This window comes from Nyctibius grandis, chromosome 3, assembly GCF_013368605.1.
Source record: "Nyctibius grandis isolate bNycGra1 chromosome 3, bNycGra1.pri, whole genome shotgun sequence".
In the NCBI taxonomy this organism is placed as follows: domain Eukaryota; kingdom Metazoa; phylum Chordata; class Aves; order Nyctibiiformes; family Nyctibiidae; genus Nyctibius; species Nyctibius grandis.
Window position 1 is genome coordinate 39,334,638 of NC_090660.1, and position 132,145 is coordinate 39,466,782.

At 40.9% G+C, this 132,145-nt stretch overlaps 3 protein-coding genes across 4 annotated transcripts; 1 reads left to right on the forward strand and 2 right to left on the reverse strand.

The window, feature by feature from the left end:
• Positions 1 to 1,360: 1,360 nt before the first annotated feature.
• LOC137660903 (sodium-dependent neutral amino acid transporter B(0)AT3-like) lies at positions 1,361 to 37,136 on the forward strand. The gene is made up of 12 exons (XM_068396102.1): positions 1,361 to 1,517; positions 15,269 to 15,409; positions 19,375 to 19,512; positions 21,701 to 21,882; positions 22,169 to 22,279; positions 27,624 to 27,736; positions 28,020 to 28,148; positions 28,938 to 29,094; positions 30,711 to 30,915; positions 33,666 to 33,825; positions 35,661 to 35,823; positions 36,924 to 37,136. Exons 1-12 carry the CDS (start codon positions 1,361 to 1,363, stop codon positions 37,134 to 37,136), a joined length of 1,869 nt encoding a protein of 622 aa, XP_068252203.1.
• A 7,544-nt stretch (positions 37,137 to 44,680) lies between these two features.
• On the reverse strand, positions 44,681 to 78,948 carry TERT (telomerase reverse transcriptase). Its single transcript, XM_068396043.1, has 16 exons — positions 78,721 to 78,948; positions 75,623 to 77,534; positions 72,751 to 72,946; positions 68,061 to 68,250; positions 64,435 to 64,617; positions 62,937 to 63,098; positions 62,458 to 62,553; positions 60,335 to 60,420; positions 57,453 to 57,566; positions 55,609 to 55,680; positions 53,555 to 53,740; positions 51,985 to 52,111; positions 51,601 to 51,662; positions 49,737 to 49,861; positions 49,232 to 49,369; positions 44,681 to 44,784 (listed from the first exon to the last, which is right to left on the reverse strand). Exons 1-16 carry the CDS (start codon positions 78,946 to 78,948, stop codon positions 44,681 to 44,683), a joined length of 3,981 nt encoding a protein of 1,326 aa, XP_068252144.1.
• A 13,893-nt stretch (positions 78,949 to 92,841) lies between these two features.
• CLPTM1L (CLPTM1 like) lies at positions 92,842 to 122,300 on the reverse strand. Of its 2 annotated transcripts, XM_068397021.1 has the most exons (17): positions 122,055 to 122,298; positions 121,204 to 121,304; positions 119,024 to 119,213; positions 117,675 to 117,817; positions 115,653 to 115,731; positions 111,376 to 111,493; positions 108,521 to 108,615; positions 106,909 to 106,993; positions 105,061 to 105,164; positions 102,607 to 102,672; positions 100,931 to 100,981; positions 100,204 to 100,286; positions 98,332 to 98,366; positions 97,969 to 98,024; positions 97,843 to 97,887; positions 94,450 to 94,565; positions 92,842 to 93,170 (listed from the first exon to the last, which is right to left on the reverse strand). In XM_068397021.1, exons 1-17 carry the CDS (start codon positions 122,229 to 122,231, stop codon positions 93,092 to 93,094), a joined length of 1,623 nt encoding a protein of 540 aa, XP_068253122.1. In that variant the 5' UTR covers positions 122,232 to 122,298; the 3' UTR covers positions 92,842 to 93,091. The 2 variants fall into 2 exon arrangements, with proteins under 2 accessions (XP_068253122.1, XP_068253123.1); XM_068397022.1 differs by lacking the exons at positions 92,842 to 93,170; positions 94,450 to 94,565 and adding an exon at positions 95,567 to 95,812 and having other exon boundaries at positions 122,055 to 122,300.
• Between the last annotated feature and the right edge of the window lie 9,845 nt (positions 122,301 to 132,145).

Genomic DNA, 132,145 nt, shown 5'->3' on the forward strand with positions numbered 1-132,145 from the left:
AAAGATGCTGTTCTGCAGTAGGAAAACCAATTTTTGTCAGATTTTCCTGCTGAGAAAAAGCTCAGCCACCAAGAATGAGTACAACTGAATTTGAAGTGGTGGGATGTGGGTGGCAGGTATGGAAATGAGTGTGTTGTTAGAATGGTCCCTGCACAGCACAAGGCATCTCCTGGGTGGAAACACAGCTGCAGCAGGGATGATGGTGGTGGGTGTCCGGGCAGCAGTGATGCTGTGTAAGTGCTGCCAAACCATGCTGCGTGTGCCGACTTGTGCGTGCCCTAGGAGACATCCTGACAAGGTACTGGAAAGTTGCATTGCTCCACCTATGGATCTGGATGTTTGCAGAGCTGCAGGCAGAGGATCTGTGCTTATCTGGGGAGACTTGTGTAGCCTAGATGTGAAATTGGCTTCTGGTTGGATGATCTGCAACCTGACCATATTTGTACGCGTAGCTGCAAAGCAGGGCTGCTTTTTCTCTCAAGTATTTTGGAAAAAAAAAATCTATCCTTGGTTAGATATTCTTCCCATTTCAAAAAGGGGAAACCAAGCATAAAGTGTTGATTTAGCGAAGCTGTCTGGCTGATCTCTTTAGTGTGGACTGAACTTATTTGGCGTGCAAAATAGCAATACCCTGGTATAACTGAAAGACAACAGAAAAACGTTCTCCCACACTTTCAATTGAAGAAAAGCACTCAGCTCTTTCATTCATCAGTAACTGTTTAATGAACAATAAAAATAGTCACTTGGGATTCATTGACAGGTGGGAAGTGATTAACCTCTATCAGCTATGGTGAAAACGAACCAGATTCTAATGTCTGAACATACACAGTCTAATTTTTCTTACTTTTTTTAATTTACTTTTTGCACTTGCAAAAGATGTCTTCAATTATTTGACTCTATTAACAAACCAAAAGAGGAAATGGCAACACTTACTATATTCATAGGTTTTTTCCAGTATTTTATGATTTTAATAAGTCTGCTGTAAAGGTTTCTTTTAATTATATTCATCATCACACTTCTCTGAAAGTATCTGAGACCAGAAGGAGAAAAGAAAATAAAAACCTGTTTGATCCCGAGTTACCCATTAACAACATATTCCCAAGTTCTCTAACTATAGAAGAAACTGCAAGAAAGTCAAGAGTAGTAACTCTGACTATATAATAATAATTCCTGGTTTTGTCTTTAAACTGCAGCTTTTGCAATGACACATTCCTTTGCATCATGTAAAAAGAAAGCTCCACCTCTTTTTCCAGGATCCTTCAGTCACCCCACATACATAAAGCCTGTAGGAGAGACAGGTTTTGAAGCATCTTCCCATTTATAGGGAAAGGAGCTAAGGAGACGAGGGTATTTCATCAAAATGTCAAAAGTTTTACCAGTGCCACCTGAAATGCCTAAAGAAGATGGCAGACCCAAGTGGGACAATAAGTTCCAGTATATTTTAAGCTGTATCGGATTTGCTGTCGGCCTGGGGAATGTGTGGCGATTTCCATACTTGTGTCAGATACACGGAGGCGGTAAGATTGAAGTCTCACTTTGCCAAAATATTAAACTGCAATTCTAATATAGCTATACTAACTTATGATGGGTGTGGAAGTTATGTATTTATTTGCATCACTTTTTATTTTTAATTCTTCAATTCTCATAAATGTTTTGCAATTCTTAGATCAGCTTTTTCTATAGAGTAGATTTCATTTTAAAATGATGCATTAATTTAGAAAGATCAGACTGATACTAACTCTCAGGAAAACTGATGTTAAAGTTCTTACACTGCTGCCACAGTCCTGATGGGAACAGGAAGCTGAACCTGCAGCTCGTCACCTTAAGGAAAAGCAAGAAGTCCCGGGGAGGCCTGAGTGAACCGGCCCCCAGAAAAATGGTCACTGGGATGGTGAGCGAGTTGCTACCCTCCCTTCTCTGATGCTCTTAGGAGCCATCTCATCATCTGGAACTGCCTCTGCACAAAACTAAATTACACTTTTTTATGTCTGTGAGGCTGTTTCAAATGCTCAGCTGACCGAACACCAATCGGCGCCTGCCAGGTGGTGCGAACAGCTGCTGAAGCCTGTACCTGGGCACCATTTCCACAAAGAATTTCTTTAGAAGCAGCCACTTTAGTAAATATAAATGGATTTGAAAAGAGTACTTGATAACTCACCATTGACAGTAGCTTTTGAGATCTGCCATGGTAAGCTGCCTAAAGCAGACTGAGATAGCAAGTTGTTTCAGCCCAGTATTATTAATTATCATCTTTCAATTAACTGGAGAAACAGAAAATTCGAACCTAGAGAAACTGTCAAATGACAGAAAAAAATATTAAATCCAAGCTTGTTCTACCAAGGTATGTGTATTACTTGATGAATTATATATACTTGAATCAACCAAGGAACGAAGAATGGATGTTGCCTTTAATGGAAGGAGGTGTTTCAGAAAGAAGTAGCCACTTAGGGACTCTGGTAAGTAGCTGAAAGAATGAGATATAGCAGGTTGTATCAACAAAAATAATCTTGGCATATATAAGCAGAGCACTAGGAAGCAGGTGGAGATATTGCTACCCATTCTAAGACAACTTCTAGACTTCTGACTTCTTCTGAAAGTCCACATTTCAAAGTCAACTTGAAAAATTAGACAAAATGCAGAAAAGCCCCAACAGTTATTCAAGGTCTGATAAACTTTCAGGACAAGGAATGACTGAAGAATCCAATCTATTTAGCTCATGAAACTGAGAATTAAAGAGTACGTTTATCATAGTCTATAAACAAGCAAATGGAAATTATTTTGGTGGCAAGAAGATCTTTAATGTTGAACACGTAACAGCTGGAAGCTACGATTACACAAATTCAAATAAGAAAAGATAAGAAGGTTAGAGAAGTAGGTTAGATTCCTCACAGGAGACTTAACATTTTCCATTATTTATTTACAAGATGTGAAAACCAGTGAAACTCTCTCAGAGGGGTGTCATAACTGGCTGGTTAGAAAGCCACAGGTGCAAGCATGCTGCTTCTCTGCATTTGCCCATGGGAGTGGCTGGAAAAAGCCTGTCACTTCAGTTAATGATGCATGTGTTAATGAGACATGATAAACACCTTTAGAGAGACATCCTCATAGCAGATATGGCATGGGGCCTGCAAGGAACATGTTCTTCTGGAGCAGGAGCTGTAGGTCAGACAAATACCCTGCAGCATCTCAGGTGGCCTTTCTAGCTTGGAGCAAGGGAACAAGCATTCAGTATTAACAAACAACATAAAAAGACTAACATAATGTGATACTTTTTTGTAATGTAATGAACAATTAACACAAAGCACTCAGTGGAAGGTTTGAAACTCACAGACGGGACCATAGCAAGATGCAGCTCGTCTGCCCATCTTGTTACACAGAGCAGCTTCTGGGCCACCAACTGCAAGAGGCTGAATGAACTTTGTTCTTCAGGATTTTGTGCAAATCTCTATTATGGATTAAGATGAAATATTGTTCCACTGACCATAAAAAGGCTCTCACACCTTCCCATGAAGCACCAAGGGTTGCTTCTCCATGCTGACGGCAGAGGACTAGCTGTGGCCAGCTGTTTTTCAACATCTTCAGATCCCAGCCTCACTTCAGAAGATCAGCAACACTCACCTCCTACTGAGATGTGATCTCTCCCATCCATCCCTCCCCTCTGGGGTCCCCTGCATCCCTGCCCTACAGACCTCTAACATCCCAGGAGAAACATGAGCCCAAGTGCAAGGAGCCACACAGCGACCTGTCTTGCGGACTGCACAGTGCTCAGAAAGTCTGCTTGCTTGCATATCCAGCTTCTGAGCACTGGTATATCCCACAGGAGCTGCTAGGGACAAAAAAGACAGGGTTTAGAGCAGGTTTAAAGATAATAAAAATAGGAAAATGCTGCAGGGACAAAGGCTGAGTCATTCCTTTGCTTCGTGAGCAGTAATTTTGCCAGTGAAAAATCAGTTTAAAATAGCCAGGAGACTCAGTAATGGCATATAGATACTTTGCATCACTACAAACAGCGGCACAAGACAGTAGTGAATAAAGGTCAATATATGGATATACGGCCAATGTTTGGTCACTGGATTCTAACAAAGGGCTCAGAGAGCTCAACAGCAGGATGGACTCTGTAACTAAGTGCTGTGGGGTTTGTGAATAATTTATCCCAGAAAGTTGGCATTGGAAAATTTTGAGTGAGTTATGAAGACCACCAAGAAAACAGAGCTGTTGGGTTTACACCAGTGTATAATGTAGTTGCGTTTTTCTTCTGCTAATTTAAGGCAGTGATGTGATTTGGGGTTGCATTTTTTAACAGCAAACAACTCAGATGCAAAAGCCCAATAGATTTTCAGGGGTATTGAAGCATAAATCCTACTTGTGTGCATCTGAAGATGTGGACATGGGAGAGACCAGCAGCATCGTGGTTAACTAGGAGCCCTGAGAGGTGCAGTGGCTTCGTGCCTACAGCCACAAGTGCAGCGAAACCTGGTATGGATATGGCATAGATATGCTCTGAGGCTGAATGGTGTTTGGGGTACAGATCACAGTTTCACAGCTGGTTCAGGCGATATCCAAGTGTTTAAGAGTTAGACAATGCACTTTTCCTCGTTTCTAGATCTTTTCAAAAAATGAGATAAAATAAGTGCTGGTATATTTGTCTCATGTCAGCTGTTCTCATCAGACCTCTGGACCTTACTTGTCGCACATTAGTGTTACTTAGTAACTCGGATCTAATATAATATCAGTTCTGCTGACATTTATCACCCGCTGTCGTTACTGATTATTTGGATTTATTGCCCGAGTTAAGTTAGTTATTTACTTTTCATGACTAATGGATATGAAGGTTGTTTGCTACAGTAAGTGGAGACAAACACAAAGGTTCCCAGGCAACTGGGCTTGAAAAGAAGTTGCTGAATGGCCCAGTATATAGCTTGTCACTTAAAACTGAGACTCAGACAGGTCATATAGCTTTATATGTACACATACAGTCATCTGAGTATACTTAAAAAAAACCAATCTAGTTCTAGCTGGAACTTACTGCAGTGTTTTACTTTTTATTATAGCTAGTATATATATGCTTGCCTAATCCATGGGTATTAAAAATGTGCATAAGTGCCCGAGCCTACAGGATGACTGAAAAGTGTTTTTAATGTAATATATGATTTCTTTCTAGGAAAATAAATACACATAAACACTAAAGCCCTGCTAAAAAGGGAGAACTGTTTACTTCTGGGGCAATGATTTACTGACTTCCATAACCTGTGGCCTACCTGACCTTTTGCTAGAATTTGAACTACAACTTGCCATGAAATGCAGTTGCCTGGCTCACTGTGTTCTCAGAAGGAAAATAAAATTTGAGAAGAGCCACAGGTACACCTGGAAGATAATGCAAAAAAAAAAAAAGTATGTTGGGAAGAGCAGAACAGTTCAAACTCTGATAGAAAAATTAATTATGTTACAACAAGTAACAAACTTCATTTTCTGGATTATTACCACGTCCTGCTCAAGTCCTTGGCAAAAAGCTATGGCATTTGGGGTTAACTTTCATAACTTGCTGTATTTGGTTGCCCTTTACAGCTCAAGCTGATGCATACTTGCATGTGGGTGCTGCTCATTTGCATCCTTCCATCATGAGTATTTCATAGAGAAGTTCATCAAGGTTATTTTATAAGTTGATCTATAGGTGTTACCCATCTCAGTTTGTAATGGCTATTGCCCCCCTAGTTTTCTGGACATGACTCTCTTACGAGGAAAGGCTGAGGTAGCTGGGTCTGTTCAGCCTGGAGAAGAGAATACTGAGGGGTGATCTTATCAATGCTTACAAATACCTTAGGGGTGCGTGTCACGAGGATGGGGCCAGACTCTTCTCAGTGGTGCCCAGCAACAGGACAAGGGGCAATGGGCACAAACTGAAACACGGCAAGTTCCATCTGAATATGAGGAAAAAATTCTTTAGAGGGTGATAGAGCACTGGAACAGGCTGCCTGAGGAGGTTGTGGAGTCTCCTTCTCTGGAGATATTCAAAACCCGCCTGGATGTGACCCTGTGCAAGCTGCTCTAGGTGAACCTGCTTTAGCAGGGGGCTGGACTAGATGATCTCCAGAGGTCCCTTCTAAACCTAACCATTCTGCAGTTCTCTGAGAAGCCACAGGAAAACAAGTAGGAAAGAGCCAACATGCATCAGTAACTACAAATACAATGAGAAAAAGACAATGTCTGGAGAGTGTGGAATGTGAAGCTACTTGTCATACACAAGGGAACTCGGTCTGTGTGTTCATTGCGGTAGCCTGAACCAATCATTAGTATTTCTTTGTTTGGAGTAGCCTGTACTTGGCGCCTTGAATTCTTTGGAATGCTTTTTCTGAGATTTTCAGAAGTTCCTCTCTCTTGCTCAGTTGTACCTAAGGATTTTATCATAATGCTTCTAGATTAGCTTGCATTCCACTCAATACTTATGTGATCTTCAGTACATAAATATGAAGAGTATAGTACCAAATTCCCATGAGTTTATGCACGCCCAGACTGTTGCCATAAGAAAACAATTGCCACTGCAAGCCATTTCTTTTGTCATAAAGCAGCAGCTGTCCTTTGTTTTTGAAGATGAGTTATTGCTAGAAGGGTAGGAACCTGAAAATGGCTTGTTCCCCTCATCTATAAAGGGCATGAAAAATAGATGTTAATACTTGGGGGTAGGATGGGAGGAAAAGGCTCCATTTGTATTATGAATTTTCAAATAATGAAACTTCTGGAGTCACTGTCATCATTAGGCTGTGACGGCATTACACAACACGAATTCAGCCTCAGAATATTCATGCATTGAAGTTGACCAGAAGTACAGAAAGATCAGGTTATAAATGTTGAAAGTCACCAGCTGTGTTCCAGCTGCCATCACTCTTCAGCAGGACATAGCACTTGCACAAAGCTAAGAGTTTATCTACCTAGCGCTGTCTGGAGGGCAGGGATCCTCCCGGCAAGAGATGCAGTTATAATCTCTGTTGCTCATGGACCAAATGACATGAAAATACTCTTCTTCCACGTTGTCAGTCACTTCCATTCCTCTTTTACTTAAAACGTGTTCATGAAAAGCGCTAGGGAACTTGGTTACAATCAGGAAGTCCGTTCCTTTGTGTCCTTCGCCATTTATTTGTGAGGAGAAGAGCAATGGGGAAAGAAGTGGGGGACAATCAGCAAATGGTTTCTGTAGCTTGAGCAATCCCTTAACCTGAAGCTATTATCCAGCAAGACCTAATCAGAGAGCTTTTCCCATTGCAGTTTCTCTCAGCAGAGCTGTGTTGTGATTTTTATTGTCCTGACTAAAAGTAGCTATAGATTTTATAAATATTTTTATAACTCCCTCGGTGATGAGTTTGCAAAGACAGTTGATAGTTCTCCGTACAGGCAGATTGATTTATGAGCTGTATTGGGGTAAGAACAGCTTTCAAGCCTATTCTGAGCCAAGTGTTAAATGTAACTGTTTCTGTCACAATACCTCAGGTGTTAAATTTGCGCTTGAGTAGTGGGAGAAAAAAAAGATGCAGCTGTGGTGACACTGCAGGAGTTTTAAAGACGCTGAAGGGAATACAAGAGTTACCTGCTGGAAGCCATGGGCCAAAATGCCCTCCCAGGCTTTGACAGGAAATCTGTTCATGCAGGACGGAAGGGAGGCAAAACGCCAACAGCACGTATGAGGTGGTGGGAACCAGGAGGGATTCGCCAAGTGCAAGTCATGCCAAGCCTGACAGGAGAGCTTGATTGGCTAGCCTAGTGCTACAGGGGCAGAGTGGTGAATGACAGAAGGTCACTTGGAGGGCATATGAAGGACAAAGTGACATCAGGGAACACCCAGCACAGCTTTTCAGTAACTCCCAGAATGACCTCCGTAATTTTACCTGGCACTGAAGTGAGACTGATAATTTGGGAACAAGAAATTCCAGGGGTTCAATGCCTTTATGATGATGATTCTACTTGATTTAAAAAACTATAATCACGTTATTGATGTTACAGCCTAAAAAACAGAACGTAAGGCACCGCCACAGCCTGTAGATGGGCATGGGGAAAGGGAAAGTTTCCAGAAAGAGCCTCCAAAGATGGAGACCAGGAGAGGACACAGGAGTGCAGACACTGTCACCAAAGTGCCAAAGAAGAGAGGACAAAAGCGTTTTTATTCTTTTGTTGTTGTTTATTGCCCAGTCATGAAGGTGCGGAGGCTGAGCCGCCGGGAGGGAGCCGGCCGGGTGCTCCTGCGATGCTGCTGGTGCCGTCTCATGCAAAGGAGCCTGGATGGCTGGGGTACTGCCAGGTGATCCGAGTGGCAGGTGGACCCACTCCCATGGATGATTGTTCTTGAGGGGGATCCACCTCCACGGGCTCCACACTCTTGTCTGGTGGATTAACAGCCACTGGCCCCACACCATGCTCTGGTGGATCGATGTCCATGGGCTCCACGTCATCCTTTGGCGGGCTGTCACACCTGGGCCTCACACCTTGCCTCAGCAGATAGACACGCTGGGGCTCCGTGCTGTTCCCCTGTGTGCCCACAGCTGCGCGCTGGACGACGTCGGTCGCGTGAGCAGAGGCCGTTGCTCTCATGGCACAAGGGGTGATGTTGCTCCTCCTCCTCTGCTTATTGCCCCTCTTCAGGCTCCAGGGAGGTGCGTTCTCTTTGGCGGTCGTGGGAACTGTCTCTGTGATGTCCCACACAAAGGCGGGCAGCCACCCTGCTCGCTGCTCCGGCTGCTCCCTGGCCAGCAGACACCCTTGGGCTCCGCGGCGTTCCCTGGTGGGCCTGTGGGCCTGTGGACAGGCGTTGCATGGCGTCGACCAGTGAAGCGAGGTCGCTCGCGCTCACGGCACCAGGGGTGGTTTTGTTGTTCCTCCTCCTCCTCCGCTGCCTCCGCTTCCTCCTCCTGGGAGGTGCCTTCCTCCTCCTCCATGGTTCCGGGGAGGGGCTCCATGGTGTCTCACGCCAAGGCAGGCAGCCACCCGCCTCGCTGCTCCGGCTGCTCCTTGGCAGGCAGACGCGCTTGGGCTCTACGGAGTTCCCTGGTGTGTTTAGGGCCCTGCGCCGCTTGCCGTCCATCAATGAAGTGCGTCTGCTCGTGCTGGGAGGTGTTGCACCAATGGTGGTGCTGCTTGTGCTGCACCAATACACCTTCCTCGTTGGTGGCTGTGGTGACCATCTCTGTGGTGTCTCACGCCAAGGTGGGCAGCCACCCGCCTTGCTGCTCCGGCTGCTCCTTGGCAGGCAGATGTGCTTGGGCTCTACGGCGTTCCCTGGTGTGTCTAGGGCCCTGCGCTGCTTGCTGTCCATGAGGGAAGTGTGTCTGCTCATGCTGGGAGGTGCTGCACCAACAGTGGTGCTGCTCGTGCTGCACCAATACACCTTCCTCCTCGTTGGTGGCTGCAGCAACCGTCTCTGTGGTGTCCCACGCCAAGGTGGGCATCCATCCGCCTCGCTGCTCCGGCTGCTCCCAGGCAGGCAGACGCGCTTGGGCTCTGCGGAGTTCCCTGGTGTGTCTAGGGTCCTGCGCCGCTTGCCGTCCATCGGTGAAGTGCGTCCGCTCGTGCTGGGAGGTGCCTTCCTCGTTGGTGGCTGTGGTGACCATCTCTGTGGTGTCTCACGCCAAGGTGGGCAGCCACCCACCTCGCTGCTCCGGCTGCTCCCTGGCAGGCAGACGCGCTTGGGCTCTGCGGCGTTCCCTGGTGTGTCTAGGGCCCTGCGCCGCTTGCTGTCCATGAGGGAAGTGTGTCTGCTCATGCTGGGATGTGCTGCACCAACAGTGGTGCTGCTCGTGCTGCACCAATACACCTTCCTCCTTGCTGGCTGCGGCGACCATCTCTGTGGTGTCCCACGCGAAGGTGGGCAGCCATCCGCCTCGCTGCTCTGGCTCCTCTTCCGTCCAGGCATGCTTGGCATCTGAGGGCCTCGAAGCTCAGCGAACTGTGGGCCAGCCGCAGGGGCCCCTGCTTTTATAGGCAGCGAGGCGGCTGTGACGTCAGGAGGCCATTGTGACGTTGATTGTGACTGTGGCCAATGCGTATGGCCAAATATGGTGGGTTTGGGCGTGGGGGGCCTGTGGCCTGAAAGATGCCCAAAGTGCACTGGAATAGGCTGCCCAGAGAGGCTGCGGAGTCTCTTTCTCTGGAGATATTCAAAACCCGCCTGGATGTGACCCTGTGCAAGCTGCTCTAGGTGAACCTGCTTTGGCAGAGGGTTGGACTAGATGATCTCCAGAAGTCCCTTTCAACCCTAACCATTCTGTGATTCTGTGATTCTGTGACTTTAGGTCCTTCATTGTTGCTCAAGCAGATACAGTCATTTACATGGGAAACTCAACCTTGTGAAGTTTCAGAGTCTGTAAGACGTGCAATGTGGCCTGTAAATCAAAATCAGTGCCATCATAAATATGCTGCACAAATATGACATTTATAGTAGCTCATACTTTTCATCTGCATTAAAGAATGTGCAGAAGACATAACAAAGATCATGAAGTATTGTTTTCCAGAGAGAGGGGTGAATATGATTAAGTTGCTGCTTTTTTTTTCCTGCCTGATGTCTTGATGTGATTCGTTGCTGTGTTGGCTACTACATTGCTTAGCTGAACTCCTGTGGAGAAAGGGGACAGGTCTGATAATCCCCTTTGAATAGCTAATAGCTTTTTCTCTGTATCTGAACACGCAGTTACCACCTATTGCAATTTCTTGTAGGTGAAACATAAATTATCACAGGTCTCTTGCCATTAAGTTCTCAGTCTTTTGGAAAAATGCACCCATCACCCTTTCTCCTGTGTACCACAGAACCAGTGAAGTGGACCTATGAATGCTTGTTGCATTGTATTGTACTGAGACCTGCTTTCTGAATTTTTCAGACTCTGCAGATGTGTCTCCTTTGGAATTACTATTTTGTCACTTTCCAGGTCTTTTCAGTCTTCATTATAATTATTTTTTTCCATTCCTAAATCTCTGACCTGAAGAAATTTATTATTCATGTTCTGGCCTTTCAAATGCTGTTGTGTCTTTAGATCATAATTTCGAGTTACTTGCCTTACTTCTGCTAGCTGATCTGCAGGCGCTGGTAAGATGCAATATTGAGCACGTGGACCAGTTCCTCCAAGTTTTTCTCCACCATTTAGGAAGTCTTCATAGGTACACCGACATCAAGAAAAGCTGCTGGGTTTTCTTCTCTACTTCTCACTGAGGCTCATCAATTTCTGCTGGTCTTGGTACATCTTGATTAGGAGGTCACCTGGCTGATACTGCTTTACATTTCCACTAGCCAGGTCTATTGCTCTCTCTTTCTGAGATGTGACAAAACCAATTTGGCTGTTTCACTCTTCTTTGCTGGTTGCCATGATTCAGGAACTGTGCTTCTTCGTTAGCCTCCTGGTCATTCTGCCTTCCGGTGCACCAGCAACTTTCAACAGGCTGCTTAGTATTTCATGCACTTTTTTTCCAGATTGTCATGTGTAGGTGATACAACAAAGACTGTGCCCTTCAAGTGTCATTTTGCAGACACAGGGCTGAATATGGTTAAGCGGTTGCTTTTCTGACCTGATTTGCCTGTACATTGCAATCAAGGGGTCAGGTTTTAAAAACACTCAGTGTATCTGGAGCGTATCAGGTATTTTCTTTTCTACTGCCATGATGATAGAGCTATCTCCACTCTAACGGTTCTTCTGAGTTAGCAATGATACCGATCACGCTATATGCTGGTGCTCCTTGTCACTTGGGTCTCCATTGTTAACGAAACAAACTTACCAATATGTGCTGTATTTGTAGTTGTTGATAGCCTGATTTGAAAAAGCTCTTGTAGGCTTTCTGTGCCCTCTTATGTGCCCAGGGATTGTTCCTCAGCTTTGTGGTATCCTTGTGCAGGATCTCCTTCCAAAATAACTTTGAACTCTGGTAGATTTTGGACTTTTTTTTCCTTGACCTTCTTTTAGTAGTGCGTGTACCTATTTGCAGAATGGAGGCTTTAAGCATCTTGAGTGTATTTCTGACAGAAAAAATGGTGTAGACTAGAATTTTCCTACATCATGCCTCAGGAATGCAACTAAATCATGCCCTGGTGGTACTTTTGATTTTTATGAGCGTTTCTCCAGGCTTTTAAGGTACTTACAAATGCTTGATCACTATCATTTTCTTTATACACTTTTTGAGAGGAAAATAGTTACTGAAGCTAAACTTTTGTTTTTAGAGGTTCCCTCCTAGGCTTGCTTCTTATGTATGTCATTTATTTTCCTTTCCCTGTGGATCTAGAATATCTAGATATAAATATACCTAGAATATCCAGATAGATACAGAACAATTTGCTTACTGGCACTTTATGATTGTTTCTGCTAAGGTTTCCTTTTCCCATGCCTCATGGAAATGAAACCTACTGAGTTTCTGCAGTACCTGTGCTACACGTCATATGAGTGCTGATAGGGTTTTGCTGTGCCCGTGTTTGAATGTTCTGGTTTGTGATACATGCTCTGTGTTAGGTACCAGCTCGCTGCTTCATTCTGCTTCTTGGATTTTCTTCTTGCCTTTTCCATGGTTAGATTTCTCATGGCATTTTTAAAAAAAAAAAAAAAAAGTCTTTAAATTCTGCCTTCTGGCACATCCTCTCCTATCCATTAAACAGAGCCCTTGACTATATAGTGCTAGAGGGTTCCTACTCACTATTAAGTATCTTGATACCTTCCCAGTATCCTTTTTCTTTCTGTGGGTGGAGGATTTTATTGTGGAAATGAGTAAGCTTCAAGTGCTTGAGCAGGCTGTCTATGCTTTTCCTGGCTATTTCATTTTTTCCTAAAAACACTGTAAAGCAAAGGAATGAATAACTGAAAACATGTTTTTACATTACAAGCCATTTATTTGAATTAGGTTCAAGAAAGATTAGCTCCGTTAACTATTTTTTGTTAGCCCGATCTTCTGCCATTATTTTCATATTTGCAGATAGCACACTTTTTATATTGTTCTCATGGAAAACCAGTATTTTCTTTCCAAGTGTGACATTATGTTTTGCCATGCTATAAATATGACTGGAGATACGTACAAACAAGCACAAAGTAAACAGGCTTTTATCAGCAGAATATCTAAACATGCTCTGCTGTCAATGGTTCAACTAAGCAAACAGAAAAGGGGAGAGAGATAACAGAGGGCAGTTTGCACTAATTATTACACAGTTATTTCCAGGGAGATATGATATGGGAGATAGGTCCTTTCGGAGTGCCCTGCTAGCAAGGGCTCAGCATCGCACGGATTGCAGCGAAACAGCTGCTGCTCGGAGCTGGTGCGGGGCCAGGCAGCTGGGCGAGCAAGCAGAGCGCTCCACACTGCAGCACTCCAGTAAACTTGTGTGGATATTTCACTCTTCCCAGCAGACAGCCCAAGGCATCGGGCTGTCAGGAGGGCTCGGTGGGTGTCCTCAGGAGTGCCGTAAAGGGGGTTATTGCAGCAGGTTTGAAGGAGAGCGCAGGACTGAGGATGGCAAGAGACTACTGAGTTCTTGTGGAACGGACCTGCAAATTCCTTAGTATTTACATCGGAGCTTTGGTAGGTAGCTCCAGGTGACATTTCATCAGGTGGTAAAACACTTAAAAATAAACAAACTATTGTGGTCTTTAACTCCCTCTGGTCCTTAATGCCCTCTTAGAGGGGGTTTATAACAGCCACTTTAGAGATTCCTCCAAGAAAGGGGACTACTAAGCAGGGGTACCAAGGATCCAAATTGAGGATTTAATATACTGGGAATTAACTGTGAGACTCCTTTTTCAAATCTGCTTCTTAGCAGTTGAAAACATCTTAAAAAATCAGATCATAAGGAGTGACATTTATTTCCACCTTTGGTAAATTAAGAAGAGTCCTTCACTGAGATCTTTGCTGATTTTTGTTCCTATGTATTTCTTGATAAAGGGCTAAACCATTAAGCAACATACATACCTTCTCTGGGTGTCGTATGGAGTTATTGCAGCACCTAGCAATAGGTAGCATAGTTATTGCAATACCTAGCCCAAGTGATTAAATTTACCTGCCCAGCCTTTCTAGAGAGTCAGTGATTGCAAAACACAGGAGCCATTCCAAGAAGAGACCAGAAATCCTTGCGCATTCCCCCACCTCCCTCTCGGGCCCAAAGATGGAGCGGAGAGCCAAGCTGGTTCGCTCTGCTTTCTCAGATGGCGATGGTGATGGTGAGGCTGCTCTCCCTGCCAGCCTGGAGGGAGGGGAGAAGGTTTCCAGAGCTGGAAGAGCAGAGCTGGGCAGGCAAAATTGAAATGGTGTAACAAGGCACAGGTTTATTGACAAAACAATGAGGAGCACAGAGGCGCCATGAGTTGGGAGGAGGATCGGGAGGGGGCTGAGGCAGGACTTCTGTCTTTTCTTTCCCCAAAGAAAAGAGGCTTCATGGTCACAGTGGCTGTTGGTCATGGCAATAAACTTCAATCTATTACACCATTTTAATTTAATTGGACATTTGGGCAGGTGCTTCAAACATACTGATGAAAATTCTCCTAGTTTAATGAAAATCAGTATCGGTGCAAAGGAGGGAGACCCAAACCCATGTTCCTTCTGAAGGGAGGTGGGAGAGATGAGGTGTTGCACACCATTTTGCAGGAACCAGCCAGGCTGACAGCAAGATTGATACCTGCCTGCAGGCACCAACAACACATGCTGCCTCTGGCCCAAGGAGCTGCTATGAGAAAAATGGGAAAGACGTAGAGGATACAAATTGGGAGGAAATCAGGTTTCATCACTTGCAGAACAACTTCAGTCTTGCTGTCAGATTTTCATTAGCCAGAAGCTCTGTGCTTTGAGTGGAACTTCATGCAATAAAGTAACCTGGTCTTTTGGGGGTCTCCAGTGCAAAATCCTGCTTTACCAGGGGAGGACAGAGGAGCATGTGCCTGAAAGCTTTAGGGAGGAAAACGAGGTGATGCACTAAAGGGGAAACATGGTATAGGGAAGAGGCAAACCCTTGTGCTTTATGAGCAGGGGGAGAAAAGAAGATGCTTAAAAGAAAGGGAAATGGAGGAAATAGTGAGGCTACTTGTAATGGGCTCTAGCAGTGCCTGAGGTAAAGCGTCCTGCAGCACTAAGCACCCCAGTCCTTCCTCCTACATCTTCACCAACAAAATTACCAGTAACAGATGTTACTTGGCAGGTATCCCTAGCAATGCTCCCTCTCTCAACACATCTCACAAGGACTTTGTTAGGGTCATAAAGCAAATTACAAAATGGTAATTTCCATGTGATGCAGATAATCATGTGGCTCAATTGCACTTAATTGTGTTTTCAGGGGCATTCCTGATCCCGTACTTCATCGCTCTCCTCTTCGAAGGAATCCCACTGTTGCATCTTGAACTGGCCCTAGGACAGTGCCTGAGGAAAGGCAGCATCGGTGCCTGGAACACCATCTCGCCTTACCTCGCAGGAGTTGGTACGTTCTTGGGGTCCCAGCTCAACTGCAGCTGAGCTCCCACCCAGCACTGCACTACAGACCTGTGCCTGTTGCTTGTTAGGACATGGCTCCCATCAGGTGCTACCCCAGACACTAATCACAGAATCACAGAATCACAGAATGTTAGGGATTGGAAGGGACCTCAAAAGATCATCTAGTCCAATCCCCCTGCCGGGGCAGGATTGCCTAGACCATATCACACAGGAACGCGTCCAGGCGGGTTTTGAATGTCTCCAGAGAAGGAGACTCCACAACCTCTCTGGGCAGCCTGTTCCAGTGTTCAGTCACCCTCACCGTAAAGAAGTTTTTCCTCATATTTAAGTGGAACCTCCTGTGTTCCAGCTTGCACCCATTGCCCCTTGTCCTGTCAAGGGATGTCACTGAGAAGAGCCTGGCTCCATCCTCTTGACACTTGCCCTTTACATATTTATAAACATTAATGAGGTCACCCCTCAGTCTCCTCTTCTCCAAGCTAAAGAGACTCAGCTCCCTCAGCCTCTCCTCATAAGGGAGATGTTCCACTCCCTTAATCATCTTCGTGGCTCTGCGCTGGACTCTCTCTAGCAGTTCCCTGTCCTTCTTGAACTGAGGGGCCCAGAACTGGACACAATACTCCAGATGCGGCCTCACCAGGGCAGAGTAGAGGGGGAGGAGAACCTCTCTCGACCTGCTAACCACACCCCTTCTAATACACCCCAGGATGCCATTGGCCTTCTTGGCCACAAGGGCACACTGCTGGCTCATGGTCATCCTGTTGTTCACTAGGACCCCCAGGTCCCTTTCCCCTATGCTGGTCTCCAACAGGTCTGTCCCCAACTTGTACTCATACATGGGGTTGTTCTTGCCCAAATGCAGGACTCTACACTTGCCCTTGTTATATGTCATTAAATTTCTCCCCGCCCAACTCTCCAGCCTGTCCAGGTCTCTCTGAATGGCTGCGCAGCCTTCCGGCGCATCAGCCATTCCTCCCAGTTTTGTGTCATCAGCGAACTTGCTGACAGCGCACTCTAATCCCTCATCCAAGTCATTAATGAATATATTGAATAGAACTGGCCCCAGAACCGACCCTTGCGGGACTCCGCTAGACACAGACCTCCAACTGGACTCTGTCCCATTGACCACCACTCTCTGGCTTCTTTCCTTCAGCCAGTTCACAATCCACCTCACTACCCGATCATCCAGACCACACTACCTCAGTTTAGCTGCGAGGATGCTGTGGGAGACCGTGTCAAACGCTTTACTGAAATCGAGATAGACCACATCCACAGCTTTACCATCATCTATCCACCGGGTAACATCCTCATAAAAGGCTATCAAGTTGGTTGAGCATGACTTCCCGTTGGTGAAGCCATGCTGAGTGTCCCTAATGATCCCCCTATCCTTGATGTGCCTAGAGACAGCACCAAGAACAAGTTGTTCCATCACCTTTCCGGGGATGGAGGTGAGGCTGACCGGTCTATAGTTACCCGGGTCCTCCTTCTTGTCCTTTTTGAAGACTGGAGTGACATTCGCTTTCCTCCAGTCCTCAGGCACCTCTGCCGTTGCCCACGACTTAGCAAAGATGATGGAGAGTGGCCTAGCAATGACTTCCGCCAGCTCCCTCAGCACCTGTGGGTGCATCCCATCAGGGCCCATGGATTTATGGACGTCCAGGTTGCTTAATTGGTCCCTGACCCAGCTCTCATCAACCAAGACAGATTCCTCCTCTATCCTGACTTCTTCTGAGGCCTCAGGGGTCCGGGGCTCCTCAGGACAGCCTCCAACAGTATAGACAGAGGCAAAGAAGGCATTCAGTAACTCCGCCTTCTTTTTATCCTCTGTCTCCAGGACCCCCACCTCATTCATCAGTGGGCCTACATTGCCTCTAGTGTTGGCTTTACCTGCAATGTATTTGAAGAAGCCCTTTCTGTTGTCCTTGACCTCTCTTGCAAGGTTTAATTCCAAGGAGGCCTTAGCTTTCCTAGTTGCCTCCCTACATGCTCTGACAACAGACTTATATTCCTCCCAAGTGGCCAGCCCCTCCTTCCACGATCTGTACACCCTCTTCTTCCACTTGAGTTTGCCCAGCAGTTCCCTGTTCAACCATGCAGGTCTCCTGGTACCCTTCCTTGACTTCCTACCTGTTGGGATGCTCTGATCTTGAGCTTGGAAGAAGCAGTCCTTGAATGCTAACCAACTATCTCGGGTCCCCTTACCTTCTAGTACCCTGTCCCATGGGATTTCCCCTAGCAATTGCTTGAAAAGGCCAAAGTTGGCCCTCCTGAAGTCCAGGGTTGTGATTCTGCTAGCTATTCTGGTCCTGCCACATGAGATCCTGAACTCTACCATCTCATGGTCACTACAACCAAGGCTGCCCTCAACCTTCACCTCTTCAACCAGACCCTCCTTGTTAGTGAGGATAAGATCCAGCAGCGCTCCTCTCCTAGTTGGCTCATCCACCATTTGCATCAGAAAGTTATCATCAATGCACTGGAGGAACCTCCTGGACTGGCGATGGCTGGCTGAGTAGGCCTCCCAGCAAATATCAGGGTAGTTGAAATCCCCCATGACAACCAGGCCCTGTAATTGTGAGACTGCTCTCAGCTGCCTGTAGAAGGCCTCATCACCCTCCTCATCCTGATCCGGTGGCCTGTAATAGACACCCACAACAGTATCACCCCTGCCAGCCTGCCCCTTAATTCGCACCCACAAACTCTCAACTCGCTCCTGATCCCACAGCTAAGGAGCTTTGCTGTGGGAAGCATAACGGTTCTGCTGTTGTGATATGTAATGATACTGCCCTGTCCCTACCTTATCTTGGAGCTTACACAAGAACTGCCTGCCCACCATGCTTCTCCCTCCTCCTTAAGAGCCCCGCCAGGAGCCAGTCTTCTCCTTCCAGGGACAGTCAGACTGGAAGGGGGGGTCAGAAAGATATGAAATCAGGAATGGGAGCCTGGTACCTCCTAAAGATCCTCAAGTACCGGGGAAAGTTTCTCTTTGGGAGAGGGGAGCACAGTGGGGCTACTGAAGGGAGATTACTAGCATGGCTGGGCACAATGGCCACATGGCAGTGTGCATCAGACCAGTGTGCAGTCCTGTACCAGCAATTATTTATTTGTTTAATTAATTTAATATACACTGAAAAAACATATCTTGTGTCCTGTGCACATTGCTAGGCTGCAAAAAGTGAATGGGAGAAGGTGCTGTTACAGGGCTGAACCATTGGCTCTACCGGTTTGAGACAGCACCGCCCTGCTTGTAGGGGCAAGGAGAACCCTCAGATGCTCCAGCCAGCACTGCTGGATCATGCCCTGCTTTAAGCAGATGCCTGAAAATGGGATTGGCAGTGACAGCCATGCCTGTGGGCGTGTGTGGGAGAAGGAGGAGTGGGTAAGAGGAGTTATCTAAGGGCCAGAGGGCAACCAGGAAGAAATACCAAGCAGCAGGGTGGTGCCTCCAGCTAAACCCATCTCCTACAATTAGGCATGTCCATCCTCCCTTTGCAAAAATGCAAGCAAGCAGAAACCATGGTGCTGCTACTCTTCCTTACTGTAGGAGCAAAACAGTTACCAGTTCAGGGCATATGTGCATGATTTGGGACAAAAGAGTGCCCTCATGCAGCTATAGCATGCTGTGAAACTTGTGTCTCTCTTGGTTACTGCTATTAAAGTTGTCCCGTATTGTGGAAAACAATGTATTATACACTAGAGCAAAGATTTAAACTCTAATCTTCTACATAAGTAGCGAGTGTCAGCAGTCTTGGAGCAGGGCTGGTGAGCTGAGGGACAGTGCACCAGTGTTTGGCTACTGAGGACACAAATGCCCATCGTTCACGTTAAAATCTCTGGGAGGAAACAAAATCTTGAAAAATTAGGAAACGTGAGCTTCTAAGAGCAAATGCTGTTACTGATAATTTTTTCCAAGCTTTTCTATGCTAAGATCTTGTGCTTTGCTTTCTGCAGGAGTTGGTTCGTGGATGGTGTCCGTTCTGGTGAGCTTATACTACAATACTGTTTTAACCTGGGTGATGTGGTATTTCATAAACTCCTTCCAAGAACCTCTTCCTTGGAGTGTTTGTCCTCTAAATAAGAACAGAACAGGTAACTACCACTTCAAGCATCACTGCTAGCAAAAGGAGGATAACAAACGTCACAGTCCGGGGGCTAGCAAGGGGAAGTTTTGTTTATTTTTTATGCTTGTGCTATAGAATCATAGAATCGTCTTGGTTGGAAAGGACCTTTAAGATCATCAAGTCTAACCGTTAACCTAGCACATACGGTACAAATACCAGCCTGGAAGAGCATCCTCTGCTTTCTGACTATGGAGAAACAGTTCTTTATCAAGACACACGTGTCTGTTATCATAAACTGCGTATCAAGACATGTGAGATTGTTAGCATAATTAAGAACCAAATTTATGACTACATCTTTCAGTAACTGCTTTAAATGAGACTTTTGAGTTTTCATCAGGTGATGATGCATTAGTTACGACTCATAACAAGCTCTTATAGGAACCTTTCAGCCATTTCCCATCATGTGCTGAGGAAGATCAGCTGAGTCGCCAGAGCAGGAAACACAACCCTACTGAAGAACTTTAGTTTCTACCTGTAGATAGCTGAGACTACTTTTACACATCCAAAAAGACAGCTTCCTAGAGCAGCTAACTAAGAAACCACTGAGAAGAGAAGCCCCACTTGATTTAGCCCTGAGTTGTGCACAAGATCTGGTTTGTTTTCCTGTCAAAAAGCTACAAGAGTGATGATAGCCTTACTCAATTCATCATCCTCGTGGGAACAACAAAAGCCAGAAAGTCCCTGACCCCTTTTGCTTGATTTCAAAATGGGAAGCAAAATAATGGTGTTTAAAAAAAAAAAAAAAGAGCAACTAAATAAGCAAAACACTTTTGAGGTAGCAGAGAAACTAATTAAAGAGGGAATCTTTGAGGCTCAGACCAAATTCACACTACCCATTACGAAACCTTTAGTAAGACCAAAGACAGACAGTGTACCTAAGCAGGATAAGGAAGATGGCTTTCAGTTCTTTAAAATTATTTTTCAGCTTTCTTTTTTGTTCAAGAGCATAAGAGACAACAAGTTCCAGGGCAGAGCAAGAAACATAATGTGAGTAAGAGGGTAAGAAAAAAGACAAAACATAGCAGAAGTCAACCGTCTTCTGGACACCTTAGGACTATTCTAGAGTAGGAAGACAGTTAGACATCCCCCATCTTGTTACAGAAGCAGAGAAAATTATTTGGGCCTTAAGAAATAGGATTCTTGAATTTCTCAGGATACAGATGTCCCATCTAGTGAGCTAAACAAATGTTTTCCAAACTTGCTTTGGAGATCAACTTTTCAATCAACTAGTTTAGTATACAAAAAGCTGCATTTTTAGTTAAGCATCTTTTAGAAAATATTGAAGAAGTCCTTTAAGGATGGATTTTTCAACACCAGTGCCGAGATGGGAAGAACCTGTACTTCTCCATCACGATTGCAATGCTCTCTCTCCAGGGAGCTGCTTCCTAAGTGAGTCAAGCAGCAGCTGTTCCCATCCAACAGGCTTAGCTGAATGTAGACTAAAATTGCATTATTTCAGGCTCATGTACTTAAGCTGGGATTAAAATGACAAGAGCAGCAAAGCTTTTCACTACATTGGTCATTATTCATACCTCATGCTACAACCCACGGACTTTCATTCAACAGTCAGAGACTGTGTATTCAGAGGTAACTGGGATTGCTGACCAGGGGTAACTGGGTAACCCCCAGGCACAGGTGCCTGTCATTCCTGCTCACAGAAGTCCTGGAAACATGAACCAAAGAGGGTGATGCTTGGGTCTTGTCCCACTGCAGGGCCATGACATAGCCAGGGGATCCTGGGCTTAGATGTATCCTCAGGTGCCAGAATCTTGTTACGGCTCCACCAACTTGCAGACATACGGCTAAAAAATTTCATAGTCTCCACCACAATTAGTTTAAATTTTACTTTGCAGTGAATGTGACACCTTTTCTATTTAGAAAGTTATCACCTGCAGAAATACTGGTGATGTTCTGGTGAAGGTCTCATAAGTCTCGCTGTCTCAGCCTGCCGTGACAGAGTTTGTCTTGCTGCACATTACAGACAGTGCAGCAAGACCAGTTCAGTCCACCTCTGTATTTGATTTGGCAGCCCACAAGAGACCTTCCTGCCATATACTCTCCGTTAGTATAAAGTATTGCTTCCTAAGCTTACAGTGAGTGGGAAAAACATTACCAATTTAAAAATTTATTCTTATGCTTGCTGCATTTTTTTCCAGGACTCAACGAAGAATGTTATGAAAGTACCGCAGTAAATTATTTTTGGTACAGGAAAACTTTGAACATAACACCCGATGTCACCGAGAGCGGCACTTTACAGTGGTGGCTCATTTTGTGCTTAGCAACTTGCTGGGCAATTGTCTATCTCTGCACCATCCGAGGAATTGAAACCACAGGAAAGGTACGGAAAGGACAGAGAAGTGCATTACCCCACACTTTGGGTCTTGCTCTCCAGATACTGAGTTTCACCACCAAGGGAAGCCTTCCCCATTTACCACACTAGCACCACCTCAGTGTGCTCCTTGTCCAACGAAGCAGTAACGGCGGTACAGGTGCTTCTTCTAAAGATGGCAACATTCATCTGTAGCTATCTTATCTAATATTATTAGGATTGTATGTTGCAGTAACTTATACAGGATTTATCAATGTTATTGTCAGTAACTGACTGTCTGTCTTTCTTACTTCAGGCAATTTATGTAACAGCAATATTTCCTTACCTGGTCATAACTATATTCCTTATTCACGGACTCACTCTACCAGGAGCCACTGACGGTCTAGCTTATCTCTTCACCCCTAATGTAAGTACTGCTGCTATAGTCAGAAATATTATTTCTCCTTTTTCTCCCCCTCAGATCTCATACTGTATATTCATTTTCCAGCAACTCCTGGTCTAGCTCCCCAGCCAAAAGCTCAGCTAAGCTCTTTTTTCTGAGATAAAGTGATTTAGTATTTTAATATATTTAGCAAGAAAAGAAGCAGCAAAGTATTTAACAGTTCAGTAATAAGCATATCAGAAAATATTGGAAAATTGAGTATGTTATGGGTCTTGAATGTGTAAGTGAAACCAATGCACTTCACAAACAGAATCATCTCTCTTTTACACACAATGAAGCTGGGATTTCCCTGCCAATGCTACAGAATTTACACAACTTTAATCTTTTAAGAATCCACAAGGAAAACGACTCAGGAATTACACTGCAAAGTGATTTTTTTTTTTAAGGTTGAAAGCAATTTTCTCCTACCCCTGTTTCTCCATAGCTGAAGTTCCCTCAGCCCCCCATAGCTGTCCCTAAAAGACAGCTGCTGGAGAATACCCCTCTCCCATTTTTTCTCATCTTCTCAAGGGGACAGGAGTCCCAGATCCCTCCATATGTTGGCCATGTCAGAAGGATCTCTTTACACTGTCCTTAGCAGCCTTCCCAAATGCAAAGTCAAATTGTCCCACCAAGTGGTTGCTATCAACCGTAGGCTCCTCACAGCTCTGCCTTCATGCTAAATAGCTGCATAAAGCAGTGAGTGTATAGGAGGAAAAGCAGCACCCACTGACAGATGGTCTCGGAGCATCCTCTGCCTCCACAGTCACAGCAGTGCTTCCCACCACAGCAGCACTGGGTATTTCCCTTGCCCTTCCTACAACAGGAACATAGCATTAAGGAAAACATAAGCCAAGAAGCCTGGAGATGTTACATGCCAGCCTGCAAAGGGACAACAGCAAGAGAAAGCTCAGATGAGACACCTCTTTTATCCCTCCCCCTGCAAGCCCAGCAGAATAAGCACCCATCTGAAAGCTGTCAGACCTCAAAAAGGACAACCTTGGTCTTTACAGGAGATCAGGACATGCACTTGCATTTTTGTAGGGCCCAGACAGGATAATAAATGCTTGGTGCGATGTCTTAATGAAGAAAGCAGATTAGACAACACAACCAGAATGGGGCTTGGTCTGTTGTCACATTTGGTCTCAGTCCCGCTGTCGAGTTTTTCTGGAAGAGCTCAAGCATCTTCAGAACTTATGATCACTGCACAGTGAACTTAGTGCAAAAACTAGATCTGTGTGTATTCACAAAGCCTGGAGGTATTGCAGTGCTGAGGGGGAGTGGATCATCATAAAAGAAGAGACGGATAATTTTGTAGACTGGTGCCAGAACTCAGAATGAAAATCTGGCTGCAATCAACCTGCAGTTAATGGTTAGTTGGTTTGAGGAAGCAGATCTTGGGGACATCCCTGAAGAGTCATCTGAAGATGGTTTTGATGATGAAACTATGTTCTTATCTACAAACATGGAAGAGTTGATGCAACAGCCTAGTAAGCGATACTTGCTACAGGTGTTGCTACCGCAACAGAAAGTTATAGTGGAAGACAGAGAGATGGCTTTGTTAAACTAACACACCAACTGCAATGGAGGATTCTGGCACTTCAAGGACTTCAAAAAGACAGTAAGCTACAGCTGCAACATTTCCTTTCTCTCTTCTTCGCCTTAGCCCACAACTGCAGTACCAGTATTGCCCTTTCTGTTACCCTGTTTAATGAGGAACTATTCCCACCACTACCATCAGTAAATACACACATTTTTCTTGTTACACTTCTCCACAGGGGATGTCCCAAAGCGAGTTGTACACGGGGGTTGTTGGTTTGTGGGGCTTTTTGGCAAAGATTTACCTGGCCCACCCAGACCACATTAGCTTACAAAACCATAAAACACATTTATTAAGTGTGTGCTGTTTTCTTCTTCTTTTCCTGTCTTTTTCCAGGTAGTTTGTAAAGTTTTAGCAAAGTAAAGTAAGAGTTAGCTCACCTACTGCCTGTTTCAGCTTGCTTTAAAGAAAAAAAAAAAAAAAAAAAATCAACCTTCTTGACATTCTCCACTCGTTGGAGGCAATCTTTTCCAACTTTTTTCCAACTTTGCAGCAGAAATTGTAGTTTCTCTGTGATAGCTGCCACATCTGCTCTCTGGTAACTGTTACATCTCACTGTTGTTTTTTAAAATCTGTGAAAGAAAGTAATACCTAGTGCTAAAAGTCACATCTTATCCAGTTTCATCATCATAACCACCGAACTGAATTTAATTTTTTTTCCCAAACCACCATTTTTAAAGTTTATTCACTTTCCAAGTTTGTATTTTAGTTCTCATTAATAAATATCACAAATAATAACTGTATGCATATGGATTTTAAATATGGTAGGCTGTGGTTTTATTTTCATGCAGAAATACATAGTTGGCTTTTTGCCATCTGACACACTTTCACACCTTAAATCTTAGAACAAATAATGAATACTTCTTTTCATTGACTTTCAGACATGGGGAAGTCTGACGATTTACTCACCCTCTCTAAATCCTTTCCTACCTGGAAAGTGAAGCTGCCAAGAAAACAAAAAAGATACTGAAGTTACACTCACAGGCACTTGAGGGCAAAGCAGAAGTTGTGCAAAGACAAAGCAACACAGGAGCTGGAACAGAGACTTTCAGAAAGGTTCTTGGGGAAAAAAAAATAATCAAAGGCAGCAGAAAAGGGATCCCATCAAGCATCAGAAATGGTTTCTACACAGTTCAGTTTCTGTGGACATCCGTGTCGGCTCAGGAGCACAAATGCCTCCTTCTCCAGTCTCTTTCACATCTGAGAGCTTCAGAGACTGTAAATATTTGGTGGTTCTCTGGCAATGAACAATTCCAGGAACTTGGTTGGGCAACTGATGCCTGTGCCCAGAGCTCTGCAGCTATTTAACGAGCAGTGAGAATAGCCAAGAAAAAGAAAAAGGCAGCACAGGCACCAGATCCTCTATCACACAGGCAATTTGTAATTTCTTCCTCTATTTTGCAGTTTAGTTTTACACCTGATATGTTACTGTGAATGGACACTCCTTTCAAGGTACCTGGTCTGTCCATATTGTTTCTGGTATTAAGAATGGAAGCATTACCTTAATGAACTGCTGTCTTTAAGTGCAGTATTACTTGTTCCTATTTGCTTATGAGAAAAGCAATAGCTGTTTTTACATCAAAATTACACATCACAGAGATCCCAGTATTTTTTAATTCTGTTTTAAGAAAGTTTTTGTCTGTTTCATGTGTTCAAGCATCCAAACACCTCACCGCCCAAGGGGGAGCAATTACGCTTCCTTTCCTCATTACTCCCGTGCTCATTCATTAACATTCTGGTTGTATATCTTCATCCACATGTTTCTAGCTTCAGCACATTTTTTCTTCTAAAGACATGCTTCTGAAATCTGTATGCCATATTACTGAAAATATAGAATAACATTTAGATTCATAATTATTTCCTTAAGACCAGATAATGACATTGCCACGGCATTCTTGCCTGTTCACTGTTTCTTCAAGTTTGGCGACTGATCAGTATTTCTTAGAGTCAATAAATGCATTGCATTTAGCACCAAACTAAACTATCTCCAGACTAATTTGCCAAAGTCCCCAGTCAGAAAGCCAGACTTGTAACAGTCGCATCTACCAGCACTGACAATTGACTTGGCAGCACTTAATCAAACTGTGAAGGCCACATAGCAATGAGAATGCTGAGTTTCTGCACCTGCACAAGATGCTACCAGTGAGCACTCTGACATTGGAGGGTTTGGTTATGAACTTTCAAAATAAACTTCTAGAAAGGTTTGCCTAAGCTGGAGCACTTCAGCCAGTAATGGTAGCACACATCTGTTTGTGCCTCCGTGATAACTACAAACTTCGAGCGTTATCAGTCCTAGAAGCAGACACTGTCTGCAAAACATGCCGTTAGTTTCAGGAAGTGCAGTTACTTAGAAGAGACTTAGCTGAAAGTAAAAATCACGGAAAGGAAAATTGGCCTGGTTTAGGCCAAACCAGGACAGCTGTACAAAACGTTATACTAGTTCTGTTGTGGTCAAAGCACTGGCACACTTGTGGAGAAAGCGTCTGCAGTGATGGCACTCACTGCATCCATCCACACTGAGCAGAACCCATTATTCTTGCTCTTCAAGCTCAGGCCAGCTTCAGAGAAACCCAAAATGCTATTAAGGGTTTTTTGGCATACTTACCTCTCATTCCAACAAATGCTCCTAGCAGGATCATTCCTACAAATGCTCCTAGTTGTGTACTAGGATCAATAGCACGGACACACAGACACAACACAGAAAACACACAATTTGTCCTGCACGACTAGGATGCAGATTTGACTCAGACTGATGTAAAACAAAGTGAAATACTCTACAGCCCCAGTATTACTTGTGGGCCAGCTGGTTTTTAAAACATTCATTCTTAACTAATACTGGTTTCTATTCCCCCTACTTGATAACAGATCGGAAAGTAACTTACCTGGTAGGGTATGAATATAACACATCACTTCTTAGTTTCTGCAGGAAACTAATATTTATTGAGCACTTTTACATTTTGCGCATTACTTACGTTTTATCTTTTTCTTTTAGACTGATTTTAATGGTAAGATTCCTTCTTAGTGCAGCTATTTAAAATTGCATATTCTCTGTAATCCAACAATCATTGACTTTTTAATTTAGCTTCCTCTATCACACCACCCTTACATCAAAATCCAAATGTCACTCTGTCAATTTCTCCTTTTTCTTTGTTGTTCCTATCTTGCCTTTTTATCTTTTATTGCTGTTTTCACAGTACTTTAAATCTAAGATGCTCTTTTTAAGGAATATCCTCCTCTTGTCTGCCTGGGCTTTTAAGTCTTTTTTTCATTTTTTTAAGTGAATTTGGAAAGCTATGGAATCCCTTTGTGTCTTAAAACAATGAAAGTTTAGTATTTGTTTACACAGTTTTAGGAAGGTAATATTCTTAAACTGTAAGTTACCCAGTATGTGGATTAACAAAAAGAAATAAACTGAGGAAAAATGTAATGTACTGTCCCTGTTGTGTGCCTGATGCCTATCATTTAGAAACACATTTTTATTATCAGACAGAAGGGGTGTACAATGAAACAGATTCCATAATTACTACATACATTCAAATAGACCAAATTATGTCTTCAGAAACACCTGCTTTACTGACATGTTTTGTACTAATTTCCATTTTCAATGTATTTAGATGGCAACACAACTCACAATTTCAGAAGTGAAAGAAGAGATGAGCTATGAGAACTGGGAGAGAAAAAGAAATGTTAATTTAAGCCTAATACATGCATTTATTCCAATTATTTCAGCTGAACACTTTGAAAAATCCCCGTGTATGGCTTGATGCAGCTACCCAGATTTTCTTCTCTCTCTCTTTGGCTTTTGGAGGGCTTATTGCATTCTCAAGCTACAATCCACCAAAGTAAGTAGAACTGCAACCTTTATAAATTGGCTAAATTCTTGCTGCATTTTGCACAATTTTCTAAAATTTTCAGAACTCTTTCCTTAAGATATCTATAAAGCATCTTAATTTTCCTAAGGGATCTTAACAGCTGCTGTCTTTCTAAAAGTCCAAACAGACCTTCTAACAGGAAGAGGGGGAAAAAGTCTAAAAAGGTAAAATGTTTGCAGAAATACCTGAGAGAATCACAGATAAAATACTGCCTTTTTTTTAGTGATTTCATTTGTTTAAATGCTATTTCTAGAAATGACTGTGAAAAGGATGCTGTGACAGTAGCAATTGTGAACAGCATGACATCCCTCTACGCTTCCATCCCAGTCTTTTCTGTTTTGGGGTTTAAAGCAACCACAGGCTACTGGGACTGCCTGGACAGGTGAGAAACTTGCATCTCCAGTGTTATATTGTGGTTTCAATGCCTAAATAGATAATGCGTTACTTGAAAAACACGCATTTAGAGAATTTATTTTCACTAAAAAGGAAAAGCATCTGTATGGAGAAGTCTAATATGAAATAGAAAGTATTGGACCAGGCTGCCCAGGGAAGTGCTGGAGTCACCATCCCTGGAGGTATTTAAAAGATGTGTAGATGTGGTGCTGAGGGACATGGTTTAGTGGTGGACTTGGCAGTGCTGGGTTATCAGTTGGACTTAATGATCTTAAAGGTCCTTTCCAGCCAAAATGATTCTATGATTCTATAATGGCATTGAAGCAAGAACGATCAGGGATAGCATTTGTAAGAAGCAAGACAAATTATAAAACAATCCATTGCAAGTAGCGCATCAAGGCCCATATCTCAATCTCAGACTAGCATTAGAAGCAGTTAAAAAACCAACACCTTTTCCTATTCCACCAGATTCACTAAGTTATTAAACACAAGTGGTGGAAATGGTCTGGAGAGCTGATAAAATAAAAAAAGAATCGTTTTAGAGACTGCATATGCATAAAGTACTCAGGGTTTGTATCTGAAAGAGAAGACATTAAATAGTCTGAATATTTTCTCCTATTTTATATATAACTTCTCATTTAATATTTTCCTTTATATTGTAAATAACAGCACAGAAAGTAAACACAACTTTCTATTAACATCTGAATACATGGCATAGCATTTCCAGCCACATCATCTGCAAACATTTAAACTAAAGATATGTTGGCTTCTTTGGCAGGAACATTATCAGTATCATCAATGAATTTGATCTTCCGGAAGAAAGCATCACGCAACAGAACTATACAGCCTGGATTCGTTTCCTAAATTCATCATATCCAGAAAAAATTGCTGGACTCAAACTGAAAAGCTGTGACCTTCAAGAATTTCTTGATCAGGTACTATAATTGCTTTCAACAAAGTAACTCTTAAACAGAATATGTAGAAGGACTGGTGTCTTCATTTTTCTTGTAAGTACTTCTACTTTACTCTACTTGTAATGAATATATTATACGTAATCATGAAACAAAACAATTTTTCAAAATCTGAAATAACAACACTGCTGCAGAACAGTCTGAACTCAAAGCTGTCTGGTAGGGCACGCAAAATTACACATTATTATCACAAAACTAATCTTCAAAGGTGCTCCTACCTGGAACCTACCATGGACACTAGATTCAGTCCTACTTTGGTTTACAGGAATAAGCACAACAGGGGAAACACATCTAGCTGAAAGATTATAGAAAAAGGATGCTGAATGGGAGTTTCCTATATCCATTTTTAGGAAAGTATCAAAAAATCTATTAAAATGTTCACTGTTTGCCTTCAATCACATATATGACCACCAGGAAGGTATCTTATCACTGTCTTCTCTTTTATCTTCCTTTCCCCATCTTTCTATTCCCTCTTGCCCTCTCCCTTTTATTTTTCCTCCTCTCTGCACAGGATCTCACCAATATTTTAATTTTTTTTTTCCCCCCAAGCCCGTCCCTCCCACCAAAATACATTATGATCCTCTCCCTTTCCTTCTTTTCCATCCCTCCTAAAACATTTCCCCTATTACTAATCACAGATGTTTCTTCTCCGTTTACTTCTCCAACCTCATTCCACTTGCTCCAGTGATCCCACCCAGTCCTGTAACTCTCATTTACTACACACCCATTTGTACTCCCTTGTTACAAGTCCTTACCACCTAATGGGGAAAGAATAGGGCCACGGTTGGAGGAGAGAATAAGAAAGAAAAGAGCTTGAGAAAAAAATAAAATAAAATCTTAGGACAAGAGGGTGGACACATTTGCTAAAGACAGAGCATGCTAATGCACGATAGCCTTGACACACAATGATGGTGAAAGAGGCTATTTTACTCAAACGATGGAGAAGTCCAAGGAGAACATTCCAGTCAGTTTCTGTTTTGTCTGGCTTCCTCTGATAGCACCCATTTCTGGTTTGCAGTTTGACATTTTTTACTTCCAAATTCGAGCAACATTAGCATTTTTTCAATGCTTAGATTTAAATATCCTGTCCTTGGGAGACTGAATTCAAAGAAATTTTGCTGAAATTGGGTTTTTCTCTATTAGCCTCTTCTGCCCTGTTATTACAGGCTTTTTGTGATCAACAATTCACCAACTCCCTTGCTGCTAGAATGGCAATCATATCCTTATTTACATCTTTTTCTTTCCAGCAGCTATTACATCATAGTTTTTTTAAAAACATATTTAAGATGGTATTAGCAAAACAATTGTTATTTCAATTACAACTCTCAGATCTGCTTTACTCTGGACCCATCTCTCTGTGTAAGCTAAAATTCTGCTCTATGATTGTCTACACATCTCTCATAGACTACAAACACTCCTCACTACCCATTTTCTCAACTGCTGGCTGCCACAGAGCCCCACAGGCTGACCAGTACCCTTGACTCCAGGGAAGGACAGAAGCGTGTTATAATTCTATATGCATGAGAAACTACATTTACACCACTATGATGTGTATTTTTATCTGTTTGTGAATTCTGCAGAGTGTATCGGGAACTGGTTTGGCTTTCATCGTTTTCACTCAAGCCATCATTCTAATGCCAGGCTCCCAGGCCTGGGCCATCCTGTTTTTCATAATGTTGTTCAGCTTGGGCCTTTCTTCTATGTTTGGGAACATCGAGGGAGTCTTCACTCCTCTTCTAGAGCTTCGAATTATATCTAAATCAATACCCAAAGAGCTATTATCTGGTAAGGTATTTGCTTTGCTTTGTTCAAAGAAGGTGGCTTCTTTATAGATGCGCAAACTACCAACTGCTTAATAAATACCATAGAGGGATTAAGAATTTGTAATATTAACTTAGTTATCTCATAGTGTTAGTAAGAGCAGTGGATTGTGTTTGCAGAAGATAAGCACATAGATAAGGTAGCAGTTATGGCAGAAGCTGTCAGATGACAGCATTATATTGCCCTGCCCAGTTTTTTTCTTAGCTTGCAAGAGCTGTTTCAGTTTGAGAAAGCTTGTTAAATTGCTGCTCCTGGAGTCAAGTTCACTCTGAGCTATTGTAGACATCTGGAAGAGCCTCGTCTTCACTCAAGCCTTTGGCACCTAAACAAGTCACTTTAAGGCCACTGGTGACATCAGCTGGTCTGCCATAACCACCTGCACTTGAAATAACCACATTGTCACAACTGTAAGATAGGCCATTCACCCCTATTTCATTCAGGTTTCTGCTGCTACAGATTATTTCACATTTACTGTGAACATGCCAGAGTAGAAAATTACCGGTTGAAAACAGAATCACAGAATCACAGAATCAACCAGGTTGGAAGAGACCTCAGGGATCATCGAGTCCAACCGTTGCCCCTACACCACCCTGTCAACTAGACCATGGCACTAAGTGCCATGTCCAGTCTTTTCTTAAACACATCCAGAGATGGTGACTCCACCACCTCCCTGGGCAGCCCATTCCAATGTCTAATAACCCTTTCTGTAAAGAAATTCTTCCTGATGTCCAACCTGAACCTCCCCTGGCAAAGCTTGAGGCTGTGCCCTCTTGTCCTATCGCTAGTTGCCCGGGAGAAGAGGCCAACTCCCACTTCACTACAACCTCCCTTCAGGTAGTTGTAGATGGCAATAAGGTCACCTCGGAGCCTCCTCTTCTCCAGGCTAAACAACCCCAGCTCCCTCAGCCATTCCTCATAGGTCAGACCCTCCAGAGCCTTCACCAGCTTGGTCGCCCTCCTCTGGACTCGCTCCAACACCTCAACATCTTTCTTGAAGTGCGGGGCCCAGAACTGAACACAGTACTCAAGGTGCGGCCTCACCAGTGCCGAGTACAGAGGGACGATCACTTCCCTAGACCGGCTGGCTACACTATTCCTAATAGAGGCCAGGATGCCATTGGCCTTCTTGGCCACCTGGGCACACTGCTGACTCATGTTTAGCCGGCTGGCGATCAGCACCCCCAGGTCTCTTTCCACCGGGCCGCTTTCTAACCAGTCTTCCCCCAGCCTGTAGGGCTGCATGGGGTTGTTGTGGCCAAAGTGTAAGACCCGGCACTTGTTCTTGTTGAACCTCATGCCGTTGGTCTCGGCCCATCTATCTAACCTGTCCAGATCCCTCTGTAGGGCCTTCCTACCCTCCAGCAGATCGACACTCCCACCCAGCTTGGTGTCATCTGCAAATTTGCTGAGGGTGCACTCAATCCCTACGTCTAGATCATCTATAAAGATATTGAACAGCACCGGCCCCAGAACTGAGCCCTGGGGAACACCGCTAGTGACCGGCCGCCAGCTGGACTTTGCCCCATTCACCACCACTCTCTGGGCTCGGCCATCCAGCCAGTTTTTAATCCATTTAAGAGTCCACCCATCCAAGCCCCGGGCAGCCAGTTTGTCCAGGAGGATGCTGTGGGAGACAGTGTCTCCCACAAAGAGGGAGGAACGAGTGTGTGCGATTCCTGTTCTTGCACCAAAACTGGAATCTTTTCAACCAGAGACAGTTACTAAACCCAACCTGCTCCTCAAGAACACAACTCTGTGAGAGTCAGAGTTCCTACTGTGAAATTGGTCTCAAAAAATTGGTCTAGAAAACTTTCTGGCAGTTTGAAGAAATGGATTAACACTTCTGCAATGTGCCCTTTTAAATTCTTATGGGGAATATTGCTTTCATGCCTTTTTTAGAGTCTTCCTGTGGCATCTAAATTATATCCTTCTCATTTTACAATTTATGTAGAAACAAATTTATTTACTGCTTGATGAGGTAATTTCCAATTGTGAGCTTTTTTTTAAAAAAAAAAAATAACACTCTGGAGCCAATTTTACAGAGCATTGGACCAAAGGCCATCTCAGAGTCAGAAGCAATGAGTAACACAGCACAAGGACATACAAATATATTTGCAGCCTATGTCTGCATCCAGCAACACTTCCCCTCCTTCCCACTTTCTCTCTCAATTACCCCAAATCCATATCTTGGCTAAAGGGGAACTGACTGTACAGAAGTGTGGTGAAGCCTAAACCATACATGCCAAGTCATAAGGGACACACATGTTTGTAGCTCTGGGCCCTTTGAGGAAATGGGGGGCAGAAATCCAGGGAGCCCTTACACTTCTCAGGTGCCGGCTGCCTGTGCTTTGAGCCTATGACTGCATGGAAATGAGGGCACTTGAAACTCAATAAATCAGTCAAAAATGACCATAGGGCAATAGCGTAGCACAGCCCAGGCTATCTGCTGGAAGTACTAACAACAGAAGGATGCTAGGAGTCACACAAGTGCATTCCTCCTGCAACAGAGTGGTGCCTCTTGGCCAACACACAGGGGAAAACTGAGTTTGGTAAGTGATATTAGCTCCCCTAAGGGAAAACCAGCTTGCCGTAGGTCTGTAGAAGGAGAGAGACTAAAAATCACTAGAACAAGAGCAAAAATAATTTAGAACAAAAATATACTTACCAAGTTCAGTTCAGTACTCCAGTAACTAAGATACCTTTTTTTTCTTCAGGTATAATATGTCTAATTTGCTTCCTCATTGCTCTGTGTTTTACACTGGGTTCGGGGAGCTACTGGATCGACATTTTTGACAGTTATGCAGGCTCATTGCCTCTTCTAGTCATCGCTTTCTTTGAAGTGATTGGGGTTGTGTACATCTATAAAATTAAAAGGTACGTTGGCAACCAGCAGAATTTCTTTCTCCTAAGAGACAAATGCATTTTCCTCTCAGTCCATGTATGTTACGTACAGGTGTACAATATTAACTTATTTCTGCAGCACTTACCAGCTCTGTGAATGTAGTTATCATTCTTTGCTTCAAGTCTCCTGTATTTGTAAAACAGGAAGGATAATCTCTGCATAGTGCTTAAGGATGGGAGGATCCTAAGTTTAAAGCTAGAAAGTCAAAGCCATTGTAGTTCTTTGGCCAAGAGGAGTTACATCGTCTTTCAAATATCCTCCTGTTACTGCCCTTTTGTTTTATAGACTCTTGTATTTTTTGTTTATCATTATTTTTTCCCCTCAAACTTCATAGTAAGCAACATGCAGTAACTCCTCCATGTTAAAAGGCTCAGCTTGAGTGCTGAGAATCTCCACAGTCACAAACAATAATTAAATTCACTCTTTAGTTTAAAAGCTTTCCTATAGCCTTTGTAATTGCAAATGCCCAAAACCTTATCTCATTTTGATTTAGAATAAATCTGCCTTCTCTACTCAGGGCCCTTCCAGTCCAGAAATTTCCCCAATTCTCAATAAAGATTAATCTTTTCCCTTCTATAATTTACTCAGTTACATGTTGGGATTTCACCCTTCCAATTCTTACTCTGGCACTGGGATCATGAAGGTCCCAATTTTTTTATGGATCAGTTTGTATAAGTACTGTATAGGTAATGACCTCACGTTTGGCCAGCGCTGTTGCATATCAACAGCATATTTCAGTATCATCCCAACTTAATTCTTACCATAGGCTATGATTTTAAAAATAAGAAACTAAGAAAAAAAAAAATCTTCCTCAGTTACAGCTAAAGGCCCTACGTTAAATTTTTTAGATCCACTGTTAAGATCCTTGGAGCGTTTCCCATGTTAAATGGTGATAACTCCCAGGCCATATCATCATAAACAATTTCACACATCCCTCTTGCTGCCCATACAGCTAGCCTCAATCTTCCATGATGCAGAAGTAGCATAAAATCTGGTTTCACACGCTACAACAGACTCTGGGTTCCACAGCACCTGTATTTCCTCTGTTGTGCTAGTATACATATACTTTTTGCTCTTTGTTACGATGGGATATGAGCATAGTCAAATCACTTTTTCCTAGTTCTTGGGAGAATTTCTAATATCTTCAGTTAGATTATCAGAATTGAAGACAGCTGGTGTTTGAACACATACACACAAAAACCACAACCCCTATTCCAGATTACAAAACTCTTTCCAGCTTGATAGATACAGGTTATCATGTAACTGTCAAACCCAGAACCATGTACCTACTGCCCATTCAATGTACAGAACTGTAAGAGGTATACATAAAAGATCAGCTCCACATCCAAACAACTGCCACTACTGACTGCAGAGGAAGCTGGCTCAGGTTGAAATGATTTTGTCCCTGACCTGATTTGTTTCGTTTAGTGCTGGTTAATTCAGACTTCTTTCTAACAAGCTATGTTTGGTCTCTTGCAATTTTTTTTTTTTTAAATGTTTGAATAGTTCTACAGAACTGCTGTAATATTTTCATCACTTATTTGTGCTTAGAAACCTTAGATTAGGTGCTCAGGTAATGTAAACTGACAATGTAAACTGATCACTCATCCCTGGTAGGGATCAATAAAGACCGACTTTATTGATATTATTATTTACTTAAGTCTATAGTAAGTTATTAAAGAAGGGTATGGAACATAAAAAATGTAGGGAGCTGTACCACGTGTTTAAAACTTAGAGAAAAATATGAAAAAGTGAAACTGTTACCACTTATATCTGACATCATCATAAACATGCCTCCTCTTAAAAGGTTCAGTAAAGATGTGAAATGGATGACTGGACGAAAACCCAATCTCTACTGGCAGATCACATGGAAGTTTGTTAGCCCTCTGCTCCTGCTAATTGTCTTTGTGGCCTTTGTTACTCTTCAGATACAGAAGCCGCCAAGCTATGCAGCCTGGAACCCTAAATACGTATGTTCCCAAATATTTTCGAAACTTCTAATAAAAGCAAGAGTTGTATATTTATCTCCCTTACCAGATCTTTTAGAATCATTACCATCTACTACTTACCTACGCAATGCAGCCTGAAGCAATGCAATGCTCAGAATGAGAAGGCTCCAGTATGCACAGGTTACACATACTAAAATGTGTTTCTGTTAACAGAGCCACTTCTTGAGGAGTCCCGCATACTCTGTGCTCCCTATTTCTTACGGATGTGTGTAATGTGGAGAACTGTTGAAGTAAAAAGTCTCACAGACAATCCATACCTACAGGGGGTTCAGAGGTGGAACAAATGCATGAGAAGAGCTTTAGAGCTGCATAACATGCCATGGATGAAAACATTTCTCAGTGAGAACTACCAGTATCATTGGGGCTCTGATAAATACATGAATGTGTACTTCTGACAGGGAGAGAGGCAGTGGTCCAAGAACAGTGTTGGTTAATTCAGCAGCAAAGACATGTCGATGCTGAGCACATTTGATCTGGATGTCACTGTCTCACATCAATTGCAGCTTCTTGGATGCCTCTCAAACACACCCTGTGTAGGGGTTTGAAGATTGATTCTGGTCTTAAACTGCATGAGGATAACACACCAGCAGTGTCTCCTCCAAACGCCATTAAGTATCTATCATCCCAAAATAAAACTCATAGCCACAGACTTGCAGAAATTGCATTATCATCATCCCCTGAAAATCTCTTATATAAATCTTCCCTATTTGGCTCGATAATTGCTGAAACCAGGAAGGTACTAAGCTCTGAGTACTAACAAGAATAATCAGAGCTTAACCAAGAGAGGGTGAAAGTTTGGTAAGTCTTTGGGCAACCTCTGAATCCCTAGGAATGTGTCACATTTCTAGCTATTAAACTTTGAAACAGTAAAACGTTTACAGCCATCTTTAGACTCATGAGAAGGGTATACAGAGGACGTGGCCACTGCATGCTACTGTAGAGCAAGAATAAAACTTTTGCTATCCTTAGTGTAACAGCATAAGAAAATACAAATGGAGATAATAGCAAAATGCAAGTGTACCTACCAATTATTTCTTTTGCTTGCTTTTTTATCTCCATAGGAAGGCTTCCCTATGAAAGAGGAAAAAGTTTATCCACCTTGGGTACTGGCCATCTGTGTGCTGTTAGCTGTCCTTCCTTGTGTGTTTGTACCTCTGGTAGCACTCTTCCATCTGATCAAACAAATGCACAGAAGCAAGGACCCAAGCTTTGTATCACCAGAAGTGTTTTCATGTCAGGGGACTAATAGCAACTTTTCTCATCCAAAAGAATAAATACCCATTGTATTTGTCTGTAAGTAAAAATTAGACAGCCTTTGTTAGCCATGATGTAGTAGGGTATCATCCAACCAACTGGGTTTACGCAGTTCATATGCTTACAGTCGATCACGAGCACTCTATAACAGTGCTGCTACGTTTCCTTCATCTTCAACCAATTTCACAACAGTTATATTAATCTTGTTCCTCCTACATCCTCTCCTGAACCCTACATACCAACCAAGTACCAGCCCCATTGCTTTAACCCTTTTCACGCATTATGAACTTCATATCTCTCTCTAACCAGACTTTAAACTTGGAAAGCCTCCTAGTTATTGCAAGCGCCCTCTGTCTTCCTTCACTGCTCTTCTAAAAAACCAGTCTGTTCCTAAGGATCAGCAACATAAAAATTGGAACACAAGAACCTACACTTTCATTCATTGACCCCCCTCTGAGAGAGGTAGAATGGAAGCTCTTGAAGAGTAAGGACTCCTCTTGCCCACTACACTCTACTTTTTGTAAATCCCTATACACATTTAAATAGCAGTAATTTTGTGATTATTTCATATTCTCAAGCATTGCAAAGACAAAAATAAAGCATCAGCAGTTAAAAGAATGTACAGTAAGTAAATCTGAGTAATTAATTTTGCACAAATCTCTTACCTTAGCAGATTCCAGAATTTATTGTAGTGGAAAATACTGTGAAAAAAGATGTCCCTGATTTTTTTCCCCTTAATTTCTCATACTGAACACAGTAACTGAATACTGTAATAAAAGTGCAGATGTATAGAAGTGTCTCAGTGAGCTGCAACCTTACATGACATGACAATGAAGTTAATCTTTACTTAAAACCAGGTTTTCCTGTACTTGCCTGCAGATCCTGGCCACTGCATTGATGGGAGATGAGGATTCCTTTTGACAAGATACTTGAGCCACCAGCAGCCTCTGAAAAAACATAGGGAAAGTATGTGAGGATAAGGTATGACAAAGCCTTTAGCCTGAATAATTAAGACAGTCAAGGAAAGGAGAGGAAGATTAAGGAAAATGGAGGCAATTTCAGTATTTAGCCTTGTGATAGGCTACACACTAGTAGGGCTTCATAGTGGGTAACAGGGATTTGGCCACACAGTGAAGATGAATGAGACCAACTCAGACTCTGCAGAGCAAAGGTAGTTACTTGACTCCTTGAAAGGGGCACAAGGGGAACCGCAAGCCTGGGAGGGAGAAAGGGATGATTTTTATCTTGCTGCTTAAGGAAAGAGCAGGGTAAAGAAAAAGATTAATTTTTTTTTAGATTTAGTATCCCCCTCTGTTGCAGATGAGCATTTAAATAAAAGTGTGACTTAACAGAGTTCGATGGCAAGGTTCACTCTATTACTTACTTCTATCTGGTGTCACTTCGCTGAGAAGTTCAAACCCTAGGTTTCCAGAAGCAGACTCTCAGGTATCGGATTTTATAAAAATAAATAATTTAATAGAGCTGTACAGCAGCAGAGAGAGCTCGAGCTGGGTGCCTCCGGAGAGGGGCCGACCTGAACAAAAAAAATCCCTGGGCAATAACACCCTCACAGACTATTCACCCACCCCTCACGTGATGGTTTGGTCCATTAGTAATATTTGCGGTCTGGGGTCTTCTCCTTGCTCATTGGATTCTTTCACTGTGCTCAGACAGGTTGTTATCTTGTCTAGTTGCAGCTGCTGTTGATGGTTGTAGCCTTGAAGCCTCCATATCTTCTGATTTACGCTGGCTCTGGAGGCCCTGTTGTGACTAAGTAGGTACACGTTCAGCAAACCTAAGTGGAAATTTACAGCTTGCAGCCTAAAGCTTCAGCAAATCTAGCTACTCATGCTAAGTTAGTAAAGCTAAGCAAACAGCATACTAAATCATACAACATTGTAACTCTGATTAATTCTATTTAAAATTTACTCATTTAAGCTAAACAACTAATATCTCTTAACACTTAGAGAAATCCCTGCTAAAGGGGAGAGTTGCCTGGTGTTCAGTCCAGTTGCCATCCAGGGAGAATTCAAATTGGGCTCATTCAGAGATCTGTCCTTGGTACAAGATCTCATTGCTTCAAGGAGCAACCTTGAGAGGCGTCCCAGCTCAAGGGGAGATCGTTGCCATGCAGCCATGCTGCCTAGCAAGGAGAGCTCAAAGAAGGCTCACTTAGGCTGCCGTATTTATGGGATAAAGTGGTTGGCTCGTAGTCAAATTGCATACAATGGGAGAGGTATGCACAAGACTCCTTGTACCCACAACTTATCGGTGCTCACTGTGTTGCTCTGCTTCTTCGTGGATTTCCTAGAGGAGCCCAACTATGGCTCAGGCCTTTACCTCCTTTGGAGCCTGTACCAAACTGCTGCTGGTTTGGTTAAGGGGGGTCGAGTGCATCCATCACACCCTCACACAGCTGCTACTGCAACCTCCTGTCCTGCAACTAGCCTGGACAGTAGGACTATCCTGGAGCAGTGATGGTATTAGAAACAACAGCATCCAGTCACACCGGATCCACCAGAAGATCAGAAGCACACCATGCCTCTGCCTGCTGGAAGGGAACACACAGGTAAACCGTCTGCGTGCACAGCAGTTGCCAGGCCAAAGCCTTCTGGCCCTTCCGCTATGGGGGATGAGTAGTATCACCTGAAAAACAGTTAAGCGCCTGGGTTCTGCATGTTTTTATTTCCAAGAGCCATGGACTTGGACAATGGTCTGCGTGATGATGTCCAGCAATTCCCCATGGCAGCCTGCCAACAGCCCCAGCCCTTCAAGTCAATAGAGGGGCAGGTACCCCAGCATGGAAACACAGCTTCTGTCAGCTACAAAGGTCCAAGCAAACTTCTTGATGTTCTTGCAGCTGTACGCTGTAAAGGCTCTTGACAATGACATTCTGCCTGTTGCAAATTAAATTTGAAGTGTTATGAGTAAAAAAGGCTTCCATAAAGAATGAATAATCAAAAAAACCCAACATAATTGCAATTTTGAGCATATATTCATATAAAAGCTGTAAATACATAAGAATTTTTAATTAACTAAAACGTACACTCTATATTCATGTCTCTGACTACAGATAGCTAGATTTTCATTAAAATCATATAGGCAGAGTATACACAGCAGGTTTAAGTATCTGATCAGAGATCTGTTCTTAAAGAAAAACACATCCAACTAATACAGACACAAGCTGAGAAAATAATTAAACTATATATACCCAAGAGATCCAAGTCTATAAATCTATCTTGAGTCACTGCATGGCACTCACAGACTTCTTGACTTTTGAGCTGCCCCTTCCCATTCACCAGAAGGGAGAATTCGTGGGTCGCCAGACACACAGTTCAGCCTGGGATGGGACTCGGGGGAAGGCGATTTTCAGCTCCAGTAACTACAACTCATGGCAGGGAAACGCACTAGCTGAAGTTACTGTTCAGCAGAAGTAGGCATGTAGAAAGTGTGTTGAGCAACTCTTGCAGGAACATTGCTTTTGCACTTCTGACATGACCTCTACTAAAATTCCTGTGCCAGAACTTTAGTCTTATTCCAGTAAAATTAGTGCTACAATCTTCCCCTTCCTACTCATCTGAAGCACAGCATCTTATAGGTACTTTTTTCTCTTGAACAGCATGACTGACTTTGTTACTTGAGTAAGCATGTGCACGCAAACATGAAACTGAATGTGTTGAAGTCTTACATACTAAGCACTTTCTACTTCTGCTCACTCTCCTCCCGATCTTTTGTCTGCATATCCCATCAGATCTTCTTTGCTATAATACTCTGCTGTGAACTCATACCGTTCTGACAGACAAGAGTTTTCTAGAATTGCCTAGGCTGCAAGGACAGCCTGGATTCTTTGGGGGTAGATCTGTAAAGGACACAGACACAGGGATGGTGATGTTCAGCCTTAAGCAGAATCCATAGCCCTACCACAAGGAGCTCAATTACCTATTAAAAGAAAAAGCCTCAGAAGGAGCATTGCAACAGCACTATAAATAAGGAAGCACCCAAATTATCATAAAATAATAAATAGAGAAAAGCTGCAGAAAGAAAAGCATATTCCTTCTGGAATACAAGCAGTTCCCTACACTGCAAAATTTGATACCTACCTCAAACTGAGATTCACAGTCCATAATCGCCTCCCAAAAGGAAGCAGTGGGGACAAGGATGTTTGATGGACGCATCCAGATGCTACCATTTCCTCTAGAGGGGCTTCTGTCAAATTTCTCCCTTCCAGCCCTGCAGAAAGACACTAAAAAGCAATTTTCAGCCCTATCACTCTTCCTCCCCATATAAGCCTCCAGCAAGCTGACTTGCACAGTGGTTTGCAACACCTGAAACATAGGTCACACAGTGCAGTTACACTGAGTGGCTTAGCTCTCAGTCTCTCTACTTACCTTCTCTTAAATACTGAGACAATTTTAACCTTCCCCCAACCCTCAAATCTTTTGCACTTTTCCCAGCTTTCCAATGATTGTTGAAAATCCACATTACAGGTTCAGAATGCTCCTAAGATCATTCTTTTAATATTTCCAGATTAAAGTTATTCACTCCACCCAAACGTTTCCTGTCAGCAGTTGCTGTTTAAAGTACTACCTTGCTACCAATTAAGTAGAAAATATTTTACCATCATAATATCTCACACTATTTCTTTTAGAACAGTTTTGTACAGAAGTAGCTTTATGGAATATTTCTACGGTTACAACAGTATAAACATGTCTGTTTAGAGCATTAAATATATGCCGTTTCTATGGTTAATCTATTCCTTACACATATGCTCATAGCTTTTTTTTCCAATTGTCATAAGCCTCAGCAGCAAGTAAGTACAAGTTTCCAGTACAGACTGCCAGCTCTTCTTTAAACTTCCAGATTCTCCATTTGCTAAAACCCATATTAGTTTCAGCCTTATTTTCACTTGTCTTCTTGAATGGCAGATATTTTTAAATGAAATAGTCTCTTTCTGAACTGTATTTGCATCTGTTTACAAATAGCCTTCAGAAACGGCAGTTACTGTTTAAAACTGACGACTCAGCAGGTAGTTATGGGGAGAGGAGAACATCGGCTCAGAGAATTGCAAGCATTACACTTTACACATTTTTATAAAATTACACCTTCAACTGAGACCACATCAGCAGTTTATATTATCACAGTATCCACTGTGATACAGAGCAAAAATGGGCTAATCCAAGCCGTCAGTGAAGTTTACATTCCCTCCGTTCTCCATGTTAAAGCATCCTGCGGAAGCCACATAAAACAGCAATGATGCTGGAAACAGGACCCATTGTTCTGAGCCTGAAGGTGGAAACGGCCCCATCCTTTTCTAGAAGGGAGCATGCTGAATGACATAAACTTCTGTCTTTAACATTAAAACTTATAAAAGAAAACACGTTTTGGCTCACATGGAAAAATCTAAGTTCAAAGGCTTAGAAGCAAATCTATCCGTAACTCCCTTGTTCTTGGATGGGAGCAGAGAGGTTTTCTTCTAGTCCTCCTCCCAAGCCCACCTATCTGCAATGCATTCTGAAACACTGATCGACTCAGCACAGCTCTTGCTCCAGTTACCTACCCCACTTATCCAGGACACTCTTTTGAACATCCTGCAAGCCTGCCGTGGGACAGCTGTTCACTGTAGAAAGGTTCCCTGCTCTTCCCAGGGGCCCATCCTCCCCATATGGATTTGTGCTGTAGGATCCTGGCTCATAAGGTATCCTTTCAGGTTGCCCACCCCTATTCCAGACTGTTCTTTCAAAATAGGCATGCTCCTTGGCTCTCAGGAAATGATTGGGCTCCTCTGCCTCAATCTTCTATGAAGGTTCATGCAGAACACAATGACCAGGACAAAGTAATCATCCATCCATCCCTACTGCTGCTCACCAGCACAGCCACCTTCAACATGACACACAAAATGCACAGGGCCTGTGCAGTAAGCAGTAAAGAGTCAAAATTTGTATCACACACACCTACTACAGCAGGAGAGGGGAAGTGAAGCAGGAAGGAAGGAATGCACAGCTGAAGAAAGTCCGGGTAAGTGGTGAACTGCCACAGGCAGGAACAGCTCCAGCCAAAACGTAGGAAGTTCTCCAAGTGCTCAAGTCTCATCCCTGCCAAGGCCCTCTCTGGAGCATCTCGCTGCTTCTTCCTGCCACATGATCCAATAAAATAACGCTTCCTGCACCACCAGGCCTCTCTTATGCAACATTGTCCATGATAGTGTTCCCTCACACCAATATGACTGCAGAATACAGTGGGGGATGGAGGGTTTTAAATGTCTGAGCTCCTGGCTGGGGAGCAACTGGGCTGTTCTTCATCTGCTCTCTACTCTACTAGGAGCAATTGTTCTATGGCTTTTTAAATTTTATTTTATTTTTATTTCAACAGTGCCACTTCATAGCGAGAAACAAAAAACACAACTGTATGACTGACTCTCTGTACGTTTTGACAGTTTGAACTGAGTTATGATGTTAATGGACAGACTGCAGTACTGCAAATCCACTTCTAGGAGCTGTGTTACCAGTCCCTGTGTGGTGGTGGTCTGTCAATCCTTTGAAAACATCTACTGAGTAACATACACTGTGTTTCACTCCAGCAAGATATCCTCCATCTGCTTTGAGAAAACCTCCCAGCAGCTACTATTTAGCTTAGATCAGAGACAGAAAAACCCTAATTAAAATAGCTTTACATCAGAGCAATGCAAATTCAACACACAAGCCTGGAAGAGAAAAAATACATATGGGCAGGTTTATCACAGGAGCCACAAGGCAAAATTCAGCTGTGCACAACACACCAACACCAGGGCTAGACAGTAACATTACGAGGCAAAGATAAACCTAAATAAAGAACCTAAATGCAAACAGAAAAGTAATCTACTCAGTATATTATCTAAGCAAGAACTTTTGTTTTGTAGGTACAAATGCGCCATCATCGTCCTGTATATCACTGTATTAAAACTATCACCAAGTATTCAAAATACATAAAACATAGACTAAACATAGCCAGCTTTGATACTGAAATTTTGGCATAATTAGTTGTGTTCTCCAAAGCATAAAATTTCTAACCTGTACATCTTGCTAAGTAGTGCCACGAAATGCACTTCCCCTGTGCAGGTAACTGTCTTTCAGGACATAACCCAGCTGGGCAGGATGTTAAAGGTTACTGTAAAATAAAGGTATTGGAGACAAGCAACTAAACAGACAATTTATTATAAAATAGTCTGCAACACAGAGAAGCAAAGAACAGTTCTTCAGAAACAACACACTGAAACAAGAAAGTAGATCTGTTCATACAGAACATAGTTTAACGATGCCTTCATCATGAAGATGGGAATTACTGAACAAAACCAAGTCAATTACTTCAAATAGCCTGTGAATTTACAGGCAAACACAAACAAGAAGGTATTGACAAAATCGTCTGCTCTTTTTAAGTCCTTGTGTGGTATCTGAGAAACAAACACAGAAAACTTCTGAGTGAAGTTGCTTTCAGTCCATTCTACAAAAATAAACTAGAGAGAAAAGTCATCTAAAGACATAGCATTTATTTTCAAACCCAGAAAAAATATGAAATAAACTTCAATCAGTTAGTCCAGGATAGCTTTGAAATCTTGACAAAGAGACGGTTCTGTCACTGTCTTCAGTAGTGCCATAGTATCCTTTGGAATCTTCCTGAATAGCTGCATCTTACCTATGAAAATATCAGAAACAATTCATTACTACTGCAAGTAACTAACAATTCTGTTTTAGGGAAAATGCTAATAAAGTAATGAAATGAATACTAGCTGAATCTAATTAAAATGTTGGAACACGTGGAATATGGGGATTAAAAAAAGCTATAATAAAATACGCTACTATTCTTCCACCCTTATATCAGGCTAATAAATAAAAAGGTTAAAAATTGTATGTTAAAATATTAACAAACTAAGAAAACCAAGGAACAAATTCCTCCTACCATGTCTTTGCAACACTTTTTTTTTTTTTTGATTTAAGAATTTAAAAATTTTTTTTAAAAGTGTAAGCTCATTTATTCAACAACTATATCCACCAAAAAAGGCCTTCTGTCAAAACCATGGTTACTTTGAAAGACCCTATTTTAAACAATGCTAAGGACAGGGAACAGGTCCTTATCTGGTTGCTAATATTTACCTATAGCAGGAAGGTATTCCTAAACTCTTTTTTTTCCCTGCTACTTTCACATATGACATCAAAGTAGCCTATGCTTGGAACTGACATATAAAAAAAGATTTTAAAAAAATAAAATAACGTGGAAAATGCACCTTTTGCTATAACACTGGCAACAGCAATTCTCGCTGCCGTTTCCTTGTAAGAGAAGAAAGGCTAACTGGAAAGCCACCCTTAAGGCAGAAAATTCTGGAGAATAAATGAGGCTCTTAAATCAGGAATGACATTTTTATAAGAGGACATAACAGTTTTGAAACTGAAGGTCATTGAGTCTATAGTCAACAGAATTATAGACAATAAAAAGGACTTTTTAAAGATTAGGAAGAACATGTAAAATCCTAGCAACAGTTTAAGTCCATTACCTAAACAGAGCTGGCAAAATTGTCAATCGTGCAGAAAGGCAGAAGTGCTCAATAAACATTTGTTCTGAAAGGAGACAGATGATGTATTTATATCTTATCATGATAAGGAAAGACTCTTGCTCCTTTCCCCACTGGTAATAATAGGGGGGATGTTAAACAGTAACTATGTTTTAAATACTTAACTCTGAAGAATGACAACGACTCGGACTGACAAGCCCCTGATGTTGATACTTAACAGGTTTTGGAACAGTGGGAAGAACCTCCTCCCCAAAAACCTACCTAAGAGCTTGATATCGATTCCCATGGAGAGTAATGGAAAGGCATGTGTAAGGGCACAAGAAAAAAGATTAAGTTTATATCAATTCCTGTCAACAACATGTTCTTACAGGGGTAATAGGTTTTACATAGCCAATACAAACTCCAAAATGACAACAAAAAGTGTGGTGGTGAAGTCGACACAGGCACTATTACCAGCCTTGGTTATCTCTGTGCTACAGATTGCTGTGCCGCATAGAGGTACTGAGCTACTTTACAGGAACACACCTGAGAACCAGCGACTGCCCTCTCACAGCTACTCTGACATACACACATGCTACCTGATTTCCAGAAGTAAGACAAAACTTAAAATACACTGTTTAAAATTATCTCCGGTATCTCTACATAATGCTTAGCTCTGTAGTAACCTTCTGTACAGCATGATGTCCTGATTACAACAACATTACCCAGGAATAAGTCTGATGCAGGCCAAACAAAACTAACTTATAAGACTGAATACAAAACTATTTATCAATGTCTCTTTAAATGGATTTTAGTGTGTTCCTGCAGGATTGGGAGACTTAATATCTTGCTTAATTTGGAAGAAAATACAAATATAAACACCAGGTACAATGAGGTGATTGAAAAACAGCCTTTATCTATGATCAGAGATCTTGGAGATGAGGAGATAATGATGCACGTTCACACCACAGATATGCATATGTTTTATCACTACAGATCACAAGATGTCTTCGTACAGCTTTACAGTACCAGCACACTGACACCTTCCCTCCTGCTCAGCCCCTAGGTGGGGCATCTGGTGCCTTCTCAGTTCCTTTTCAAAAACAGTGTGAAATGATTTTTAAAACCTCAACCACCTCTTAAAGGAAGGAGAAAGGCAGGTAGGAAGCAAACACACATACAGTCAAAGCACCTCTCAAAATTACAGTCACTGGTAAGTATTCAAATTGCATGACAAGCTGACCCCAAACAGCTACCCTCCTGCCAAATTACCTAGGAGATGTTTTGTGAGCTTTTCATAAAAACAGCAACTACAGAAGTGCTCCACCAAGTATTGTATCAACCCTTGCAGCACAGGTGGAACAGGGCTAGTGGAAGCACAGGTAAGTTTTCAGGGGGCTATAAGCAAACGGAGAACTCTCAGAGATGGCACTCAGCTACTCGGGCCCCAGTGACCTGTTGACCAATCACAGCAAAAGCTTCCACCTCAAAAGTTTCACAGTAAAAACAAGTCACGGCCTGATAATTGTTTAGGCAGCCATTAAGCAAAAATCTCTGAACCCTCCATCTTTCAGCAGTGTACTTGAAGTCTCAGATATTTCCAAAAGAAACTGGGCCTTGTAGATAAGAGAGCGTTGTCTTGACATTATGGATGTGAAGTACAGATTCTGCCTCAGAGAAGGTAAGATTTATGAAAGAATAAGCTGGAAATTACTCTTTTCAAGAGAACCTCACCACTAATTTTCTACTTGCCTTTTCTACTTGACTTTTCCTGCTCCACCCCCACAATACTCAGCAAGTACATTAATAGTTCTCCCCAAGAATTTAGGAAGCAAGGTTAGTCTGTTTCTGCACGGGCAACTCTCAGTCAGAGAAGCCAACTGACAGATGGTCAGCTTTCCCTTCTTGGTTTAGAAACTGTGCGTACAGAGTTAGGCCTGGACCACACACAAGTTTTGGGTCAGTATTGCGGTTAGGCAAGGGGCTGTACGAGTACAGCAGAAGGAACCTAACGATAATCATTATTCAAACTAGGAAAATTCCACCTCTACTTCCTGGCCCATTTTTCCTGGTATCTGTGGTGGTGTGAGATTGTGGACAGCAGACACCACTTTTATGGCAGATGCACACACCCATGGAAGAAGAGATTCTGCTGAACAATAAAGCTGCCTGGGGCTGCACCTCCACACCCTCAACATATTGTCAGATTCAACAGTAAAGCATGCGCAGAGAAGGATGGGGGAGCTTTGGCTTGGACTGTGGTCTGCCAGTCAAAGATACAAAGAGCAAAACCTTCAGCATTAGAGATGAAAACTCGGATGCACTCTATATGGATCTTAGAAAAGTGACACAGCTCCCAGAGAAGCTGTTACTAGTGGGTGTGACTACTGCATTCTCCGTTCAGTTCTTCAGTTTCTGTCCTCTCCAAGTGAAGCAAGCAGCCCTCTCTTCCCTTCCCGGAGGCAGGCCTGCTTCCCCTGGCACTTCCAGAAGGGTGGAACAGAACTGGCTTCTCAGCAGGAGTGATCAGACATGGTGCCTCTGTTTTTGGTGTCGGTGAGTAACTCTGAGAGAAGGAGCTTCTCTGGGAGAGGCTGCTGGAGTTCTGCTCCATACAGAAAGTCCATAGCCACGAGGAACGTGCCTGGTGCAATCCCAACCATCAGTTTGTTTCCTGTAAATGCTTAAGTGTCGTCTTTGATACACTCACACTCCACCACCGAAAATCAGACTGTGTGCACTCAGGGCCTCAGCACAGGTATCAAGGGAAGCTAGCGATACTTTTCAAATCAAATAGGGGTTATTCTGGAACCAGACTGAAGAATTTCTCTGTATTGTATAATAAAACCACCCAAGTAATGACTCATTCAGAGTGCAAATTACAGAGTCAGTGTCAAGAGTCTGGCCTTCACTTCAGCTAAATTCAACAACACTACTGACCACTTCAGAAAAACCTACTGCTGTTTACTTTTAATATCTTCAAACTGAAAATTTTGTTATTTCTGTAGCTGGCCTGGGGACACACCACACAACTGGTCAAAGAGAGAGCTCCCCAGAGGCCACGTACACAGACAGCTTCTTTCACCAAGTAGAAGAGTCAGAGATTTGCCAACACCACTCAACTCTATTACAATAGAGTACATGCAGAGCAGCAAGTGCTTCTGTTTCAAAGTGACCCTGGTGACACTTTTTTTTGGTAAAAGTTTACATTGCAGGTGGAACTTCTTTAGTTGCCAGTTAATCTACGTTTTTAAAAATAGAAAACTGAGCTTTCATATTTCATTTAGTTAAACCTGCTGAGAATGCTTACATGATTAACCCAATCTTATTAAGCTTTCTGGACTGTATGAACTTATTGAGTGCCAAGTATCAACAACTGTCCCACAAGAATAAGGCTCTAGAACATGCAGTGCTGAAAAATGTACCATTTTAATTTGTCTACTTATACTTAGTAAATTTGATTAAAATCAGAAAGCTCACTAATGTACATTTTAGAACAACATTTTATGATAAGAAAACTTAAAAAAACAACTAGATTCCAAGTTTTATTACAATTAACCATATCTCAAACTGTAAAAATAACCGAATACTTACAGATTTTTAGGGGCTTAAGCAGGCATTTGTAAACAACTTTGTGGTTTGCCAGTTTGACAGTGAAGGCATGGTAGCAGAGCCATTCTGCTGCCTCAGAAGGGAACACGCCAGATGCACCTTTGTTACCTAAAGCAACCCCTAGAGACAGAATAGGAAAATAACGTCACTGAAAATGATGAGCATTAAGAAGTATGTCTGACCTCTCCTCTCCTTCTGTAAAATCACTCCAAGATTTTTTACTAAAAACCTATGTAGTCAATGAAGTCTGCAATGTCAACAGAGAACTAAAAACTAAAACCTGAAACATTTTAGTATCTTCAGAAAATTGAGTTTAAGCAAAAAAATGCACTGTGATTCCTATCATGCACTCCGTATTTTTCATTCTTGATCTTTATCTCAAAATTACATGATCTGTCTGCACAGTCAAGGCGTTTTATTTGTCTAAAAAGAAAAAAAAAAACAACAAGCCCAAACACACTATTTCATTGCCGTTAACATACTATACCTGCATTTTTTGCTTTCAGGATAGCGTAGCAGCATGACGCAGTCTCAGAGATGATCCTTAGGAAGAAATAAGGATTGTTTCTAACTTGCTGGTTGAAAGGAAGTTGAAGAACACAGGCGTGGAACCTGTTCACAAAAACAGCTTATTTAATCACAAGTCATTTGCAATTTCAAGTGAAACTATGATTACACACCTTAGGCACTATACAACATTTAAATCCACCCAACAGTCTTTAGCCATATCAACACTGTTAGCATACGACACCTCTCCTATATACACACACCCCTGGAGTGTCAGACACATATAATGTTTGTTTGTAAATTTTGTGCTGCAAGAAGATCTTGAAGCCACCTGCCTCAGTAATAGAATTCTCTTCTGAGGACAATGGCTGTCTTATGTGCAGGGAAAGTTAAACTACACATCCTCACCAATTCCATATTACAGACCATGCAGCCAGAGAACACCCACATGGGAGAGTGTGAGAGGAAGAAAACACAAGCAACAAATTTTGTTGTTCGGGAAAACAGACCTCCAAATGACGTAGTGTTCCACAGACCAGGATGCTCACTCTTTTGTCTGTTTGGAAGCCAATTCTATTGAAATTACTTGTATTGTATGCTCTCTTACACCTCTGTTTGGACATATTTTAAAACTGCTGGCTTTTTTTTTTTTCTTTTTTTTTCTTCAGACTGGCATTATAATCCTGCTTACGCTGAATATAGTCAACAATTACAATGCTGATTTTAAATTACTCAACAATGTATATGCTGTTTATTAAATTAACCCAGCATAAGCATAATCACTTCAAGAAATTGTGAAATTTTAAAATATTTAAAGGATAAACACAATTATCACACTGCATCACAGAGCTCTGGCTAAATTAACCTGACATGCTGTTACCATGGTGGACAGTTTTTAAGGCACTCTAACATGAAGACCTTTGTTAGAGTCTTACTATAAAAGAGAACAGAACTAACTAAGTAATCATGGCCAACATCAGAGAAAATCCACAAGTCACTGACAACACAAAGTTTAACAGTTTGGCACATGAGTGCTGTACTAGACAAGTCCAATTACACTTCTTGGACACATGGATGACACAGGGTGAACGTGGACCAAGCTGAATTTAAGAACGAAACTCATATGTCACTGCCTAACAAGTATAAGCCTAGCAAAAGAGCAACACGTGATTTCTGTAAAGAGGAAAGCATCTCTTATACCTTTTTTGCATTAAAACAACAAACGAACAATTACTTGGTGCTGCCAATCATTCAAAGTTTTCAATGAACAGAGATTAGTATTTTCTCCCAACTTGCTTATCAGTTTTGATTTCTTTCCCTTTATCCTTTGTTTAAAACATTCACTTCCTCTGCTGGTCAAGAACAGCTCACAAAAACCAGTAAGATATTGCCAGCTAAGGAGCAATTAAATCATTAACAGCAGCTAAGAAACTGCAATTAACTTGGTAGGATGAAACCTCACTTAAGGCAAAGCTACACAGGTCAAAGTTCTAGATGATTTTAATAGATACAAAGTTCTAAATATAAACTGGTTAATGAGTGATAAGGCTTCTTGTCATCCTCCTGCAGCAAAACCGGCTGCTTTTCTTGAGGTCAGCTGTCAATATCCAGAGAAAATTAAAATCCATTTATTGAAGCGTCACTTAAACACACACATCAGTATAATCCTGTATCCTGAATCTAATATTACTTAAGAACAGTGTTGAAACAAGAATAACATGACTTATTACTGACGTTTACCACTGCACATTTTTATGGTACACTTTTTCCTATTCCATAGCTCCTCCATGCGTCAAGAAAGACTAATGAAATATTCAGAGTTACTGCAGAAGACAGTGACCTACCTGTAAGCCTGAAGTAAAAATATCTTGTAGATGTTAATAAAAACTGTTCTAAGGCTGTTGATCTAGAACAGAACAGAAATAGAGCTATGGGAATATTTTAGTGTCACAATATGATTTGTCCAAGTTCAACAGCATATGATTTAGAGATCTAGAGAAAAAAAAATTGATACTAAACTTCAAATATTTCTGTTATGTACCTAAGTAACAATATTGTGAAGGCTCAGTTCTGGAAGGTGCTGAGACCCCACATTTTAGTTGATGTTGACATTTCCAAGTTATGTGTATTACCTCTCAAAATCAACTCTTATGTTAAAACTCAAAGCAGTTTTAGTGCTCTTTATCACTAATCACAATATTTCCAAACATCCATTTCCACATTCCCACCTGTAAATCAAGAAATAAACAATGGCATTTCAGTTTGAGGACTGTAATCAATTTGTATTTCATGTTTTTCCCAGCTGTTCTACTTGAATTGAAGGAAAGACTTGATCTGATAGAAGTACAGGTATAACTAGAAAAAAAAAAAGAAAAAAAAAAAAGTAGTTAAACAAACTCCATGGGCTAACAGACTAAATTAAATTCTGTAAAGTAAGCCCCATTTAACTTCTCATGTTACAGAGATTGCCTGCTTATCAATGAGCCACTAGCTAAAAGATGACTATAATTAAATTCAATTTAGAAACAGACTGGACATTGTGGAATTAAGGCTATTAGCTAAGGAATGACTTCAATACCTCAGGGCTGAATAATTCACCCTGCTAAAAAAAACAAACCAATAATCTTAAACACAAACTGGATTTATTTCTAAAACACATTGTCTAGCCATATCATTATTAATGACTCCAGTGACAACCAGGTTACACTCTATGATCCATGCAACGCAGGAGCTTAGGCTGGAAGCCACCTCGGTTCACCCTGCAGTTCTAGTTACTTAAGTCAAGCTTATCAAAAGCAAGGTGGCCCTTGTAGCAAACACCCTCAGGATTCTGATTAGTGTCTCCCAGACCAGCAGCACCAATGCCCTCGTCAACATAAACTGTTTCTTTTAGAAACACAGTGAATAAATCTCTTTGGCTGCTGGTCTTAGTCCTCTGTTGTTACAGAAAATCACGTCATATAAATTCCTTTCCTAAACTGACCAAGTTTTTCTGTTTTGGAAGACTACTGAAGAATGTCACTGCTCTGGTGATGGGAAACCTCCTCATAATTCCCCACTGTTTATACTAAATACGGTTAATATCACTGCAATATTATCCTTCAGTTTAAACAGTTCTTTGTTGTTGATCTTTAGCAAACGTCTAATGCTATCCCTAGGAGTCCATGTAAAGGGTCTACAGAGCTTTTCAGCAGGATACATTGTCCTATCCTGAGCTGTATGCCACTTCAGACTGCTTTGTGTATATAGCCAAGGCTGCTAGTTTAAAGAGAGGTTACTTCTCCCCTACACTAACATCTGAAGTGTACCAGAGGGAACACCTCTGATGTTGAAAGGATTACTAGTCCCTCTAGCCCATACAAAATTAATACCAATCTGTAGTTCATGTAATACTTACTGCTTCTTCTAGGAAGGTACAAAAATAACAATTTCAGAACAATAAATGTAGTTATATGACATCAGGTACAATACAGTGCATAATGGTGAAAGAAGCTGAACTGCAGTGATTGAATTAACTTCTCAGAACCATGTAGCCACCATATGGTATATGACTTCTGGTCACTTGCGACCTGTGCCACATTTGACTGTGTCAATGGTACATACATTCCACCAGGATGGAATGAAGAAAACAGCAGGCTGCACAGCAGAATAAAATGTTGAAATTACAGTGTAAGAAACAGAATTGTAAAATCTATTTTGCAGTTAATTCAACTACACCATTCACAAGACACCCTTGTGCTTCTCACACTGTGTACAATATACTGTAAAGCTGACACTGGAGTACACAACTCTATTTACCTGGAGTAATCGCAGTAAACCTCAAGTGTCTGTATATCTAATAATAAACCACACCACGGGATCAAACGACAATCTGGCAGTTGTTTAAATTTGGAACATCCTGGGATATCATCAACAGGAAAATTCACGACTGTCTTATTGGGGTTTATTAAAAAGCCATACTCAGGAATACCTGTTGCTAGAGTCCTAAAACAGATATAAACAGTTAGCCTAACTCCCCCCACAAAAGCAAACAAAAAACCCCGCCATGCTGCAAGACACATACAATCTTGCATAAAAGGACAGAAACCAAAGAATAAAGGGAACCACGGCCAACTCTTTAGGTTAAGAAACACAGCTAGAAATAGACAGAACTGAAGATATTAGAGGTAGATAAATACATAAAATAAATTAATAAGCTTAAGAATAGGAGCATAATGGAGAAAAACTTTTACAAATTAATTCAAATTAAGAACTTAAGCCATGAAACAATTGAGACAAGCTGCATAAACCACATTCACAGAAACCACTGAGATGAAAATTACTGGAAAAAGACAGATGAAATGTTACTGTTTTTGAAAGTTAACAAAAACAAGGAGAATCCATATAACAGAAACCTCATTTATCTGATGAAAAGTTTTGAACTTTCTCCACGGAGTTTTCCCTAAGGATGTTTTCATGGCCAGAATGCCTGCTGATTACCTACTACACATTAGATCAGCAGTGTCATCTCACAGACAAGCAGCAGTTTGTCTTACTTGCCGATGTATTCATATGCAGGCTTCATCCTTTTAAAGAGGAAGAGGTAGGCTCTTCTTGTTGGGAAGTAATAGTCATAATGCCGTTTCCTCAAAATTAATTTATTGAGCCCCCCAGTTCTAATACATCAGAAAAAACTGTTACTACTCTATTCGTGGCAGAGAGTTCAAAGGATCTGTAAAGCAGTTCTGAAAACTTGCACAGAAGAGGCTACTTGTCTACAGAAAATCAACACAGCTGGTGCAGAAATTGATATAGAACAAAGATGCTGATAACTTCAAAGGGCAAGTAGGGTTATATCTGCAATGCTACTGCAAGTGACATTATGCTGAAAAGATGTTATAGAGATTGATAGCTTGAGACATCCCAAGCCTCTTAGTTGGACTTACAATTTCCAGAACTGTAAATCCGCACATCCCTAGAAATTTCTTTCGTTCTGATATGGAAATGAGGACAAATAAAGACTTCAAAGTACACTATTGACTATTTAGTACAATTTATACTTCAAACTGTGCTTAACTTATTTCCCCATCACCTTTCAGACTCCCAACAGAGCTGCATCTTTCTGACTATTGAAAAGCATGATGCAACTGACTGCACTGCAAATGCTTTTCTTCAAGATGTCTCCTTCAGATCCTTAAAACTGTCTTTAGCATCAGCAGAAATCTTCTTGGATACTGACTGTACATTCATATCCACGGTAAACAGGAACCTCTTTTGGGGCCCAATTTTAAAAAAAAAACATAGTCCTAAAACACTCTAAAGAATTACTGTTTGAAAACTTCTGTGTGAGCTGCATGCTGCTATGCTATCAGTATCTTCAAATACTCACCCCAGAATATTAATGACCAGAAAATTCTTAGCAATATCGGATCAGAGAAAAGCTGCATTCTTTCCCCAGAAATAGAAGGTAGCAGCATGCCTGCCTGATAAAAACATTTTATGAATGTAACTAAGACATCTTAAAAATTTGGGGGCAAATGGTCTTAAAAGACAACTGTCAGTTGCTTTGGTTAGTCTGCACTACTAATTGCTGCTAGAAGCTCCATCAAGGTCAGTAGCTAGGTCCCTAATTTAAACCTCAGCAGGAATCCCCCACCATCTGAGCTGCAACAGATTGTTAGTTGGCCATCAAGAATGCAGCTATTAGGGTTCTTCCCAGGCACAGGCTACCAGTAAGGACTCCAAAACAGCCCTTGATTATTAACCTATAAAACAAACACACCTATATGTACAAGCACGTATAAAGATGAAAAAGAATGACATAAAAGGTGTTAATACTTATTACTTTGAAGACTACGTCTTTAAAAGCATACCTTAGAAAAGTTCTTGCCTGCATTAAATGTGGCGTAACCAGCAAAAAGTCATCAATGAGACGTATTAGGACTCTGTAATCAAGAAGAAACTGATGTTAGATTTTTTGATATGTAATCCTTCCAAATTTTTGTCATACTCTTCAGAGCAACAACATGCCCATTTTAATTCACAAGTAGGTAGAGGCCAATATGATCTCCAAATTGAGTCTCATGAAGAAATTCTGAGTTCTGCTTCTTTCCTAAAAATAAATGAAAAAAATAAAAGTAAGAAAGCAAAGGGGCTGGCTACATGAAACATGACAGGAATTTACAGCACACGAGCTACTCCACAGTAGTTTCTTGGATGCAGGGTTTTATACTTTTCCAAGGGAGAATCTGCAGTATCTTAATATGCAACACAAGGAAAGGAGGTGTAATACAAGGTACACATGCAGGTATCAGATTCTTGATGTGCTGTAATTCTTTATCTTTTTTTACCATGTAATAACTTGTTTGTGGAGCTGTAATTTGAATGCAGAACAGACTATAGTCTACCACTGTAAAGGCTGAAATTTTCTTTTTCAAGAGAATTCAGGCCCCAAGCATGCCCATATTTTTCTGATAAATCCTGCCTAGTACGTCACAGAGAGGGAGCTCTGGAGATAATCTTGTCCAGTCTCCTTTTCCAAGCAGGAGTACTGCCATCACTATGATCAGATCAGCTGCACCTTTGCCTAGCCAAGTTGATAGCCAGGTTATTTTTTTGACTTAAAGGCCAAATGAAACTGTTACAATCATTCAACAGACACCTACGTAACGTCCTAAAATCATAAAAAAGTGCATTCTTCTGAATCAGTTTCATAATTCCAGTGTGTATAAATAAAATCATTTGAAAGCAAAAGACAGCTGTTTATACTCATCACAGCATCCTAATACCTATGAAAAGAACTCTAGTACCTGTGTAGGGAAATGTTTAAAATCCTGAGACTTTCCATTACATCGTGAGCCTCTCAAGAAGAGACACCAGACAGATGCACTTATCTGGAGTATTCGTACACAGTTATTAGTTTCTTTTATCTTTCTTCAGACAGAATTCACAGCAATGGAGGGAGATGTGTGAACACTAACAAGCTTCAGGGGGTTCACTGATGTCTAGCTCTTGCCTAAAGACCCTAATCTGGAATTCAGCTGAGGATCAGTTCATATGGAGGTAAAAGGGACCCTAAAGTTTTTATGGCTAATAAAGAGGTAGAGATTTTACCAGGCTAGGTTTCTGTCAAGCTCCTAAGAAGCCAGCATGAGCAGGGCACAAATACTTAGAAGATGTACCAAGAGCCACACAGGGCTTCAAACAAGAACCAACATGTCTTGTAAAAAATCTGCAATAAAGCTGTGACCTTGATAAAACATTAAGATTTACAGACGGTGGATTGGAAAGCCCTCAGACAGAAGCCTGGAGGATCAGAAAGCCTGTTAACGAACATCCCACCTTGTTTGAGGATAAAAGACCACAAATTTTGCGGGAATGAAAGTGGGAAATAAACTTCTTACATGTACAAGAAGAGCTTGTCAGACTCTTTACAGCATCCCTAAATACTGTGCTCTTTGTAAGAACACATCTGGGACAGCTTCTTTTCAGCCCTTTTCTTCTCAATCTTATGACAAACAGGGAAATTCCCCCACAAAACAACCACAGTGACACTGAAGCTGTAGAGATCTTTGTGTGAACCATGCTTCCTAATGGAGAGTTGGAAATCCTTGAAATTCAAAATCAAACTTCAGAGAAAATGTCACACATATACTATATATACATATACTATATACTATGCATTACTGTAACAGAGCACAGAACAAAGCATCCCTACCCATCCTGCTGTACTCCACAGAGCAATTTGTTTTCCATGTCTCCATAGCATAAGCTGCAAAGTAAGGTTGACAAAATGGAGCCCTGTGGAATTCCACAGCACTGTAAGTAGTACCTAGTAAAGAATAAAATAAAAATAAAAAATAAAAACATGCAACAAGAAGATTCCAATAGCCATTAAACATTTACTTACTTTTTTCAAGTGTAACATATATGTTTCAACGAGAAATATGCTACGTGCTTGCTTAAATTTAGCTTTAAATTTGTTTATCCTTTCCTCTAGGAATCTACATATGGCTCCATAAGTTTTAACTTAAACAGTGAAAAAAAACACTAATACACATATTCCTTTCTTATTAACAAACTCCAGGAGACAACTGTCATTAAATGAAAGAAATTTTATAACTGATCTCAAACCACAATGCCTCCTTCCTCCTTCAGCTGCCAAGCCACCCTTCATTTAATCTTTGTAATTCCTTATGTTACATCTTAATATAGCTTCAAAACAAGTGTTCTTGTACAAGAAACAAAGTGTACTGGACACATATTTCAAACTGTAATTTATTTATTTTTAATTATTATGCAAACAGCTCCTAGCAGGTGCCCACTAAAAATCCACAGGTTGAAGCTCATACTGTACATGTACATCAGGTATTAAATTCAGGTGGATTTTGAGTTGGAACACTTCCAACTTTTCTCAGAAACAGCAGACATCCACATTAAATTCAAATATAAATATTCATCACTATCAAGTCTTGCTAAGTTTTCTGAAAAAAAGCTCTTTCAGCAGCACAAGTCAGAGTAAAAATTCTAACTATGAAATAATTTAAATCAATAATTTAAATTGAGGTGTTTATTCTTCATTTATACTTGCACAGCATGATCTGGCCAAGGAAAATATTTTCTTGAGTTTTTTTGTTTTGGTTTGGGCTTTTTTTTTTTTTCCACAAATAAATATCACTTTAATTTTAGGGAAATTTCTGATGGCTTAGCCCAATAGAGCATGGGATCTGCTCTATATATCCCAGCTATACTGTAAATCACATTTATTTCCTCATTTAACTGCTCAGGCATGAAGCTATCTTACTTCTAATTAGGAAAAACCACTACATCCTGTGAAATGTTAACCCTTATTATTTATAATTACACTCAGCCTCCCCCATCACCCTTGAAAAGTTCACTGAAGTTGACAGTTGTCATTTTGCAAAAGAGTAAATCTTGATTTGTTTCTCATGGCTTCAAAGCATTCATATAGACATAACCAGGGGGAGGTTCATTAATACTTCCCCTATCTTGTTACTTGTATAAAGCCAGTAAGACCACACATAGTAATAGTAATGTATCACATCTAGATAGGCTACTGAAGACAGACTTCCCCATTACCCCGTGGATTTTTCTATGCTGGCAGCAACTGAATGAGTATACCTCACAAAACCCAACGGAGTTATTTTCACAACACTCCTTTGAAGTAGTGAGATGTTATCTTATAATGTCCATTTTACCATTACCACATGAATGGCTTAGTGAAACTGAAGAGAATGAAATTATGCAACCGGACATCAGAGCCACATACTACGTTCTACCAGTGATCTTACCTATGTTTTGAGTCATCTGCAAATTCTTCTAGCAGTAATTTTACATTTTTCCAGACTTTTGATAAATATATCAAAAGGTATTAAAAGATTACTTCTAGGTCCCCAGCTCAATCATCAGCATTTTTCTGAAAACATCAAGTGAATGTTGACTAACTGCGATGGCGTTTTAAGAACCATCAATTAAACAGTGTATTCATTTACTAAACTTATTTGCAGTTTTGGGGTCTTTTTTGAACAAATGAGAACGAGCTACTTAAAAAGGGCAAATTCATTCCAGGACAAACAGTATTTTTTTCAGCCAAGCTGAATTTTAAAAAGTGTGAAGTTGGCTTTGTCAGGGTGTGCTTCCTTTAAAACCATTAAACTTTTATTAAACATACTGATGTCAGTTAGTCCTTATTAACGGCATGCCACATCAGCATTCTCATGATCCTGTCAAAGGGAGTGTAAGCATCAATGCTAGAAAAACCTATAAAACCTCTTCTATTAGCCTCCTTGAAAGCTTTTCTCCCCCTCTGTCAATTCTGTGAGATTAAGTATTCTAAAATAAAGGTATTTTTTCAAAGGCAAGAAGCTATTCCTTCTAATACACCTCACTCAGAATTTACAAATAAAGATCACATAAGTACTTGCTTTCTAGACATGGTACACACACGTGCCACCTAAAGGCAAAACGTAAATACCAGATCAGCAGTTCCAGCAACACAAGAAGAAATCTGCATTGCTACCCTCTATAACACCTGATTCCTAGTTTTGGAGCTGCCAATAATTTTAATTCTTATTGTTATTGCCTTTTATTTTTATTGCAATTTGCCAAATAGCAAGGCCATGCAGAAAAGGTTTAATTTTGCCCTACAGGGAAATGACTAACAAGGCTTTTGCATAATTGCTTGGATGTTACCTTGCTTTTGTTCATCACTATGGATTCCAACATTTAAAAGTTTTTTCTTTTCTAAAGCTTTTTGTTTCTAAAACATTTTTCTTTTGAACTACATTTGCAGTTTTAAATGTAGGTTACATATTTTAGAATAATGCATTCTGTGTATAGTTAACATCATCCCGGTGGGAAAGGGAAATTTTATTCAAATACAAATTTGATTCCAAACTCTTCATGTGTTTATGGAGCTTAAACTGATAAACAGATTTCAAATTAACATGAAATAAAAATTTTTAAAAGACAGCTATCAAAAATCCCCTGAGCAAATTAGAAGTATTGTGCTTAACAGAAAAAAACAACCAACCAAAAAAACAAACACACTATACAAAGGAAAACTAACTTCTTTTTTACCTGCTCCCAATCTCCAGGATGTTGTTATGTATCATTTGAAGAAAAAAAGTAAACAGGCTGGAACTTGTCTCATTAAAAGTTAAACTCTAGAAATGGGACAAAACAAAACAAGATTTGTACTTTAGAAATGTACTGAAACTAAAAATATAGTATAAACTTACAAGATACATGGAAACCTTTACGAAAAGTTAGACTGTAGTAGTTCAAATCCCTAAGGTAAGAAAACCACCTAACACACAGATCTGAATATACTCACTAAAAAGTTGCCGAAATCCAACAAGTGAATGCTGCAGTTCTTTGCTTGTTTTGCTTTAGGAGAAAATCAGTTTTGATTGGTGTTACATGGGGAAATAGTCAAATGTAACATCTAAAACCACTTTTTAAGTGCTGGTACATTATATTGGATTATTACAATATAAGAGACCTCACTCTTTTGGCCACCTTCTATCCTGCAGGACAATTTCTGTAACAGTCATGGTCTTTACAATTCCCCAAGTGTAGATACACTCATTTGCCAGTTCTGCTGCAAAAACCATTCCTTGCCACGTATTACCAACGATTCCAAGTGTGACTGTCCACCCAACATTTATGAAGCTTTTTTTGTTAAAAATTGTGCAATAAAAATTTAGAGAAGTTTAAATCCCTTTAACAACGACTTCATGAGAAATAAAGCAAAACTGCTTCCTACTTGCATGGATTAGACATCAGACAAATGCACCCAGCTTTTGATAGAGCCATGTAAGATCACGGTTATTTGTACTGAAAAGCTAACATGACGCACCTATGGTACAGACACCCCAGCTGACATGATACTTTTTTCAGAATACTTTTTTTTTTTTTTTAAAGTGATGACACACACAGAGATTGTTTTGAAATGCAAAATATTTTGAAATAGAATGCTGCTATTCATAAAATCTAGCATAGTTACCTAAACCAGATGTCCACTGGAAAAAAAGAACAAAACAAAACCTACAAACACATCATCATCACAAATCCAGCTAGTTTTCATTTTCATCTACGTACTCATCAGGCTCTCTGCACTTTGTAGGATCCTGGAATTGTGCACCACCCACACTGTACGTTCTACTGCTATGTCCATAGATACACAAGATCATTTAACCTGTATGTTAGAAGCATAAATTACCCTATGTAAAAATGTTCCACTGGCAAGTTTAGAAAAAAAAATTTAAAGAGAAAGTAACCTGTGAGAAAATACCTGTCTGGTCATCTGATGCTAAGGAATCTTGTGGGGTGTTATCATGGAACACCATGATGCCACACAATAAAACGTACTAAGAAAGTGATCGAGCATACCATCTACTTCTATGCCTTTCTCTGTCATGCTCCTTACACAGAAAGAAGTCTTGAGAACAAACATTTGGAATTAGCACAGTTCTCAGCAGCACAAGAATTAAAACCAGAGAAGGATGCTTGCTTATTGTAAGAAAGCATCAGTTGGAGCAAATATAAAATACATATAATTTGTAACCACACTTTTATTCACTGAAAGTGAGAAATCTGTTTAAACAAAAAATACAAGAGGTGGTCTTGTTTTGTGCTGCATTTTAACTCTTTTAAAGAAGAGTTCATTCTTACCAACCTTGGCAGGTAATCATTAAAATAAGCTTTTTTTTAAGTCACTTTTCTATTCCGTGCGGTTTGCTATTCAAGACGCCACATCTATTTCCTTAGCTACTTAGCTTAGAATACATTTTGCTCATTCTTACTTCTGTACGTTTTGGAGATAGCAAGTATTGAAGCCCTTCTATACTAGATTAGATTGTTAATTTCTCACTTGAGAACTGTTGCAACAAAGAATGGAATTAGGAAAGGAAAAAGAAAACATTGGTTAAAATTAAAGTTTGAGACAACAATGAGAAAATCTGGGAAAAGTCTAGAAGGACATTTTGTCAGATTTCTTGCCTGGTACACTCCTTCCACTGAACACTGAGAGCCTGTTATACACATCAAAGAAGGGATGACAAATAACTTTTCTACAGAAGGTGCTGGGTAACTAGAAGAGAGGTGGTGTCACCACTAATATGTACATTCAATTAAAAATCTCAGTCTTCCTTCTTCTGTAGCTTTCTTTTTCAGTTGAAAAGAAGCCTCCCAATATTTACCTGTTCAACTACTATCGCATTTTGCAATGAGGCATTCTCCTGAAGCTGGGACACAAACTGCTTCATGTCTGGCATAAAATCCTTGAAAGTAGAAACCTGTATATTGAGTGTAAAGAAATAAATGACCAAAGCAATAGAAAATTCAGTACCAGACTCCTTTATTCAGTGAAGGTCAAAGGGCCAGCCTTATTGCATTATTTTAGTCCAACAATTCTGCTACTGTTAAAACGAAATATCTCCCTCACATATCTCCACAACACAACACTTCCACAACACATTTATCTTTACTCTTAGTAATGCTGAGTAAAGAGTAAAAAGAAGCTTTGCTACCTTTGGAAAATATCCAACACTATTTAAAAAAAAGGGCTTATGAAGTAATTGCCTAATTCAAAGTGTGACTAAAAAAAGCTAAAACCAAAAATATTCCTTGGACCAAAATACGTCTACAGCAGCAAACAGAAGAAATCAGCAAGTCATACATGTCTCCTGTAGAACCTCCTGGCTTTTCCACTTGTGGTAATCATAATCACAGCGTAGCGCCGTATGCAGTAGACAGTTCTTTTCTCAGGGTTTAAGATCCGTGAAACCACTTCCACAAGTTTATTGTGAGGAATGGTATCATAAGCCCTGGACACATCAGCCTGAAATAGAAGAAATATCTTCCATTATGTATTCATCAGTATCACTGTAAACACTGTAAAAAAGTATTGATGAATATGATATGAATATCAATGAATATGAATATTAAATATGAAAAAGTATTGTTGTACTAAGTAAACAAGGCTGAAGGATAAATCACATGAGTGAAATTACTACATCAGTCAGTCCAAATTCGTGACAGAACAAAAACACATTGCTTATCTGCAAAAACATTCCCAACTCATCAGTGAGTTTCCCCTTACAAGGGATAACCAAACCATGAGTTTTAGCAGAATTCTTGTTATTAACAGAAGAAGATTCCATATGCAGCCTTAAATCTAACATTGAACCGTCAATCATTTAACTAAAATTTATTGCTGATATTTTTATATGTTTAAATATTTTAAGAAACCTTCTTCCGTATGATCACAGAGGTGGTATCTTAGGCTTTTGGAAAGCTGCAAACCCAGAAGTTTTTACCCTTCCTAAACCTCATATTGCAATTTTAACTCTGCTTTTACTTGTCATAGTCAAAATACAAGACCTAAAGAAGAAACAATCTTAGGAGAACTATGTCAATGACATGATTCTTTGGCTTGAAAGAAAACAAGACAATCACTGGAAGTAATTTCAGGACAGGATGACAACTACCATATGAGAGCACAGGAAAGGAGCCCCACTATAATATATATAAAACTGTGTAATTTATATACTTCTGTATAAATCATCCCAATTAAAAGCTATGAATTGAGCTCAAACACAAAAGGTTGACTGCTAGACATAACTGAAAAACAAAAGTGTTAAGAAGAAACTCCTTCAAATATTGGGATATGACAAGCACTCATTTTTTTCAAGTAGAAGAAACTTTTTGAAGAGACACTAGAGTTCAAGAGTTCACTGTCAACAGAAATCAATGATAGCGAGATAGAAGAGACCTATTTTTAAAAAGATGCTGAATTTATCCAAAAGCACATAACAAGTTTTTCCTCTTTTTCCTTTGGGAAGATGGCCCTAAAAGCTTATCTGAGTTTATATTTTTGTCCAATTTTAATATAACCAAGTAAATGTAGCTGCAAAAATCCAGAGCTGCTACATAACAGAAAAATGTACAGAAAAATATCTAGAGTAAAGGAAGTGCTACTGCAGGGACGCCACCCTTCAAAAAAGCAATCAAACTCCCACCCCCAAAAAACCAAACAGAGTCTGTGTTAGGTATGCACAAAAGTTTATTTTGAAAAAGAAATAATTACATGCTCAGATCACAGCTATTACAGCTATAAAAGTATCTGCACAAGCTGACTTTGAAAAGCTAGTTTGATTATGTAATTAAAAACATACCTTTACATAGTAGAAATGAGGAATTTCACCATCTGATTCAAGAACCTTTGTAACAAACTTCTTCCATGTCTTGTAGATATCATCTTTCCCAAACACCGAAGACCCAATAAAACTGGTGTTTATAGTCCGTTCATAATTTAACACACTAAATAGATTTTTCAGTCGAGTGTTGTAGTGATGCATCTAAAAAGAGACCAAAGAGAATCACCTTAAAGTATGATGAAAGGGATTAAATTCTGTGCAATACACACACTTCATATTTAGATGAAATATGAGATTAAATTTGTTTATTTACTATATTATTTTGGTCAACTGTGGTTTTCAGAAAGCCTGAATATAGCTGGAGCAACTACCTGTTACTGGTAGTTACTGGATGACAAAATAGCCTCAGAGATCTTTTTTTTTTTGGTACATTTAAATCCTATGGAAAATGTTTCTTTCTGTACTTGACTCTTAGAAATCAAAGTGTAATAGTTAAAGAGATAAATAGATGGACTCCAGCAAATAAAACCGCCACCAATTAGAAGGTAACTTCTTCAATATCATTCAGTCTCTGCTGGAGATTATCGCCGCAACAAGAACGGCAAAATGAACATGTTCCCCGAGACTTTAGGCTAACTCCAGCTGCACCACCGGTCCAGCCTCTGGAGGTACGCTATGCAAGTATGTTAGCAAAGATTTAATTCTCAGCTATGGGAACAGTAAAATAAACGAGAGTGGCAGTGCAGTCGTGCAGGTTGATTAGCTCTGTAAACACCTTAAGGAAAAAAAATATTGACAGACCTGGCAACAAAATAATGTTGAAAGGGCGAGCCATACTACTTAAGAAAATAAACAAACTGCACATGTAGCATAGTTACAATCAGTTTAGAACTTCAGAGAAATCCTCCAAAATGTACACATAGAACATAAAAGGTTTCTTACTCTCAATGGTAGTATTGTGATCATGATACAGACACACAGAAACTACTTATGGAAGTATTCCAATTCATCTGAAAACATTTATTTTTGCACTGAAAAAAATCAATTACAGGTTTCAGTGAAAAGCTGGCAAAACTAAAGCACACCAAAAATGTTAAGTGTACCACTGCCACTGCCTCCAAAACAACTTGATCCAACTTCACTGTTTTACACAAGGTAAGTAATTATGTTCATTCATTGGCTGATCTTGCAAAAAGTTTTTGACCAGTTTATAAAATAAAGATTTCTGAAAATTAAGATGCTTTCCTGAATTACTGCAGTGCTATATTTTCTGTTACAGGCCAAGTTCCTAAGAAAAACAGTCAAAAGGGTAGAGATGTAGCTCAAGCTAAATAGAATCAGCAAGATCAAAGTAACCAGCAGTAGTAAAGTTCCTCCTTTCCTTCTCGATAAGCCTATCCCAGGATGGTTGCTTTTTCACAAAAAGCACACCTTCACCTTTTCACAAAGCTGATGGCCATATGGGTGTTAGCAAGTGAGTTAATAAAAGAAAATTGAGACTGGTTTCAAACCCAGTTTGAACTAGACCTGAGAGACCTGGAGTTGCAGTATTCACAGTAGCTCCTCACTTTCATGTTAGAAGGAATTCCCTCCAGCCTCTTAATTCCCCAGAACAGGTCTAATCCACAGAGTTGTTAACATTTTTGCAAAACCTAAAGATCTGCCGGAATCTCTGCAGAATGCAGTAAAAGACTATAAACTCTCAGACAAATCAGATTTTGTAGAGCCCGGCTGCCTCCCAGGACTTTGAGATGCCCATTAAAAACAAAAAATGAAAAAAAAGTATTGGTTCAAACGGAAAAGGAAGAAGGATGTAAAGCAAAGACGTAAAACCTTTGAAACTAAACAAAATCTACAGTGATTTAAAGATCAATTCACGGAACTGGACTCATTCCATCATTTTTCAGCAAAATTTGAGAGTTGCCCAAGAATCAGAAGTTGGTTTGCTAGATATTTGGGAGATTATATCTGGCAATTCATGTGGATATATTCCAGTGTTGAGCTACAGGAGCTGGCCAAGACTACCCCTACAATTCCAAACTGGCTTCCAAATTCCAAAACCTGGAATATTGTCAGACAGAAAGAACTAGAAGACTGTCTTCCTTCTACAATTTAAATGGTAGGAGGAAGGTGGAAGAGAGCAGAGACAAGCTGGACATGGTACAGGATGGAAAACTGGAACAGAGTGCAGGATAAAATGCCATGACCAAAACAATCTGAGTAGCCATGCAAGTTTTGGGAAAAAAAGGAAAAAAAGACTACGTGACTTCTGTTAGGTTGGAAGCCCTGCATTCATGAATGAGATGATCGTTTTGCACTAGACACTTCTGTCTCAGCTTACTATCTGAGAAGAGAGGTAACACTACCACCACCTTCTCTTTCATGGATTTATGAAAATCATTAGCTATGCTTTGTGATTAGTTTAGACAGATGAGGTTTGTCTAACAGGTGAAGACCTTAGTGTCCTCAGTTGTTTGTCAGCACTCTCCAACAGGAGTCCATTGCTTGCACTTTTCAGCAAATACAGATATGTCCTCTCAGCTCCAAGGCAGCCAGGTTAGCTCAAACCACTCGACCAGCTTCCATGGTTGACTTTGAACCTTCATGTTCTTCAGTATATTCATGTCATCCTTTATGCCAGATCTGTTCCAGCAGCAATAGCACCTTTAAAGCACTACAGCTATTTCCAAATTAACTGTGTGCATGCTTTCAAATCTGACAGTTTGATTGTCACAGAAAGACTATGAAGAAATAATACTTCAGAACAGCTTTTAGCTGATGCCCTGCAAATTAGGTCTGGGATCACATACTGAACAGTAAGTACTAAGAAGCCATTGACCTCTCACCCATTTGTGGAACATTTACTCTTGTGCACTAAATGGGACTCAGCCTTAAGGAAAAACAATTCATGCAGTCATGCAAGATAGTGAAACTATCCCACTATGTCTTGTGGTTAACTGGCCTGTTAAATAGATTATTCTGTGCGCTGCGTGTTCTGTCTCTGTTCCCATGCTGCAGTAATTCCCGGCTTCTTTCCTATCTCCCTACTATGCTTGATTCAGCTTCCTCACCCTTCTTAGACCTTCTTCTGTAACACACCCAATTCACCACCGTTCAGCCCCCTGGGTTGACCTGGCATCACAGCCAACTAGCCGATCAACGTGCACAATCAGTATTCAGGTAAATCGCAAGAGGCCAGACTCATCCATCCCTCAGCCTCTGGTGTGCCAAACAAATACGACATGTTAGTTCAGAACACTGAATATCTTTGAGATTTCCATCCTTCTGCTCCCATAGATGGCCAATGCCTACCACAACCAGACACAGTTAGCAAGTCTGAGGGGAAGGGATGGAAAGAGAAAAGAAAGAAAACATGATTACCTGACAGGCCATGCCATTCTGTTAGAATCATTTCCTTAAGACTGGCTTGCATACAGAAGTACGTGGTTCTGGAATTGGCGGCTAATGGTAATTAAGCACTGGGAAGGGAGAAGCTAAGTTGCAACAGGCAGACCCATTCAGTCATTCTGATTTGAATGTTCCAGTTCACCACGTTAAAAACAGTTTTATATAACACTAAAATCCTCATCATTTTATTAGCTGCCTACATCAAACCCACATAAAACAATAAAGAAATTAAAAACCTTCTTTTCTCTGTGTTCTCTGCTGAATGCTCGTGCTTCAACAACACTGCTCACTTTTACTATGGGTCTTAACCCATTTGCTTTGGGAATGAACCGGAGCTTTGATGCCATAGGAACGTATTTTTTTTGATGGACAGCTTCAATCTCCTCTGAAGATAAAGCACGTAGATGTACTTTGGCAAAATGGTTTCTAAAATACAAATACATATTTAGTGTAAGCAGTAGGAAAGGCAGTAAGTTAAAACATTTAATCTCTTTATGATAACTGAAGCCAAATATTTTACTAAGAAGATAATTACAAATACTAACATCTGCAGAAAGTAACATGGAAATCTGAATTTCAGAACAATTTCATGGTGTCTTAATGACAATGTAACACAATAATAAGAGAGTACACGTTTCTGCTTGATGCAAATTAAGACAATAAAAAAAATCTTAATTAACACAAATGAAAATTTAAGCATAGATGAGCCGAGTACATTTGACATTACGAAATATTTTTTATGCCAGACAACAGGAAGTTGGATATTTCTCATGGTTTTAGAAGCTTGAAAGACATTAACAAAGTTGAATAGAACCTTCTGAAAACTATGTTAAAAAAGATCTAGGGAAGGACTTACACACTGTAATGGGCTGTTCTACTCTCAACATTTAGGGGACCTACTACTCATTAAAAGTTATAGTGAACTGAGATACTAGGATACATATGCAACATAAGGGCATTTAGGTATCCAGTAACATGGCTCAGAAGAACCTATCTGCTGAGCAGGTGTCAGCTAAAGCGAACAGCAGAGAATAAAGAAGAACAGCAGGCTCCCAAGTCACAGATTCTGAGCTCCTTAAGTCCATCTTACTGGGAAGAGTGTTTTCGCCTCAGACAGCCCCCTCAGGAATTACAGTTCAGTATAGCTTAGTCCAAATCAATGCTCTCCCATGCAATGAAGGAGGAAAAGGAGGTGGTGCAAAAGCCCTTGCTTTTACCTAAGATTGTATTGTTCAAGTGGGCTACTTGCAATGTGAAAGACCTGGATCAATCTCCTGCACTGCTTCAGAAGGACAAAATGTGCCATTCTAAAAATTCCTACAGTCTAATGGTTCGGACACTCCCCCGGGAAGTGAAGGGAGATAATTCAAATCCCTTTAGAAGGGGGGATGCAAATCTAAATTTGCATGCAGATTTTTCTCATCCCACACCAACCAACAGGCTGGTTTAGCAAAAGGAGGCCACACTATCACAAAAAGCAGTGGATGGTTGGCGGAAATCTGGTAAGCACGCTCTAGGAGACACCTGAGAAGCCAAGCATGCAGGTCAGAGAGGCACACAAATGCTTCTCTTCTATATGACAACACAACTCCCATACAAGATAATGATCCAGCTGCTGGGACTGTCGGCGTCCGAGTGATACAGTGCATGACTCCTAGAAGGCACACGGGCATCCAGGGCCGGCAAGCTGAGCTACTACTGAGCAAGTGTTTTGAGGATTTATATTCAAACTTCGGAATTAAATTTCTAGTACAGATGTAGCCTAAAGTAAAGCAGAATGGACAGGAGATCACTTTTCCACAGCTAGAGATCACTATTTTTTATTATGACTTAAATTCTTTCCTGAACCCACAAAACTTCATCATGTGCCACAGTATTAGCTAGATTGCTAACATAAAACAAAGAACTCCAGTTCAACAGAAACAACCGAATGATCAAATCTCTATCAAATGCTTTGCAGTTCACATTTAAGACTGAGGGGGGGGCGGGGGGAAATATCAAAAAAACACAAAAACAACCACTGTATAAAAAATATATTACTTCTTTTGAAGACAAAGGCCAATTATTGGCAGATCTTCATCATTACTACCTCTGGCCAGCTGTAGAATTGGATGATATTTTGCCTGCAGCAATTTCATGGCATTTATAGCAGCACTAATGATTTTGAACATGCACTGATCTAGAGGCCACTGAACCACCCTCCTCTCATTTGTACGCTCACGGCGCTGTTACGCACTGGAACTTGGAGGAAGCTGAGCGGATGGTCCTGCTGATTTTGATATCCCGCCACAACCCGATGGGGGAAGATTCAGAATTTCTGTAGCATTTTCAATCCTCAGAGGCTACTGTGTGTGGCAAGGACAGGGAGGGTGTGATCCTTAAAAAAACAAGTGCTGTCACCAAGACACTGGGTACATTAATTTTAAAACATAAACTTTGTATTCTGTGGTCCACGTAACTGGAACCAACTGTATCATCAAATACTGATTTTTTTCTGCATAAATAATAAGTACTGGTTTTAATTTGGGGTATGAAGTTTGGCATAGCCTCAAAAATGAATAAAAAGTTGTCCGTGTGCAAAAAGTCCGGCACACTCTAACCTCCACCCATACAGCAAGACAAACACACAGATTCAAGTCCTCTCCTAGAACTGTACCCTTGAGTGGGATTCTGCACAGGAAGGTCTACAGACAGCCCTTCAGGATGGGGGTTTACTCCCTAACAGCAATGCAGTGCAAAGGCAAGCTCATGAGTAAAGCCCAGGTCCATTCAGTCCAGCCTGTTTCATCCATCCTCTTCCTCCCAAAGGAGAATGCAAAAGAACTGGAAAGGCATCAGTGGCTACGCTTGTCTGTGAGCACCTTCCTGCAAGCCACAAGCAGCTCCAGCTGAAGAGGAGGAAGAACCAGGACAGTCTAAGAAAAGCCATTAGGGCAACAACTGGGGCCACCGGATACTCTTCCTCCAGGGAAGATGGAAGCAACTCAAAAGCCTTTGGCTCCTATTCACCAACAGTGACTGAAAACACTGCCTGGGTAAGAGGGGATGGTGCCTGGAGAGTCCTGAAATGGCCAAGTAAGCACAGGAAGCCCTAAACAGCTGTTTCACAATATCTCCAAACTCCAGTTTTTCTCCTCCCATGTGAAGTGGGCAGCTTGCCACCTGTATGAACGAAGTGAGCTGGATTAATAGGAGACCTCACATTGCACAGCACACTCAAAAAAGCAGAGTGCTGAAAGCCCTAGACTTGTGAGTGAAGCTGAAGAGCAGCTGCTGGGGTCAGACTAAAAGTCCATATAGCTACATTATCCTGTAGCCAAGAGCAAACACCCTGTCCTTAGAGCATGCCCTTGACAAGAACGCACCAGTACTTCCTTGGGGTGCAGCTTCCAGTAATCTGCAGTTCAGGGACTTCCCAAGCCAAAGGTGGGTTTTTCTGGGAAACTGGGAATAGGGACAAAAGTGCTAAAACCAAAAATATTTGTTTTCATTTAATCACATAGCATCACAGAATGGTTTGGGTTGGAAGAGACCTTAAAGATCATCTAATTCCAACCTCCTTTCCATGGGCAGAGACACCTTTCCACTAGACCAGGTTGCTTAAAGCCTGTTCCAGCCTGACCTTAAACACTGCCAGGGAGGGGGCATCCACAACTTCTCTGAGCAACCTGTGCCAGTGTCTCACCATCCTCACAGGAAAGAATTTCTTTCTAAGATGTAATCTAAATCTACCCTCTACATACCCCACTAAAACCAGCATTATATCTAATATGCAGAAGGTAGTACTTCACGATACTTCATGCCAAAAAGTAGCCTTTGAAGTACATTAAAACTACATAAAACACTAATTGCAACACTAAGGCTGTTAGTTTGAAGACAAGACAAGCAGAATACGTGGGACTGAAAATTATATTCTCCTGCTACTATTTAAATTGCATATTCTGTGCTACAACTGCAAACAAGATCGAGGCCCCATTAAGTGCAAACACATATGCAGAAGAGCTGCACTGGAGATACCAACGCTGACATCAGGAAGCAGCAGGGCAGGAGGAGAAAAATGACACATATGACATCATCGACCAACAGACCACTGTGAAAGCAAAAGGGTCACCATATAAAATGGTCATTAAAACACAAGACAAAGTATGGTCATTTTGCACAGTTCCAAAGCTCTCTCAGACACCAACAATTTATAATGAAAACCTAAAAGATGTGAACTATAGAGATGTGTGCACAATACTGGTCATTAAAATTGGCTTCAGATTTTTCCTATTTCTGCACTTAATTGCTTAAAATTTAATCTTAAATAATGCCCTAACTTAAATACATGCATGCATTTTTGAGACCAAAAAAGCAGTATGGAATTCCACAGCCACAGTAAAAAAGAAGCAACAGCTTTTAAGTCCCTTAACCTTCAAAAAAAAAAAAAAAAGAAACCACAAGGCTACTGTCTGAATTTACAAATAGAGTATTACAAACTGAGGTTTGGTGGGTTTTTTGTGGTTTTTTTGGGTTTTTTTTGTTTTGTTTTTTTTTTAATTAAAGTAGTTGAAGCAACTTGAGTACTTTTAAAATTAACTTTCCCAAGGTTACTTCGGGATTCTGTCACTATGGTTTACTCATTGTTAAAAGGTGTAAAAAATTAACTTGTCAAAACAAAATCCTCTTCATAATGGATTTTATTATTGCAAAGGTTTCTCTTCTCCTACCAAAGAATTCTAAATTTGAATCAGTTTTCTCACACAAAATATTTCTGAATTTACTATCTGTGCATACTACAATCACAGGTTGAATTCTCTTTTGGGAAATTAAGCAAATAAAAGGAGGATAAATGGGCAACAAATGAAAGCAGAATCACAACTTTACACTATAAAACATGAGATTTTCACATATACCATTAAAGTTTGATTAGTTTTCTAATGTTACCTAATTCCAATGTTCTGTAACTTGCCCCAAATAAACTTTCGGTAGTAGAAAAGCATGTTTTTCTGGAACATGGTCTCGGTGATATAGAAAAATGATCTGAGCAACTCAACAACATAGGTATCCATCAGCCAGTATAGGAACTTAGCCAAAAGTTCTTCACGGAAACAATGTTCATAGGCAGGAACAAAGTGATCACCTTCAATAAACAATTCAAAGGTAGTTATAGTAAATATGAACTATTTGTATTAGTAAAGAAACAGAACAAACAAACAAAAAAACCACACATAACACTCTCTTCTTAGCTTGAGGTTAATGGAAAGAAAAAAAGCAAACACAAACAATTGCACAGATGCCGCTCCAAATTTTCACTGGCGTTAGATAATGTGACCAACCCAAGCTTGAAGTACAAACATAGAAGCTAATTAGCAGTGACAAATTGACATACAGGATATGAATACATGCCATTAGTAGCCCAAAGGCTTACTTGCTTCCCCCAGCATTGATTTGCAAGATCTTTAATGCACAATGGCCAAATTACTGTGAAGGAAAAGGTAAAATGGAAATAAGTCTACTACGATAGAAGACTTTAAAAAAAATAAGCAAAAGAATGAAAATACTTAGGTACACTGTAAAAATAACAGAATTAAACTGGGCCAACTTGGGGACGAGAATGATATTCAGATTTCCCAATTACATGAAAATTAATTTCAGGGTTAGGTTTTATTTCAGACATCCTATACAAAACTTATTGCTGCAGTCAAAAAAAAAAGAAAAAAACAAATCAGCCAAACTCCATCAGCACTTATAATATTTATATAGCACAAAAATTATGAACCCAGAAATTGCTAGCTACTGTCAAATTTAAGGCCACACAGATTCGTAGTGATGTCTAAATACGGGTGAGTAGGGAACAAAACCCTGTGCTGCAATACTGAATTTTTGCCAACTTCCAATAATACTTTTTCTAATTAAATTTAAGAGTAGAATTGAGCAAAATGCAACAGGATAATTTAAAGAAATTATACAGAAATATTAGTTTAGCTGCATAGCACAAATCATGAGTATGGCACAAATGTGTTAAAAACAGCTTAATTTTGACACAACAGAGCCGAGGCTTAAAACTGAAACTTATACAATGGAAATAAGTTTCCAGTTCTCTACCCTGTTTGGTTTTTGTGCACTTCAGGGCGGAGACATTTTCATGCACTTACAGAACCTAAGAAAAGACTAGCATAAAAAGATAAAACAGTGTTCACTTCAACAGAAGCCAGGTAACATCAATCAAAAAGTCCAGATTGTTAGAAAATTCTCTAACTGAAGAGTTGCAACACACAGTTGTAATACACAAATTAAATCAGGATGTTGTTAAGTAGCTGTCCTGGAACTAAATCAATGTTTTCTAAGTTCTTGACAACAGATGTAAATGATGACTACAATTCAGGGAACTGACAAGAAACCACTACTACTACTAAAGGAAAAAAAAAAATCCCACCTACAGCGTAGCAAAGCAATTAAATGTATGTTTAAACTTCAAGCACAAGGGAGTAGTTTCATGAAAATTAAAATCAAGCCTATGTGTTGCTTTTCCTAGAATAAGGCCAGAGAATAAGAGGGCATTACATTTTTTAAGACATTCCAAATGACTACAAACCAAACATGTATTTTAAATAAAACTTTTTAAAAATATTTAACTCCTCAGCATTTTGAAAACCATGTTTTTGATCCATAGTTTCTGAATAAAGAATCAATATATTTGCCAGAATTAACAGTTCCTTATGGAAGTGTAACCTCCCCTATTTCTGACATCAGTTCTCAAACATCAGACTTTTTATTTTCCTCCTACATTACAAAGAACCTGTGGTAATTTCACAACCTTACCACACCTTTTAAAGAGGAATACCATTTTCAGCTCACATTACTGTAGGATCCAAGTACATCACCAGCTAAGAATAAACACTGCAAACATACCAGTTAATGACGTGCAATCCACATTGTATAGACGGAGAATGGAAGCACAGAAAAATGACAACATGCATTAGATCCTACAGCAATCAACCAAAGAACCACAGCTTCAGCCTAGATTTAAGTCCTAGGATAATGTCTGAAGAAAGACTTCTTCAAGGAAGCAACATTTACCTGTCATCATCTGAAAAGAGGACTAAACAGAAGGGATTCGTATAGAATTTGGAGCAATCACCTGATGCCCTCACATCTTTCAGCCAGGGACCACTTGGTCTGGTGACCTCTGCACCACCAACTACCCAGCCTGAAGCCGTGCTCAGGAAGGGTCTCTTGTTCCTAGAGAAGGGCTCAAGAAAGGTGACAGATGGTGGGCAACCCCTGTATTGCATGGGTCCCATACTCATGTCTTTCTCACAGGGTTGATGTGAGGCGGGGGGGTGGGAACCATGCTGTGGGATGAAGATTCACTCCAACAGCAGAGGAACACATGCCACAAGTGTTTTGATTTGCCTTTGGTTCTTTCTGAAGGCTTATGGTAACCAACAGGCAGACTGCATTTGTTTCTTACGTGCTTAGGTCATAATTTTCAATTAATTTTCAGAGTTACTGCAATTCGGAGGGTAGAGGTGGGAGTTTTGTTGAAAGGCCCAGGTTCTGAATTCATGTTTATCAAAATGTCATCCTATTAAACACAAAACACATGAATGAAAACAATGAAAACTTAAGTTACATTAGTAAGACAGGCTTAAGTGTTCTTCATTTACAAACACCGCTAGGTTCCCTCTCTCAGCTATGGTTATTACTGAGGTACCCAACAACTCCGAACCCAGAGGAAACACCCTCCCCACCTTAAATGTGAACATCAGTTATCTGACACCCCCACCACTTAGTCCTTTAATACAAGAAGTACCTTTGACTAGACGAAGCCACATGCAGTCATTCACTCTCATCTTCCACATCAATTCCTGCAATGAAAGCTTAGCAAACTTCCCCATGGAAATGAACGCTTTCACATTTTTTAAGAACCGGCACTTGTTATGGTTTGAACCCCAAAGCTCAGTGGGGATGACCCGCTCCAGGCACTCCCTCACAAAGATGTACACCTGCCAGTGGCTGCTGTGCTGCTTGAGGAGCTCCCTGAGGGCTGAATCACACACCTCTCCTGAGTTTTGCTCCTCACTCTGCGACTCCCCATGCAGAGATTTTGCAAGAGAAGCACCTAAGTTATCTGGCACATCAGTGTGACCAGATTCACATCTGCTGCTTGTCACACACTTAGTAGGCTCTTTCCCAAACTGTTCTGCTTGCTTGTGAACCTCTGATTCCCCAGGCAAGGCTGCCTGACAAGGCAGCTCAGTTTTTCTCACACTGGTTTCAGATATCCAGACAGGGCAACTTTTTCTCAAGAGACCTAAATAAGGGCACTTTCCATGGTTCTTTAACAGTTTCTGAAATGTATGTCTCATTTGCCAGTAGCGTTTGGGCAACCTCTTCTTTTTCCAGTTGTGATGTGGCAGACTTTGGTTGTGCTTTTGCTCCAACAGATTTTGGCTTAAGAATATAGTTTCTATAAGCCGTCTTCCACCTGCCTGACAGCCCTGCAACCGATTCAATAAAAATGATTTAGGAAAACATTCTCGGAAACTCCTGCGAGAATACAGAAGAAACTTCCTGTCAATGTATACTGCAGAACGCAAGAGCGTATTTGGTAACTTCTTTGCCAAACGAGCTAGGGGACTTTCCCGCCTTCTGCATTTTGAAGAAATACCCTCCGTGGGTTTGATTTGTACAGAATCCAACTGAGATTTATACATATGCATCTCTACTCCTTTCCTACGGGATTCTGCTTGCATTTCAACGCTGGACTTCAAAGGTTTGTTACTCTGAACTCCTCGCAGAAAAGAGCTTTCACCTGCCACAAACTTCTTCCCGTCACGAGATGTGTGAACTAAAGAAGGACCAGACACATCACCGTTACTTCTTTGAGAAATGTGCTTTTTTTTAATGAGACTTACAGAATGTGATGCTACATACCCAGTTCCGTATCTCTTGGAACTACTTTGGTTTACATCAGGAGTGATATTACAAGCCTTTTCCTCTCTCACTTTCTCCTCTACTTTTGCTCTCTTAGCTGGAATTTCAAGTTGTTGAAATTCCCCATCAAGCTTCCTTTTTAAAGATGGTGCCGTAGCTGACAAATACAAACTGGAGCTACTCTGTTTTTCCAGATGTTCAGTAACCATTCTGATCTGTTTGCTTGCTTTAGAAACTGCTTTTCCAGAATATTGGAAAGTGGACACTGAGCTTTGTATCTTGTTAATTTTTTTACTTCCCATGCTGGAGACATTAGCTTCAAGTCTATGTCTGCATTTCCACCAACGCGACTTTGAAAGGTACTCTCTATGAAACATAAGCCTTTTTTGCATATAGTCAAGCAAGCTACTACGTTTATGCTTTGAAAACCTTTGTTTAACAAACACTGGGGATGAGTCTACATTATGTGAAATAAGTTCATAAACTGGTTGCCCACAAACTTGGTAACAATTACTAGGGGGAACCAGCATAAAGATTGCACAGTGTTCCAATAAATACATCATCACATCATCCCCTATCCTGCTCAGCAGTGTTTCCCAGAGGCCGCTGATACGAATAGTTTCTGTTACAGTATTGGGTAGGTAGCTGTATATATTTGAAGATGGCATGATTTGGAAATGAGAACTGTTTTCGTCCAGTAACGAGTATCCATATGCAAGGACATTCTTCTTTCTTTTTTCACACAGTCTCTGAACAACTCTTGTGATGACTTCACTTTGACTAGATAACTGAAGAAAGAAAGAAAAAAGAAAATTAGCTTTTATCACCGACTCTTCCATAAACCAGAATATACGCTTCAAATAAACAGACATGCAAGACACACCATCCTAGGTATCAGCTTTAGATCAAACCCTTTCAAAGCAATATTAATGATTCACAAATGCCATACCCCAAAATAAAGATTTTTCAAGTGTACCACAAGAGGTTTAAATGCAGCAACATGGGCCTATGACTTTAAGGAAGTCTTTTTAACGTCTGCCCTTTTGATCCCAGTTTCCATGCCCAGGAAACACCCTACACTTCTGCCCTCGGCTCCCTCAGCAACCCGGACTCCAAGGCCTTCAGGTCACTCTGCCCGTAGATACGTGCTCGTAGATACATGCTCATGCAGGCTCTAACCTCCAGGGAACTAACACTGATTTTCTTGAGGCCTCCATTTCCTTTTACGTAAAGAAAAGTTCAACTAAACGACTCAGTTCACAGTTCTAAAACCCGCTCAACAAGCTTGCAAAGTTTGTTTCCTACCGTAGCAGTTTTGCTCAGGCACACAGCAGCTCCAAGAGAAAAGCAGTCTTTCCTCTCTGAAAAGTTTCTTCTGCTTAAACACCGACCTGCAAGTAGTTTTCCCCTCTCTTCTCTATCCTCCGAGAGCGGGTAAGTGGTTTTTTTTCGTTTCCAGTTGCTCCCCAGCCACACTTCGTGTGTTCACTCCTACCTCCCAGGGCAAGCAGAGAGTCAGGGAGCCCCAGCCACGCCGACCTTTTGTGTGACCTACCACCCACCCGCTGGCTCCAAGAGTTTGCTCGCCCACCCCCTAGAAGACGAGGGGGGCGATGATCCCCCACCGCTCCCCGCCGGCTAGAGCCGACAGCCGCGGAGGCCGGAGGGGGCTCCGAGGCCCGGCGGGGAGGCCCGGCCGGCAGCAGCCACGAGGGGCGAAGGGCCGCCGCCCCCGCGCACGCATGGAGGACAGGAAGCGCCCTGCCACCCAGCCAGCGCGCAGCACGGCGCCGTGTCCGCGGCCCTCACCGCTCCCGCTAGCCACCGCGGAAGCCCCGCGCCGCCAGCCGCGGCCCCGGGGGGCTTCGCCCGGGCCCCCAGCAGGGCTGGCTCCTCGGCGAGGGCTGCGCTGGTCCGGCCGCCCTGGGCCCGATGCAGGTGCGAGCGGGCCATCACTCGCGCCCTGCCTCCTACCTGCTGGAAGGTGAAGGGCCGGGGGATGGCGCGGGCCCCGCGGGGGACGCACACCAGGCACTGCCCCACAAAGGTCCGGTAGCAGGGGGCGTCGTCGCCCCGCAGCACCTCGGCCTCCCCGGCACCGGTCTCCCGCAGCCGCCGGATGAAGGTCTCCAGTGGGGAGGCCTCGGCGTAGCAGCTGCGCAGCGCGGCCAGCACCGCGGCGAAGGGCTCCGCGCCCGCCATGTTGTGGAGAGGGAGCACGCCGGCACCTGGGGCGGCCCCGCGCTCCCCTCCCTCCCGCACCGCACCGCACCGCTACGGCTCAGCCCCGCAGCACCGCCGGGCAACAGGGAGCTGCTGCTTAAAAAACAAAAACAAAAACGTGTTATTAAAAAAAAAAAAAAAAAAGAAAACGCCCTCGCGAAATTGTCCCCCGGCTGCTGTGCCCCGGCGCCGCCGGGCCCCAACGTGGCCGCGGAGGGGCGGTGGCCGAGGTGAGGCGGGGCGGGGCGGGGCGGGGCGGGAGGCCGCTGTCCAGCTCTGGCGCTCCTCGCTCCATCCCTCCTCCGGCTCCGTCGGGTGAGGCAGCGGGGCCAGGCTGGGGCGGGGGGCGGCGGCACGGCTGGGGCGTCCGTGAGGCGGAGAACTAGCGCTGGCTGCTGCACGTGTGGCGCGGCTTCTGACCAGGCATTTAGGCTTTTGTTTTCAGTCAGCTTTGTAGCATCTTTTCGGTGTGTAATTCATGCTGTGTATTTTCAGGATGCTTGGGATGGCGTGAACTACAGTCAAGAAAGGTGCTGAAGAAAGTTTTGAAGGTGTTGAAGAAGTTTTTAAGTGAGTCTTACTGGTTTATTAAGGTAGATTTCCTCTGAAAGAAACCAGGAAGATTCCCTTCCAAGGAATCCCTTGTAGGATCAGCACTCCAGAGAGGATCTGTCTGAAGTAAGAGCAGCTGTAGAAGAGGTTATGGTGGAGATGAACAGAGTAAGCCCTAAAAATAACCATCTGGCTGGTCCTGGGTTTCTCATCAAACTCATGAATGGAGAAGCCAAATCACTTTTGGTAGTGTGTAACCTCCTGCTCAAAACTTTTCTTGATATCTGAAGACTTCATGGTAGCAAACTCGATGCCAGACTGTAAAAGGGATTGCAATGGAGCTCTGGGGAACTGTAGGTCTCTAAGCCTGATATTTATTCCAGGTAAATTAGTAGAAATAACAGAAGATAAGATTAATAGATGCTGGGAGAAATACAAGTTGCTTAGTCAACATTGCTCCTGTAAAAGGGAGTCCTGCCTTAGAAAACTCTTTGATATCTATGAAGGGTTGCGAAGACATGAGAATTATGGTGATCTGGTTGATATATTCTACTTGAATTTCCAAGAACCTTTGCAAGGAAACGTTATCAATAATAAAAGAAAAAAAAACTAAAATGGAAGGTGCTGGTACAGATATATTATTGTTAAAAGATAAGAGATATAGGTAGGGATAAATGGTCAGTTCTTTCAGCTGAGGAAGATCCCCACCAGAGTTCCACATTAGTCTGCACTGTGTAACTTTCACCCAGAAGTACTGTAAATAAGCAGTAAGTGGCAAGATTTGCTGATGGGATTAAGTTATTCAAAGCAGCAAGGACATAAGCAGACTAGAAAATTGCGGAAGAACTTTACAAGACTGAGTGATTGAGCAATTACATGGCAGATGAAATTTAATGCTGATGCTAATCAAGTATGGCATAGAGGTGAAACACATTCCTAGCTTCATATATAACATGCTGGGTTCTGAGCTGATTAGTACCACTCAGGAGTGAGAACCTGAGGTTACATGAAACAAATAGGCATTGTGCTCAGAAGCAGTCAAAAAAGCAAATTGCATGTTAGGGATGACTGGGAAGGAATAAAGAGGACATCATTGTGCCATTGCATAAATTCATGGTTTGCCTACACCTTGAGTGCAGTTCTGGCCTCTGCATTGCAAAAAGGAAGTACTGGAATTAGAAAAGGTTCAGAGTGGGTGATCAAATGTATGGGACAGTCCTGTATGAGCAATGACATGGTAGGCTGGAACTGGAAAAGGGATAACTTGGTGAGGAAGGGCACATGCTGCATGCCATGATCCATCTTCTGAAGCAGTGGGATATGTGCCTTGGGGCCTGGCAGTCTTACAGGTCACTCAAAACACATTGCAAAGGCATGGATCACCAAATTCCTTTCCAAATCCAACTCTCCTGCTCCAGCTGCTCTGTCCTGCTGATCTCTCACATGCAGTCACAGCAAGACTCTGAGGCTCTGACTTCCAAGACATGTCTGCTGGTAAGGCTTCACTCCTGGCCCAGGGGGCTGTAGGTGTTAAAGATTAAGAATGGAGAAGGGTGGCATGCCACATGGCATAAATTCAACAAACCCAGGACCTTTAAGCAAAGGTCCAGGCAAGATGGAGTCAGAACTCCGCCAGGGATGTTGGTGAGGTGACTGTCTTCTAGCTAGGCTTCCTAGTTGGATTGCTGTGAGTCTACAGCAGGAACATGACAGAGTTCTCTCCTTCCCAAAGATTAGAGAGTACCTCATCTTTGTGAGGAATCATCCAACAGCTCCCAGCACGGAGAAGTGGTATTTTTTAGTTGTGTCACTAGGTGAAGGGAGACGTTAGTGGCCCTGTGGCCAGGGACAGTCCTGTCCCTGGTAGTGGTAGTGCCATGCAACAAGTAATTCTCACCAATGGCAGGGACAGAGGTGTAGAAGTTGTGGGCCTGCTGAGACAGTCCCACATTGAGACAGGGCAATGTGTACCTTCTCTTCCTCATGTGAAGCCTTTACAGACTAGAGAGTGAGGTCAGCAGTCACCATCCCACTGCTCATTGAGAACTGGCCTACTTTCCTTCTAAAACAAGGAATCTCTTCCAGGGAGCAAAGCAGTTCATCTCCTGACATCAGCATGGCTGAGGAGTCAGTTCCTTGGCATCTTATGGCCTTCAAGTTGAGGCATTCCTACATCACTCCCAGTTCAGCATTGCCTGCTCGCCAGACTCCTTTACTCCTTGGCACAGATGATAGGCACCAGGTGGCACTCCCAAAGGGGGGAGAGTGATAACACCAGAAGGCTTAATGGGACCTCAGCAATGCTGTAACTGAAATATTGCACTACCACTGCATACATAAGGGCAGGGAATTTGGAGATGGGTCTAGATTAATCAGCAGCTGCACCTAGTCTGACCTCTGGTGGATCTAATTTGCTTGTATTTCTCCTCTCCCCTCATTGCTCCAAAGGTAGAATCCAATGGTGATGTCTAATGCAGCTAGGCATGTGGCAGACACAAGGTTCACCATTTCCTGTGAGGAATGTATTCATGAAGAAAGAGAGAGGAGGAGGAAGAGGAGGAGGAGGAAGAGAAAGGGGTTAATTAATCTTGAAAATGACAACCTGACCCCTGACTGCCACAATGGAGTCCTCCTCAGCAGTCAGTGGGTTGACACTGGAAAAAGCAAGGGCATGAGGGTGAGGAGGACCATCCATGAGATCTTGATGTTTAGGGTCTCCTTGAAGAGGTGGACATTGGTCTATGCCTTTCTATCGGTGGGTCTTCCTTTGGAGGTGCAGCCCCAGGATCAGTGTACAAGGAAGCAATTGGGTTGTGGTGGTAGTGAAGGACGTTCCCACAGCTAAGAACATGCTGGTTGCAGGTAATGTTGAAACTACTTGGCCCTAGCTCTGGAAGTGGCAGATCCATGTTCTCAAAGCTGGTTGACGTGCTCATCGCAGATGGCTGGGTTGTAGGTGTTGCTGCAGGCTGAATTTCTGAAGAGGTCTCTTGACCCTTTGTACCAGCTGTTGGTAAGGCCCTCAGTAAGTCCCTCAGTAAGTCCCTACCTGTGCCTCTTGCTGATGCCTTCTTGCTGGCAATGACCACAGCGTGGGGGAGGGGGAGAGGAGGCCTGCTGCGGCCAGGCTAAAGGGGTCTCTTTCCTCCTGTTTCTTTTCACAGGTACCACATGATTTTCTGTGTGTCTACCATTGGGCTGGGAGAGAGAATTCAGGAGGGAGTAGGGGAATGAAGTGACATGGAAAAGGAGTAAAGTTATTTTTTTACGAGGATGAATAAGGAAAAGAATATAATCACAGAGTCAAGGATAGCTGAGGCTGGAAGAAATCTATGGAGGTGTCTAGTCCACCCCCCTGCTCAAAGCAGGGTCACTTAAAGCAGGTTGCTCAGTGCCGTGTCTAATCAGGTTTTGAATATCCCCAAGGATGGAGACTCCACAACCTTTGTGGGCAACCTGCTCCAGTGTTTGATCACCCTCAGAGTAAAAAGTTTTTCACGTTTAATTTTCTGTATTTTAATTTGTGCCCACTGCCTCTTGTCCTGTCACTGGATAACACTGAGAAGAGTTTGGATCCATCTTGTTTACATCAGCTATTTATACACTTTGATACAATCCCCACTGAGCCTTTCCTTCTTGGGGCTAAACAATCCCAGCTGCCTCAGCATCTCCTCATAAGTCAGATGTTCCAGCTCCTTAATCATCTTAGTGGCCCTTTAGTGGTGAGTTCGCTGGGCTCACTCCAGTATATCCATGTCATTCTTGTACTGGGAACCCAGATCAGTACAAATAAGTCACAGTTTTCCTCAACAAAGTTTATCCTTCAAGGCAGACTTAATCTTATCCACATCCTGCTTTATGACCAGCTTCTGTGAAAGGGAGTTACCCTGGGAATGGATGGTGATAGTGCAGTGATAAAAATAAAATGCCATTTTTAAAATCCAACAGTGAAGTGAAAGGAAATAAGATGTTATGTATAGGTCTAGCTTCAGTAATGGCTATTTAAAGATGCAAGCTTATTGCAAATGTGTCTCTTTTTTTAAAGCTCCCTTTGAAAAGGCTGAAAGGAAACTGTTATGAGAAGTGTCGTGAAAAGAAGAAGAAGAAAGGTGTCTTTCAAAAATCTGAAGCTGTGTTCAAACAGAAGAGTAAAAAAACTGATAAAACAAAATCACAATAGTTTGATGAATAACTTTCCAAAGCTGAAAGAAACATCAAACATCAGAAGTGGGACAGCTTGCCAGGACGTCCATAATGTAAAGGTAGAGAAGGAACACTTAGGGCAATAGTGGCAATGCTGAGGAAATGACATAAGAAACTTGAGGGGGGTCCTCAAGTTGTCCTTTGCACACAGCATGATCTGTCTTGAGCTCAAGTACTACAAATTATGTTGTTCAATAAAGAGAGAGGGAAAAAATGTTCAAAAATCAGTGAGTCTCTGTGATCAGATGGTATTTACCAGTGAGTTTAAAGGAAGTCTTGATGCTGTGCAAGCACTGGTCAGCAACAGCCAAAACGTTGGTGTGTTGTCAACACTGTTAGTCACAGATCCAAAGCACAGCACCATACAAGCTGCTGTGAAGAAGGGTAACTCTGTCCCAGCTAGACCCAGTACAGTTTGTCAGAGTAAGACCCCTTCATGATCCATCACATCCATCAATCTGGGCCATCACTGACTAGGGGATCTTCAGCCAATGTTGCTGATCCTGGTCCCAGTCTCACCCTGAGGCTGCTACTTGAGCTAGATCCACACAGTCATATGCTGTTAATCAAGGACATCCCTCCAGTTTAGCCAGCTACTCAGTGTAATCCCTTTTTAGGGCACCCATACTTGTCATGGCTTTCATCTGCTGTGGAATGAAGCCTTCCATGACAGTGACTTGCTCTCTCTCTGCTGGGTTGCATCTTCAGCCTTGGTTGTCTTTACAGTGGTCTTGGTAACTAGAGGTGCCATTTGCTTCTCTGTCTGGCTTCCTGAGTCACAGAGCTCACCTTGCAGCAGGGTATGTGGTGTGGGGGAACAAGCCCTTTCTAGCACTATTATTATTACAGTTACCAGACTTACGTGGGTCTGGCTCTTCCCATGTTTCTCCATCCCAGTCCTCTGGATCAGGACTCTCCTTGAGAATTGCAGTGGTCCCTTCTCCACCTTTTAACTGTTTTTCCCAGGCCACTGTGTCTCTCTTGCACTGTGTGTGATGGTCCCTGAACATCATGTCTCTGTTCTCACACCAGCCCCAGCCTTTCTGTTTGATTCAGCTTCTCCCTGCTTGTTCGTTTAGCCCTTCCTTCTCCTTCTACATTTGCCTTCTCAGAGTCATGGTCTTCACTGCATCAGACACACCCTGTGCCGGTCAAACTTTGAACTTTTCTCTTCAATTCTGTTTAATCACTGTTCAATGCTGCTTTTCACCCTTCAGTCCCAATATTTCCTCCACGAACTCTTTGATCCTTTTCTCAGCCTCTTGGCTGACAGCCAGCCATGCCAAAGTGCATCATGCTTTGCTCTTCCTCGGGCACACTCTTCCTCACTGTTTCACACTGCCTTTCAGTATTAGAGAGTTTGAGGGGAAATTCATTTTGTGTGTGCTGGTTTTGGCTGGGATGGAGTTAAATTTCTTCACAGTATCTATTACAGGGCTGTGTTTTGGATTTGTACTGGAAACAGTGTTGATAACACAGGGATGTTTTCGTTATGCTGAGCAGTCCTTACACAGAGTCAAGGCCTTTTCCACTCCTCACAGCACCCCACCAGTGAGTGGACTGGGGGTGAACAAGATGTTGGGAGGGGACACAGCTGGGACAGCTGACCCCAACTGACCAAAGGGATATTCTATACCATATGTCATACTCAGCATATAAAGCTGGGGGAAGGTTAGCAGGGGAGCTGCTGCTCAGGCACTGGCTGGGCATCTGCCGGTTGGTGGTGAGCAATTGTTTCCATTTGCATCACTTGTCTTTCTTGGATTTTATTTTCCTCTCTCTTTGTTATTTTTTTTCCTCTCTTTTCCTTAAATTTCATTTTCTTATTATTATTTCTTTTTAGTTATTAAACTGTTTGTTATTTTTTTTCCTCTCTTTTCCTTAAATTTCATTTTGTTATTATTATTTCTTTTTAGTTATTAAACTGTTTGTTATTTTTTTTCCTCTCTTTTCCTTAAATTTCATTTTCTTATTATTATTTCTTTTTAGTTATTAAACTGTTTTTATCTCAACCCACAAGTTTCTTTCTCACTTTTACCCTCCCAATTCTCCCCCCATCCCACTGGGGAAGAGGCGGGGAGTGAGTGAGAAGCTGTGTTGTGCTTAGTTGCCAGCTGGGGTTAAACCACAACATTGTGGGTTCAGTCCCTACTGAATTACTGCTTTGTGCAAGCTCACACTGTGTTGACATGCCTCTGTTCATGCAGATAAGACTTGCAAGTTTTGAGACCTCCACACAAACTCATTCCCTCTGGTGCAGATCTCTTCGTAGCCCAGGTGTGGTCTGTCCAGTTGCTCTCAGACTTTGACTCCTGCTTTAGTGGTGGAGATGCCTGCATCATCCACCAGTTTACATCTAAATTTACTCTGCCAAAGCGCAGCATCCCTGACCTTGTCACATGGGAAAGGTAGAGCAGAAAATGTGTGCACAGCTGGATCCCTAAAATTTTGATTTACCCAGCACTTTACACCTCACTGGGTTATATTTTTACTATGTGATTGCAGAGTCTGCAGTAGCAAAAGGTGAATCAAAAAGCAGTGCTCTTCCTGTGCTGAAGGGGTGGGGAACCTGCTGGCAGTGAGGAGGTGGTGTTGATCAGAATAGTGTCCTTACCTGGTGTTAACGCTGGAGCATTCTCTCCCTGCTATAATTTCTTCCCTGTTCTTGTAGGGGGCTTTTTGACCATCTTTTACACCTTATAATCCTCCGCATTTTCAGCATATATGGGAGTTTTTTCAAATGGGTTCTTTGTTTCATTTTTGTGTCCAGAACCTTGTTCCGTCCAGCCCCTTGGATGGCATTCCCCAGTGACCATTAATTGACCATTTGCAGTTTATGTATCTATTCTTGGATGGTGGAAACTTTGTTCTCAGTCCTGTGCTTGTACCCCCCCGGGGGGCGGCTGCTATGTAAGAAACGGTAAGTGTAAATTAGCTTTAATATCCTAACCCTTTACACTTAAATCCAAGCTCATAAACCTACAGCATGGTGTTACCATGTAAGAAAAGGCATGTCTCACTGTACATCGGTATTTGAGGAAAGGTGAAAGAAAACCAGCATTTCCCTGCAGAGGCTGCTTGGTACCTGCCACCGATCAGGCGCACTAGCAAAAATAATGGACTTCTCAGGGTTACATTTATATGTGTGGAGTAAATGCCATACAAGTGCTCTAAGTTTACTTAGCTCATGTTTGTGACTTGTTGTGCCAGAAGGCAGAAGTGTAGGCTGCTTGACAGCCCAAAGTAAAGCAAGTCCTGCCCCTGTGGTGGTGGGATGAGAGTCCATGTGCACTAAACCTTAGTAGTGTCCAGAAATGGTCCAGTGGTAGAAAAGCTCCACATGCTAAAGAGTCTAATTCTGCTCCTATAAACAAAGCACTTTTCTCAGCATTTACTCTTGGCCTTGGGGAACCTAGGTGTCACTATTTCACTTCAGAGAGGGTCCATTCTGATAAGAAATTTTCAGCCTGACCCTAAAAAAGAGTTGGTAGTTGGCAACTGCATTAGAGAAGGGAGTATCCTTTCACTTCTCTGCTGAGTCCGTCGGAGCTCTGCCCCAGTACTGTGATTCCAGGATACAGTCCCAAGAAAGAACTATGGAACTACATTTAACCTGGGAAAAAGATGCTGGGGAAGAGTAATCCGAAAGAAGCAAAATAGATGATTCTGCTGGTAGCTGAATGTAAGAACAGTTCCTTCAGTTGGTCAAATTTCCAGCAGAATGAAACACCTGTTTTGTGTATGAACTAAATTAGCCTTTGTCACTGGGAGACTTTCAGTTAAAGACCCTGCTTCCTTTAGAAATGCAGAGGTCAGCAGAAAAGAGCAGCTTTTTTGAAAATATTGTTGCAGACTGAGAATAGCTGTAGCCGATTAGCAGGAGAAGACCCCAACCCTTTCTGAATCCTGGGACAGAAAACCAGAAAGTCTGAGGGATTTGTTTGGCACTCCAGATAGAGGTATTTATAGCCAACCATTTAAAAACACAGCATAACCAAAGAATACTTTCTTCTTTTCCCCCTCTCCCTTCCCAAAAAGGTATGAATGGGTTTCTGTTCGTTTCTGTAAGCAATAGCTACTCCTTGAAATTCTAGTTCTGTGAAGTGACAGGTTGAAGAAGCACTCATGAAGGACATGGATGCTTGCAGAGCCTTGTATCTCCAATCTAGGAGAGTTCTCTTTTCAAACTGCTGTTCAGTGGAGGTTTTTGATAATAAGCAAGCAGATCCATGATGTACTGCTGATCCTTGCACATTTGGCGTAACTAGAGAGGATCAGAGGTATGAGGCTGCAGAGCAATGCTTACTGTGTTCCAAGGATAATGGAGTCAAGGTTTGTGATTGGGATTTTTTCAGATTACATGGTCTTCTGACAGTAATTTTCTGAGATCCCCAAGTTTAAGAAATCAGGGTCGGTTTGAAACAACACAAATTCCTGGTTTAAGTTTTTTTTCTCCTATGTATCTTTGTAACATCTTCTGGGATGGCAGAGAAGGTGAGGCTAACCAGTTTTCTCAAGCTTAAGATGATGAAGGGTTTGTTGGTTTTACCAAATCATAGAATCAATCATAGAATGGTTTGGGATGGAAGGGACCTTAAAGATCATCTAGTTCCAACCCCCCTGCCATGGACAGGGACACCTTTGAAACACTGCTTGTTCCTTTCTGTTCTCATGGTCAGCACTAGGCAAATGAAGCACCTGCTTATGATGGAGACTAAACAGCAGATGTAGCAAAAGTTGAGAATTTCAGTATAGGAAACTGTAAATTGTGAAGTCCTGCTGGAAAAGTAGAGGCTATACTCCAGTAGATCCTGTGGAAGTCAGTCCAAACTAGGTATATATGATGACTCTTTGAGCTGAAGCTTGCCAGTGATGCAGATGGGAGGTTGCAGGCAGCAAGGAGGCAAAGCGTGCTGGATAGCCGCTGCTGGCTGGCCACGAGCCAGGCATTGAACTCTACGCGGCACTAAGCTGGAGCTGTGCCAGGCCTCGTGTTCTGAATGAAGAGCGTAGCTGCACTTCTAAAGTCTGTGCTCAAGGGCCCTTGCTTCAATGGCCAGGTAGTTAGCTGTACCAGAGCTGCAGATGAACCATGACAATGAAACATCTACCTGGCTTTAGGCTGCTCAACACAGACTAACCTGTGGCTAGAGACTGCTAGAGGCAATTAATGCCTAACAAAAATGTTCAGAGTGAACTTTTTCAAAGTCCAAAATGAGACTAAGATAGCCCATGTGTGTTTGCAGGTGTGCAAGACCGCATTAGTGCAAGAACAGAAGGAGGACAAATAATCATAAAGGCAACCATCAAAGAGCTCTGTCTTAAGTTAATAAGGATTGTAGAGCTGTGGATGACTAAGGAGAATGTCAGGGGCCAGAAACTGAGAGGCTGGTACATACTATACCCAAAATATCTTGCAAGAAGTTTTATGGGTACCATATGGTGAGGACTAAAAGGACAGAGTACTGCCAAACAGACAGCTGGGGGCAGAAGGGAAGAAGCTATCCTGTTCTTTAAACTGACCATAGGTCGACGACATGAGCCAGAATTCCCCAGTGTTAGTGTGTTTGTCTTTTGAATCTCAAGTATTTTGTTCCTTTTGATGCAGGTATGCTAAAAAAAAAAGACAATACAGGATTTTTGGAGATTGGATATTAAAAGGAGCAGTAAAAAACAGGAGAATTGCATAAAGGAAAAACTGGAGCAAACTGATTGGCTCCAGGTACCCTTAAGAAGGAGCAGTGGTATTTAATGCAGATGGATGAAAACAGGGGAGACGTCACAGTTCCCCCTCTGTACTAAGTGGAAATTCTTAAATGTGTCTGTAACCACTGGAAAAGTGGATGGATCCTCACAGATACAGAACCAAACCTCTCCTCGTGTAAGAGGGGAAGCAGTCAAGAGACTGTTGTTGGGCATTGGGGAAGGCTGGGCTCTTTCTGGCTGTGTTTCTCAACTCCTCCAGCCAGATCTATTCACTCAGACGGTTCTACACAGGACTATCAGGAATGCCTGCTTAGTCTGTACAGGGCCGAGAGGAAGATGCTGTGCTGGTACTGGATATCCTCTTGAGGACCCTTCCCACATGCATTATTTTAGATGACATTGAAAAGCCATAAGTTTTAATGTAAAGAGGGCCAGCATTACTAATAAATGATCATGTTTCACTTCCTCAACATGAGATTTGTCTTCTGATGAAAAAATGGGAAAATGTGTTTAAAAGCATACAAATTACAGATTTATCTATCTTAATGCTTCTGTCACCGAGGTGTAGATGCTGGAGATGACAATTACTGGAGCGTAATGCTGTATCAAAAGGGAACATATCCTGGTGCTGAGTCTACATACCAGCAATGTATACAGCACCTGCTCTAGCAGTGACAGACGCAGAGCAGACTTCTTGAGCTCTGCTGATAAAACGGTCTGTGCTGCTGCCCATTTTGTAATTGTTAGTCCTGTGGCTCCAGGGAAAAAAGCTACACAGGGCAGAAGATCCCCTCTTGAACAGTCAGCAGCAGGCAAAGATGTGCAGGAAATCGCATGGTATGGAACTGGAAGAAGTATGCGGGAGTACAGCACGGTCTCCGTAACACAGCCAAGAGGCACTGAGCCACAGGTTGTGTACACCCACAGAAAGTGGTGTCAGCTGCCCTGCTTCACTTATTTCCTTAGAGAATCATGATTGCTGCGTTATTATGCACTAATAAGTACTGTGCAAGGCTATCTTCCAGAAGCCTATGATGATTTTTCTCTGAACAACTCCCCCAAACCCCAAATCACTGTAATCTTTTAACTTCCAAAGCCATTACAAGCCTAGTGAAGATGAGAACGTGAGATGGTCACCAATTTGCTCACCACAGTTAACGTCATTAGAAGTGAGGAAATTTTTAAGTTACTCTTCAACTCTTAAAATAGATCACAGATACTGATAATCTGGCACGAGCTGCAATACATTCAATGAAATCTTATACGTAGGAAGTTTTTCTTCTGTGTTAACCACATATAGGACCTCATTTTTGTTCTAAGCTGATGTCATTTCCATAACTAGAAAGTTAAAACATTTCATTTAATATCTCTAAAGTTACACTGCTTATGTAGTTTTTCACCATCTTTCCAACAACAAAAGGTAACTCTATCCCGTATTCCAAGTCTTTTATTTGGAAATGGAATACATAAAACAATGACTTGAACAGGAAAGTATCGCTCATTTTAAAGACTTAAAATGTTCTGATTTTATATTGTTTATGACTACCGTATATGATATTATGAGGTCATTGTCATCAGAAATGCAAGACAGAAGACTAATAAACTCACAGTATGTAAAGTTGCAAGAGTGATTTTTTTCAACAGCTACATATAAAAATGAGTGATGAAACATTAGAAATACCCGAACATGATATTCTGGACTTTCAGAAGCTACTCTAGAAGAACCATTAAGTTCATTGTTTTGAAATGGCACAAAAAGGGAATCTGCTATATGCATTATTTATATCAGGAAAAATTTTCACACACATTTACCTATTATTATGAAATAGGAGTCCCAAATTAGTTTGCCTAACAGCAAAGAGCTCCTTCCAAACAAATCCAGAACAGGTACAAGATACAGCAAATGCAACCCTGGTTTTGCATAGTTACTTATGTTTAATGCTAAAATCAACAGTCCTCCTTAGTTCCAGTTAACAGTGTAAAGAGACCTCAGCATGAACGTGAGTTAAATATTCCAGACTCCTTTCCCTTGCCAGTAGCATGTAAGGAGGACTTCAGCATTAGAAAGACTACAGATTGTGACAAAAGAAGTTAGGCACATTTCTGTATCTTTTTTGGGACCCCAGTATTTATACATTCAGACTTCTGCAGTATCAGAACTGGATAAAATCCACTTCATAAAGTTCTTATAGACTATAGGAGTAGATCTGTGTTCTTCAAGGTTATTCAATAAATATTTTCAATCGATGACAAATTGAAGTTAAATAGCCTCGCACAATCAGCACGCAATTTAATAAAGAACCTTAAAAATGACTAGGGTTGATTTGTAAACTTACTAACCAAAACAAAACTAGAAGTGGAAACTAGAATTCTGCCTTTTGGATTTTTTTTTAATTGCATTTTATTTGCTGCTGAAAGGAATGCACTCCGTATTTCACTTACCAAGAAACTTGCTTTTAAAAATGTAGAACCATGGCTTCCAGATATAGCTGTGAAGTTTGAGTATTGGTATAATAATTCAACCTGATTATTTTTACTAATTTGAAAGAAATACCTCCCTTAATGAACTGTTCTCATGGAATATGAATTTTAAATTGTGTGAAAGGAAGATACCTGTTTTTCACCAGGCTGTTTTTTTTTCCTCCGTATCCAGGTAGTTTGTTGAACCTGTATCGTAATTTGAGCAAAATCATTCCACTTGAATGATGTGTGTTTCATTTTATAAGTAGAATGGGGCAGGGGGGCAGAGGGGAAAGACCAAGGAATTATTCCATTTGAAACATGAGAGAATTGGCCTAGTAGGTCACTGGGGTACCACATGATGAAGAATTTAACTGTGTTAAGAGACTTTCCTAGCACGTAACAATGATTTGGATTATATGAATACCTGCTATGCCAAGAAATCATAAGGTTTGTCAACAATGCAGAAGGATTTACATAAACTGGGATACATATGGAAAGAAATCGTGTTACAGTTTTTTCACATCTTCGTTCAGTTTAAGACAACTGAAACCCTCTGCCATGCTGTGGGCTAAGAATGTGGCAGAATTTGAATTTTAACAACCCCATCCCTCTCATCCTGTATTTCCAACAAAATATTTTTTTATGTTATGAACTTCAATGCCCACATACAACTTACAACGTTAATAATGATTTCTAGAATTTTAATTATCTCAATTCAAATGAGAATGATTTGTAATTAGCATATAATCCAATATTATACATTTTATTTTTGACAGCCTCCAGTTTGGCAATAATGCTCGATTCTGCTGCAACACACTGGCTTGTTTTCTCACTTTTCATAGCCTAGTGGCACAGGCACCACACCTCCAGTTAATGAGTTGTCTTAAAAACGTAGATTTGGATATTAATTACAACGGTCAGGACACTTAGGTTTTCACCGAAGAGAAGTTTAAATGCAGGAAGTTTATTTAATGACATCTGGCAGACTGTGGACCTTGTGAGGACAAAAGAGGATCTTGAAATAGGAGGATATCAAAACTAGATTTTGGCAATATAGAAGATGTATTGTCCATGTAGTTCTGTCAATAAGCTTTAAAAATACTCTTATTAAATAAGTTTTTCCTTCCTTAAGACCAGATAATACATGAGGCCAGTAAGAGTCCAGGGGTCAGAATCTTCTTCAATTCTTAGTTATTCTCTATGAGCTTTTTTTTTTTGGCTTTTCTTCATAACATTCTCCATACTCATTCACTCTGCTCTTATCCACAGGATAAAGCCTGGCAGAAAAAACAGATGATTAGTTACAATATTGTCTACTACCTGGAAGAATTAGGCAGTTCTGTGCTACTTAATTTTAAAAGTTAATTTCTTTTTCATCATATTCTCTATTCCCATTTGTGGCAAAAAAACACAACAGTTTTAAAGATTAGGTATAGGTACATCAGCTTCTTCACATTAAGACTTAACGAGCTGTCTCATAACAGGGCCTCTTAAGAGATGTATTAGCTCCCCGAAAGTTTGGCTGGAGTATTTCTCAAGCAATCCAGGATACCTCTCAAACTTGAAACAAGTGTCCAGCTCCTATCAGATGTTGCTGAGCTCTTAACTTCTAGAAAAATATCTTGGAAGAAGACATCTTTTACTACCCTTTGGTGCAATTATATAAACCTAAAACTGAAGTTCGCATTTAGTATTATTGATTAGATGTACACATCCATATATTCTGGTATAATGTGAACTAGGCTTGAAATTCTTGTTTGCTCCACAGGTATTTATTCTTGGGAACAAGAATACACTTTCTGTAGCTTCATTTATGAACAATGTTTCCATGACTACTGCATTTAGCCTTCTTCCCCATCTGATTTTAGTTACTTAAAGAATCTGAAATTTGCCAGATACTCAGCTTACATGAGAACCAGATAACTTGTGTTTGGAAACTAGATAAAGAGCAAAGCAGAGGAGGGCAATCCCTCATCAGAAAACATCCTTTGCTAGTGCCTTGCAGAGCAACTTGGAAAGCATGCCTCAGATACTGAGCATATGTAAGCAGGCAGCCCCTCAGCAAGGGTTAGAAGCCCAGAACTCCTAAGTGGGTTTGCGAATACAAGCTTAAGAATTGCTCTCCTTCACCTTACTTCAGGTATTCATGTTGCAGGTTAATTTTTTTATAACTTGCAAATGTGAACCTATCTGCTGAAAAGGAGGACTGCTGTTTTGGGGAGGGAGAAGGGGTAATTGACAAAAATTCTGTGAGTGCTGTGAGAAGAGGAATTTCTTGACTACTCTATTAGCATTCTAAAAAGGAATACTGTCAGTTTGGGAAAGTGCTTTTGCTCCTCTTATTTGTACTGACTCCTTTTCAGGTTCCCCTGTTCGACATTCCCTTCACTAGATATATACATAACTACCATTATCTAGACCATACTATATATTACTATGGTGTAAAAAATTCTGCTTGAAGTCTGTCCCAAACTATTTTGTAGTTCTTTATAGCAATAAAACTGCAACCATCTACAGCGTTGTAAAAACTCCCAGGAATATTAAAGAAAGGCATACCATCTTTGGTAAAGATAGACCAGGAACACGACATCATCTCTAAAGCACGCCAGCCTATGAGATGTTGGCATAGTGATGATAAAAGCAAATATATCATCAATAAAGGTGTTGAATGCCTACAAACAAAAAGAAAAGTATACTTCAGTTGCCTGTGAAGAAAGGAAGTCATTTGTCATACAAAGCTACAGGAAACAGGCTTCCTAGAACTATATTTTTCAGCAGGAACACAGACTACTTTCATATTTATAACAATACTTAAGGGTTATGCTGAAAAACTAATTGACGCAAACTTCAAAGTGCTTTCTTTTAATGAAGACCATACTGTCTACTCCAGATGTCACAAGTAGGAAGGAAGTAGGACTACTTCAGGTAAGTGAGAATATTGCCATGCGAGGGGAAAAACATGGATTCAACTTCAGTGAAATCTTTAAAAGAAACTGGAAAAAACTTTTTAACTCATTCATTATACTTAAACGATTTAATATTTCCAAAATATCAGTTCATTTTCTGCAGAGATTTGAAATTTGTGTAAAAACGTGTTAATTTACTGCTCTTAAGAACATTAACTTGACAGCCTTGGAGAGATTTTAAAATATTTTCAAGTGCTCTCCTGGAAGTAATCATCCACCCCTTATTCAAAACAATTTTCTACACCATTTCCACTGAACTAGGCATACTATAGGTTGTGTTTCTGAAGCAATAATGAAATATTTTCTCACTACTTTTTCCTCAGTGAGAAAGTTTAAATTCCCAGACATCTGCTGGGAAAGCAACACAAACAGGCTCCCAGCATGCAAGACAACAATATTTAGCCAGAGAAGGTAAAGAAAGCAAACAGAAGGACAGCTCCTGTGGATCTGGCTCTAGCCTACTGGGAGGACTAGAAATCTTTCAGTGCACCAGCTCTAGTATTCATATGGTGCAAGAAACTCTTTCAACTCTCTAAAACCAGCAGGAAACAAATCCAGCAAAGAATATACTCTGTTAGGTTAACAAGCTGAGTCAGTAACATGGCTCCTCCTTTCAATATTAGCAAGCTGTACATTAATCCATACCATAAGAAGAGGGAAAATGATGTATTCTCTAAGCACAGAAGGACTTACTCTTCAAAATGAACCAGATGTTTATATGATGAAACAAAGCATTAGCAAAAGATGGGGGGTGTTGGACAGGAAAGAGTTCTGATTAGTTACAACAGGAAAGCTCTTTCTGGCAAGTCAAAACAAATCCATCAATCCGAAGTGATCAAAGAATACGGATGGCACTTCTCAAGCCTGTGCAAAGAAGGTTTGTCATGGAACAAAAAAAACCTTGGCAAGTTGGAAAAGGCGGCCTTTCCAAGTCAACACCCAGGTGAGTGATCCTACAATGATGAAAGGAAGAAAAAGCTAAATGCTCCATCCTTCAGGCACTTAGGCAGTCCTCATAAGCCACTGAAACTGAATGCATCAAGGCAGCCCATCTAACAGTATTTAGTCTAGCTAGTTTTATTTTGAGATTACCTCACTTGAAGGTACCTCTCATAAAAGTATATAGGGCATAAACATAAAGACTACAGAAACTGGAAAGTTAGAATAATCTTCTAGGAAAGAGTTCAAATTAAGGAAAACAACAAAGTGCTCTAAAACAACAATCACAGATGAGACCTCAGACTATTCTTTATACTCTTCAAAGTGCAGAAGGGAGCAAGCAACTTTAAATATCCACTAGGAAAAAGTAAATTACCCCCCCAACTGAATACATTATATACTTCTTTCTACATACACACAAGCCTTTGTTGTGGGTAGCCTCTGGCATCTTAACAGGAACCATAGATGCTCGGTAAGAAAAGGCTACTCAAGAAGAGAATTCCCCTGCTTTAAAGGTTACTTGCTTGTATACTCTCCCTTTGTTGTCTATTTAACTGCTGATGTCTCTGCTCAGTTATTGTATTTTGTTGCTGAAGTAAAATTGTGAAATTACTTCACTAATATACGTTTTACTCCCCTCTATTAAGAAACATGCTGATTTGCCTAGTATATGCCTGAAACACTAGATGGTTTTATTTATTTTTTGACTATATTTCCATATCGAACATGTTTAGTTGCTATTCTGCTATCAGCTATATTTCAATTTGTTTTCCTAGATGCCCCCTGATTCCTTAAAAATATTATGGCAGCAGAAAGTTGGGCTATTGCCATAAGCTCACAGAAACGTAAAAGCTATGAAAGGCACTTCAAATTTTAAGATTTTAGTTCTTTTGTTCCAGATCATCTGTTCAGAATTGGACACCATGTCTTGAGCAGTTTTTAACCCTGTTTCTTTTAAAGTACTGATGTTCTCGAGAATTGTAATACATCAGCACAAGGAGAGAATAAATGAGTGAGAATTTATGAGTGGAAGCAGAAGAAAAAAGGGCACATGTTGATGGCATCAAGGTCTTGATGATCCCAGCACATCCAGCTAAGGTTTCTCAGGACACAATGATCAGGTAAACAAAGGACAGTACAAAAATCCTAATGACTCACAGAGGTGGGAAAGGATGGAGTCAAAACACTGTCAGCTCTCTAGGGGTATAAGAACAAAACTAGCATGTAATTGCCGATTGAGGAAGAACGTAGGAGACACAGGAGCTCACAAGTGGGTGGCCCTTGTCCTCTATATTAGTGCAAGGAATCTTGACTGGGATGTGTGCCTACATCCATCTTGGTGCCTGAACAATATACAAACCACTTGCACACACAAGTGAGTGCGTGTGGGTATGCAGGTATCAAAGTGCTAGTAAGTTGATTTTGTTTTGAAATAAACTCACCTTCCCCTCCTCCAAGGTCTAGTGTTAAGCTTTGCTACAGCATTGCATTATTTCCGACAAAGCCAGTCTAGGCAATGGGGATACCACAGTGCAGCCCCTCTTCCACCATGTCACAACCCACACATTTGTCACTACACTGCCCAGCAGCTCAGAATTACATCCCCAGCACAGAACAGTGTGTACATTACTTGAGTCTCTGGTAGCTCCTGGAACCTGCCAAAATACAGTCTCTTAGTGGTCCTATCTGTTTCTTGAGAACTATCCTTTTTAATATAACCTCTCTCTTCCTAAAATAATGCATTAAATTGAGACCGATTAATTTATTTGCAGGACCAACATTTGCACCCATGCAAGACAGCTGACCGTACAAAAAGCAGTATTACCATCAAAACTAGAATGCAAGTATTCTCATTATATGGAAGTCATTATGAAAAATAGAAATCAATGTTTCTTTTTTTTTTTTTAAAGGACAGTTGCAAACAAGTTTAGTTCTTAAACAAAGAAAGCACTGTCAGCCTTAAGCTACATATTACTAAGCTGTTTCTCACAGAAAATTATTTCCGAAATGACTGCACCAATCTTCAAATTAGAGCTCTACTTACTTTGTAGGTGAAAGCCTTCCATGGTAAGTGTGCAACAGATTTCATCTAGGAATAAAAATATCAACTTGTAAAAAAGTCTGGAAGAAGAGACTAGAAAAGTCGTCTTTTATAACTCTTCAATCTTACCTTGTAGTTTACAAACAGCTGGGGCAGCATAAACAGGAATCCAAAAGCATATACTCCTGAAGATAAAATATGGAAAACTTACAGACAAATGCACAACAGAAGTACATCACACAACTATACTTTCACAGATGATAGAGATTTATACTCATTTTCCTAAAGAGAGAAGATGCATCTAATCCTTTTGTTCACTTTGGGTTGATTCTTCTCCCTTTCTCAATCACTGTGATAATTTTGGAACCTACAGTCAAGTTATTGCTCTATGTTACACTGATCCAGCTAATAGCAGTTAATGTTCTACTTTTGAGTCTTGGCCTCCATTTGAAGAAATATGAATAGAAAAAAACAACATAAGAAGGGACTCACCATTAACAAAACTGTTAATCAACCAGGAGTACCAGCTACAAACAAAGAACACAGTCCAGTTATTTTTTCACCTCAGCCAAAAATAAATACTTGTAATACATCCTCTACATGACTGTATGCTGACTACTCCAAGAAATGGCTATGTTGTGAATTACTTTATGCAAAAACTAAATACATCACATCTTCCTTTGGTTAGGAAGGGCTGCAAGAAGGTAGTTTAAGCAAAGGATGCTCATCAGGCCATACAAGAAGTTTGGAGAGCTTTACCAACGGCTTTTATACTTTTCCAGAAAGTTCCAAGACCTCTGCACCCAAACTGACATCAGATTATACTGCACACTGAACCCTTATTGTATGAAGGCTTGCAAAGGTAACACTGTATTCTAAATACTAAAGAGACAATTAACATGGCACTTGCAAGGACTTATCAAATTTCAAACAACAAATACCATTCAATGCAAACCACTACAGCAGGAACTCAAAAAAACCATAAATACAAGGAATCTCCCTTTTTGCCTCCTTACATCTAACAACCCTTCCCAGATGTTCAATGGAGCACCATCTTAGCAAAGTAACAGTAGTGCTACAGATAGTAGTCAAATTCTATACTTCTTGTGATAGTAAAAACAGCTAATAACTGTGATGTTCAGGTCATACCATTTAAAATTAAACTTGCACTGCTGTGTTAGTGACATGCTAATAGCAACATAAGAGCTGCAGCAGCACTTCACTAATCCACAAGCATCTAAAATATGCATCAGAAAATGCCTGCAAGATTAAAGGATAATCCACTGTTAAGATTACTTGTTCGTCACACTTCCTTACAAATAGATTTAACAATGATAAAAGTTCTATTATATGAATTGTTTTCACTTTCTTAAGCTGCAGCTCATACAACACCTGGCATATAGTATTTTGCAGTACTGAATGAATTAAAGAATTTTGTGAGAAAAGCAGAATTTTTCAATGCTGCATGTTTGTTAGCTCCTTACTAAGACAAGAACCTTTTGAAAAAACTATTTTTCTAATAGCCCAGAAATTGCCCCAGTTTCTAGTACAAGTGCTACGGCTCATGTATGCAGCAACAGTAGTTCTTTCTGATGTTATTTTAAGCTACTGCTTGCTCTCCCTCCATCTCTCTGGGCCTAAAGACTATAAAAAATATGTCTACATGGCCATCACCATGTTTGTGTTTGCAGATTTTTTCTACAACAAAGTCTCATGGCTGCAACACTTGCTTGCATCTCTCCAATACAAAATGAACCAGCTGTATTATTCTGAGTGAAAGTGGACAAGAGTTTCACCTTTTCATGAAATATTGAGTCTTCAGCTCTTGCTGAAGTATCAATATGTTGCAGTAAGTCCATGGCTCTGAGGGAATACACAGTGGTTTCTTAAAAATGCTTCTGCTTTCTTGCCATCCTAGCTATCATATTTAGGAACAGAGGAACCTCTTGGTCAGAGCAAATAATTTTGGGACAGTTTTTGCTTCTCTCTGTTATTGGACAGGTTTTACCACTGAATTCCTCTCATCTCTTCTGTCACCTTATCAGTTCTCTGAACATCAATGGCAGCCGCCTTCCTCCTCTTCTTATTTACAGCTTACTTGTGTATGCAAGCTATTGAATTCTATACTACAGTCATATCAGGTTACTTGCTAAATACAACAGCCTGTAGCTTACAGGATGTTAAAAAACCACCTAGACTTTTCAGCTTTAGATCATATAGAACAAGGAAGTTTCTGGTCATTGGCTTATGAATCAAGCAAAGTAAAACAACTGATTTCCATAATGCATCATCTCCAACTAATTAATACAGAAAAAATGGGGAACATTTCAATTCTGTCTAAGATCATTTACAGATTTACAGTACCTTTTGTATTTGACATTCAGCAAGGAGTAACATGCACCTCCAACGCACAGGGGATAGAGCAAATATGACAAGTATTTCATAGCCTAATAGACAATGAAAATAATTTGTTAGTTCACATTTTATATACAGCAGACTTTTCACGGCATTAACTAGAAGACAGCCACATGATTTTTTTCCTGAAATCTCTTCCTATTCCCAAACGTCTGCTATCATTTCCAGTATGCTTCCAGTTCTAGAGAAGGTGGTGAAAATCCAGTGCTCAGTTCCGACCACCAAGGACCTCAGAGTATAAGCAACAAGAACCAGCATGAAGATCAGAGTCTAAGAGTAGCTCTCTGCTTAACACCAACACTGCCACCTATGTTCAACTCCTTTCAGAAACAGGAAGCACATGAACGTTCCTCCACTATAAATAACAAGTACAAATACCAATTTTCAAATTTGTGAATTAAGACCCTTTAAGATATTTCTCTTCAGGTAAGTCACTTGCAATTCTGCTTCTCAGAGAAACATTTCAAACAGATTCAGATAACAAATGAACTCTTTCACTATTTCTTTTCATAAATTATCAGAATCAGTCTTCACTATCTGATCATTCACATGATGATGATCCACTTGTCAACTATGAAAAAATGGAAAATACACTTGCAGCAATAAAAAGAGCGAAAGAAGTCAATCAGCAGGCTGCATATATAAACTTTATAGATCAGAAGTTACAGGCTCTTACCTGGGTATCATACTCCTCAGTTTTCTTTTCAGAGTCATTGTATGTACCAAACTGCAATACATACAAAATGTATAATCAAGTCAGAACCGGGAGAAAAAGCACCTGCCATCTGACTCCCTAAATAGGGATTTAAACTGCAAACTAAACTGCTTAGACATTAAGCTGCGTAAAAGTTCAAAGTTCGTATAAGCTCCTATACAAAAGTCATATACATGTCCTACGCAGCCTGCTAAATATAGGGTAGGCAAAAAGTTTAATTTTTGTTTTCATATTTCGCACCAAATATCCAGGACTTCTTTGCTTAGGAAAATGCTGTTGAGACAGCAGAGTTCACAAAGCAAAAGCAAAGTCAAGTGACTAAGAACTGGGAAGATACAGGAAGCAATTATTAAAAAACATAACCATTTCATGCATGAAGAGGTCAGTTATAAATAATCTCCACTTCAATTCCACCTTTGTCAACAGGCTCACTAATAGTTTCCTCAAACGTTAAATTCTTTTATTTTTAAAGCAGCATTTTCATCAGAATTACATGTGGTCCAACAATACTGTTTTTGAAAACACTATTCACCAGCCTTTAAAGGATCAACATTTAGCAAGTGACAAAACAGCCTGCAAAGTGTGACTTCTGTGAAAATACTCCACCTTAAAAGAAAAATACCTGATGAGTTGGATTTTCTTTTCCTGCAAGTTGTTGTCAGTGTTTTTTGTATGCAGATGCTTTTAAATGTCACTATGAGTACTAACCAGTTTATATTTTCAGACTGAAATAATACTGTTCTTAACAACCTAAACAGGCAATTCAACCATGTTCTTGCAGCCTTAAAAAAAGTCAAAGTTTCCATAATAGTACAGAAACTTTGAAAAGAGCTAAGGATTGTGATGGCTTAAACAGAGTTCCTTGAACACTGACAAAGAAGCAACCAGAGCTACCAGCCACTCAAGATGCACAGACTTCAAGCAGCACAAAACCCCAGTACTTCTTGTGAAGTAAACTGTGAAGATTAGACGACTGTTCCTCCTACCAACAAGAGAAACTTTCAATGTAGATTGTACTTTAAAAAAGCCCTACACTAAGTTATCATGGTCCAGAATTTCATGATATTCATTACCAAAAAAAGTGAAAAAGCCTACATCCATGTCAAAAAAATGGAACGACAAACTGCCTTAATTTGAACCCCTGCTGCCACTGCATGTCCTGCAACCAGTCTCAGGACCTAAATTTTTACCCAGAGGAGCTGTCAAAGACTGTCCTGTCCCCAGATCATGTCACATCTTCTATTAGTTTCACAATGGAGAAGTTATACCTACAGCTTCATGAAAAATTCAGGTTCTCACTTCAGATCACGATACCAGTTAAGAGTGACTTTCCAACAAAGTGGCAGGAGCACAGTCCCACCTGTTAAGATTTAGCAGGACTGACAAAGGAGTTCTGAAGTTTCTCACACCATAAATACATACAAATGGCTGCTGCTTCTACAGAACTGATCAAATTCATGAGTTTGAAAATGCTCATCCAACTTTTGGATTAAGCCATCCATAAAGAGAAGATGTACATAGCAAAATTTTATAGTTTCTTTTAATCTTCATTTCACTAAAAGCCAAGCTGCACAGTAACCTGGAAACAGGCAGAAAGCTCTAGAGCATAATCATTAACAGGCCAATGTCTACTATACCTGAATTTTGGGTCTCAAGCCTTGCCACTTGATTGTCATTTTCAAAGCTTTCTTCACTTTCCAGAGCTGTGATTAGCAAAACCAAAATGTGCACATGAAGAATTATCCAAAGGAATATCTTATGCAGGATTCAAATACTCAGAATCAAGACCCCAGAACATTTATTTTAAGTACCCATTGCATAAAGCATCAACAGCCTGATTGCGGCACACTCCCTGCGTCTCTATACAAATGAAATGCCACGTCACCAGACACGTACAACACTGGAAGTGTGCACTATTAAATCTCCGTATCAGATGATGTACTTTAAGTGAAATAATGTAGTCCTTCCAGGATATCTGGATTGCAGTGATGAGGTGGGGGTTGGCTGCTCTCACCACCTGCACGCACTCCTGGTCAGGCATTTAGAGAATTCTCCAGTAACCACTTGCCAAGCAAGTTTTTACATGCCTTTGAGGTCAGTTGCGGTCTGCAAGATGAAGGTACCTCAGAGCTCCTAACAGTGATTAAGTGGGTACTTACATGGTCATTACATTTCAGTAGTGGGCTACAAGCAGAAGTCAATGAATCCACTGAATTGTTCGGCTACTTACTGTACAGCTGTAACAGCTTGACCCCAATGTAACCAAAGGTTCAGTTCACCTGAGAATTTACTTGTGTACCCACCCTGCTGTACAGATTCAACAACTTAGGCAATGCAGTAAGCTCACCAGGAGAGCTACACTCCATGAAGCTTTCTGTGGACAAGGTTGGTTTGTTGAACTTTAGATACACCAATATTCTCTCTCTTCTCACCTTGAGACAACGATGTTATCTCACCATCACTTGAGAGGAGAGATATGTTACTTCAACAGAACCTACAGAACATTTCCCCTCCATTTAAGTGTCCCACACAGTGTTCCTACATAATCCTTTCAACCCAGTTTCCTCAGCCTGCAATCCACAAGAAACACACTGGAAAATAAGGCACATGAGGAAGAAGATAGGAGCCAAACAGTCATAGGAACTACAGATCTCAGAGAGCTCTATTTAACAGATCTTTGGGCAGCTCCAAGAAGAATCTCAGACAGGCACAATGCCCAAAGGAGATCTGGATCTGCCCGTTCTTAGGTAGCGGCAACCACGAAATCCATCTTCATAATAAAAGAGAAATGCAAGATCTTAACAGTTTTAATTGAACCTAAAATCTGTAGCATAGCTGATCATTCCTGTTACTCTACCATCATACAAGCCTGATCTGGTTTTCACTAAAACTCCTGAATAAAAAAAAAAAAGTGATTTAGAGACCAGGGCTATTTCTTCTTCCCCACCAGAAACAAACAAAAGCTAATTTTTCTTGACCCACATTTTTAAATCATTTGACACTTCTGAATTTCTGAGGTCTTTAGATTGAAGGATTTTTTAAAAATTTAGTTATTTAGACATAGGATCAAAATAAAAGATATTCTACAAAAGGAACAATATATTTATGGGGATAAATATTTATCCCTGAAACTGTCAAAATTTCAGACAGTTAAAGGAAGTCTGAAACGTAAGACTAAATTTCTACTTATAGGAACAAAAACACTGGCAAACCTGATACAGAAAACAACACACAGAAATCATCAGACTTAAAAATCTCGATTTACTGAAAAATAATGCTACAGTCAAAGAAATGGTACTGTTTAGGACACCACTGTTTATAGTTTTCACAAGACCTTAATCTGTCTTATACAATAAATTGAAATTTTAGGATTGCTTTGTGACTTTGCATTCAACAATTTAATCACTAACTAAAAATTCTGAACTCTTTTTTTTTTCACAGGTATTATCTGCAACTACAATAGATGTGTAGTCAAAAATTCCACGTGAGAGTCCTGAACTTATTTTTAAATACTAAGAAGTAATTAGATCTGCAAGCAATGCTAGGTAGAGAGATCTCCTGTTCCCATGAATGCAGACTTTACGCTTTACTGCACATAAAGCAGGCTCCTACACAGTACCTGCAACCCACTGATGGGATATGATCTGCTGGAATAATGAACACAGCCAGCAGTCTCCTCCTTTTCCTCCTTCCCCAAGGATCTCAGTCATGGCCAGGGAGAAAGCTGCAGACCTGCGGCAGTGCCTGATGGCACACAGCCTGCTCTTTGACAAATGTTTCCGTGAAGGCTTGTTGACATGGTTATACATGCCTGGTCAGGAGTGATGCCTACCGGATGATGTGATAGGAAGGAACCTCAGCATAGCTTTGTGTTTGGTTTCCACAACAGCTGTCCCATCCTGGAAAAACTTGGTACTTCCAGTTATTTGATAAAGATGATACAATCTCCTCTACCACTGAAAGCCTGTTACACAATGCTGCTAAGACAGAGCAGTACTTTTCCAGTAACTAATTTAGCATTCTTTTTCTACAATAAACTATAGAAGTTGCTGCAAATACTGGTATTTGGTTCTAGCACTTTAAGAACTCACCTCAATCACTGCACCAATGCCTGCTGGGATCAGCACCAATAAACTTGTTTGTTCATCCAAAAGGAAAAGAAATATCACCACAGTACTGAAGCACCGCCAAAGCACTCGACAGAAAAAATGAAACCAAAAGGCTTATTAATATTTAAATGAACAGCTGAGATGACAGAAGACTGTTGGCCTATTTACTATAATTCTGTCTTATGCAGTTTAAGCACAAACTTCTCCTATATTCATCTTGATATATCAAGTAGCACTAGAAACACCCAGTGATCTATATACCTCCAGGCAAATAAGGAACAAAAACATTTTATGAAATCTTTATCACAAAAGTTAAAAGGAAATCAGAATATCTAAGGAAGACTTCTGTACTGCAGCAAATCAGCAATGTATCAGTACTATTATGAACTACTTTCATGATTCTTGTCTGAAGGAAGCTGAAAGGCTGTGAGGTAATGTAATGTCAGTCTTTGAAACTCACGCAACTAATTTAAGGTTTTTAAATGTTAAGAAGTATATTTTAGGGTTACTTTTCAGGTTCTGCAAAACCTTGGATGCTTGTAGGTATCTACCAACTAATTCTTAGATTCGAATATCCATCCCCCTGAGCAGGGACAGACAGAGAGAAAAGCTCCAACACACTTAGACATCAACAATGACACTGTACCATTCCAGAGCAATTGCTTGTCGCACTTCTCCCTCAGGTCAAGAAGGAGATACAGGCAGAAATGTGACTAAGGTTTGCTAAAGAGAGGATGGAACCATCAATTACTGGAGACCGAAGATTGAGTGACAAAGGGTTTTTTAACCTTACTATCAAAGTATCAGTCTTTCCAATTTGATTTTACTCAATTTTAAACTGGCAATTAACACTTAATTCTAAAATTCCCTGGACCATTTTGAATTTTTACTAACTTTTTGGCATACATATGCCAACAGCAGTATAAATGCCTTACAAAAACAAATGCACTCCAATAAAGACGACAAATAGATTCTCCACATAGGAAAAACACATTGCTGTTCATACTAATTTGGAATGCCTATTTTTTTTCCTGATATTGGTATTCCTCACATGTTTTAATCTATCCGTAAATACAATAGAATTAGGGATAGTCTCAGAGGTCAAGTGATTCCAGGTTTATCATTTTGACTTATAACCAGGATGGAAAAATCTATTACAAAAACAAGCAGTAAGTATTAGCACAATAAACAAGGCTGGGGAGTGGTGTATTAAACCTCAAGCGTCCAGGGCTGGCTACTACCCTCATCTGTCTCTAAGAAGGCTTGACAAGATGTCAGACCACTATGCTTCTCTCACCTTTCCTACATCCAAGTCAACTCAACCCTTCCATGCTCTTCCCCCACCATCCCAGGAGCTTCTACTGCTCCTGTTTACATCAAAGCCCAAATTAAACAACAGCATTATACTACAGCATTTTCCCCTCAAAGTATTTTGGAACCTGGAGTTATCTACAAGGAACGCATGGGACTCTCAGGACAGCATCACCCATGAGACCACATTCTCTCCACCCACAGGATTTTTTCTGGTCCTCATTCTCTTCTCAAAGTATTTTTCCCTTCCTTCAGCAAGGGAAATACAGTAACTGACTTAATTTTAAACTAATTCCCAATTGCAAGACAGTCAAACCTTGGAACTGATGCAAGTGCTTAAAAGCAAGTGAGCACAATGCTAACAAAGTCAGAACCAGCTTGTTAGCTGTCTTTTCATGCACAAAAACATCTCATTTTGCCATCCTGGTCAATCTACTAAGTGTCAACTTAGAGTACAATTAAAACCACACGGTGTATATTACACAGCACACGCACAACACTTCACATTCTGGCCCATACCTGCTTTTGTAGACATCCCAATCATGCTCCTCTTTTTCTTCCAAAAACTGATGTCATTTTTGAATGCAAGGAAATCAAAGAGAAGCTGCAAATAGCAAGAAACATACTCATTTGCTTGAAATATGCGCTAATTAGAGACTGCCAGCTGAACTGTTAAAAATGCATTTAAGATGGAATTCAAGAAAAACTCATTTTAGAAGCTTCAGAAACCAAAATTAAATACTACAAATAAAAACTAAAAAGAAAAACTGTTTTAGAAACACAAGCTCTAAAAGCAGTGCAAAATGACAGGATGAATTCCAAATACTGGTACTACAACAATGCTGCACAATGCAGTGTCCGGTAAAGAAAGTCAGCGACCCAATACAGGATAACACGTGATAGAGGATGAAGAATGAGGACTCTGAGGAATTGCTCACCTCCTTGACAGACCAGGGAAAGCCACATTAAATTAGATTCAAAGTGCTTTGTATTGGACTGATATTCAATTTAGGCTTGGATAGTACCAAAGCTTTTTTAAAAAATCCTACAATACAGCAAGTCAGGTTTCCTCTCTATTTCATCACTAAGAACTTGACCTAAACTTCAGGGACAGTTTAGCATTAAATTTATTTGTAGTGAGTATTTTTTTCAGTAGTTTCATTTAGTATATTTTTTAGTATTTCCTTTAAGGATTCCCTGCCTTAAAAAAAAGCAGCACAGATTCAAGAAATTCTTGGGTCAGAGAATTTTAATGAAAAATTATATTTTTGTTAATTTGGGCAAATGACGCATAAAAGAAAAAAGCTATCATAAGAGCTAGTCCCAGTCTACACATATTTTACAACCCAATAAAAAGAATGGAAAAAATTAATATGGCTGGGAAGTCCAAGGCTTTCCAACCAAATTAACTGTATGTAATGTAAGTATAAAGAAATATAACATGACCAGCAAGTTCTTATCTCTCCCAGAATACGGAAATTGTATTGATTATAATTGTAGATGACAAAAATGTTCACAGTAGAACAACGAAGTCTAAAAAAATTGTTCATTAAAATAAAGACTCATCTTTATACCAAAACACACACAATGCTAACAGAGAGACACCACAACAACAACAACTAACCATGACTACAGTCACAAGCTCTGCACTTTACAGCAACAATTTTTGAAGCAATTTAGATCAGCTGATCTAAATTTCTCCAGGGATTAGAAGAGTCCAGGGAGTCAGAGACTCAAACCCTACTATTGGTGTCCCGGCTATGCCACTGCAGTGGTAAACCTTGTGACAACTCAACAAAATTTGAACCAATGTTGAAAGGCATATTAATTCTACGGGCTTTGGTTCAACTACAACTAAAAAAAAGTGATAATGAAGTTAAATGTTTTATATTTCAGTCAAGACTGTTAGTTTCTGTCTAGTTATCTCAAATTTCTGTCTTATTTGAGATTTTTTATATTAACTCTTAATGGAAATACAGCTGACTTGTACCAGAAAACACTTCCATTGCTCTACTGAAATTACTACCTCCAGGAACAGTTCTCAATAAATGAAAGAGCTGAAATTCAGCTCCCCCCCCCCTTTTTTGTTTCACATACTGTAATTCCTAAAAACCAAAGTTTTTCCACTTACATGGAATGCTGCTACGAAGAACGTCAAAGCCAGAAAGTACAGGTTAGTATCAACGAAAATTCCTTTTACTTCATCTGCATCCTTTTCTGAAAAGCCTAAGAGAAAGAACAAGTAATTACGCAAGAAGTACCAGACAGTTAATTTCTGTTATGCTAGAGTCCAGTATGAAGGGGATCTTATGTCACCTGCACACGTCTTGTTAATGGATCATAAATCCAAAACGTGATGGCAGCTTTATTGGTAAAACCCAAGTCTACCTATATTCTGGCGAGTTATTTGGCTTGCCTTAAATAAAACCCATCAGTTACATGCAGACTAATGTGCCTTTAACACGTTGCATAACTACAACCAAAGCTGAACACCAGAGACACAAATGGCAAGGCACAGGAAGTCATTTTGGCCTGAGTGGGAAGAAAAACGATTATTCAGCTTGGCCTCTGAACTTTTATTTGATACATAAGTGAGCTTCACATTAAAAACTGAAAAATGAGAAGAGAATCACACTGTAGAGGACAACAAAGGTCAGTGAGAAGCATGCCATATATGCAACAGTACATGTATCCCAGATCATGGATTAGGCATCAACTCTTTTGACAGTCCTTGCAGAATTAACCTGGAAGCTTCTCTTTGATAAATAGATAAACGGAAGAGTGCAAAGCACCTTCCAGAAAGCACAATCTGTAAGCTGAATACATATTCACCACTGTCTTATCAAATCTCCTAAAGGTGGATTGTTGCTACCTTGTTATATACTGGACAATCACTAATTTAAAAAAAGTTAGAGCCTGTCCGTGATAAATATGGTCACCAGCATCAAGAAGTGCGTTTTCCAGAAGGTACAGCATGCCTTTGAACTCCTTCAGCCAGTGTTAAGATTCTTTCTTCATGAAGTAGAAAGTTCCAGCTACTGTGACTGAAGTCTACCATTCTCAGAAAACACACAATGCTGCATTTATGGCAACGGTGCTCGTTATGACACTGGTGAGTTCAATACCAATTTACTTTGTCATATCAGCTGTCCTGCACTACAGCAAGAAGAATGTGAACTTAATCATTTTCAAGTGATTCTGAAGTTTTGCTACTAATCTAAGGTGACCTTTTCATAAATCATTCAAAAAGGAAAATTTTAAACCTTACATCTCACTAGCTGCATACTTCTAGAGAGCAGGCAGCATCTGAGGTAAGCTTTTCTTCCAGGCAGAAGAGAAACTCCTAAGATGACAGGTCTAGATATACGTGTCCATCACAAGACAGCCAAGACTTGGAACATGAAAATTTCAATTATGCCATTCCGAGGAGGTTCACAGAAATGTATGGAGAAATGATGGTGGTCAAATGCTGCACACAAACTCTGAGTAAGCAGTTACTTGATTCTTTCAAGACAGTTATTTTAAGCAGACACACTTGTAGCTTTGATATACATTAGCCTGAGCTAAGAAGAAGCAGTTGGATTCTACTTAGGATCACCTTATTCCTCACTTGCCTCCCCTCCCCCAATAAAACATGAGAAAAGCATAAGCTGCAAAAGAAATGGAGAAAGTCTAGACTCTCAGTTAAGTTATGCTGTATACAGGTACTGTGTCTTACAATACTACACTCTGAAACTAGTGCTGAACCAGAGCAGATTTAAAAAAAATTTTTTTAGAGGAATCAATGCCTTAATCGTTAAGTTGTTAATCATAAAATATTAATTCAGAGATGATTGTGAATAACCAACCCCTCTCCCTCTTACTAAAATGACTAAATTTTGGTGAACAAAGAACATCACTGAGTAGTATGGAAGCAGCATTACCCCTGCCTATGTCTCGTGGGAAACTAGTAAAATACTGCATCTATCTGCATTAAAAAAAAAAAAAAGAAAAAGATAAACTATGAAGGATTTAAGAATCATTAAATAATACTGCATAGAAGCTTTTAAGATCTCCTGGCCTGAAAAAAAGTTCAGATTGCTGTCTGAAGAGCTTAAAAATAGAGGATCACAAAGAATCCTATATTTATATACATCGACACCAGTTCAGTTACAATGTAGTTCCTTAGTTTAGCATAAAGAAGCCAACTATCATCTACTGAGAGAAAACTAGGTCAGCAAAGATAACCCTCAAAATAAGATGTGGATTTTTAAGAGTAGTGATTAAACTCACAAAGTTCTGCATCAGTGGAATAGATATTTAAAGACAGTAAAAGCTTGGCTATACCATCACCAACACAGCATACGAGCTACAGAGCAAATGCGTACAGTGATTCCATCACATTTAAGCGAAACACAGAATTTAATAGTTTCATGCATGTAAAGTCTCAGGTTTATCTGAATTACCTTATAAATTGTAACTGAGCCCAAGGGAGAGGCCAGCCAGTTCTTAAGTGTCAGACGTATGATCAGAACCCAGATTCCTCCCTCATGCACTCCTTGAGCACAAAGTCCTTGCTGTGCCTGCCTGTATTCCACCATAGGTATATGGCTACAATGACCAGCTGTACGTAGCTTCTATTAAAGCTTATATACCACAAACCCAGCTTTTTTACTCAAGGACAATAGGGGAAACCTGTGGTGAAGATTCTCTCTTCTATTTTGGCCTCTCATGCTTTTACAGTAATACTATGCAAATAAAATTGTAGAGTAGTATTTCAAAAATGGTTAATTCACCTCTGTACTCTTGCTTCCTACCACATGTCAACACTTTATTTCCATCCTTACCTTAAGGTAAAGCAACGTAAGATTTGTAGCATTAAACCTTTTCACCAGCTAAACAGAAAATGGAGAGAATTAAGCGTCACCTATGTACTTATGGGAAAAAAAATTGAGGGTGGGTTTGCTTTTTTTTTCTGCCTAAAGTCATTAAAGACAAAAAACATACCAAATTGTTGGAGGGAGTACACAGCGTCTTGCATGTGGATCCAAAATCGGAGTTTTCCAAGAGATATTTTGTCATATGACACTGTAAGAGGTAGTTCTGTGGTTGAACGATTTATAACCTATATTTCAAAAAGATACAGTTTCATTTTTAATAGCAGAAAAATTGTAACAACTATTTCCATTCTTTTTTTTTAAAAAACAAAGGAAAATTATTCTATTGCATTATGATTTAATCACACAATTTCAAGAGGTCAGTTTGTTTTTTAAAGGGAATAAGACCTCAGACTTCTAGATGAAGCTTGAAATCTTTTTTTTTTTCCCCAAGAAATGCTAAATTAGCAGTTTGTTCTGTTCAAGTTCTTATAGGAACCTCACTGTTACTGTATACAAATGCCTCAGAGATATTTACATAAAGTTCCCTCTGCTGGTCTCAGATCAAGTGGGAGAAGTGTGCTTAAGGTGATTCTCTCTTTTGACAGTTCTTCTCTGAATATATTTGCTAAGATTACCTAAGCTAGAAGATTAAATAAAAGGGAAAAATCACATACTGAAGGCCACAGTTAGAACTTTACTAAATTGAGGCTGTTTTTGTGAGAAATTAAAGTTACAACAACTCATATCAAAACAAAATATGGGGAAGCAAGATGATCCTACTTGCTTGGACTGGTGAAAACGCCACGGATAAAGCTAAGCAAGCTACCCTGCCTGTAAAATTTGGGATACGGGGTGTCACAGAAATCTTCTTCCTGCTCCAACAAAAATAAATTCCAGCTAATCCTCCTGTATAATCTACACTTTAGTTATGATGAGAACTACCTGGGGCCCCTTTAAGATGGAAATAACCCCCAAGTCTTAAATTGCCTCCGCTCCTTCTGCATGATAGGTGACTGTCTCTCAAACAGGTTTAAAACAAAAAAAAAAATTGTCCTCACAGATGTTAGAAGTCTCTACAGCCACCTAGGCACAAGTTCAGGCAGTATGTTTTAAACTTGCAAGGATAGCTCAAGACTACAGACAGGCAGGCACTCTGAATTGCAACAGTTCAAGATCTATTGCTCTCACCTCCTAATTACTGCCCAATCATAATTCCCATCTCAGAACTGCTACTCTCCACTGTATCTGTTTCTACAGCGAAGAGTTAGCTGACACCTGAGATGAATGTGGTTCTTCTGATCCTTATGTTACAGAACACAGTTTTAACCTCCCCACGTATCAGTCAGGTGTAAGCTGGGGATTACATTCACTCTCCCATCCACTCTTTCCTCCAGCGAGTACAAACAATTCTCAGTCTCATCACTTTCTCAAGACCCTATAAGCTTTTCAGAGAGTGGCAGAACATGCATTCAAGGGAGAGAAAGGGACGCTGAGAAAGTTATAAATACAGCAGGGATAAAGCTTGAAAAGCTACAACGGTGCCAGGGATCACAGAATCACAGAATCACAGAATGTTAGGGATTGGAAGGGACCTCGAAAGATCATCTAGTCCAATCCCCCTGCCGGAGCAGGATTGCCTAGACCATATCACACAGGAACGCGTCCAGGCGGGTTTTGAATGTCTCCAGAGAAGGAGACTCCACAACCTCTCTGGGCAGCCTGTTCCAGTGTTCGGTCACACTGGGATATCTGAACTGTCTGGAAAAAAGGAAGAAAAACCCAGGGTGCAACCAATGTGGTTAGAGCTGACAGTAGAGAATACTGGCAAGATTCTACAGCTGTTTACCAAAAGCTACATAAACATCTTCCAGGCTTCTTCTCCTTTTTAAAGGGTGCCTGTAATCCGCCGATTCTCATTCCAATGTCTCAGTCTATCAAAGATAGCATCAACATTTCTCGGAGAAAAGGAAAAGAAATTTTATCTGTGCAGGACAGACAGGAAACAAAAATTTTGCAAATGCATGGGTAAGTAACATGCAGCAAGTGCACTCCACACAAAGCACTACTAAGGACATAGGGGTAGTGTAGGGAGCAAATCAGACTGTAATACAAGGCAGAGATAGGAATTCTTCAACACTAAAAGCAAATTAAATGAACATATAAAGATTAGAAGAATTAACTCTTTCTCAAGAAACAATTGAAAGGCCACAAGTGCTGTCTTGCAACCTAGTTGAGTGTGATGGTTGCTAAGCCTTTGAAAACTAGGAAGTTACCAAACCTCCACAATACAACCTAGCCTTGTCGTATGGCCTCAGAACATTACATACTACTTCTAGCACTCTACTTAATCAGTACTACAAAGCAATGTGTAAACAAAGCAATTAAGTTCAGTGGTATGAAATGTAAAGTTTTCTCTTTATTAAATCAGAATCCTGTGCAATCCCCAAACCCCCATCATTGGCAAGAACATTTAAGAACATGACGAATACATAACCTCTAGACTACAGTACTTACCATAGCAGACCTACCTCTGGGTCAAAACAATAGTCAGTTCAAAATCTACACAGCCTAGCACAAGCAGGGAAAATGCATCTTCAGCTCCATGACTTTAGGTCGGGCATACCAAACAGACAGTGTCTATGCCCCTATTTACAGTCAAATGCCAACCTTATTCCACAAAAGCTGTATTGCCTTCTTCCCTTATCCCTGTCTGCTCTTCACTTACCCCTCATTATATCTCATGGTATGCACACTATTAGACCACCCTTTCTGCATGGCTTGGGAGCAGTTTGGCAAGTCACTACTGAGAAATCGCGTAAGCCAGTGCTGAAGCAGAAGTTTGCTAGTTTTGATGGAACAGTCTCTGCAGCACTTCTCAGGATCTTTAACGACTTTAAGGCAGTGAGTTACAATAGCATTAACTGTGACAATCATGACAACTGCAGAAATGTTATTAATAACATGAGAATACTGAGTTTATTTGTAAACAGGGTGTATGACTTGACCAGTTAGAAGCTCATATGAATGTACTGAACTGCACGAGCTGTGGTAAGAAACTCAAAACAAAGGCCAATGACCACTGATAAAAACATCACAAAAGTATATCTAAAGAAATATTGGACAAAACTATCTGCTACCAAGATTTGTAACAAATGCTCAGGAGTTTATTTTGCCAAACAAGCTTGGGGTGGCGGTGGTGGGGGATACCAGTTCTTAAAGAAGATTCTCTCCAACACTAAGTAACAAAATGCTTTGTCTGAGCTAAAGTTAATGAATCGGAAAGACAATTTAGAAGGTTTATGGAAAGTTTACATCTACCAAGACTTCCATCTAGAAGATGCTGAATCCAGACATACTCATTTAACAGGTTTGAGACATTCCCCAAGACTTTTGCTCTCAGAAACTCTGACTGCTAGATTCCAGTCAGTGCAACTGAAGAGAACTGCAGGGCTTAGCTACAAGCTGCTACGATTAACATAATTTAGATGCAAGGGACTGCCACGTGTTAACTTGTAGTAAAGGAACTGCATGATTTCCCACAAGAGCAGAGCTGCGCCAAAACTGAATACAGAAATTCTATTTAAATGTATAAAAACACCTTTTTTTTAACTGCAGGGGTGACTGAACACTAGAACAGGTTGCCCAGAGAGGCTATGGTGTCTCCATCCTTGGATATATCCAAAACCCAACTAGAGAAGGTTCCAAGCAACCTGCTCTAGGTGACCCTACTCTGTGCAGGGGCATTGGACTAGCAACCTCTAGAGATCTCATCCAACCTCATCCTTCTGTAAATCCGGTATTTAAGTTTCTAAGCTCTGATTTGTTTGAGTGCACAAAATCACTGGATGTCCTGCAATACCTAACTTTCAGGCGCTCAGGTTACTCTAACATGATAGAAAACACCACCAGAAAATTTAACCATGAGTGAATTTTTTTGGATATAAGAGAGTAGCTACTGACTTATCTCAGTGTAGCTCCAGTACCAGCTGTGTTCAGCATGCTCGCTTCCCTGGAAGATATCCAAAGCAGCTCTGGGATGCTAACACAACTTCACCAGCTTAGGGAGTCAAATTCCTCATGAGACTGCACCTACCACAGCTGCTGCTGCAGTGATGTCCTCCATATCCACCCAAAAGGCAGAAACAATGGAATCCAAATATGTTTGGTGGAATAGAAGGGAGTGCTTGGCAGATACTCCTGCCAGAGGGCAGTCTCAAAACCCAGATCCAGCCTCTGCAGTTACCACAGTTGACCACATTAAGTTAAACAGTCATTGATCGAGTCCTTTTGTGAATTTATGCTTTTTCATTACAGCAAACAACCTATGACAAAATCTTAATTAAAACAACATTGAAGATTACTGTTAAAACTGTTAAATGTAATTAAAGGTATTCTATTACTCACCATCAAATCTTTCACTCTGTTGCTTAGCTGATCAATAAATAATATTGGAAGGTAATGCACTGTCTTCCCCAACTGAACCCTAGGATGTTTAAACATGGATTTTATGACTGTAGTGATCTAAAAAGAAAACTACTTTTATTCACATTAGCACTCATTCATCACTTTCAGATCTACCCATGTAGCTATTTCCCACCATCTTTTCAGGCACATTTTCCTTTAACACACAGCAAGAAAGAAGCAACTAGCCTAGAGTCTTTCATTAAGAGATGTCTGTATAAAAAAATCAGGCATGTCATATTTCCCTTTTTAGTTTGTTTTTACTTCTCTGTAGAAAGACAGAAGAAGCGAAAAAAGAAAAAGACAAATGAAATTGGTTGTGATGATGCTGAAGCTGTTGCATGACCAAGTGTAGAGGAAATTAAAAAGTGTGTTGAAGAGAAACTTGTTGAAGTTTACTAGCATATATTTGTATCCTTTGTCTCAAGTATCCCTCTCCTACTGCAACAACGACAACTCTCCATCTCCCCCACTCCTCTGACATCTATCAGGTCAGCAACAGCACATGCTCTAGCTAGCATGGGACTATGAACATGATGGTTGGTACGCACACCGGAAGGCTAGATACCACTGGAGAGAGTGCACAAGGAGCAGAAATATTCTCTGCCTTCTCCTCAACAGAAGCACTCGTTTCGATTGCTCTACCACCTCACCAACCTGCATGAAACCAATAGGAAATTAGCAGCCTTTCAGCCCTCTACAAAATTGACCACTGAAATGTTATTTAGCAAGTTATGACCTATATGCAATTGCTTATCAGTATCTTAGAAAAGTATTTAGCCTAATACCCCAAGAGACAAGCTCTTAAAAGTTGTTCACTAGAAAGGCAGTTATCTCTACTGCAATGTTCTTGGTAAAAGTCTATGGAACCAGCATAATGGAGCTTTTTAAAGCCTGAAAGTTGAACTTTAGCTGTTGACAAAAGAAAGAAGTCTCTATGCATGCTAAGAAAGACTGCATGCTAAACATAAAAGGGGCAACAGTAATATAGAAAAGTACTAAATCAAGGCTCAGAAATAGTGCTTGGTTATTTGACTGAAGAGGTTTAGATTTCTATGTAATAACTATAACTAAAGCCACTATTAGTGGAATTCCAGCAGGCTATTTCATATCCAAACTATCTCCTGTATAATGTAATGACAAAACAGCACTGATGCACATCTAAACATGACCAGAAAAAATATCCTCGTTCAACAACCCCACTCCAACCCCTTCTTGTTACGGGCCTATCTTGTGAGTTGCTAAGTTTATCTGTTCTGGCTGGGAAGCTATCCCAGAATTTGCTGATTAAGCAACTACTTCTGGATTTAACAGGATACTTGTAGAGAAAGGCATCAACATACAGCAGCACAAGCCAATAGAGCACTATTTATATGGTTAGCACTGTGAACAGAAGCTACTGCCTGCATTTAGAGGCCTAAAAACCTATCCCTGCTGTTTAGTATTTCCTTGAGAAAATGACATAATGTAGGAACACACATTGTTAAAGTAAAATAAAGCCAATCATAAAGGGAGAAAAAGATGTCATAGGAGGAGATCAGCTGTGCCTCTTAAGCACTTGCAGTTTGTACAGATAATTTACAGATGAAGGATAACTGGAAAGGTTACGGGACTGTAATTGCTTTGAAGGCCACAAGTATGATTTGAAAACAAGAGGGTATGAAGTCTGCTGTAGCATTTTACTTGTGTCTTTGTAGTTTTGCTTTGTCCTGCTATGAAAACTCCATACAAAAAAGTACTCTAAACTCTGAGCTGCCCAGGAACAAGATATTTCCAATAAGGTTTTCTACTGGGTACTATCTTACTAATTGTCACTACCAAAATGCAAGCATTAGGAGTTATCTGCTCTTGTCTCCTAAGCTCCGATTTAAACATAGAATACTAAAGGAGGCCAGGGAGGACTTTTGAAGAAATGTGCAGTAAGTTTATAATAACAAATCTAGCAAAATCAAGTCATCGACTTACATCTTCATGTAACGGTGAACATCGGCAGGGAGGGATGATCCATCAAACACAAAATCTTCCACCATGACATTTAAAGTTAATCTTGACCTCCAGTGAGAGACAGGTTCATCTAGAGCATTGGTCTGTTTTTCTGCTTCAATTTGCTTTAAAAATACAATAAACATACATACTGCTAAACGATACAGAATTTTGAATAGAATAATACTCTAACTCACAGAAAACTATAGAGTCATTAACTATATCCCAAAACAGAAGCCCACTAAGAAACACTTCACCCTATTTTTGACCAGACCAAGTACTTTGGTCAAATACGAAAGAGCGGATTGTAAGGCCCACCATAATCTGACACTGAAAAGCTTCAGTGCCCATTTACAGAACAAATATTCAGCTAATTAATTTCAATATCTTCGGAATCTGGATACTAGTCAGAAAAAGTCACTTGAAAATAAGGACTGTAGAACAAGTCCTTTGAAACAGTCAAAGGGATGTGGATGATGAACCATATTAATTTGGGGGAGTAAATAGATCAGACCATTTGTTTTGAACTTCCGAGCTTCCAAATGCTGTGTGAAGCAGAGCTGAAACAGAGTATGACCTTAGCTTTCAGTAGATGCTTCTCCCCAGGACACTCTACTTGCTTTTCTTTGGATGAACACCACTTGTTCTGACTTTTAGTGCTGGACTCTACCCTCAACTCATTTTCAACTTTATTCTGACAGGACTCAGAAACAGCACTGCTGGCTACAGGTATATTTCAGATTCCAAAGAAGAACAGAGTGAAATTCTCAAGCTCTGCTTGAATATGAGGTACAACAACCATTCACAAGTACTTCATTAAATAACACATTTCCCCCCAGTCCCCGGTCAGTAATCATAGCATTGGTCAAAGGATACTATCTTATTCTCTTAAATTGAAGTGGAAAGTAAGAACACCCTAAAGGAAAAGAAGCAATTTGACATTGATCATTCACCAACGTCAAAATCAAGTTAATATCTGTGTTTCACAAAGCATGAATCCAATTCACTATACAAAGCAGCATCATGCTGTAACAGAACAATCTAGTACTTCTACCAAAAGCACTGAATCCTTAAAGAAGTAATTAATGCTAACTAGGGAAGTGTTTTAATAGCAGCCAGTGTTATAGAGGGCTCTACCTCTGCTGTGCTGAGTGGTCTACTATTAGCGTACAAGCTGACAATCAGGAAGAGGGGGGTTGATTTTTTTTTTCCCCTAATATCATCATTAGTGTAAAGATACAAGCACAGCAGATGCTAACACTAGAAGCGTTAGCGTTAAAATAAATTACTTTTTTTGCAGTTGTTCCTCTATTGATGGAAAAACCACCTACCTGTGTGGCCGATTCTCCAGTGAGCAAATTAATTTCTTCTGGTTTAGGGACCATGTACGTGGTCAGAGGACTTACAACATGCACCTGCTTACTGTCATGCCAAGGCAAAATGCCAGCATGATGAAGAAATATATATGCATATAATGTGCCATTATTTCGGGTTTTCTTTGGTACAGAGACATTCACTGTCCTAAAATACAGAACAAATACATTATCAGATAACACTGCACATGTTGAAATATTTAGCTATTATGTATGAGGGTCACTGAAGATGTTCTGGAAGCAAGCAAGAAAAGGTTGGGGGGCATAAAAAAAGAAAAAAAAACCATGACATTTGGGTTGCCTGGCACACAACAATTAGTTCTGGCAACTATGTCCTAATGAGCTGTGGCTGGATGGGATCAATTTATACACTCCAGTATGTATCATAACACTTGCATTTCCAAAGTTTTACTATTATCTTAAGATACTTTAATCTTTGCCCAATTCATCCCTTATTACCCTAGATAACACAGAACTGCATCATTATTACCCTAGATAACACAGAACTGCATCATCAGTTCTTTTGTTGTTTTCCCCTGCCGATAGGTCATAGGGCCAAACTTATCACAGCACTTGTAGAAAACAGCCTTCCGTGTGCTGAATATGTATCACAGATTGTACACAGGACATAAAGTTTAAAAAGAAAATCACAAAGTTTTGCCAAGCACTTTGCATTAATAAAATATCTTCTCAGTGATGGCACGCCAAGCACAGAACTCCAGATAGGAGCCCCAAATCATGAAGTCACTCCCTTTGTGTTAGCCAAGAAATCATCCTACTTGCAACCTTGCATAAAGCCTCCTCTGTTCCTGTAAACTTATTCAGGTTATTTTTCTCTGAATGCTTTCAATAGCTTAGCAGACTATGTCAGTAAAACAATTCTTATATTTTCAAGTCTGTCAGAGATGAAGTTTAATATGACCTAAACCGCAGATCAACGCGTTAAGTATAGAAAACGCAGAACATGAAAGAACCTGGGAGACTCTGTGACAAGAGAGTCAGGAATAACACGACTATTTTAAACAAAAAGAAGTGAGGCAGCAAATACGAAGCACAAAACAAGTTGTTCTAATCATTTTAATTGTAGAGAGGCATAGAATGCAGTGTTATATTCAGAAATTTGTCGGGCACAATGTTATTCCATATTAGCACCAATATCCCTTCAGAAGATCTCAAAACCCCAAACTGCCAGAAAAAGATTTACTTTCGTGATTATTAGCACTGAAACAGTTACAGAAAAGCATGTTGTTAAAACACAAGAAAAGAGAATATGGTTTGATTCCAAGTTCTATTCCAGGTCTGAAGCCACAGCTATTAAGAACATCATGTAGCTAGTAGACTGGCTACACATGTTATTAGAGGAAAGTCTCCAGCATTTCCAGGCACTTTGATTTAGATTTTCACAACAGAAAGTCATTTATACTATTACAAGCAAAGCACACTTTAGTAAAACGTTTGTCTACATGCCCGAAAACAGTATGCTGATCCAAGCTAACCAATGCCTAAGCTTAGCACATCATATGTAAATTACTGATCTAGCAGAGCTATCGAGATGAATGTTTAGAGTGGAATCTGAAAATTAAGATAGACAACATAGGACAGCATTTAAGATTTGTAAACTCTACACAAGAGAAACAAGCATTTCTGCATTTACTAGTATAGCTTTGTTTTGCAAGCTTTGTTTCTTGCAACTACAAGATGATTTTCAACGTAAGAGAAGTTTGCCTAAGAGCCTATTGCTCAGTGCCACATGAACTTAGCACACCATTTCCATTGAGGTAGGCACTTACCAATGTTTAATTGATGAAATATTCTAGGAGCCTTTAATTAAAGAAAAAACTACTGGTTTTATTAACAGCAGCACTTCAACCTCAACTCTAAGGCTAAAATCCAACTAGCATCTTTCCTGCCTTAACATAGCAAATATGGTTATTACTTCATGAAAACAAGTGTGCACTGAATAGCACGCAAAAATAGCTTTAACCGCAAAACAAAGAATGCAAGAACAACAACTCTACTCTTTCAACACAACTATCACGAACAGTCTACTTTACTTCATGCATACTTCCACACATGTAACTATTAGTTAGGATACATACTTCAGAATTAAACAAAGAACTAGTAGCTCAGATACCAACCTTTCAAATTTGGACTCAATATCAAAATCCTCCACGTTCAAAACCAGATCAATATTACTCTCAGCACCAATGCTTGACCGCGTGGTAGTATACACACTTAACTGAAATCAAAACACAGCACAGAGAAATCAGAGTACAGCAATATTAAATCGGTGCATCAGCACGCTTAGAGTACAGAGCTGTATTCCAGCTTCACTGATTTCCCCGGCCACACGATGGTTATATACACTGGGAAATGAAACAACATACTCAAAAAAAAAAAAAGTCTAAAATCGCTTCCAGCTACCCCTTCCCTCCTTTGGGGGGCAGAAACACACTGTAAAACAGCCACCAAATACATTTTAATAGGACGAGCTATTCTTGAGGTCAAAGATCCCTACGCAGGCTGAGCCACCTCTCCAGCCACGCTGCTCTGTCCAGCCGACGAGACAACAGACAGCCAAAACCAAGAAATAACACGCGCTTCGATCCCACCCGTGCTTCAGCCGCGGGTGCGTCCCCCCGGGCACGGCACACCGCGCCAGCAGCGCGCTCCCCCCCGCCACGGCCCCACGGCACCGCCGGGCGGGGGGGACGCGGGAGCTGCGCGCCGGGGCAGCGGGCGGGTCAGCCGTGACCGCAGCTGTCAGCCCCGTCACCGCGGCGCTGCCCGCACCCAGGGGCGCCGCGCCGGAGACGGAGGAGCCAGGCCCGGGCGGGCACTGCCGCTCCCGCCTCCGACGGGCCCGTTAGGCGGGCGGTGAGTTGAGGGGCCAAGGGCCGAAGCGGGGTCCGGCCTCCTCCCTGGGGGGCAGGGGCTGGTGCTGCCGGCGCCGCCACAGGCCGGGCGCCCGCCGCCGCGCCCCGCTCACCTGCAGCTTAGGCCGCCGCGCCAGGTAGGGCCAGACGCACCCCGCCGCCGCGCCGCCGCTCCCCGCCGCCGGGCAGGGCCGCGTGTAGACGATGCCGTACATCACCCAGCACGTGTGCGCCACGTACACGGCGAACACGCCCACCACCAGGCTGGTGAACGAGCTGCGGCTCAGCATGGCGGCGGCCTCCCCCCGCCCCAGCCCCGCTCGGGATCAGCCGGGCCACCACCGGCCGCCCCGCCGCCGCCGCCGCCGCTCGCGCATCCCCCACGCAGCCAACAGCCCCGCCCTCTTCCGTGTCCGTCACTTCCGGCGGGCGGAGGAAGCACCGCCCCGCCGCCTTAGCAACAGGCTTGGGGAGGTGCTTGTCTGCAGCGGGTGCGTCACGGCGTGACGTCGCCGGGCGGTGCCCGCCGCCGCTAGGGGGCGCTGGGGGGGAGGGGCCGGGGGCGTTGCTCACCGCCCTCACGCCGGGCGAGGGCCGGGCCGGCGGCGAAGCTGGCGGCAGCCTGTGGTGGGGCGGCTTCGGGCGCGCCCGTGCGCCCCTCCGGGAGGGGACAGTAGCGCGTTTTCGGTACGTGTTATGTCGTGGGCCCCTCACAGCGACCAGGGTCCGGGAAGGGCCCGGGACGCGAGGCCAGGCACTAAGGGAGAGAGGAGGCTCCTGCGCCGCACTGTGCCCCCACCCCACAGAGCCCCGGGAGCCGGCTCCGAGAGAACAGCAGCGACAGCTTGGGGCTCAACACGGAGGAATAATAACTAAAAAAAAATCCTTCAGCAGTCTAACAAGACGTTGCCTTTGATACACAGACTGAAAGGCAGTGTCTGGGGTCGTTCAGCCTGGAGAAGAGGAGGCTCAGGGGAGAGCTTATTGCTGCCTACAAGTACCTGAAAGGAGGTTGTATCAAGGAGTCTCTTCTCCCTGGTAACAAGCAATAGGACGAGAGGAAAAGGCCTCAAGTTGTGCCAGGGGAGGTTTAGATTGGATATCAGGAAAAATTTCTTCACAGAAAGGGTTGTCAAACACTGGACCAGGCTGCCCAGGGAAGTGGTAGAGTCACCAGCCCTGGAGGTGTTTAAAAGATGAGTAGATTTAGTGCTTAGGGACATGGTTTAGTAGTGGACTTGGCAGTGCTGGGTTAATGGTTGGACTCAGTGATCTTAAGGCTCCTTTCCAAAACAATTCTGTGATAAAAAATTTAGGAAAAGGAAGGGAGCAACAGGAGCAAACACACATGGATGGTGGCAGTACCCAGAAGGGAAGGGAAAGGACTGGTGTTCATCCATCAGTAACTGAGGGAAACAGCTGGCAGGCAGCACTCTGGCCCAGCAGTCAGTCACACTCTGCTTTCGCTGGCCTGAGCTACCAAATGTTGCCCTTAGGGAGCTGGGAAAGTTCTTCCAGGCCCTGCGCTGAGAGTAAAAAAGGAGCATTTCTTGTGGTCCTCACATATCTGCTCACATGGTGTCAACCAGGAGAAAGTGGTGACGTGGGTATTTACCTCAAGTACACCTCAGCCAAGAACTTCGGGCAGAAAAGGCGCAAGCATGCAGTAAGAGATGACTGCCTCTGCAGCTCAGCAAGGCAGCACAGCACAGAGCTTCCCTGCAAGGCAGACAAGCGAGGAAATGGGCACGTGGGCAGGGGAAAGGCTGGGGCAGTCTGGGGTGTTACTATAAGTGCATCGCAGGATGCGTGGAGCTTGGAAATACCATGGGGGAAGGTGAAGACGGATATCTTCTTTAAGAGAAGGAAGTGTTGGAGAGTAACAGAAGAAAGGTGGGAAGATGAGGGTGAGGAAGGAAAAGAGGGCATGATGTGACGGCTCACAGCTCATCCTGCTACCTTAGCAGATCACGTCACCTGAACAAGATGCCTAAATGAGAGCAGTGAAGAAGGGCTGGCTGTAGATGCAGACCGTGTCGGCTCCCCGTGGAACCAAGCAGCACAGTGGCAGCAGCAGCAGAGGAGGGCTTTGCTGTCACCCAGAAGCAAAGCCAGGGCTATAGCCTGTCACCTCTGGTAGGCCTCACACTACCCTGGCAAGCAGCAGGGAAAAACAGGGTTAAATTCAGATGGTATGAGGTAGGGGAATCTTCACCCTTGGAAGAAAGAGATTTTGCATGCATTTTGTGCATTTACACATCTGTTAATATTTCATTAATAATGTCAAATCACTTCCATTTTGTAATGAATAAACGTTTGTGAAAGCGTACCACGTTCTGATAGCATCCTCTGGCATTAGTTAAAACTTTTTCTAGTGTAAGCTACTTTGATAATTATAGATCAAATAAGTTATTTGCATTTTAGAGCAGAAGAAAAAGGAAAAAATGTATTTAAGCAAAAGAAGGTTCAGGTTTTAAAGCTTTTCTTCATAAGACAGCATGCCATATTGCTGATGACTAGTGGGACTTCACTGAAAGAAGAAATAACTAATTAAATTTTGTTTTGGACAAATACAGTATTCAATATTTTTTCTTACCTAGAATGAAATTATATGAATTTACTATCACCTACAGATGTTTATTCTTTCACACGAACCACTGCATGACTAACCTGACTTGGGCCAAAGAACATACTCAAAATCTGTATCCACCCCATAACTTGAAATTAGAGACTAACATTATGAAAAACATTAACAAGTCTTCCCTCGAAATCTTCGTATTGTGATGAATGTATGCCATTTCTCCAGTAAGCTTCCCCAGTGTTTCACTTGTATTCTTAAAAATGTTCAGATTAATGGCTCAGCTTGTATCCACTCGACCTCATTATGCCTTTTTCCACCCTCTGTTATGAGTTTCTCACGTATGTAGGTATCTGGAGTGCTGGATCACTTCTTGTCTGTTTCCTGGATAAATAAAAGTAGCCAGTGCTACTTCAGTCTAATTTAGACAAACTTGTTCTCCGGACTTCTGGAGTCCCTTTTCCGAATCTTTTTTGATCTTTCAATATTCTTCTTTAAGCACAGAAAATAGAACTGGAGTCAACATCCCTGTCATCCTTAGGGGAAACAAAACAAAACTAAAGTCCAATAATCAAACCAAAACCCACACACCAAAACCCCAAACACCCCAAACTCAAACAAAATCCCCTGAAAACCCTGTATTCCCAGTTGTCAGGTAAACATTCACTCTTCTCCTACACACACTGCCACAGAGAACATACATCAACAAATCACACCTAAACATATATGGACTCAGTCTTATTCACCATTATGATTTGTATCCTCTCCCTTACTGTAAACCTTGTTGTTTATAAAAAACTGAAATCTTAAAAAAAAAAAAAAATCCAGAGGAAACCAAATATTTTTTGTTTCATTTTTAATTTGGCTTCACGCTGAAAATTCAATTTACAAGCCATTCATAAGGAAAATGTCCAGTTGGGCAGAATGAGCCATGATTGTATACTGCACATCAACACTTGTAGTGTATCATTTAGTTCCCTTTTAGTAAATCATTATACGACTTAGAGTTTAAGCGTCTACATCATTTGGCTCAGTTCATCACACGCTATAGTCCATTTCAACCCAGCAGACAACTAACAATAAAAGAATGGTCAGATTGAGGTATTTCCTTTAAGAATTGACTGATCACTGGTATTCAGAGGTAATGTTAAATCATATAGTTTCAAACACTGAAAAACGTACAAAACCAAGGTAATTTTTAAAAAATATTATCCTTAGTCTTCCATGCGTATTAATAAAAAATATAAAAATCAAATTTGTAGCACTGAAGCTATACTTCTCCTTTTGCAAAAGTATTTCCACAATTGGAACCACAAGCTACAGTCTTTAGTACACTACTTGTTTATGCTTTTCAGTTATGAAGTCAGTTCAGTGCAAAGGTAATAGTCTATGTACATGTACCATAGCAGCCACAGGAGGGAAATTTACAGGAGAAAATATGTGTTCAGGTTATTATTATCCAGTAGCACTACATATTGTTACAGATTTACACTGCATATCCAAGGGCTAGTATAATAAAAAGCTTGCAGCCAATACGCATCTTTAAACACACCAGGTCTGCTTGCACAGCCTTGAAATCAACAGAAGTTGTACCACGGATAGAGCAATCACCTAACACCTTGCAAGCAAGTTCCTACAAAACATCTTCCTGCTCTGTCAGCACAGGTTTTCAGCTAAAAGCATCCTCTTCATGGCAGTGCCTAACTCTGATTCAGTAGTGGTATGAGAAAATTCCAAAAATTGATCATTTAAAAGGTTAACTTTTTGGCTTTTGCATTTAAATTCTCAAGTGTGTCCAAAAACATAGCAATATTTTTTCCAAAATCTATAAATGATATCCTCAATGCAAATCTAACAATAATTCAAGAAATCAAACCCACTTTTTTTTTTTCTGAATTATTTCTCAGCTTGTTAATAACTTAATTTTATTCTTCAAAAAAGACTAACTAGTACCTGTGATCAAATTAGAAATGTCTTGCAGACCTGGAGAGATGCTGGGAATTACAAAAAAGTTTAGAAAGTGGTACCATTGAACAGATGCCAAATACTTCAGCACAATGCCGCAACACTGAAGTTGTATAGTACATAATACAAGGTTAGCAGATGCTTAGTCTTGGTCCTCCTCCAGGAAACAAAATCTAACACTTCTAAAGAAATTTATTTCTGACTTCTATTTCTAACGTTACTGATTTACATGGAGCTCTTAATACCCTTAGAGCAATTCAAGAAAGCAATATAAACAAATCACCAAACACAACCATATAAGACAGCAGCTGCAAGGGTTTTGCTTTTTGTCTAAGTATATACAATTGCTAAGGAGAGATGTTTAACTTAAGGAATTCTAATCCACATATTTAAAAATACAATTTCATTTTTAGATGTTTACTTAAAAACTGCTTTTGTAGTCTGGAAAGTACAGCACTGGCTAACCTAAACCTCCCTTCTGAAATATAAGAAATATTTTGCTTAAACTTCATTATAAAAGAAAACATAGGACAAAAATATATACTTAGGGCATACAAGATCTTTACAAGTTTATTTCTTTAGCATTTAAAATACAAAATTGTCTTCATGCTGGACAGTGAATAAAAGACATGTATTTGGGTTTTCCCCATATACATTCATAGACTTAGAAATAAACTATTGTCAGATGAATTTCATTTCCAGTACCATGGTAGGATGAAAAGTGTCTGAGCTTCAGCCTTCTTCAGTATCCATGAGGAAACTTTGTTTGCTACCACATTTATAGATGCTGCATTTGGAACTTGGAAGTAAACAGGCACACACTGAAAGTGACATAGTGAGTCAGAACTCAATCCAGTTTAACATTTCATTTTACTACATTTCTGAATTTAATTTCTTACTGAAATAAGAACAAGGAGAGTCTCATAAGCTCTATCAGACCTGCTGTCACCTGGACACATCTGCAATGGTTAAAGTCTGGGAAAAGAATCCTTTACCTAATGGGAGGCACAAGCTGAAGCAGTACATGGGCCCTTAGTTTTGGGTGGCATTACCAGAACATGACTTTAATAGTCACCTGCCACTTACGGCTCAGGGAGAAAAGTCCACGCATGTCACTTAAGCTTAAGAGGCTGCAAGGTCTCCCTCAGGCTGCAACACACCTACAAAGAACAGCCAGCACAAGCAAGAGCTAGGGATACAGAAAACTGAATTCACCAGCCCAAGAAGCAGAAATGATCCTTCTTCACTGTGGGAAAAGGCCAGCTGCACAGCGAGAGCCTTGCTGCCACGCTAGCCTTGACGGGCTCTTCTACTTGCTGGTTGAGGACCAGAAGTTCAGGACGATTTTTCTCAGCTGACTCTTTTGTCTGAGAACTGGCACTCTCAAAGAACACCCCATTAATAGTATCAGAATAGAATATTACACAAGTCATTATGACTTCTCTTGCTTCTAAAATTTTTGGTCAAAGTGAAAAAACTGAAACTTAACACTGTATCAACAGATTATCATACAGCACCTTTTTCGAGATCCCCAGGCTAACCTCAAATGAGCTCTGATTTTCACATGGCCCTGTGCAATTTAGCTCAGAATAAAGCAGCACAACAACTAAGTTGGTAAAAAAAAAAAAAAAAGAATTAACAGGAATAACTTTCTCAGGTGCAATCTGTGCTAAGGTGATTCTACTGTTTCCATTCCCGGAGCCTGATCATTTGAAAACTGCAAATGCGTCCTTACCAGTCACAGATGGCCTCCCGCAGTTAGCCTGCACAGTACTCTGCCCTGCCACTTTGCTAAAGAAAATGGAATAAGCAGCCGCTGCCATTACACCACTAGTAAAATTATTTTGCCCAACAAACGTGCAAGACAATCTAGGCGGAGTGTCAACTGCTGCAAAAAGGTCTCAGCTTACTTCACATAAACATAAACCCTCCAATTTTATAAGCCTCTTAAATCCTCTGCTTTCTTGGTATCACCCACTTCAGTTTAATCCCATTACACATGATAAAGCACATCACACCATCTGGGGAAAAAGAAGCAAAATAAATCACTCCTCCACTTGTAAAAGTCAAAGTAATTATTATTTTGAAATAAACCCGAAAGGTTTCCCAGAGAAAGAAACTGTCTTAACTTGATCACTATGAGATGCAGGAAATACAGATGCAAGTCCAGGCACATCTAATGGATGATCTGTTTGCTGCTGCACTCAGTTTTACCTCAGTATTATATAATTTATGCACTTTTTGATCACAATGTGTTGGTGACTAACATGAATACCCAGTTCATTGCCTTAGCTATAGCACAGAACGATCGTGTTTGCTCCTCTGAGGTGGTGCTGGAGGATTTTACCTGTAAGGAGGTCTTACGAGGTTCCTGTCACAATTTGAATACTTCTTTCCAGTCTTCAAAGGAAGAAGGCAGTGAGAGCAGCTGAAACCTCACTGGCTGCGCTGCCAGTGACCTAGATGTTACTTGGATACATGATGCTGCAGTACCTTCAAGAAATGCTCCTCTGGCTGAAGAACAGCCGGCTTAATTTCTGCCTGGCCAGGACTGCAAAATTAGCTGAATGACAATCTCAGTCTTCCTGCTCATTTGTGAAACAGATCTTGTGGTTTTGCTGGACTGATTAATTATTAACTTAATTAATAATTAATCATCAATGGCACTGATTACAATTTCTTACTTTCCATTTCAAACTGCTGGACCTACTCGTCCTCCTTTTTTGTAAAGGATCCAGCCATATTAATTAGATAATTTAATTTTCCAAATTAGCTGAAGTTCAGATACCTAAAAAGTAACAAACCATCTAAAGTCCTTGGTTCACAGGGAACTCCTGTGCTTCAATATGAGTTTAGGAGCCTAACTTAAATTTTGCTGATGAAAAACTCCTGGTCAACTTATTTGTCATAATGCTAGGACACTCATGAAACTGCTGCTAGAAAAAACCAAAGGCTTCACATTAAGCACAACTCAACATTTCAGAAAGTCTTATGAACCACACTCTGACCTAAAGGAAAACTAATCTGATTTGGTCAGAGTTGTTAATCAGAAAATTTTCTCTTTATCCTAGTTCAGTCCCATAATACAAGCAAAACTGTGCTTACAGTGTTTTTCTGAGATCACGGGATCTACAGCATGTGCTGCTCAAGTTCTGCAACTTGTATTCTGTAAGTATTTTTTTTTTTTAAATAAGAGTACTGTTTTTGAAGGAGTGGAGAGCAGAATGTGAGTAAAACAGTTAACATGAAAAGCTGTACTTACTGCATGATAATGCAACATAGGAAAAATAACTCAATAGGAATACCAAAGATGGCCTTGTAAGGGAACTCATAAATGAATAAAAATACATCTGCTTTAGAAAATTTATCAAGCTATGCAAATGTTAAAGTGCAACAATCCCTCTTCCAGAAAAATGTTTATTACCTATTATGAATAAAAACATATTCCAACCAGCCCAATGCTTAAACTAGCTAAAAACCTATTCAGTTTGCATGAAAATATTAATTAACAGCTATGTACAAAACTTGACTATTTCCTTCTGGCAGCTTTGCCACTAAAGAGGTTGCATCGCTTCCTTACTGCACACGTGTCTCCTTTTCAACCTTTGTGACCTGTGGATTTATACCTTCAAAGTGGGATTAGGAAACACACACACAAGCCTGCTTGCTTTTTATCATAGTAAGATTATTCTAGTTACAATAAATGCATTGAAACATATAGTGTAATTCATTGGTATAAAATTACGTGTACAACCTAATTTCTCCATAAGGCTTACAAATTGCCTGTAATGCCTTCTAGGTATATCTGCTTACAGCAGCGGCCTCCCGGGAAATCTGTAACAGCACTTGCCTAACTGTGGTAGAGACAGTGGTTTAAACACGCTTTGCACCTCCTAAACATTTGCTTGGTTTAGTACGGTATTATTACGTTTGAAGAAATATAAATGAAGCAAAAAGACTTTTTAGTTATCTTGGATTTTGTTCTTTTCTGTGTTAAATACATTCAAAATATAGAGTATACTTGTTCAACCGTATCAGAATAGCAAAGCTTTGGCCGGGTCTCTCATACAATATATAAAAATTAAGTCTGATGCAAGAACTCTACTGCCAAGGGATGGCAGAATTACATAAAAGTAGTAAAGTGCTCATCAGAAATGTCAAATGCCTTCACACCCTTGCATTTTTTTGTGTAAGGATCATTTATTAAGTGAAATTGTTGCACAGAACCAAAGGCATTTCTTTGTATGCCTCCCTCTAAATTTAGGGGCTGCTGCTATCACCAGTTGAAATAAAACAATGTGTTCGTAAAATCTGTAATATTTCAATTGAAAGCATCTACACGTCAGTGTTTCGTGAGGGGGAAAGGAAGCTTTCACTTCTACCCTGACATTGCAGCAAGGCACTGACACTTGACTGTCACAACCCAGCTGTTCCACAGTTGGGTGCCTTTTAAAAAGGCTCCTTATGTGGAACTACTAAAACATTTCAGCAGTCGGAGTTTGATAGATGAGCTGTAATGAACACTGCTGCAGTAATGCAATGTGTTACAGGTCTCAGCCCTCAATAAAGTCTGAGTTTACCACCCTACGGTAACCTGGCTTTTTTATCACTACAAGGCAGTCTAATATTATAGCCTTATATTCTACAGATGCTAAAATCACCCGAATTCTATTCATTAATCTCAGCTTTTGTGACATTCTGGGTGATCTAACAATGTTTCCATGCAGGCTCATCAGGATATCACCCTATCATTCATCCTGTTGCATCTCTACCTTGTCAACAATCTCACAAAAGAGAGAAATTACAGAATTTAAGTGTCGTTTTGTGGTGTGTGGGTTTTGGGGTTTGTTGTTTTTTTGTTTTTTGTTTTTTGTTTTTTTTTTTTTTTTGTTTGGTTGGTTGGTTTGGTTTTTTTTTTTTTTAAATGGTTGCTTCCACCTAGATTACTTGCTCACCAAGCAAACAATGCACTGGTCACCAGCCTTCTTCAGCAGCAGCTCTGGCCCAAACTCACTGAGGCACATGACTTCCAGTGCCTCTTCACCCCACAGTGTGGTATTTGTTTAAGGGCCTGTCTGTTGCAGGCTACAGCACCCTTCAACCCTAACGCTCTGCACACAAGTCCAGTCATTACACTCACCACAATTAGAAAATGTCTCCCTCACCAAAACAAATATGAAACCAAATGAACCCTTTCGTTTTCAGAAGACAGATCCCCAAGTTACACACATAATACATGCAAATTAGGCGCACTCATGTTTAGCCAACTTCAGCTTTCTTTGTTCTTTCACAGATGTGGACGGAGTATCTCTTCCTCTGAAGCTTCTCTCACCCCAAAGTTGTCCATGGGATACTAAGCTTACCTTTTTCTTCTTGTCAGATATGTGTCTCAGGGAACTCTATCTCATTCCCCTCACTCTGAAATTCTCAAATTCCCAAGCTCACATACAAAGCAAAAGAGAACTATCTTAGACAGCCAGGTTGAGCCACGTGCCATAAAAAAGTCTTGTTCAGGAGATGCAGTACACCCAAACTACAGTTCATATGCCTTCCCTTACATGCTGACTAAAATGCATACTCTATAATCACAGAAAGTAGACCTCAGGACATATCCCTGTGACCCTGGGGCACAATCAACAAAGTCAAGCGTCTCCATCTCAG

What these genes read in the sequence shown, in the direction of transcription:
- CLPTM1L (XM_068397021.1), bottom strand. Translation starts at nt 122,231, where the DNA reads ATGCTGAGCCGCAGCTCGTTCACCAGCCTGGTGGTGGGCGTGTTCGCC. An exon ending in ATTGAGTCCAAATTTGAAAG is followed by an intron (nt 119,214 to 121,203) that starts GTTGGTATCTGA and finishes TCTGTATTTTAG; the next exon opens with GACAGTGAATGTCTCTGTAC. An exon ending in GCTTGAGACCCAAAATTCAG is followed by an intron (nt 100,982 to 102,606) that starts GTATAGTAGACA and finishes TATGTATTGCAG; the next exon opens with TTTGGTACATACAATGACTC.
- TERT (XM_068396043.1), bottom strand. Translation starts at nt 78,948, where the DNA reads ATGGCGGGCGCGGAGCCCTTCGCCGCGGTGCTGGCCGCGCTGCGCAGC. An exon ending in ATGCGATAGTAGTTGAACAG is followed by an intron (nt 60,421 to 62,457) that starts GTAAATATTGGG and finishes TCCCATTTCTAG; the next exon opens with AGTTTAACTTTTAATGAGAC. An exon ending in GCTTAAGCCCCTAAAAATCT is followed by an intron (nt 44,785 to 49,231) that starts GTAAGTATTCGG and finishes ATATTTTCATAG; the next exon opens with GTAAGATGCAGCTATTCAGG.
- LOC137660903 (XM_068396102.1), top strand. Translation starts at nt 1,361, where the DNA reads ATGTCAAAAGTTTTACCAGTGCCACCTGAAATGCCTAAAGAAGATGGC. An exon ending in TCAAGCTACAATCCACCAAA is followed by an intron (nt 27,737 to 28,019) that starts GTAAGTAGAACT and finishes TGCTATTTCTAG; the next exon opens with AAATGACTGTGAAAAGGATG. An exon ending in TACATCTATAAAATTAAAAG is followed by an intron (nt 33,826 to 35,660) that starts GTACGTTGGCAA and finishes TCCTCTTAAAAG; the next exon opens with GTTCAGTAAAGATGTGAAAT.